At 41.3% G+C, this 111,272-nt stretch overlaps 6 protein-coding genes and 1 non-coding gene across 11 annotated transcripts; 3 read left to right on the forward strand and 4 right to left on the reverse strand.

The window, feature by feature from the left end:
• Positions 1-2,249: 2,249 nt before the first annotated feature.
• Positions 2,250-2,321, forward strand: trnaq-cug (transfer RNA glutamine (anticodon CUG)). The gene has a single exon. It is a non-coding gene; the product is annotated as a tRNA-Gln (tRNA).
• Positions 2,322-6,732: 4,411 nt separating this feature from the next.
• Positions 6,733-11,996, forward strand: metrn (meteorin, glial cell differentiation regulator). Its single transcript, XM_022190841.2, has 4 exons — positions 6,733-7,070; positions 7,834-8,267; positions 9,549-9,608; positions 10,237-11,996. The coding sequence occupies exons 1-4, from the start codon at positions 6,964-6,966 to the stop codon at positions 10,548-10,550; spliced, it is 915 nt and encodes a 304-aa protein (XP_022046533.1). The 5' UTR covers positions 6,733-6,963; the 3' UTR covers positions 10,551-11,996.
• An 11,975-nt stretch (positions 11,997-23,971) lies between these two features.
• Positions 23,972-35,540, reverse strand: ccdc78 (coiled-coil domain containing 78). 5 transcript variants are annotated; one of them, XM_051939952.1, is made up of 14 exons: positions 35,031-35,540; positions 33,721-33,751; positions 33,272-33,358; positions 32,593-32,949; positions 31,187-31,237; positions 30,967-31,055; positions 30,597-30,675; positions 30,306-30,431; positions 29,277-29,473; positions 28,228-28,387; positions 27,262-27,305; positions 27,094-27,169; positions 26,878-26,978; positions 23,972-26,798 (listed from the first exon to the last, which is right to left on the reverse strand). In XM_051939952.1, coding segments are annotated over exons 1-14 (1,488 nt in total). In that variant the 5' UTR covers positions 35,033-35,540; the 3' UTR covers positions 23,972-26,710. The 5 variants fall into 5 exon arrangements, 4 of the variants coding, with proteins under 4 accessions (XP_051795912.1, XP_051795910.1, XP_022046535.1 ...); XM_051939950.1 differs by having other exon boundaries at positions 30,306-30,413; positions 33,721-33,852; positions 35,031-35,524; XM_022190843.2 differs by having other exon boundaries at positions 33,721-33,852; positions 35,031-35,521.
• Positions 35,541-35,569: 29 nt separating this feature from the next.
• ift140 (intraflagellar transport 140 homolog (Chlamydomonas)) lies at positions 35,570-65,459 on the reverse strand. Its single transcript, XM_022190842.2, has 30 exons — positions 65,324-65,459; positions 64,621-64,784; positions 64,292-64,513; positions 63,905-64,026; positions 63,682-63,812; positions 63,079-63,254; positions 62,673-62,764; positions 62,486-62,592; positions 62,047-62,189; positions 61,736-61,939; positions 61,561-61,633; positions 61,342-61,433; positions 61,039-61,166; positions 60,805-60,922; positions 58,899-59,020; positions 58,657-58,792; positions 58,313-58,444; positions 57,429-57,652; positions 42,809-42,986; positions 41,343-41,533; positions 41,131-41,226; positions 40,918-41,050; positions 40,431-40,574; positions 40,181-40,309; positions 39,837-40,019; positions 39,544-39,747; positions 39,153-39,365; positions 38,578-38,744; positions 36,383-36,524; positions 35,570-36,254 (listed from the first exon to the last, which is right to left on the reverse strand). The coding sequence occupies exons 2-30, from the start codon at positions 64,765-64,767 to the stop codon at positions 36,069-36,071; spliced, it is 4,335 nt and encodes a 1,444-aa protein (XP_022046534.2). The 5' UTR covers positions 64,768-64,784; positions 65,324-65,459; the 3' UTR covers positions 35,570-36,068.
• Positions 43,868-53,994, forward strand: tmem204 (transmembrane protein 204). The gene is made up of 3 exons (XM_022190844.2): positions 43,868-45,068; positions 45,760-45,915; positions 52,612-53,994. The coding sequence occupies exons 1-3, from the start codon at positions 44,789-44,791 to the stop codon at positions 52,854-52,856; spliced, it is 681 nt and encodes a 226-aa protein (XP_022046536.1). The 5' UTR covers positions 43,868-44,788; the 3' UTR covers positions 52,857-53,994.
• An 835-nt stretch (positions 65,460-66,294) lies between the features above and the next one.
• telo2 (TEL2, telomere maintenance 2, homolog (S. cerevisiae)) lies at positions 66,295-74,248 on the reverse strand. The gene is made up of 21 exons (XM_022190846.2): positions 74,072-74,248; positions 73,494-73,868; positions 73,133-73,410; positions 72,976-73,044; positions 72,143-72,290; positions 71,933-72,035; positions 71,774-71,842; positions 71,540-71,681; positions 70,899-71,035; positions 70,695-70,780; positions 69,780-69,893; positions 69,569-69,657; positions 69,368-69,459; positions 69,148-69,264; positions 68,979-69,050; positions 68,719-68,889; positions 68,540-68,631; positions 68,339-68,438; positions 68,089-68,153; positions 67,650-67,765; positions 66,295-67,122 (listed from the first exon to the last, which is right to left on the reverse strand). The coding sequence occupies exons 2-21, from the start codon at positions 73,832-73,834 to the stop codon at positions 67,001-67,003; spliced, it is 2,523 nt and encodes an 840-aa protein (XP_022046538.1). The 5' UTR covers positions 73,835-73,868; positions 74,072-74,248; the 3' UTR covers positions 66,295-67,000.
• A 3,090-nt stretch (positions 74,249-77,338) lies between these two features.
• On the reverse strand, positions 77,339-109,743 carry rab11fip3 (RAB11 family interacting protein 3 (class II)). Its single transcript, XM_022190847.2, has 14 exons — positions 106,793-109,743; positions 99,819-99,912; positions 96,504-96,580; positions 92,312-92,484; positions 87,529-87,729; positions 85,185-85,322; positions 84,072-84,107; positions 83,849-83,942; positions 83,396-83,640; positions 81,913-81,994; positions 81,621-81,758; positions 81,342-81,497; positions 81,069-81,209; positions 77,339-80,980 (listed from the first exon to the last, which is right to left on the reverse strand). The coding sequence occupies exons 1-14, from the start codon at positions 108,413-108,415 to the stop codon at positions 80,867-80,869; spliced, it is 3,312 nt and encodes a 1,103-aa protein (XP_022046539.1). The 5' UTR covers positions 108,416-109,743; the 3' UTR covers positions 77,339-80,866.
• Between the last annotated feature and the right edge of the window lie 1,529 nt (positions 109,744-111,272).

Raw genomic sequence — 111,272 nt, forward strand, 5'->3', positions numbered from 1 at the left:
TAACGTAAGCAATTTCCCCTCAGATGGGCAGTCTAAGGCACACCTGTGCACTAATCATGGTGTCTAATCAGCATCTTGATATGGCACACCTGTGAGGTGGGATGGATTATCTCAGCAAAGGAGAAGTGCTCACTATCACAGATTTAGACAGATTTGTCAACAATATTTGAGAGAAATGGTGATATTGTGTATGAGGAAAAGGTTTTAGATCTTTGAGTTCATCTCATAAAAAATGGGAACATAAACAAAAGTGTTGCGTTTATATTTTTGTTGAGTGTATTATGATGCACTGAGAGAAGGATATGGAGAGACAATATTAGGGGATCTTTGGGCTGAGATTCTAAAACAAGTCCATAAATCTTCTTTGTGTCTTATTCAATGCAAACTGATCTAACCGTGTTTACTACACTAATGTACATCCGTCAGAATTTTAGAATGGACTGTCCCCAGTTTGTAATAGGTGTCAGCATTCCCCTGCTGTCCTTAAACATGTTTTCTGACTTTGCCCATCTTTGCACAAATACTGGACAGAGGTTTTTGAGACAATTTGTCCTTGGCTTTCATCACTTTTCCAACCAAATGACTTATAGTGATGAAGTGGAAGTTGCCCGTGCCTCCTTCCTACACTCATTAGCTAAGAGATGTCCTGAAAAAAGTAGACTTTCATGAAGCAGCTCTACTGAAAGATTTCTTAAATTTTGGGGCTTATTCTCTCAAACGATTGATGGGGTTCTTTCTTTTTTGCGTTTTTTTTTTTTTTGTTATTTTGCAAAAGCGTTAATGTTGTTTGGATGTAACAGTATTTCTGTTGTCACACTTCCTTTGCACTGTTTCATCTTTCTTGTATATTTGCATAGATAACTATTATTTGCATATTTCTATATACACTACCGTTGAAAAGTTTGGGGTCATCCGAAAATTTCATGTTTCCGTGAAAACTCACCCTTTTATCCATGTGGTAACATAATAGCACAAGGGTTTTCTAATCATCAGTTAGCCTTTCAACACCATTAGCTAACACCATGTAGCATTAGAGCACAGGAGTGATGGTTGCTGGAAATGTTCCTCTGTACCCCTATGTAGATATTTCATTAAAGTTCAGCCGTTTCAGCAGTAATTTACCACATTTACCACATTAACAATGTGTAGATTGTGTTTCTGATTAATTTGATGCTATCTTCATTGCAAAAAAACTGTATTTCTTTCAATAATAAGGCCATTTCTAAGTGACCCCAAACTTTTGAACAGTAGTGTATATGTATGCTTGTATCCATGTGACATCACTGTTTACTTTTTTGAAAAAAACAATAAAAAAGTAAAATTTCAAAATTTTAAAAAAGAAACGTCTTCTCTTTTTGAGAAGAGGGAGAACAAACAGGAAGAGAAAGTTGAAAACAATGTCTAGGTTCCATAAATACCACTAGCACCACACTGCCACTGCGTCCTCCCTGTGTTTGGACATGCCTCCACACAGAGCAACACTGTACGCCGAGTAAACAGACACAGGACTAACACATGCATGCAAACTCTCGTACACACTGTTTGAGGACGCTCCCATTGGCAGCTCGGTGAGAATGCAGCAGAGAGGAGCTCTACGGGAATCTGGTTCAGTGGTTAAAGTGGACAAACAGCCAGTGTTTCATTACAGTCGAAGATGGCTTTGTTCTGGATGCAGAACGGAAACAAGCAGGTCTGTTGGTTCACGTTCACATGCTGACCTTTAATAGGAGCTCTGACACGGTTCGACTGCAGCTCTGGCATGTAATTTGTGGTTCTCTTCTGTGTGTACTCGAAAACACAAAACTCCTGTGAGACAGACATGTTGACATAGTGCAGATGATAATGCCCCATGAGTGTTCAGGACATCTTGGACACGCAGAGGAAGAGCTTCCTTTATAAACATGTCATGGAGGAAGCAGATTCATTCTAGTAATAGAACATGAGTTGAAGTTTTGGTGTATCAGCACATAAGGTCAGAACCTGATCAGAGTCTCAAGTTGTTGCCTGGCAACTAGTCCTAGACGAGGTTGATGACTGAAGCCATCGAAATGTATTTCCATGCATCAAAGGTTCATATTTAGAAGCTGATTTTGAAGAAAAGAATCCCTCGTGTCTTAAAATGCCCCAAATGCAACACCGTTGTTTTATCTAGCACTCTTTCCAACTCACCTACAAGGCTGTTTAAGCATTGTAAAACTAGTCTGTACTGCACAAAGGCAAGTTGAAATACTGGACTTCCATGGTGTGGTGGTTCCATGGTGTAACGGTTAGCACTCTGGACTCTGAATCCAGCAATCCGAGTTCAAATCTCGGTGGAACCTGCATTTCTGCAAAGGGGATGAATAAAGTATGTCTTTCGAGTTGGGCTATATTTGTTCAAGCTGGGAACTGATTCTGAAGAAGATTAATGAAACAAAAAGTCCTAATCTGCTAGAAGAAGGGATTGGTTCTTTGAGTGTGTTGCATATAAAACCCTGTGAGTCTCAGTCTGTGATTTTTCAGTGATTGGTACAGTGCAGTTTTAATGTGAAAATCCTCAGCCATGGTTCTGACTGTTTATTTCGCTTATGATATGCCTTACAGCAGGGGTGTCAAACTGGTGGGCTGGACCAGTAAAATCACAGCAAAATGACCTAAAAATACCCACACTAATGTTTCCCTTTGTCTTAGTGCAAAAAAGCACATTCTGAAAATGTTCACATTTAATGAACTATCTTTTTACAAAACATTATGAACATTCTGAAATGTCTTAAGAAAAAAGTTCAATTTCAGCAATGTTATACCTCAGTTCATCATTTCCACTTTTACATTATAACTTACAGATCACAGTGTGTCTGCAAAGGCACAAAGCATTTAGTCACAGGTAGCTGAACTGAACAATGTAGTATTTTACTTTATGATTAAAACAACTTGTCAAGGTGTAGAAAATTAAAAAAAAAAACTGTTTTACAAATTTAGAATGTGCAGGTAATGTCTTCTCTGTAATTTTTACACTTTGCAAAGTCATCCAGAAAGCCGGATTGAACTATCTGGTGGGCACCCCTGCCTTACAGCACATTAAAACAACACTATATGCACATGTTTTCAAGGCTAAACTTGATTTTTCACTTCTGGAGGTTGTTAAAAGCTCTGGTAGGGCACCCCAGTAGCTAATCTAGTAGAGGTTGATTTGAGGCCTGGCACTTTGCTGCACGTCGTATGCCCTCTTTTCCGTTTATTATTTTATCTCTCTCCCTTTATTTAAAAAAATGAGGTACTGGTAAACTGGTAAAAATCTAAGCTGCATTCAAAATTGCACATTCTTTCTTTTTATTTCATGTATGTAGCACAGCTGCTCTCACAAAGTATACTCGTGTCACATCGCAATATATGTGACGCACATGTGCAGAGGATTGTGGGTTAGAATAGTATGCTGGCTTGTGGATGAAGTAGAACATCGGAGTACATGCTACATTTGACATACTGGAATATACATCTTGGGGCATACTAAATCTTTTGCTGGCATAATATAATACAGTAGTAGGGATGTTGGAACGCAGTTTTCTGTTTTTTATTGGCTTAGCAGGTTTGTTTTACCCTCAAACACAGACCGCCTGTAAGCTAGCCAAGAAAGCAGCCAAGTGTATTTCCCAAAATCTCATACTGTCCCTTTAATTCACTGTGAGCATTACATTGAAAATGTTCTGAAACTGCTCAAAACCACATAAAAACGGTATGCTTGAAGTATAAGATCCTTATGTGCACACAGCCACGCCACATAAAAGCACCAAATATGATCTAGGCTGGATAAAAGCGCAGTTTCAGGTCATATGAGGGTCACATGGCGTGTGTGAGCTTTTGTTTTAACGGACACATGCACTCTGATGTGTTTGACAAAGTGTGTAAATCTGAGTGTCCGTGTCTTAGCACACTGCGCACACGTGGACACTGTGGCATCCTTGTGAAGTCCATAACTAAGTTCAATATATTCATTTCTCTTTGACCGAGTCACCCTCCTGTCGCTTGGCGCTTTAAACTCGGCTGCTTTGAAACGCCCTGCAGAAAACAAAGCTTCGTCCTGCTGCAGACAATAAAGCAGCTGGATTTCTGCACATGTGCCTTTGTGTCGGTCTGAGGCCTTGTCATAACTCCATCGCAGGGGCCGAGACATTCATCACGCGCGCACACACACACACACACACACACACACACACACACACACACACACACACACACACACACACACACACACACAGGCGTGCAACAAACACCCGCACACATGTACACCGAAAGTCAGTGACTCAGGGAGATGGATGGCGGCGTCAGCACAAAAGAATATTTGATTTGGTTATAAATACCACCACATGAAAGAGAAGCCCGGCGGGGGAAAGGCCAGAGGGCACGACAGCCAGAGGAGGCCAAATCTTCAACGTCATCACCATCATACATGGCGTGTCTGAAAATCAGTTTAACATTAGTGAACTGTGACCACTTTCTTTATGCTTGTTTCTTTTCTTTCCGCCTGTATTTTGTTTCATGCCACATGAGGCTAAATATACTTTTCTACAATTTCAGACGTCCTTGAAATGGGCAGACCGCCATTTAATGTCGCAGAAAGAGCCAGATGTAAACTAGACTATGAATTAAAATCCATGAAAAGCTTCATTGTAAGGCAAACATAATTGATTAGAACTATGAAGGGACGTTTTCTGTGCTTATTTAAGTTTCATAACCATGACTTGAAAACAAAATGCCTAAAAAAACCGAGACACATTTGTTCTATCACAGAGAAGCAGGGATATTTATTGTGGTATATTTAGAGTCTTCTTTTCTCTCAGGAACGTATTTTGCCTGTTGTTTGACCTTCACAGGACTCAGATGTGTGCAAAGTCTGAGAGGAAAGTCCCTCTGCGACTAGTTAGCAAGCTTTTTCAGCTCACTAATTAACTAGTGAGACTTTCAGCTTGTCAATTGTGTCCAGAGGGGCCACTAGGGCATCAAAAAGCTGACAAGTTGGGATTTTGTCAAAAAATGCGGTGCTCAGGTTCACTAGTAAGGCTTCTGTTGGAACTGTTTGGGCAAAAGTGGTCAAAAAAAAGCGACTAGTAACAGTTTTTGTTTGACTTGTCCAAAAAAAAAAAAAGGCAAACTGGCGCAAACCTAATGTCCAACTGGCGCTACAAAAGATCAAACTAGTGGTAGAAATCAATGACTGATAGCAAAGATATGAATGAAATACTCAGTTTTCCACAACATTGGCTAACTTTACCTAAAAGTTCAAATACCGTTTTAAAGAAAACATTTTAATCTAATGTTCAAAGAATGTCTTTTTACCAGCTAGTGACACTTTTGCCCAACTAGTTCCAACAGAAGCCTTACTAGTGAATCTGAGCGCCGCACTAGCTGCCAAAATCCCAACTGGTCAGCTTTTTGATGCACTCGGGGCCCTCTGGACACAATTAACAAGCTGAAAGTCTCACCAGTTAATTAGTGAGCGGAAGAAGGACTTTCCTTTTCAGACTCTGCACACATCTGAGCCCCGTGAAGGTCAAACAATAGGCAAAATACATTCCTATTGAGCCCCTAAGGTGCCACGGAGAAAAAATAATAATAAAACGGACTTATTACTTATTCATACTTATACTTATTCGTGCGCACGGGATATTAAAACGTGTGCACGAGATACTAAAACGTGCGCACGTTTTATCTTAAAACATGCGCACAATATATTAAAACGTATGCACGTTTTATTTATTTTTTCCTCCGTGGCACCTTAGGGGCTCCGTACATCCCTGAGAGAAGAGAGGACTCTAAATGTACCACAATAAATGTCCCTGCTTCTTTGTGATAGAACAAATATGTCTCAGTTTTTCAGGCATTTTGTTTTCAAGTCTTAACATAATGTTCCAGTGAGGTTGAAGGTTAACAAAGATAAAACTTTTTAACATTCACAGGATGTTTGGAGGAGACTGTCAGATTGTGATCACGAAAGATTCGCAGTAAAACATTCTAATAATGTCTTCAAGATGGGATCAGCAAAATTTTTCAGATGAAGTGTTGTTCTAATGTGGCAAAAATCAACAAAAGTTTTCAGTGCAATATTCGCATGATGTTTTGGGGATGTAGTTGAGGTAACACGTAGTAGAACATTCTTCCATAAAATGATCTCGCAATGTTTCATAACAAAAGAAGAATGCTCTCAATGCAACATTTGGCAACTATTTCAAGCAAAATATCGACTTTGGAGAACTTCATTCTGCCTTTAAGAAAAAAACATTCTGAGATCTAAATTTAAAAAAAAAAAAAACGTTGTTAGAACTTTCAGGAAACTTTCTCAGAATGTTTTTAGAAGCCACACCTAATCTGAAAACCAATGCAGATTGCACAAAAGTGATTTAAAAGCATGCATATACACTTTAAATCGACTTTGGAGAGCATATTCATTGATTCTGAAATTTAACTGGGGTAGAATAAAATGGGGAAAAAACATGTTAAACTTCGTTTTTTAGTCACAGGAGTCCCTTCATGTCTGAATGGGGGTCTTTAAACTGCAACACTTTCTGTAAACCCCTTCAGCATGCAGGTTAATTTGTATTTTCTCTGCAGACACGTCCAACACAATGGTCCATCCCTGCATACAGTTAGAGGTCCTGCGCTCAGACGTCCCTCCCCCTCCGCTGTGTGAGTGGTTTAAAGTTTCACTCGTCGGGCCCTGATTGGTCCGCGAAGTTTTTCTGAGGAGGAATAACTTCAGAGCTCTGAGCCTGTTTGACGCACAGCAGCTCTGAGAGCGACTTCAGCTGGATTGTCTGATCGATCACATCAGGGTGAGAGGAGGCAAAGTGATGGAGGCTGTCAGAAGCAGAATGTTAGTGGTTTTATAGCGGAACTTTACGCACCAAGGTTTAGGACATCGCAGCTTTGGAATTATAATTTTTCTCATATACGTATATATATATTTAAACTTCTCACCCACTGTCGAAAATGCCTGGCTTCGGAGTTTGGATTAACGCAATTTGGATTTTACTTTTTGCCATTTTTGACGTGTCTCTGTCCAACTATTCCGAAGATCAGTGCAGCTGGAGAGGAAGGCAAGTATTTTATATTCCATCTGTCATGTTTTGGTTTGGTGGGAAGATGATGCAAAGTTGCCTCTCAGAGATGCTACGGGTGGAGAAAGAGAGAGTGGCTGCGTCCTTGAAAGCAACATGTTGAGACTTGCCATTAGGGCGCAATTAAAATGTTTGCGCCGCTGGGCTGTCTGCAGGAGGTATGGAGGGTCCAGACAGACAGGAGACTGGAGGATTAATTCAGCTGCATGGAGAAAACACTGTGGATGCAGTCGCTAGAGGCTATTTTGTTTCATTTTGGATGCACTGTAAAAAAAAATAAAAAAAATAACTATATTACATTTTTAACTTTATTTGCTGAAAATGTGGCCCTAAAGATGGAATGAGGGGCCCTTTGCACTGGCAGATCGCCAGTAGGTGGCGCCTTCTCTGAGTTTGCTCATCTGCAAAAACTGTTTTCTTAAAGCTGTCAAGATTTAAGAGTTATTTGTCACATGATCATATATTATGTGCAATGACATCCAAAGTCTTCTCAAGGTTGTGCAATAACATTAAGATATAAAAAGGACAAATCTTTAAAAAAAAAAAGGACAATATGGGGGAAAAAAGTCGCAATGTCAAGAGTGTCACTTTGTGTTTCCACTCATTTCTGCTGAAAATGTTGGCTTTGTTTGCAGAGATCACACGCAACCCAGCTGGAGTGAAGTGCAGTTGTTTTAGGAAAGTTTGGGATTTGGCCCAAACTCTCTCTGACTTTGCTTCCTCTCTTCCTTCCCTCCCTCAGTGGTTTGTCCCAGCAGCAGGGCAGCGTGGAGCAGATCTCCCTCCACTGCTCCGAGGGCACCCTGGACTGGCTGTATCCCAAAGGAGCCCTGCGCCTCACCCTGTCGCCCCGGCTGCCCTCGGTGGCCGTGGGTCCCAGCGGTAGCAGCTCGGGCCTAATCACGGCCTGCGTCAAGCCCTCGGAGCAGTTCCACGGAGCCCAGCTCTACCTGGAGAGGGACGGCGTCCTGGAGCTGCTGGTGGGGGACCGGCTGGAGTCGTCCCCCCCGCCGAGGGTGCGCTGCTTCAGCCGGCTGCCTGGCGAGAGGGTGGCCCTGTTCCTGCAAGCGACGCCTCACCAGGACATCAGCAGGAGGATCGCAAGCTTCCGCTATGAGCTGAGAGGGGATTGGACGGCTCGGTTGTCTCTGGACTCCAGCCCAATCAGCAGTGAAGGTGAGTCAGTCAGGCATGTTGGTTTATCGCTAAGTTCACAACTTTTATGTCATAGCCGCCACTTTACACCATAATTCAACCCCCTTCCTGTAAAGTTTGCAAGGTTTTGACCCACCCATAATGATATTATAGCCCATAAAGTCCTCTCTGCCGATGATTCATAATTCAGAACAGGCCTCTGTGGGCTGCCTGGACTTTCCATGGCTCATGCAGAGTGCACAGAGAAGGAAGTGGCCAAACTTTCCCCCAGAGGCGTGCTGGTTGTGGAGTAGCTGTGGAGAGGGGAGGAGGGGCACAAAAGCACAGTATGTGGGGCTTTCTCCAGAGTCCAGAGCCCTTTGAATGGGTGCCGCATGAGTATTCTGGGATTACTGCCGTCTCCTAGGCGACAGGGAGGCCTCTGCCCAGCTGAGATGCTCCCCTCTTTTGTTGAGCTGCCTCTCTGTGGGGAGACTTGTCTGTAGGAGTTTACTCCCCCCTCCTCCCCTACATCTTTCTCTCTCTCTCCCACACACACACACACACACACACACTGATTAGGTTTTGGAAGGGGGTTCGCTGTGGACTAAGAGAGGAAGGAATCTCATTTATCAAGAGGTTTTCACTAAGGAGGAGAATGTGTGGGGTGGGCAAGAGAGGGGCCTCCGAAGAACCACAAGGAGAACTTTAAAAAATGCCAAGGCTTTTTTTTTGTCCAGCCACAGCTCAGTCAGTGCAGACAGCCAGAACTATGCTACTGTGGGTTTAATCTTTTTTCTTTATATATGCATGAAAAAAGTAAGGTGCACTGGATTTTTTTTCTCCAGAAAATGTGCAGAAACTCAAAAAGGATAGCAGTTTTTTCTGAGAAATGGATTTCCTTTAACCATCTTTGAAGTCCTCCCCCACTCCTTCTCTTTAGCCCAAGTCTCGGCTTTGATGAGGTGTGACTGTCGACACCCTGGAAGGCTTTAGGAGGGGTGGGGGGGCTAATTTGGCCTTTAAATTGTCTGGCATTGGAGAGCCTCACACCTTAAAGCTCCTCCGGTCCTCCTCCGCCAACTGTAAAAGTAGCAGCTGTCTGTTAGAACGCAGTGGTTGGTCTCTCCTTTGTTGCTCGCTTTTGCACAGAACACAAGGTCTAAACTCACATTCCTGTGCATGTGATCTGGAAATGCGGTCTTTGATTTCCAGTGTATTAGCATATAGGTGTTTTTTCTTTCCTCCCGGCAGATTAGAGTCTTGTGAGGTCACCAACTGACTCTCCTTCCTTCCTTTTTTTCTTCCTTCTCGTCTCTCCAGATGCCTGCAGACCCTGCAACAACACCGAGATCCTGATGGCTGTTTGCACCAGCGACTTTGGTGAGTTTCAAGTTGCCGATCTGACGTGGAAAAACTACAAATCCGAGAATAAAAATCAGCAAGCCCACCCCCCTCGAATTCACCCAAGATTAAGCCCGTCCAACAAATGCCAAGAAGTCCTTGAAGCAAAGCCATAGAGTTCAGTGATTTCTTGTCGGGATCTTGAAAATCGGTTGTGTCGAATTGGTTTAAAGGCAGGACATCCCTGTGCTTCCACATCCACCCCTCTAAAAAGTGCAAAGGTTAAAGGTGAAACAGCAGATCTCCACACCCCCCCAACACACAACCCACAGAAACCCCCTACTGGAGGCACTGTAGTGGACTAATCCTAACATCAACCCCCCCAGAGAAGAAGCAGTGGACTAATCTGCAGGCCTCTGATTGAGCTGTAACAGCACTGAGGAAAAGTTCAGCTGGCAACAAAAGTTAGACGGATTAGTGAGCAGGCCAGGGTCTCCTTGGGGTAGAGCACAAAGAAGCACATCTGAACCGTGGGTGAAAGAGAGCAATTTGCATTTGCATGATGCGAAAAGTACAGCAAAATGTTTCTCCTTTGCTTTGACTTAAAGTAAAGGAATGTGTTGCAGAATACAGTGGAAGTGAACCTGAATGTTTGTTTTGTCCACAGTGGTGCGAGGGAACATCCGCTCAGTGGATGAAGACGAGAACCTGCGGGCAGCAGTGATAAAGGTCAGCGCCACCCGAGTGTTTCGTCAGAAGTACGCCCTGTTCACCAGTAACAGTCGCCTGAGCAGCCGAGGCGAGATCAGGACTCTGCTCCAGTGTGGCGTCAAACCGGGACCCGGCAGCTTCCTCTTCACCGGCCGAGTCCACTTTGGCGAGGCCTGGCTGGGCTGCGCTCCCCGATATAAGGACTTCCAGAGGGCCTACACGATAGCCAAAGCAGCCCAGCAGATACCCTGTGAACTGCCCGTAGACTGAGACAAAAACTCTGCAGCAAGCTTGTCTACCCACCAGAATGGAAGCCGCGCTGAAAGTTGGGCCAAACTCAGCCCTATTTCAGGAAGAAGCCTCGATGTGCACATGTTGGCACTGAACCACCAACGGCTGAGGAGTGAAATGGAATCCTTCCAACGCCATTTCAGTGCAATACGCAGTCGCCTGGTCCGGAAAAGACCCGGTGATGTCCTGACACAAGGGGACGATTTTACAAACAGAGATGCCACAAAGCTGGTAAAATTATCGAAAAGCTTTCCATTGGGGACACATTGAGTTAAAGCCATTAATTCAGGCCTACTGAGAGTCATTGAAGCTCAGGAAAATTAATGAAAAGTTCTTTAGAAAGCTTGTTATGCTGTTGAGGACACACTTAAGGCGGGTGTTGCTGTGGGTCTAAGATTTCAAAATGTCTACCTTTCTTCCACAGACAATGCCGGGACAGTGATGTTTAGCCTTCAGTGTTACTATTATCAAGGAGATTATATAAAATCCTCACTTAAGGAAATGTTAAAAAATATTTGCACTGATAAAGGTAAAGGGATTGATCTGGAAAAAGTGTGATGCTGCAAGCACTGAAAACCAAATAAAAAGCAACTATATGTAGCATAGTGGAGCGACTGAGAATTTAATATATGTACAGATGATGTGAGCACGTACAGTAGGAACGCAAAGGTGAGGCTACGTGAGCAGCTTTCACACCTCGATCCAGTGCTGAGAGCACTTTCATATTCTAGCCACTCGGAGATTTCACTTCCGTTGGGACATGCAGGCCTTTAAAGGCGCTGTATTGAGAGAGTTTTTGAAAGATAAATATGTTTAATTTCTGTAGCATGAAATATTTCTGCAAAATTCTAACTAATTGGAGTAAATTTAAATAAAAAGAATATTTAAAAGTGAGTTCAGATGCAGGGGTCTTGCCAAAGCAGTTACTAAGCTGGTTGTTGCTAAATCCGCTCTTTGTTGTCATATGTTGATGAGAAATATAAAAGATATTCAACTGTATATAATCAGCAATGTTCAAAAAGACAACAGCCTTTCATAATTTAAGTCCATTGGGCTTTTATGATATTAAGGTGGACTTAAAAAACAGATTTTGGTGGAAAAACATCCACTTGGACAAGGCTAGCTCAACAGAAAACAAAATATGCATTTAATGTATAAATCCCTGCTCTGTAAAGTGATCCATATCTAATGTGCACTATATCAGCAAGGAGAAGGGGTTCATACCAAATTACATAATGTGCTGAATATGTCTTAAATGCGTACACTGCCATTTTGCTGTTTGCTTTGTGAATTGATGTTAATATCAATGTGAATGTAAATATGTTAATAAGAAATTCTAGAAGGAAAAGAATTGGAAAAATACATTGTCAGTATTGTGAATTATTTTTATGTTTGTCTGTTATTAAAATATTCCCTACAAGAAAACGCACTGTTTCTGGATGTATTTATTTCTTCTTTTTATCTTCAAACTGATTCTTTAAGGCTTTCTAACCCAACAAAGCAGTTTCATGCTCCATAATCCTGCTATCTCATGCATCAACTCTGTTTAGCCTACATTTACAGGGTTTCTTCCATGGTTAGCATTTTCTCAGACATAAGTCACTTCAAGTGCTAATGAATCAGATTCCTGAAAGTGCAGAACAAATGCTTTGCCTGAGAGCGAGAGGGCCTAAAAGGAGGAGAGATTTAAGGACTGTTTTAGGAGCCTGAGGGCGTTTGACAGGGAAGGAGGTAGAAAACAGAGGTTGGAATTCTGTTGTCCTCGGCCTCCCGTTTTCAGGATTCAGGAAGCAATAAATTGCCATTAAGGGAGCGGCGTGGCAGACTGGACTGAGCCGAGGTGCCACACAGTCGCTCGCTTTATCCTGACCACGTGTGCAGGAGGACACAATCAAACCCAAGTCTTTTCCGCTCTGCAGCCTTCGATCTTGATTTGGTCTATGGCATCATAGCTGGCGAGTTTCCAGGTATTTTCTTTATGTCAGGTAAATTTAATCGCAGTGGAAAAGACGATAAAAGTAAAGACAGACATTTGACAAGAAAGTGCTCCATGACAACATTTCCAACTAGCAAGACAGCACAAATGAGCCTCATCACAGCTGTCAGGATACTTTAATGTTGCTCTAAAACACTAATCTGATCACCGAAGTCAAACTTTTCTGTACAATCAAGTATTTTATTATAGAGATTTTTTATTTTCAGCCTTACAGAAGCAATGAGGTGTGTGGGGATGCTTCCCACAACACATAATCTTTGTAATATTTAAATTAAAACACAAATTAGGTCACAAGTAGCCTATGAAAACATGTCCTATCATTTTAGTGTAAACTGGGGCAGTTACATAATTATCAGATGGCTATAAACAGACTTCTTAGTGTTATTTCACAGCTACTTAGACAGCAGATTTGTTCTGATTATTATTTGTTGTTAATAGAAGATGTGGTAATCTGACTGCAACACTCTGAATTACATGAACAACAAATAATCATAACACATTTCCGGAAAGTAGAGTTATTGCCCACCACAAAGACCAGCCTACAACACACTAAGCAGGTCTCGAGGTCGACTGAAGTTGTCACAAAAAGCAGCAACTTAAAAGAAGATGCTTTAATCCGCCCAACATGCCTCATAGGTCTCCACAAAGTGCGATCATCACCTGATTCTCACCTCCTGTCCTGAGTTGCATCGCCATACTGTGTCATCTTCACAGGCTTTTGTTTCCATGCTTCTTTTTCTTTTTGGTACATCTTGTGATCTGAATGTTGAGGCCGACAGAATGGCTCCTGGAGGACTCACAAAATGTTTTTTTTTAATCAAAGCTTCTTTTCAGACTTCACATGCTATCATCAGTGCAGTTAATTAAATAGTGAGTGTCATATTTTCGCTTCTATGGCTGTATATTTCAGCATACCAATAAATAAAGATGAAAATAATTGAAAAATGGTCAGCAACTTTTTAAACAATCCAGAAGAAGAGATGCAGATGCATAAATACATTGTCAGTGTTGGAAATTATAATCAAATGTATGTTCATACAGGCTATTTTCACATGAATTTCCAACAACAATAATATACTTATGCATCCGCATCTCTTCTCCTGGATTATTTAAAGAGTTGCTGACCCAAATTATTATTCTACGAGATGTAAGAACAAGTATTAATAACCTGTAAGATATACAAATCTCACTACATATGATTATATCTCTGTAAATCATTAGAAATAAGACTAATTCCAAGGCACACAGTTTGAAAACCACTGGTCTGGGTTTACTGCACTCATATTTATACGGAACGTCGGTGAAGCACAGAAAGAAAGTGGGACGACCTGACTTCACATTTAGATTAATTTTCCCCTGAAGTAACTTGAAGAGGGTGCCTCACCGTATCCGACGCTGAGAAGCTCGTCCACGCCTTCATCTCCTCCAGGCTGGACTACTGCAAAGCCCTCCTCATTGGGATCCCCAGGAAAAGTCTACACAAGCCCCAACTGATTCAGAACAGCGCTGCTCAGATCCTATTTAGAGTCAGAAAACATAAACATATCACCCCAATATGGGGCTGCACAGTGACGTAGTGGTTAGCACTTTAGCCTTGCAGCAAGAAGATCCCCGGTTCAAATCCCGGGGTGGGCCTGGGATCTTTCTTCATGGAGTTTGCATGTTCTCCCTGTGCATGCGTGGGTTTTCTCCAGGCACTCCGGCTTCCTCAGTCCTCCTTCCACAGTCCAAAAATATGCTGAGGTTAATTGAGTACTCTAAATTCCCTGTAGGTGTGAGTGTGAGTGTTCGTCTGTATATGTAGCCCTGCGACAGACTGGCAACCTATCCAGGGTGTCCCCTGCCTTCGCCCGAGTCAGCTGTGATAGGCTCCAGCACCCCCCGCGACCCTAGTGAGGATAAAGCAGTGTATAGAGAATGAATGGATGGATGGATGGATCACCCCAATACTCTTTACTGGCTTCCCATCATTGCCAGAATAAATTATAAAGTTGCTCTCATCACTCATCAGTGCATTTGTGGAAATGTGCACCATACCTCAAAGAAGTCCTCACTCAGCAAACCCCAACGCAGGACGCAGGCTCTGCGAAGCAACACCTCCTAAACCCTCCCAGAACCAAACTCCATACTTGCTGCACCACACCTTTTTGAAGAAGCTTTTAGCTTAATTTAAGAACTCCTTTTTAAAATTGTCATTTTCTGTGTTTGTACTGTTCCTTTTTACTGTGTCGTTGTTCAGATTTCTTGAAATGAAAAATGTTGTATAAATAAAACGTGTTATTATTATTATGACGAGAAAATATTTCTGGGCTGGGATGTGTTTTAAAGATCCTTCTGTGATATATCGCAGAAGACTGGCCACCCTTTTCTCTTCACTCTTCACCCACAAATCAGTAACACACTTTGTTGTTTCTGACCCACAATCTTACTAGAAATATGTACAGTCTTCGTAAGTTCCTTCTTATTAATGGCGAGCATCACGGAAGCCAAAAGTTGAAAATACTCCTCTTGAATGAACAATATGGCAAATCCGTTACCTGCCACGGCTGACATGTTCTGCTCCAACAGACCAGGAGCTTCATGGTACATATAATTCAGACGTGCCAACATTACTGAACCACTACGATAAATTCACCACCTGTTTCTCCTCCTTTCAAAATTCTGCACGTACAGCGCACACCTCGGTAAAAACCTCAGATTTACCGCGTGCAGTAACTCCGTTTGAAAAAGAGCAGCTGGGGGAAGCAACATGGTGTTTGGGCTAAATGGAAAAGAATTACAAAAGCTCGACATGCTTCCCGTGTCTGTCCACCGCTCAGGAGCTTCAAGTGAGGGAACCTTCAACCTCCCCGGCCATTTACTGCCTCAGTGCCCCTTTAAAGCATCCTGTGGTTGGGGGGCCCCGAGCCGCACACACACACACAAACACATATATATGTACATACACACTCCTCTGCCGCCTCCCTTCCAGTCCATCTGAGGTTACTGCTGCTGGGCTGATAAGCCAAAACAAAGCACACTCAAATGATCCGCCCTCACCTAATACTTCATGTGACATTTCGACAAAGCTCGACTTCCTGCATTGTTGTCGCTTCTTTGTGACCCCAGCTTGAACCCCTAAATAGGGAGCATTAATGTCAGTGCAGGCGCAATAACACAGCAGCACAGTTTGCTTCTGAATGCACCACGCAATAAAACCGCAACAAAAAATAAGCTTCTGCAAACAATTTCATCAGGAGAAAATTTTCTGAAAACCCTGAAGACCTGAATGAGGGATTTTCATTTGTTCTGTGGTGACTCTGCAGAGTGTTGCAAAGACACAACAAACCCACCTCCCCCATCCTCTCTTTATTTTGTCCTTGTTTAGGCGAGGTTCAGCCACGGCAAAGCAGGAAGCACTCAGGAAAGGAGAATCCAAAGCGGCTGGAGAGAGAGTTATTGGGTGTGGACTCGCATCGGCCCATGGGGAAGTTGGAGGGAAGTGGTCGGAGACAAAAGCTCCAGAGATGAGAGTGCAGACAGGGAAAAGGTACGCCTGGTTCCAGTACAGCACGACACCCCACCCAGGGTTTAGGTCCTGTGTTTCCATCAGAAACCCTTCCTGTTATCCAGCCAAATAACAGCACATAAATCAGAGGTAAAGAACCCTGATAGAGAGCATATTCAGACAGATATCAGACAGGCCCAATCCCTCTGTTGCAGGTTTCTTCATGTGTAAAGGTTTTTGTGATCACACCTCAAGACAAATCAGTCAGTATCACCTTTTAGAACAGTGTTGTACGAAACAGACAGCTGTCACGCATGAGCAAAACAGTGAAATGATTCTATTAAAGTGGTGCAAGTACTGTGCTTGAGTTGAATTTTGAGGTACTTTTACTTGAAAAGGATGTCAGTTTTCTGGTACTTTATGTTGCCTATTTGGATTGAAAACACAATCAAAAACTATGATGCATTATTGTTGGGGAGTCCTGCAATGACACCTTATTATTGGCTTAAAGTGATCTAAAAAAATCATCTCTGTGTGCCAAAGTTAGATATTGAGATGTTTTTACATGAAAATATTCCCTTTGAACTTCAAAATGCCCTACATGTAACGCTACACCACTGCCTCCATTAGAATGTACAGATCTAGGAAGTCCCAGACTCTCTCTCTAACCTCTCGCTGCAGCTCAGCACACCAGCTCACCTACAACTCTCTTTAAACACTGCAAAACTACTCTCTGCTTCACAATAGCAAATGATAATACTTTAAACTAATGTCTTTATCACTTGTCTTTCTTTCTCTATCACTTTTTTAGCACTCTGAGATTCTCATGCTTATCCTTCATCTGGATCTTTCACCACTGGCTCTGTCTTTCCATGGGTTCGTCATCTAATCTTTCCCACAACTTGGTTCGCAGCTGCCGGCCGTTGTGTTCTTATAGATCCAAAACAGTGGTTGCGATGCTCTGACACACACTCGGCACAAATGTCAAATCTCCCTCTTCGTGTCAAATAGCACTTGAGGTTTTCTAAAAATGTTCTTTGGCTGCTTTCTTTTTTCCAATGATTCACTCTCACACTACTGAGTGGCAGGTGAGAAAGAGATTGGTGTCCAGGGCGTCCTTTGAAAGAAAATCACTTCCAGACGAGACATAATTTATCCCACACAAGCTTGTGGCTGTATGTTGTACGATATCAACGCACACTGAGACAGGCTTTTGCTCTCACACTAATTTCTCAATGTTTGTCCAGAAAGTTTGTGCAAAAGCTCCAATTCATTTTGGAATTCATGAGAAAATCAAAGGCTAAGTTGATTGACAATTTTGCTTCTGTACGATTATTGCATGAAGAAACAGCTGCACATTTCATTGTGCTTTATTTTCCACATAAACAAATGATTTACCGTACGGGTCGACCAACCTACTGCAACCAGGCATGTGGTCTGTCTAATTCTTCCAGTGACTCAGTGGTTGTGCATCGTACTGTCTCGCCAGCAGCTCAGCACCAGCTGAGAGTGAAGCCCATGACCACACTTTGGCATCCCAGACTCCCAGCTGACAATTTTGTGTTCCCATAACACCATGCAACAGCTGGAGGAGATGATTTCCAAAGCGAACATACGAACTTGCTCTGCGCTAATTCTCGTCCTCGGGCCAGAAAAATTGCCATCCGTTATCACACAAAGCACTTCATGGCTTGCTCCTACTTTGATGGAAAAACTTTGTCAGTGCAACAGTTTGCAATGACTCATGTTGGTCTTTCTGTAGTGGGCAATTTGCAAAAAAAAACAAAAAACTGATGAGATGCTATTCACCGAGCGGAGTGACACTGGGGGAGAATAACACGGTCAGCTTTAAAGTAGAGTGGGCAGTTTGGGTGGGTTAAGAGGTCAAGGCAGAATAGAGAACAAGTGCAGAGCGGTGCAAGAGCATGTTTATCTGGCCATGTTATCCCTCTGAAGTACTGAAGGGAGGAGAGCGAGGAGCCCCCTTTGTTCCTCAAGAGCCTGCAGATGGCTGTAATCCCTTCCAAAATGCACACTGAAAATCAATCAAGACAGGGTGGACATGGTGCAAGAGTGTGGAGGCGGGCGACACTTTTCTCAGGGAGGGGGTCCTGCAAAGAAACACAAGTTGGGTCAGGCAAGCGTCTTTGGTGCTTTCCCGCCAAAAAAAAAGTATTGTAAGGAAAGATAGAGGGAATGAATTGCAACCCCCTCCAATAAAGGCCTGCTTGCTAACCCACTGTTTGAGCCGAACACAGCTGCCACCTCCTCACCGTATCCCGGGGCTGACATCGCCTGCAGGGGGTACAATCACAAAAACCTCCAAACACTGACATCATACTCTAATAATGCTACTTAAGAGACATTCAGTGCTGCAGGATGAGGGGAAAATAGAGTCATTCGAAATTTTACCCAATGACTGACCGATATGAGAATCTAAAAGGCAAGTAAACCAAATACTGTGTATAAAATCTAAAAGATGGGCACGCTGATCTGAGGCATTTGGATACCAAAATTAATATCCGGATACCAAAGTAGAGAACGAATATTCGGGATATTCGGGGCCAGCCCTAGAACTGTCAATCACAAGATATCTACATCATAAAACATAATCAGTCTGTTCTCCTCTAAATGGGACCATAATTTGCTAAACTGACATTATGCTGTATTAAAAACATAAATATTAAATAGTCAGTAAAGTAGCAGTTGCATCTTATACAGAAAACTAGCCAAGGTTATCATTCATGTCTAGATGTTGTCAGATTAAAAGGGTTTAAAAGGGATATTCAGTTATTGTTTAGCCTGAGACAATGTTACTACCTTTGAAATGGGCTAAAAAAAATAGGTAGAGGATTACCAATAACATGAGGATTCCTACCATGAAAGTTAATATCAACATATTTGCTAATTTAAACCAGAGAGTGTCGCTAGATTTAAAAAAAAAGTCAGTAGAATTCATTTTCTCAGAGCAGTTTAGATACCAATACAAAAGCTGATATCAATCCACCCAATAATTTTGAAGATGTTTCACTGATGGAGAAACTGTAGTTTATCAGTAGATTCATTCTCTGGAGACCACGAATGTCAAAAATTCGCACGAAGCCTCCGTCCTCCCTCGCCAGGCTTCGTGCCCTGATGATTTTAGAAAAGCACACTGTATTACAAGAAAAGGCTAGAATTACATGACTTTAATAGTAATAGGTCGTGATCTAAAGTGGGCTGATCTGAGGCATGAAAGTCCAGGCCTGAAAATGAGTGCCACTCCGGCCCTGCTGCTATTTTATTAATGCTGCTAGTATGGGCAATGATTAAAATATCCACTAATACCTATTTTTAAATACCAGCTGATATCATATGACAGTTTTTAAGGTTAACTTGCTTTTTCCCACAGCTTTTCCTCACCTCTAAGCAGAATTCTGCTGACGTCAGCCCTCTGGACACTAAAACCCAGACTGAGAGTCTGCCCACTGCAGAAAACACACCTGTTTTTTTTTTTTCTACTGGGCCTCAAACCCTCCGAATTAAACACATGGATTACAGTTTTCTGACAAAACCTTTCTGATTGTCAACACAAAAGGGAGAAACCTCCCTGGCAGATTAGCTCCCTCGCTGCCTACCACCCACTCTCTGTTTATCCCATTTAATCTTGCAAACTGCAGCACTGCCTGCCTCAACTTTTGCACCCATTTTCTCGTCAGAGAAGTTGTCTTGGGTTACCTCCTCAGAGACCGGTGGACTGTGCCTATTGTTCCAGTTGTTTATCGAGGAAAGAGGTAGGCAGGAGCGAAACTGCCTTTCACTGCGGTTTTGTTATGTTACTAGTATCTTCTTGCAGTTTTCTCCAGCAAAACACAACTTCAGGGCAAGATTTGACAACAGATACGCCTGGCGTACAGAGCTGAAAAATATGTGAAAACAGGATATTTAATATCACTCACATTATGAAACACATGCTGCCTTCATTTGTTACTATTGCGGAAAAAACATATCAGATGATTTTGGGAGATGTCATCAACTAGAAGCATATTAAGGGTTGTATTTGTGACTGGCTTCTCGCAAGCCTCTCTAATGTCTACATTATGATTTATTATATTCCCCAAGATATATCTGAATCATCACCAGTGTAATGGCTGTGACTTTATAGGTTATTTCCCTGCAAGAACCAAACAATACTGTACTTTCAATCTCAGACCCTTAATCAATGCTGATAATGTGTTGTGGCTGCATTTCAGTTTGGTCTACTGACTTTTAATGGAGAATAGGATCCCTCCACCTCCAGGTTTTCCCTCTTTCCACTCTTTACACAGTGTCACATGCTCTATGTTTCACCAGTGAAGAAGCAGAAATTCTGTATCAAATTATTTGTAGAGATTGCAGATTGTCCAGAGTAAGAGTCTATTTTAGCTTGAAAAGACCCGATCTGGAAAAGGCTGTTGAAATACAACTGTAAACAGACATTCAGAAAAACATCCCTTGAAGGCAGGGTGAAGCCAGACATCACATGAGAGGAGGGAAGACGCAAAAATGATTTAAAAACAGGCGTGATGGTGCATGGTCTTAGACAGTACCTCCTGGAATGCATTCATGTTTCAGTGCGGCTTTTGTTTGTACACTCAAGTACTAAAAATGAAAGCTTTAGAGAGAAACCCTGCTTATTTTCTCACCTCTGCACTCTTAGTCAATCATGGTGTGAAGTGGGTGTGAATGTCAGCTTGCCAGTTTAGAAAAGTTACAGAAATGAACAGATCCAGCACCCAAAGATCCTTTAGTCAGAAAGGTGTGGGCGGAAAAACCGAAAAACTGTTGGATTGGTGGAAATAAAATATATACAGACTGGAGTCCCAAAGTGGGGCAATATGCACAGATCCTCAAAACACAGTATACATCTTAACCATCCCCCCATAAAACTTGCAAAAACAATCTAAGTCCATGGGTGGACTTTGTATTCCTTCCATTGTGGATGACTTTGAAATGCATATGGATGAAAATGAGGCGCCTCAGAAATTGTTGCTGTCATTATTAATATGAACGGACACAAACCACACATCCTGTTGGACTGCCAGTTGATATCTATAAGATATTCAAAGATAAACCACTTGAACCTTTCTAAGCCAAGTACAAATAGGTCTTTCAGTGCGGTTGTCTGCCACATTCCCTGAGGGGTGTGCTGATAACACTTAATCTGAAACCCAATAAGTCTCCTACTGATTGTACATCATACAGACCAACTTCACGATGACACAAAGACAGTTACTATGGTCCTGGTTAGAAGATTGGAACTGGAGCTTTCAACTGTGACCAACCCTGATCAGAGTGGTTTTGTGAGAAAGGTATGGGCGGACGAGTTTCAGATACCGTTTGACCATCCAACAACCACTCTGGTTGGGGCATACTGGTTACTTTACTCATAGCCTGAAATGACTTGCAGCTGTGTTGGATTCTGGTCCTTTGAGTCAGTAATTGTTTAAAAGTGGTTTCTCAGCTTCTGGCCTTCTCATATTATCATTGCCAAAAGGGTGAGTCTAGAAAGAACCCTTTTATATTTAATCTTCTATTAAAAATTGTGTTCACCTTTGGCTTTAAAGGTCCCATTTAATGGCAATGTATTTTGATTGTGTTTTGTAGTCGTTATAAACTTGGAAGTGGAACGCAAAAGCTGTTCAAAAGTTTACTTGTCCCATTCTTTAGCCCTCCACAACTAGATAGACTCCTAGTTTGCAAGCAAGCAAAAAATACTTAGCAGCTACATTCCAAACGAGGAACCAGTGGTTGTCCAGTTTCAACTATTTATAATCCTGCCTCCAGACTGTCAACTACTTCAAGATTGAACCTTTCAAAGATGCCCTACAGTCCAACAGGTTAACCCTTGTGTTGTCCTGCGGGTCAAATTGACACGTTTTAAAGTTTGAAAATGTGGGAAAAAAGTATATTTCATAGGCATAACATTTACCGTATAGGCACATGTGAGACTTCACTACTAAAGGGCAAAATTGTGACCTTTAAATCATTAAAACCGTCTCACACTCTCTTTAAACTGCTTGTAAAATACTAATGCGATATTTTCAGACAATCTACAGACATATGAAAAGTTTTTACAGCACAGTTTTTGGGCAAAAAGCCATTGTTAAGGCTTTATTCACCGATACTGTATTGGATATCATCAAATATCATTAAACCTTGGCACATAAGCCTGAAACTATTCATGACTGGGAAACACTAGAGGTAAGAGAGTCGCAATTCTTTCCAAAATTGGGTGAATCAAACCTGTGTTACTAACAGTGTGAAATTCTTGAGGGAACAATTTATCCTTTTCATAAAATGAAACTTTTAACTTGCATATTCTCACATGGCGGAATGTGACTAAACAATGCTAAGTGGCCGCTAAGAGCAGTTCTCACGTTGGATCGAGTGAAAGGGAAACGAAACAGAGTAACTTGTGAAGCCATTTATGCATCAGATGTGCTGACAGTCGGGCAGCGTGTTTATATTCCGACAAAGTGCACTCACACATTGTGCATCAGTCCAGCCGCTCAGGCCCGTCTGATGTGTCAGGAGCTGCAGAGCTTTTCCTCTCCCTTCGCTCTACGCTCATTCCAGTGGAACATGTGCGCTGGAATTCTCCCCCAATTAAGACAGGGATTAGCCGGGTCCACTGTGGGAACCCGTCGAGTGTGGGAAAGCAGAGGGTCTGTCCCTCTCTGCTTCCCTCACCGACACTCAGCCTCATTCTCACTCGCTCCTGTTCATCAAGCTGCCTCCCTCCCGTCCTTCTCACTGTAAATGTTCCTCCTTTCTTTTGTCTCATTCTTCCACACGCTGCATTTTCAACCACATTCTACCACTTGGCTCTTACCCTGCTAAGGCTTAAAAAAAAGAAACTTTTTTTAATTGTTTTCCCTCTCTTCCGCCATAATTATGCACATTTTTTTTCCTCCTCTCTTGCAGCCACCCGCAATCTCCATAGCCTTCAGTCCTAATTCTTCAAGGTTCTCTGAAGTGCACGGTTTCTTCTGTGCTCCCCTTCCCCTCCTCCCTCTTGATGCCTCTCCAGCCTTCAGACTGAAAGCTTGTCTGGAGGGAAGCTGAGGACTCTTGCATGAATAGCCTCACACTGTCGGATTGAAAGAGGGGGTGAAAAGACAGCTCATCAGAAAAGGCAGGTGTCCCTGAAAAGTTTACTTTGGCATTAATCGTACTGTATATTGCACATGCAATTCACAAATGTATAATAAAGCCCCGAAAACAGCAACGTGCACTGGCTAAACTTCCATGGGAACATCCTGCACAAACAGCAATGCCATCTTTCCATTGTCACCGCCTCTTTTTTCTCATGATCTTGCAATACTCTCACTATCACCAGATTCCTCTCCCACTGCCTCCACATTCCTCCTGCTCATTGTCACCTTCTCTTCCCACTCGGCCTCTCCTTTTCCTTGCGTTCCCATAAACCCCTTCCCCGTACACTCCTCCACACAAGGCTTGTCCGTTCCAATTATGGCCGGCCCGTCCAGCCCCCGGCTCACACACTCTGCACACACAGCTCGCTCTCATTAAGCCTGTATCAATTAGGCATTAACCTCCTAAAACAAAGGGCCTCTTGACGAGCGGCCCATCGCGAGCCATGCGAGGTACTTCCTCTGCATCGCTACACCCTGCTTCCCATCCTCGGAAAGACACATTTCATCCAACCATTTTTGCCACTTTCCCACCACCAAAACAAATCTTTGCGAAAAAAGTAACAACAAAGCAGAAGAGAGTCGAGAGCAAGCATCAAATGTTTATGTGCGGTTGCAGTGCCGATTAGGTCAGGGCTCAGCAGTACGATGGCTTCACATATAGCAGAATGTCCCAGTGTTCTTGTTCAACTAGGGCTGAACAGTTACCAAAATATTAGAAAAAAAACACAATATGGACAAGTGCAAGATCCAAATGGCAAAAGCTGTATTTTTTGGATCAATTTTTTGTTAAAATGTGTGAATCATTTTAGCAGTGAGGTATTGTGGTGCAACACAAATGCCCCACACAATAAATCATTTTCTCCCGATGTAAGAGACCATGTCTGGGTAGTATGTAGAGCAGGAAACACCACATCATCATTTTAATATTTTTTCAGGGTGGAAAACAATGCAAACACTCATATTCCCACTAAATTGCCACTTTTAACAATATTATATCTGTTGAAATAACAGCGATTGGATTTTTTTCTCTTTTTTCCCCCCACATAGTTCAACTATAAGTTACACCACTGAAAAAATGTATGCGAGTTTGATTTAACCTTATGCTGGTGACAAAAATACTAACGTGTTGGTGGTATTTTGAACAGTTTTGATATATCATGCAGTATTGTTTCATCATAGCTAAGCAGTCTAAGTGAGTAAACATGCTCAGAAATGTGTTGTTGGACTGAGACAAGTACAACACTGTAATGTATTATAAGTAGCTTTAATGTCCAAATAAACTGGGGAAAACAAACCTATAGTTATTCTATTTCAAATGACAAAAATGCATCAGAGATTTTTTTGACAATGTAAAAGAAGAACCCAAAAAAGAAACTGAAGCATTTTTTTTTTTTTTGCTGAGATATCAGCCTGGAATGAGAGCATGAATATGTAAACTACTCAATGACAATTATGAAATGTATGAAGAAGAAACGAGATTACAGGATGCTTTGCAATACATCTGAAATAAATCACATCTTTGTATAGCTTAAAATGTTTAGCTTTGATGTGACATTTATTTGATTCTTATTTCTGAGGTTAAAATCTAAAATGTTGCGACTGCATTACAGAACTTGTCTGACACTTTTTATGTGATTAGATCAGGTGAAGCTATTTCAGAAAAGTATTAGCTCATTCTTAATTTAAACTCAAAATGCACTGGGATACGGAGGCCTCATTTACTATATCGCTGACTAAGAAACTGAAGCAAAGATTTTGGCAGACAAATGACACTTGGATAAGAATAACGATGAAAATATAAAAAATGCAAATTAGTAAAATGATAAACTCATTATGAATAAACAGAGCATTTAAATGCGAATAGGTTGGATTGAGAAGACAGATTACAAATGGCGTTAAATTACACCAATTACACGAAGAGCTGTAACATTTAACACTTACTTTGAGCTGACATCCACCACATGGACATTTAACATCTTATCGCTCAGTTATCGCTTCACACAAACTGATCCGCAATAAGTGACACAGGAGCATATCTTAGCCCCATTTTGGTTAAGAAAAGTCAATAGGGACTCATTGCCATGATGAGGATTTCTAAATAACCAAACCAACATTTTGTAATAAACCACAATCTTTTCGTAACTTCGCTGAAGTCAGCCTGATGGTTGTTTCATAATAAAGTAACTGCAGATGTTATCAGCAGCTGCTCGTTTTTGTGGCCCTTTTTCTTACTATTTAAACTATCATAGTAGAAAATCACCATTTAACCTCCAGCTGAGTCTAATCTAACACTTGTCATGTTCAGTATTTACAATATAACAGCACAGCAGCCACATAAGCGGCAGATAAATAGCTCTCCACATACCGACAAGTCAACTTTTCCCAAAACTTGGGGCGGAAAAACTTGGCACTTTGCCTCGGGGCACCAGCTGTGATGCACCACACTGCTGGGCTTTTATACTGTTCCAATTTCCACCGCATTTTATTTACTCGTCTTATTTGCGCAGAGGCGTCGCCGCCGAGTGTTTGGCGATCGAGCAGCAAATAACAACCTGGTTTTGGATTTTTCCCACAGATCCGCCGGTGACAGGAGCGGTCCCCCTGCAGCAGCACCAAGCTTTTTTGGCACAGTGACTATGTTGGCACCGACCCAAGCCGAACACCCCCACCCCACCCCTTTTCCCAGGGCCCTGGGAGTGTAATACATTACTAACAAAATCCCACTTCCCATTCCTCTCAAACTTTCACACCCCTTTCTCCCCCCCTTTCTCCCTCCCATGGCTGGCATGCCCCATGAAAAGGGAATTGGGGTGACATGCGTATGACTCTTCCCATCATTCCCCAGAGCACCCTAACTTTAATATTTTCTCTTTCTTTTTTGCCCTTTTCCAACCGAATTCCAACTAAAGACTTTCTAATCAAAGATCTGTCAGCTACAAACTATGGCACCAACCCCGGTCACCGCATGCAAGGAAACAAAAATGCATTCCCTTTCACCGTTAAAGGGATTTAAAGGGAATAGTTGTCCATTCATGCCATCACTAAGGTTATAAATATGAACCCTCCATCCTGGAAAAAGCCCAGTTTGTTTGCCCTCGCAGTTCTCAGCACCGCACTGAGGGGAAAGTATTCACGGGCGTGTACGTGTCTGGGTAACATGTAATGACATTATTCTCACCAGGGTGACCCCTCATTGTCACATCGCTTTCTTCTCCCGGGCTCGTGAAATTGACATAAGCTTTACAAACATTCCAGGCATTTTTTTCTCAAGGCCAGATTTCTTTGGGGGCCTTTCATGGAGGAAACCACGAGCATGAGCAGCACCACCTACTGACGGCGGAAAAGAATTACCGTAGTCGCAGGAAGGTTTAAAGGCCTTCAAATGGGTTATTTAGTTACATAAATGCAGCGAATCCATTGAGAAAATTCTTTGACTGCTTTTGCATGAGCGGTTTTGTTGATTTCACTGCTAGTCTTTTCAATGATGAGATGAATGAGCACTTTGGGAGTGCCCAGCCTCCTCCATCCCATGCAGTCTGTGGAGGTGTGTGATCTCCTGTTTATACCTGCAGGCAGTAGTAAAACTCAGTGGAACAATTCTGAGAGTGAAAATGACATGATTTACATCTCAAGCCCCTTCCTCACCTGCTCAGGTGGTCGTCAACATAATCCTGCAACTCCATCACTTGTGCCTCTGCAACTGTTGCCCTGGTGACCAGAAGAGCACGCTCCCTCTCAAAGTCCACCTGTTTGAAGAAAATAAGCCTTCAAATCGCCTTAATCACAGACAATTGCATTTATCGTCATTTTAAGAAAGCAATCAGACAATGTTAAAGTTAAGTATAAAGGAGATTTGTTTACCAGCGTAGAGTCGGTGATTTCCCTCAGCTGTTTCTTCATGTCCAGCCAGGATTCTTCACATATCTGTCCCGGTTGCCTGATAAAGTTACGTTTTTCAAAAAATTTCTTGGGTAACAATGCACAGCTGACCACATTAATCATTTGGTCAAATAAAAAAACGACACTCACTCCTGACGGCTGGAATTTTGCACAGGCATTTTCGAAGCAGCCATCTGAAAACAAAATAAGTCAGGATGAAGGTCTAAAATTACAGCCAATCCAAAAATGGACGTGAAATAATACGGCGATATAAATGATGATTTGAAGCTGGCGATGCAAACAGAACTGAATCTGCTCCTTAAAAGTGAAAAAGAAGTTCTTTGTATTATGAATATTTAAACGTTGGTTCAATTCTGAGGAGTTTAGTCACACAATTAACTCAGAAAAGTGACAAAGGAATAGTCTGACCCTTTAAGAAATCCATTTATTTTCATTCTTTCTGAGAGTTTGATGAGAAGATGGAACCACCTTTCTTGTTTTTTTGAGAAATATTAATTTACAGCTTCATATTCAAATTTTTTTTTTTTTATCTTCCAAAGTCCCAATAGACTGAAAACAAAGGGAATCCGTTACCCTGGTAATCCATTACCAGCACATCTAAAGCTTAGTAATTAACAAAAGATATCTAGTATGTTTAATCTGTTCTTGAAAATAAAATTAAAACTTGGTTTTATTATAAATCAGTGAGCATTTCTTGGCAGATTTCAATAATTTTTTGGAGGGTCACCGCTCTGTTTTGCACATCACCCAAGAAGATAATTTCTCTGAAAGCATATCTAAATCAATAAAAGCGAATACTTACACTGCTCCAGTTGTCACCATAAGGGCAACCAAATAGCTCACAGCAGTAAATCTTAGATCAGCATTGTTCTATGATCGGCAGTGACCTCTGTAATGCTGTTTTTTTTGTTGCCGTAGGACACAAACTTTGAAGTCATTTTTCCGTATCGCCACTCACAGAACAAATATTCTTTGGCTTTATACGGGAAGTTTGGACACAAAGAAGAATTCCCCGCAGACTAAAAGCACGCATTCAGCAGAGAAAACAAAAGCAGATCAATCCACTTCAAAGCAGACATCTTTCTTTTGTGCTACCTGCAGCTGACCTTCCAGCCTCGCCTTGTCCTGGCGAAGCTGCTGGAGCTCCTTCTCAGTTTCATCTCTCAGCTCAGTGGGCTCCAGGCTGAAGTTGGCTTCTGGAGGTCCAGGGTCCAGACTAGTCTCTGAGCTTGTCAAAATCTGAGCCCTCTGAACCCTAAAGATCAAGACGTAGTCAGATGATCATTATACACGGGATGAACTGGGATTTTGTTGATGATGGCAGTGCTGGTTCTCTACAACTGCTAAACATGTGGAACACATACAGTATGATGGACCCCATCTAGGAGCTGGGGAACCTTACAGAAATGATTTATTATAATGAAGACTTATTTTATAAGCTTGTTTGTTTTCTAACAGAATTTGTAATATTTGCTTTTTGTCTAAAACTTGTTTTTTAAAGGTCACAATTTGATGCATTGAACCATATTATAGCCTCCACCTAATTTACATCTTTAGTCCCTTGGCAGGTCAGAAAAAAAGCAGTAGCAGACAAAATACAACATTATACAGAAAACGCATACACAATAGTACATCACAAATGTATGTTGTCCAATAAGTATGACATATGGGGACCACTGGATAGAATCTCAGAGTCATTGGGGAACTTTTAACATATTTGTTTAGGCAAAATTGAAGTCCCTCACTTCATCAGACGGGCTGATATGTGGATTTGTGACTGACAAAGAACGCTGATTGTCCACATCTTTGATATGTGATTTGATTGTCCACATGCACCACAGTGAAATGATTTGATACAGATTCATGTAAAGGACATTCTTGAGGATCTAGGAGAAGAGATTAAGTGAGTGTGCATGAAATCATGTAATGAGAAACAGAGATTCCTCCCCAAATTCTTGGAAAGGTGCACAAATTTGAAGATAGTAAAATGTGCCATGCTTATTCACTTTTCTCCCTCCAGTACGCTATCCTAAAGTCATGGAAGTACATTTCCTGCTAAGTTTAGAACAACGGGTCACTAGTTCCAGCATTACGTTTACGGAAAATGCACTAATCAGCACATTGAAGAAACAGGAAAGTGTCACCTGTATGCAATAAGAAGCGCGTGATGAGTTTTGGTGATCTTCTGCAGCCTCTTCTTATAGGAGCGAGCAGCGGAGGCGAGCTGCTCCTCTCTGGCCCGGTAGGACGAACGGACATCCTGCAACATGCTGTCCACAAATGTCCTCATCTTACTGTGTTCAGAGGTGCTTTTACTGTCTTTAAGTCCATCAATGTAGTCCTGAAGTGCACAGAGATGCTATGATGTCATGCAGGAGGGCTTATCTTGATGATCATGTCTTATGTCAAAAAGTCAAGCCAAGTAACTGTTTTTTATACCAAAGTCAACTCAAATCAAGTCAAGTGTATTATATTTAAAACAGCAGATACTGAGTCAAAGGGCTCTCTTGTTGAAAAATCAACTGTTTAGGGTCAAGAAAATAATTATGCAACAGTTTGCATCAGCCTTTTTGAGCTCTGCAAACTTCTAATGGAATTATGTTCATCCAACAACCTACGCTGAGTTAATGGAATGAGCTTTTCCCTCTTCAATCAATGGTATTTAAAATTGCATTATAAATGGCGGTGCAAGTTTTTAAGTTTAGACTTCAAATCCTACATTTAAGGTAGATGAAAATTAGCTTACAAAGCAAATTTAATACATTTTTTGCAAAGTGAATTTAGTTTAAATCAATTAACGTAAAAATTTCACTGTAAACAACATTATTATGTCAACACAACTCATAAAAACAATGCTTGCAACTTAATAGGTTTATCTAAATCAATAAATTTTCTCTTTTTTAATCTTACAACCAAAATTACAACAAAATTAGGTGATGATAACAAGTCTGTTGAATTATTTTTAGAGTGCAATGACAATATTATATATCATATAAATGCATTTGAATAAAATAATAAAGTTAACTACATACAGTGTTATATACTGTACCAACTGACATGATTTTTTTTCATCTAAATTTAGGTTAATTCTCTTAAAAAAACATAAAACCCAACAAATTAAAGGATTTCCTGTGAAATTTCTTTGTAAATGCTTTGCATGTGCAGCTACTCACAGCTAAATCCTGTAAATAACACACCAGCCTTGCACGATATTCCTCATGCAGCTCTTTGACCTGCAGCTGCAGCTTTGAGTTCTCTTCTTCGACCTCCTTCATTTGGCTCTGAGAGCACACCAGGGCCTCAGAAGGAAACGGCACAAACATTATTTCAATTTAAACACACTTCCACCATTTTTCACTTACTGGCATCACTACAGCACAATTCAGAGGCTGCAAACAAGTGTTAGCGCTTCAGTAATTTCAGGAATGTTGTGTAAATCAGTAACTGGGTCTGTTCAGGCTCACCGCACTCTGCTCCGACAGTTTCTGCTGACTAACATGCATCGCTCTGTTGTTCTGCTGCTGCTCTTTACTCATTGCCACCCTGATGGCCAAACACAGGCCCGACCACAAGAGAGCGACGATCAAAATCCACAGCCGGCCACATCACAGGGAGGAAGCAGAGAGACCACATCACACATGCAGCAAATAAAAACCACAGCTTAGAACAGAAATCAAAAGACACAACCGCGGAGCAGATGCGTGTGGGATGAACACTGGGACATGCATCCTGAGATGGGTTTGGTTGTCTGATGACTGGAAATGGAAAGATAATCATGTTTTATCTTGATTAAGCTCGCACACGAGTAAATGACAAACATTCGCCGGCGCTCACACTTTCTCCTCCAGTTTCTTCTGCTGCTCCTCGTAGCTGTTCTTCATTTTCTCCAGCGTCTCTTTGATCTCATCTTGGTTTCCAAGCAGCTATATGAAAGCAAATGAATAAAGAGCCATATGAAGTGGGCAGCAACTTAAAATTATATTTTGCTGATGCCTGTAAAACATTTGTGTTGGCGACCGTGTGTAAAAATAGTATTTTTTACAGAAATACTCACAGTTTTTTCCATAGTTTTTTGCTCCTTGTCCAGTGCTGCTAGATCTTCAGGCTGGTAACACAAATACAGTAAAATAAGAACTAACATTTCAAACGAACAGTAAAACGGTCTTAAACATAAATAGCAACGCTTTTATTTCATTTAAAATTAAAACCTGTCCCTGAAGCCCAATGGAAATGTTTTATACACCGTTTTGTGGGGTTCAAAAGGCATTCAATTTTGTCCCTACAAGATTTCATCCTTGAACAACCACAGGAAACCTTTGCATCTAAAGTTACATCATTTTATACAGGTTGCATAAACAGAAATATGAGCAACGTGCTCTGCTTATGTTGAAGCATTTGGGTCTCTACATTTAGTTTTTTTTTTAAACAATACTGGGTTGAACAATTCCTGGAGAAATCACATGTGTGATTGGAAAAAGCTGATGCAGCCTGTAGTTGCTAGAGCTGTTATCGAAAATACAACCTTACATTTAGTGGACTAACCCTCCACCAACTGAACCAACTTTATTCTGATCTCCAATAACCACTACTCCACACTGTAGCTTATCACACAAGACACTGATCTTCAAAAAGCTGCAAAATTCTCCATTTAAAGAGCAAATACCTCTAATACCACATTTTCTTAGCATATGAAAGTCATAAATTAACAGATCAAACCCTTGAGACTATTTAAAGCCATTAATGGAGTCTGTAGGCGAATGTATGTCAAAGCAGTGAGCTTTGAAAGTTGAGTATATTCAGCGAAAATTAAGTCTGTTTCCCATAGAATCCAATTTATTTTACATTTTTGAAAAATATCATATAAAATCAATCAATCAATACTCATTGTCAGCACTAAAAGTCATAGCAAACACCTCTTTAACACACTTCATATTTCAGTTTCATAACCATGTTTCTATTATTAAGTGGGTTGGATCTATTGCACACTAAAAAGCATTCAGAAGAAGAGTCACAATAACAACAACGGCCAATTCCTGGAGAAATTGCCAGTGGGATTGCAGGGAGTGTGAAGTTGCTAATCCTTGTATGGTATAACAAATGACAGAAGGAAGCTGGCATTGAACCTGCAACCTTACAACAGCTTCTAACAGCTGAGCCACAGCCACAAAATGCATCGTGTTTTGTCATACTTTGTGTCCATGTTTTGTATATTTCTGCTGCTGTGAAATTGAAATACCAATAAAAGGCCCTGAAACACCACAAGAGTGGCACAGCACTTTAATGTTAGGAATTTGATCTGTCCTGGTCACATGAAATTGACAAACTGGAGTTATAACTTACCAAAAATGTCACAAACCAGAATTACAGAGAGAGGATAACAACTGTGTGGTTTCTCTGCAGTCACTGTAATAATAAAAGGAACACTTTAACCACTATTAAGACAACCATCGATTGTCTCACCTTGACTCTGTTATGTGACATACGGCTGATTAAAGCTCGCACCCTGTCCAGCTCCCCATGAAGGCCCTGGGTGGTGGTCTTTACACTCTGCTGCTGCTCCTCCAGCTGCCTGCGGAGGGCGTCCTGGTTCCGAGCCAGGGCCAGCAGCTCTGCACTCAACTCTTCACTCTGGGCCAGCTCTTTATCATGGGCCTCAGTCAGAACCAGGTAGCTGTTCTTCAGTGTGGCGTAATCCTCTGTCAGGTCTTGACCACTCTTCTCTGTCACTTTCAGACGAGCCTCAGCCGACTGGAGTTCCTGGAGCAACTTGTCTCGCTGCATTTGAAGCTCAGTTATCACGCCGTCCTGGTTCAGTATCTAACAAGAGGGAAGAAAGTGTAGCACAGACTAAAAGCTGACTGATATGGTTTTTTCAGAGCCGATACTGATCATTAGCAATCAAGAGAAGATTGACAACCAATGTAAAGAACTGATATAGGCCTACCTTTGCAGTGAAAATGAAAATTTTGGTGTCAAAATGTAAAATAATCAACAACAAAAGATTTTTCTTATAGTGATGCATGCATATCTTACCCTATCTATTCCATTATATTATTTCTACCTCATTTAGTTGAATGCAGACAAATATTACACCCTTTTTTATTTACCATGACATCCCTTAAATCTGGAGAACCCTCACCTTGTTTTTCAGCTCAAATGTCTCTTCTTCATACTGCTCTCTCATCTTGTTAGTCTGAATTTTCTCTTCCACAAGCTCCTTAGATATCTGAAAGATTGGAAAGCAAAAATGTTGTATCTATAGCACTATTACCTGGCTACAGTTATTTCAAAATTCTGCAGCAAAAGGATTTATACTGCTCACATGTTCTGATTTGTGTCCCTAAAAATTTGAAAAATCTTGGAAGGAAGGAAGGAAGGAAAGAAGGAAAGAAAGAAAGATGATAGATGGATAGATGGATGGATAGATGGATGGATAGATGGATAGATATTTTATTAGTGAACCACTAGTGCCTCATAACCTTGTGAGGTCCCTCTGGCTCTCTAAATAAGGCCAGTTGGTGGAACTTAATCACTACCGATGGAAACAAACTTCACATATGTTTATCACAGTTCTGGAGGTTTAGTTACCTTCAGTCTTTCCTCTTCGCTCTGGACCAGCCTGCAGGACAGGTCTGTGTTAGAGCTGGCCAGGTGGCCCAGTCTGCTCTCTAGGTAGCCCACTTTGGTAAAAAGACGCTCATTGTTATCACGCAAATGCAACTAAATTGAGTTGAAAAGGAAAACAGAGACAATTAGGTGACAAGGTTAAGTGCATTGTTAAAGCCTAAATTCTGCATCTGCAGCATTGTTAGGTCTGGGCATCTGATGCTATGGCTACAAACGTTTATAAATGCCCTACATCTACATTCTCGTTTGTTTTATTGCTTTTCAAAAGTAAGAATTACAAAAAAGAATCCGACATCTATTTGTCTATCGTTTCAAATTATACATTAAAGATGTTAAAAATAATACATAGTAGATCAGAAATATTGGGATATAATTTTCCTGCACATAAAGTCTGAACTGTTGATGAATTTTTCTGTCACGTCAAATGTTTTATTAAAGATGTTTTTGTTTTACAATCGCACAGCAGAAAAGCTGCAGAAGTGAGATTACATATAGTGCATGACAGCAATCTAACTAACAGAATATGGTAGTAGGTAGCGGTTCAAAACAGAAATTAATTAATTAATTAAGCATAGAATCCATTCATTTTCTGCACTAAAGAACACAATTGAGCAAAACCATGTTTAGCTAATTCAGAGGACATACCGACTGCAGGCTACTGATTTGAGCTAATGGTGCTGAGTGTAAACCCTGTTCGGCCTCTTTACCTCCAATAAACATTTATCTAATCTCTTTAAAGTTAAAAGTTGCCATTTCAACTGTAAAAGCAGGAAGATGTCAATATGTCTAATTGTCGAGTGTAGCGGTTTAAATAATTGGAATGAATTGTTCAAGAACTGGACCAGCATTGGTTAGACATTCAGTCATTTTTAAACATAAATATTGCATCAGACAAGATCTGCATTAAATCTTCCAAAGTTGGTTTTATGTAAAACTCATAAAAGTATTATCACTGAACAGCATCACAGGGTGGCTTATTTATCTTTGGCATCAGAATATACAGCATCAACAGATAGTGAGCATGCACAGTCTCAAATATATTAATGATTGTATGCACATTTGCAGAGTTTGTACCCGTCTCCAGCTGGACAAGATACAGCCCTCCATGATTTAAGAGATTCACATTACTGAATCAACTTCAGCCAGCCTGACCAGATACTCTCAGTCCAGAATGCTTGGCCTCTACCTAAATATCTCCTGTGTCAGCAGTGAAAAGTGAGAATGACACTTATGAGGACTAGATAGCTATCAAAACTGTACGTTTGACTCACATTTTCTTGTGTCAGAGCTTGAACTCGATCCTGAAGTTGATTTAAAGTTGGCTGCTGGTGCTGGGCGTCCATCTTCATTCACTGTCAACAGCTGCTTGTATCCACCAACACCGTGTTACCATGACTCCACAACACAAAGAAAACTGCTGCCTGTACACTTTCTTTTGTTCATGTTTCACTTGCTACCAAATATTACTCCATATTTCATTATTCATTCAAAGAAAAGTGCCCAAAATGCCATTGTTAAATTCAGGAAAATACAAACCAACTGCTGGATTTTAAGATTTCCACCACTGTTAGTTTGCCAACTTCATCCTGTTGAGCATTAGTGTCCAAAGTTTACAGAGTTTCCCCTGGTTGTGTTCCAAAATCTAAACTGTATGGAAGACTTATCAATTGCATGTGTTACTTTGGTATGAATTTACATGTTTATTTCATCTTTTGTCCAGTAAATTAAATTGAAGCCACTGTCAGAGAGAAAAGATTGTTCAATTTCTCTGACAACAGCGCCCTGTAGTGACCACCGCTGGTAAAATTGATGTTTTCAAAGAGTTTTAATATAGCACTATTAATAATGTACAGTCATTCATACAAAAACAAAAGTGCAAGCATATGTCTTGCATTTACACACACGCGCACACACAATATATATATATATATATATATATATATATATACACAGTGTATAGAGTATTAGGGCATATGGCTGGTTAAGGCTAGGCTGTCATCAAGTAACGTCATCACATACTTGATTGTCACTTCAACAGGCTCCGCCCATAGCCAGACTCCACCCACTTTGATCCTCAGTGGATCAAAGGTCCACAGGATGGACACCTTTCATCCAGCCTACTTTCAACTTGAAATTCCCAAGAGACGTCCGTATAAAATTCATGAGTTTGGGTCATTTGAAGTACCATCATGTGATTTTGGTGGAGCTTTTTCCTTTCATTTTTTGTCATTTTTCTACAATACTCCACTGACTGATAGGAAATTGTCTATTATTGCAAAAAACATTGGTGTGCTCTGTATCACCAAATGTCATGCTTCAGACAAATTTAAGTCCTCCTCCACTTCATCATCCTCCTTCATATTGAGTCTGCCGTCACCACGACCCACTGATATACCCATCTCCTCCTGCAGGGCCTCTAGGCTGGCCTGGCTGATGTAGTACCTAACATTCTGTGATGGCAGCATCCTCTGCAGCTCCTCCAGCTTACGGGAGGCCTGGAGAAGAATTACAAGTGTTCATTTTCATAAATCCACCAAAATTGACCTAATTTAAGAATGTGCTATGGTTAAAATTATTTTCAAAAGTGTTCTAAAGGCTAGAAAAAAAAACAGATGACAGTCACCACTTGAAAGTTGCCTTGCTGACAATGGTGCTCGATGAGGAAACCAAACGCATCTCCGATCCTGACAGCAGGGTCCAACTCTGGCTCCTCCAGCAGGGCTTCACACAACTGGGCCGCCTCACGAGGATCCTCAGCATACAATCTGCAGACAGACGTAAAGAGCTTCAAATGTCATATACAATACAAGTCGGACAATAAGAGTCCCCCCAAAAGTTGAGGGAAAAAAGAGGAACTTGTTATGATACAAAGAAGAACAAATATGAGTCCCATGTTTTTTAGTATATTTAGGCAAGAAAAAACTTTAAACTCTGTGAAGCAGTGGCTGCAGATAGAAAGAGAGGAATCAACAACAAAACTGACATTTTGCTGTCATTTTCATAATTTAAATAAATTAAAAAAAACTGATTAGTCAGAGGAAAAAAGTCAGTATGCCCCTACATTTATCGCACCTCCACAGGAAGATTCTGTCTCATTTCAGCCTCTGACATCTACAGTCTGGTGTTCTCTTTGCTGTTGAAGTGTGTGGTGTCATCATGTGAAGATATAAAGTGCTTTTCTAATGACTTCACAGAAAAGGTAAAGCGAAAAGTTTAAAAAGATTTCCTAATTATTTTATATAAATCATTCCACTGTGAGGAAAATCATTGACAAGTGGCATAGACTGCTACAATCGGTACTTTCTTCAGGACTGCAAGCAACGCACTTAATTCAAGCCTAGAGCAGAATGTTTGACACAAAAAAATGTTTCCAAGAACCCCAAACTTTCATCACAGAAACTACAGGTAACTATTTTAACACTTGGTCGAAAAGCACATATACCTAGCCTAGCCGCGCTAGACCCAGCTCTTAAGACACAAGCGTCTAGGCACGCTCCACAGGGAGGGAGGCGGGCTAAAAGGTTGTCTTTCAAATCACTCTGCAGCAATTGGGTAGGTATACAACCAATCAGCGCAACGAATAGGCTGACATAGTTCCTAGAGCAACGGATTGTGGCTAAGTCCCATTAGCTTCCCAACCAGCGGCGCCAACTGGTATATTAAGGATTTGCCATATCCCGTCGGCATAAGTCCAAATACGTCTTTCTTCTCAATGAAACACTTCAGTGCCGTCCTTTGTTTATCTTTCAAGTTGAATTTTAGCTTCAAATCTTTAAGGGCTGTGGCCAAAGCCGAGTCGAAAGATAACTGTTTATTGTGCGCCGGTTGTTTCTGTCAGAATCGTCACGCCTCTGTCGTCACTTAGTTACGCCCGCCTTCTGACTCTACACTTCATGGTGATTGGTCCGGCCAGTTTTAGGAGAATCCAACCTCGAGCCTTATGGAGGGTAACTAGACCCATCCTGGCAGAGAATTAAATTTGTTGCCGTGGGTTGTCTAGCGCGGCTAGGCTAACATATCTACAATCTGCAATAATTTTGACCCGCATGGGAGACGCACCAGGAAAAAGTCTTTGCTGTGCAAAAAGAACATTAAAACGAAACTGCAATTTGCCAGTGAACCTAAAGGCAAAGTTCAGGACCTCTAGAAACGTGCTCAAGACAGAGGCATCCCAAAGCGAGCTGCCTGGTCACAGCAGACATGTTTAGTGCAGATTAAATGCAGCTTTTTAGGAGAAACATCATGGTTTACAGTCATTTGACTGCTTCAGGAACTTGGCAACTTGTAATCATTGATTCATCTATGAATCCTGCATCATGTCAAAGAGTGCTAGAAGATAACGTGAGACATCTGCCCGAAAGTTGTAATTGAACTGGAAGTAACTCCAAAGCACAGTGGCAAATCCATCAAGGAATGTCTCAGGAAAGTAGGGTTATGAAAAGTTTTTGTCAAAAACAAAATCTGAATCCCATTGAAATGTTTCAGAGGAATTCGAAGTGGGTAAACCCTCAAACATCTAAGAATGTTGCTGAAAATAGAAAAAAATATAATTAAATTTTTTTTAAACAAAGCCAAGGCTGGTGCACAATAATTAAAAAACACCTACACAAAGTTGTTTCCTTCAGATAGAGAAATAGGACTCTCTGGAGCCAGTAGTATACATAGTTTTTCCACAGAACAATACTACATCTGTTGATATTATTGTAAAATAAATAATTTAAAAAGCAATTTTCTTTGTGGCTGTACTCAAGTATATCACTATTATCTTTAGGCTCTGTATGAAAGACAGTCTAATACTTGCTTATGTATAGTTTTTACCTGCGTATGTGGACAAACTTCCTTATCAGTGTGACTTTATGCTGCAGGTCAGCCAGCCTCGCTTCGTGTTGTCCAGCTGAAGCCTCCTTTGATTTTGAGAGACACTTGGACGCCTCCGTCAGTGCATCCAGAGCCTTTTCATAGTTCTGGTAATCATCGATCTCCACCTTAACCATAGAACAAAAAAAATTGTATTATTTTTAAAATCAGATTTTAACTTTTGTTTTTTGTGAATCATCTAGATTTCTAAAATACTTCTGAAGAGCCCATATACAAAACAGTAGATTTTACCCATGTACAAAAACCCAAACACTTTAAGTCCTGACAAGCATTTTTCTCCTTGTTTAATAATTATTCCAATAAAAATAAAACCACAGCTAAAGCGCATATTTAGCAACCATATTTTGTCTACAATCTGAATTTGTAGTATTTGGTTTCATTTTAACATAAAAACTACTAATTTAAGACTCGTAAAGTCAAAAAAACTTCTTCCAGAATGTTTACTGTCAGTTCTTATCCATATAATGAGAACTATAATGAAGCTACCTGATATATTGTAAGGAGTGTTGGCCCACCTGAGCACAAGCTTCATAGAAGCCAGCCAGCAGCTCTGGTGCCCTGCCTTTAGTGTAGAAACCAATGATCGTCTTTAAGATTTCTGGATTTTTCCGCCAGTCCAGAGACTGGAGGTAGTTGGCAGCCATGATGAAAAGCTCCTTCTGACGGCAAACATTAGCAAAGAATATTATTTTCTCTGTGTCGCCTGACTTGAGAAGGGCCCTCATTGCCTGTTTAAAAGAAAAAAACATTTTTTAAGCACTGAGGATCATATTAGTGGTACTAAAACATGTGACATCAGACTGACAGGCCAGAGGGTTTGTCCTTTGTCTTAACACCCAAATATATACAAGATGTTCTAAACTTTCAGAGAATCCAATAAGTATTTACCACACAGCGCTTTCTTACCTTGAGTTTGCTGCCTGCCTGTGTGTATTTCTTGGTGGCCAGGTGATAATTGCCCTGACGCATGCAGCAGTCAGCGATCTTCTCCAGCAGCTCCTTGCGGGCCTCTTCAGACAAGTCCTTTGAATCAGTTATAGTCATTCTCTCAGCCAGATCCTCTGTGATAGTGAGGTTCTGGGCCAGACACAGCTCCAGCGCTTGATGGTACTGGATATACATATGCACACAAATGGAAAGACACAGAAGTAAGCACATGTGAATAGATTGAAAGGTAGGCAGGTGATAAAGTTTCATACCTTCTTTGCTGCCACCAGTAAATCCACAGACTTCTCATACTGGGAATGTGTGATGAAGAAGTCAGAGCAGCGAGCGAGGAGGGCCGGATCCGAGTTCTCATTCAGATCCTCTGCAATCAGCTGAAGGGCAGAGAACTGTTGGGTGGCAAAGGCCAGCTCTAGAGCTTTCGACACATAACCGGCCTACAAGAGAGAAATTCATTTAAAAAAAACAAAAACTGCTGATTTGATTGGGATCACTTTTTTCCTTTACTGCTGCAAAGTTTTAATATATGTTACAATGCTGCCCCCTTGTGGAATGATCTAGAATGCATTCATTAAAAAAAAAAAAAACAGTGACCGACCTTGTGGTAGAGCGCCACAGCTCTGTCCATGTGAGTTCCTTTCTCCTCATAGTAACAGGCGGCCTCCATCATGTCTTCTGGATTACTGAGCAGAGCCAAGTTCATCAGCTGGTCATCCAGACTGTTCTCCTGCTCAGACAAAGATAAATCAATCAACTAGTAGGACATACTGATCCATAGCTATCTATATGCAGGGTCTTCACAGAGATTTCTAACTGAGCTGCTGATGGGCAGAAAGGTGTTATTTTACCTTACAAAGTCGTATGGCGTTGTTGTAGGCCTGGGCTCGTGTGTAGAAGTGGACTGCTTGCTTGATATCATCATGGCCCTCATAATGTCTGGCCAGGTGGTACGATGCTGCTCGGTCACCTGTGTCATTGGCTATCTCAGATGCCTGGTAAATAAGCAATAAAAAGCATTATCTTATGTATAAACTGATCTTACCTGATCAAGGCATTTATGTCACCCTCAAATTCAAGTTAAAACAAACAAAAAAAAGGACCTTAGTGACAATCACTGTATTGATACTGTCTATTTCTGCAGTAAATCCATGAGGATCAAGTGCAAATAATGACATGTAAAGTGCTGGCAATCAAACCAACAATATACATCTATGTGTCACATTTAAAAGAATTTCTTAAGCACAATATCCACTGTAAAAATCTGTAAAATTGTGTCCTCAAAATGCAACTATTTTCAATAAAATACTGCTACACTTCTAACACAAACTGAGTCACCTTCTGAATGTTCCCCATGTAGCAGTGGACTCGAACCAGGGAGAGGTAATCCTGAGCGAGCTCATAGAAACGTAGCGCTGAACCCATGTCAGACTGGCTCTCCAGGTACTGCGCCCACCACTTATAGATGTTCCTGAGTTGAGAAGATGATAGGATATATGCACGGGGTGTCATGGTATTCTTTGCAGTTACCTAGCTTAAATATTGACTTACTTGTCTTTCATTTTGTGAACATAAAACTCTAGAGATGAGGTGTCATCCTGGAGCATTCTGGGCACTTCAACCCTGTGCGTGTCTGATTTCTCGTAACTGTAACAAAAAATATCTTAATCATAATTTGCTTTCAATGTTAAATGTGCGCAGACGCAGAAAGTCACAATAGCTGATTGGAAACTACACACAGAAAACCCCTGGTTCTGCCTTACTAAGTGAGTGCCTGTTGCTTGTCTCCCATGGACTCCAGGTATTTGGCATAACTGTAGTAGGTGGTGCGCAGGTGGATGCGATCATGGATTTCCGCTGTGTCCAGAGCTTGATGCCACTGGCCAGAAGCCTGGTAGAAATTGTTCAGCAGGTCATAGCGCTGACAGCTCTTGTACAATTTCTCTGCATCTTCCTGTTGGAAGACAGGAAAAGATGATGGAAAGATAAATGCGTTTGGACTGGAAAGTCCCCTGGTCTATGTGTGGTGAAATGCTCAGACCTAAAAAAGAGAATGGGTTATTTGTAGCCAAAGGATGTGAACTTAGTGAATGTAGTAGTGGAAAGTAAGCAAATCTATTCAAGAGTACAATTTGATATATTTAAAGTACAATTTGATATATTTGGGTTTTGCTGGACTATTTCTATTTTATGCCATTTTATTCTTCCAGTGAAATAAATTTCAGGGCAAAATATGGCACTTTCTACTCCACGACAATTACATGCCAGCTTTGGTTACATTTTCAATGAAGATTCAACACAAAGGATCCATTAAAAAAAAATCAGATTGTAGTCTGGGTCACATTTCAGCTGTCTATTAATTGTAAACAGCTCCACCAAATAGTTATTTTTCTCTCTAAACAATCTGATAACCCTTTATTAATCCCACAGTGGGGGAGTGGAAATTTCTTCCTACATAGTTTGATTTTAATGACGGTTTAAACATAGATCAGAGAAAAAGTCAAAAAACAGAAAACAGATTTATGATTTCAAACTTTTTCTTGTTTACTCTTCCATTTTCTCTCTCCCAGATTTATCTGCTGTCCCTGTATATAAAACTACAAGTAAAGTAGTTCAAACCAGCTCCACTTGCAGCAACTACAACAGTAACATGTTGTTGACACACTGATGCTAATAATCTCATGCTGTCATAGTATGAGTGAGAAGGAACAAATCAGCACTTTCACTTTAACAGTTTAATTACATTTTGCTGTTAATACTTGTACAATTTTAAAAAAGTACTTTTACTTACAATGGAATATTTTCATAGCTGTATTAGTACACTTACTCAAGTAAATGATCTGAATACTCCTCCTACTCCTAACTGTGCGTTGGACAACAAGTTATTTATAAAAATCATGAAAAATATCATTCACATCAGTTTCACAAACTGGAGCAAGCCGTTTTTTTGTTATCTTGACTTTTTTGAACCAAAGTCTATCTAACCTCTCCTCTTGGCTTTTGAATGTGTGGTGTTCTTACACATCCCATCTCAGTCATTTTTTTCAAATCAAAAGAGACGCCATGTGATCGCGAGGTTAACTTAAACCCAACAAGGGAGAATCTAAACTTTTATGCACATTCTCTGAAGTAGTCCATTAATAATGGCAGATAAGCATCAGGCACAAGCTTGACTGAGAGTTGGGTATGTCTTATCAGTCATGTTCACTCAAATGCTCCAATATCTTACCAGCAAGCCGAGCTGAATGGCCAACATGGCCACTTGGGCCTCTGGTTCAGGTTCAGCCTCCACCTCCTTCAGTGCTTTTGCTGCTCTGGCATTTCCCATATTCCCAAGGCACACGCGTGCCACATCCAGCCGCCGAGTTTTCACACACATCCGGGCCATGTTTTCCCATACCGCTTTACTACAGAGAAAAGAGAAATGGCCTGTTTGCAAGGGTGATGTGTGGCTCACTGCACTGGTATTTTATTATTCAAATACAAAAACAGTTGCACACATGCAAGTACATCTGATAAGAGATTTCCCGTTTGAAAAAATACAATGTCGGTGCACGTTGGCGTTACTTTCCAGTTATTTTAGGTTCAGTTCAGGTTTATACTTCAGACCCAGGGCTAAATTGTTAGTATACATGTGAAACTGACAACAAACCTGCACACTTATACAGGCACATAACTGAACAAATGAGTAAACTATAAGACTGAGTGAAGAACTTCAAACTCAAAGCAAGAGGCGTGCTTTTCATTATATCTTCCTTTTTCTTTTTGTCTTGCTGACGCAAATCGGCCCGTCACCCCCTTTGCTTCTGCTTCCATTCCAAATTTAAGATTCCACAGCCATCTGGTCTGTATTTGCATCCCCTCCCTCCTCCTCCTCGCTTTAGCTGATACAGATGTGGGCTGTTTATTAAAGTTAGGCAACAGGAAATACCCCAAATCTTTAGGGGCCCTGCTATAAGCGGGACGCCAAGTGAAATAAAAAGAAAGCAAAAGAAGCAAGTGTTGCCAAAATCTTACTCTATATGGACACAGAAAACCAAGCCTCAAGACAAAGCCTGAGATATTTAAAACTGCTGCGAACAGTGGAGTTTGCTGCACACAGAGCGGCAAGATCTAGAGAGCCAGAAAAGGAAAGACAAGAGAAGAAACGGGTCTACATTTGGCCCCTCTTCCCATCCCTTTTTCCTCTCAGGAAACACATCCTGTTGCTGGCTGACTGTGGCGGCCAATGTGTTTGTTGCACACGAGAGAGAGGACTTTAGCGAACGCCCCCTGCTCTCCAGACAAAAGAATACACCAAACAGTGACGTCTAAGAGGGGGCCTTTTGGACATTCTCTCAAACAAACACACACATATTTAAAGTGAACATGAAGGAGGGAGCTGTCTGTTTAAAGCTTGCTGCAGATGCGAACTGATGTCTCGGAATATGATGAAGAGCAACTCCCCCACGTTTAAACTCTGACCTCCAGCTTTTGCAGAAAAGAGAGAGAGAGGGAGAAAGACAGAAAGAAGCAGAGGGAGGTGGGCTACAGAACTTCTTGTTCCAGTCAAACAGCGGGGACTCTTCAAGTCGAGAGACAGTCCTGGTCAGTCTAAGCAGAGTCACTAACGAGTCTGCTCTTAGCAACACTGCATGAAGAATCTATGCTGTTCTTTTTCATCTGTACTCCTCTGAGAGGGATGTGGCATTGCTGAAAAGGAAAAAAAGAAGAAAAACAATCTACTGCCAACACAGAGAAACCAGCTGCATACACAGAAGTCAAAAGAGTGCAATAAGCAAAGCACAGGAGAAAGGAAAAGAGACTAAATCAAGCAAGGATCCAAGAGTCAAGCTGCAGCCAGCCGAAGCCAGTGGAATGGACCTAGGTGCCAGTTGGATTAATCCCCACGTGCCCACAGTGCTGTCTGAGGAGGAGGGCTGAGGATCTGCTGCAACGTCAACCAACTCCTGAATGAGGATGAATGGCGATGTTCTTTAGCTAAGCCTTAAAACAACACTCTTGACAATTCCACATCTGTGCGAGCTGGAACAACACTAGCGAGCAGCTGGAAGAAGTGGAGGAGGTGGAGAGGAGTCAGGGGGCCCAGAGCACTGCTGGTGCTACTGGCCCGGAGGAGAGGCCAGGGAGCGGGCAGCACGCCGAGGAGGACCAGGAGCCGGAGGAAGGACGCGACGGAGGGGGAGAGGTGGCGGGCGTCGGGCGTCACATGGCCGTGCAGAGGCTGGTGGCGGCAGCGGTGGCGGTGGCCCTGCTGTCCCTGGTCCTAAACAACGTTGCAGCCTTCACACCCAGCTGGGTCCTGCAGGCGCTGGAAGATGGACGTAAGCGGAGTGTGGGACTATGGAGGATGTGTCCCACTGGCGGGGAAAAGGGCCGTGATGACCTCCAGGCAGGGAGAAGGGCGCAAGGGACACAGAGACCGTGCGAAAGCCTCGGATGGGGCTCTGAGTATGCAGGCTACCAAGAATCCCGCAGCACTGTCAAATGTAAGTTTTTACTTTAGATTTAGTTGATGTCTAGTTTCCAAAAAAAACGTATATTAAAAATAACACATTTTTTCATTAAACATGTTCACTGATTGATTGGTACTTCCTAGATGTAGTGGGTCCTAACAGAAACAAACCAGCGGTATGTCGGTGTTTGGTGTCGTGTGGTTGTAATTTTTGTTCTTTTCCATTTGAAAAGACACTGCAAATCAATTTTACTGTCGGGGCACCAACTTGATATGTGCATTCATAAATTAAATCTATCACTAGCCCAGGGCAGTCAGCCAAGAATTTAGGGTATGTACTACTAATTCTTTATGTTGCTGCCAAGTGGGTAGGGGTAGCGAGATAAACATTCAGGCAAAGTCAGTGTTGTGATGGATTTATGTGCTTCTGCTAAATTAAGCTCCATTGAGAAATTGCCAGGTTTGGGAAATGCTGACCTTCCATTGGCCAGCTTTACTGGGCACAATGGGCAGCGCTGCCTACTAATGTTAGACAAAGACATGCCTCGCCATTCATGAAATAATCCTGTCAGTGAAACATTGCTACAAATGTGTATTATATTCTCTGTTAGGCTTTATATTGCTGCAACACCTCTACTTTAGGCTTATCTAGCTTGACATCTGTATACAGTTATGGCATTCATTGTGCAAGAAATCTGACACAATTTTTCTTCTGGTCCCTCAAGTGCAGTTTAACATGATGCGAGCATGCAACCTGATGGCAACGGTGGCCCTGACAGCTGGTCAGCTTATCTTCCTTCTAGGCCTGATGGAGCTGCCCTTCATCACACAAGAGTCCCAGTGGTGGGAAGAGGCCATCGCTGCACTCTTCCAACTAGCCAGTGAGTACCAGCATTCTGACAGCTTGCTTATTTAAAGTGCCTCGCATCTGAAAAGCTCTATCCAGCACACTACATGCATCACATTCTGGAACAGAAACATAGAAATCCAGATGATGCAGAGCAAAGTTCACATGCTCTTTGGCTGAGTGCCATGAAATGGGGCTAAAATCACAGAGGGGAGGTAGACTGGCTGACTTCTCAATAGTAAAGATTGGCCTCAAATCCTGCAGGAAATCACTCTAAAAACTTCCAGACACGAGCAAAAGGCAGGACACCTCTCACCTTGGGTTTAGCCTGTAAAAATTAAACATTTCCTTGCTTTTGAAAATGCGCGGTAGACGATATTTTGACAAAATGCAAATCTACAACTGTGGTAAACGTAGGAAAAATGTGCTCTCTGCACTGTAGCGGAAACAAAAATGGATTATACTGTATTTCTACATTTCTGAAACATAGTTTGCTGAATTCACACTGTTTCTGATGTTAGTAAGAGAGACAAAAGCTCTAAAATATGACAGAACAGAGCAGGCAAACTAAAAAAGAAAAATGAGAAACTAGGGAAACAGAAAGAGGACAATCGTTGGAGTGAATTAGAACCAGACAATGCAGTCGCTGAAACAAAGCCTCTCCTCCACAACTAGCACCCATCCATCCATCTATCTCACAGTGCGACACTCAGAGTTGGCTGGCATGGCCTGTCCCAGTGCCCCTGCTGAGGAAGTGTGTTGTGTTGTGTGCAATGGTGGCTCAGCTGCTTGGTATCAGAGCAGCATGAAGGGGGTCTGCTCTGGGTCTAAATTTAGTTCTAGTCCAAAATCCATGGGCCAGAGCTGCAGCGAGCCAGGGAGCGACTGTCGGGCGCCAGGATATCCCTGCTCAGGACGAGGAAATGTCTGTGACTACCTGTTATGCAAACCCCTGAGCTGAAGAAGGAAAAAGAGGGGAGGGGGAACGAACGGGAAAGACAGTGTTCGACAGAGACTGTATGTTTGTGTGTGCACGGGCAGGAGGGATTATGTCCATACATGTTTGTGTATGCTGGTGTGTTTATAATGCGCCGCGGTGGAGAAATGTCCTGTGGTACACACGACAGCAGGGTGGGAAGCGCCTCTGTCTAGATAAGCTGGCCTGGCTTTTATGTCTGTGTTTACAAAATGTCCAAGAGTAGCGGCAAAAATAAGAATCTCCTCTTTATCTTTACTGTAGGGATGACAGCTTTTATCTCCAGACCTTGGCAAAAGGATTGAGACCCACCCAATGTTACTGTACTTTCCAGTATGAGACAATACCACCGGCCAAACCTCAATAACCAACAACTCCTCTCACCATAGCATGCTTAATAAAGACAGTTGCAAAACGGACATATTTCCTGGTCGCAAAAGAAACAAATCGCACACCTACTTCCCTGACATCTAAAAATAATAATGCTCTCGGGAAAAACGTCATCTTCCAGTTTTACTCTCTAACCATATATAGTCAAAGCTGCTGAGTAACAAGATGACATGTATCTTTGCAAATAGGATGTTCCCCAACCAAGCAATAACACAAATATGATTTACATTGACAATCTGAGTTATACAGGGGGGAAATGTGCCTCAGTTACTCTGAAAATATAGATTTCTAGATCTTAAAATAGCTCATCTGTTTGTATTTAAATAAAAAATAGAAGTAAATAAGAAAAGTTAGCTGAAACAACCCCAATTCAAAGCTACTAGCTCTTTACAGAACTTAAAGTCTGTTGGGAATCACATTTTTACACATCAGTTGCTGGAGTTTGCTCAACCAACTTGGAGACAGTTAAATATCAGAGTTCACTCCTGGCCACACACTGTATATAGAAGATGGGTGTAGTGACCATGATGTCACGCACTGGTTTGTGGGCTGCTCTTTTGATGGCTCAGGTTGGCATTTGGCCATCAACATCTTGGTCTTCTGAAACCAGCACTCACAAGCATGCAGTAGATCTGAGAACTTAAGGGCGCTTCACTCACCCATTAGGTGGTGGCCTGTCAAACACAAAGTGCCCAGCCCTAAAGCATAATCAGCTCTATTGACTATTTTCTTCTAAATGGGAACAAAATGTACAAAATCAACAAATTATTGTATTCAGAAAGTCTCGTAACTAGCAATTCAGATCTAATACTGAAGAGAAAAATGTGACAAGTGAGAAGTGGGGTTACTTTCTCAAAGACTTCTATACAATTAGAACTTTTTGCAACCAGAAGAGTCACCTCCTGCGGACCATTACAAAGAATGAAGAGTCAAAGCAATACTACGTTGGCTGCACTTCTCACATCTGATAGCTATGTTCGTCATTTATTTACAGTTTATGTTCTTGACATTAGATGGATCAGTTTATTAATCTATGACAGTGTAAGAATACTGATGCTCGAACTTTTGGCCAGCACGGACCAAAAGTCAACAATACTGCAGGACTGTTGAAGAAGAAAAGGCAAATTGCAACATTTTATAATACTAAGAGCCTTGCAATCACAGTAAGCCTTTGAGTTGGACTGACATGTCAGGACAAATATGCATACAATAGTGTTCAAATGCAAATGTTTAAGATCATTCACTGAGTTTACCATCTTGGTAATTATCAGCAAGCAGCTGGGGATGAGCAGTCAAAGGATTGGACACATTTTGTGCCACTAAAAGATCTGTTAATTGAGATAGTTCAGTGGCTAAATTAAAACATTGATTTTCTTGCCATGATAGATACAAAGGCATCTAATTATCGGGATTGATTCTTAGGATGGATATCTGTGCCACATTCCATGGAAATCTATCCAATACTTGTTGATATATTCAGTCCAGGCCAAAGTGATGGCCTGATGAACCAAGTAACTCACCATATTCATACTTCTCATTTCTCTTCTCATTTCCTTGCTTCACAGTCACTCTGTATCTTTGGCTGAATATTTTATACTGTTAGTTGAGCAAAACATGGCACAAAAATAAAGTCATCCTAGCCTCTATACAACTGAATGTCCATTAACTATGATTTAGAAAAGTAATTTACGATGTGAATAATCACCAGATTCATCAAATGTAAATAACAATTAACTTCAGCCCTAATTCCTGAACTAAAGGCTGCAAAATACACAAGTAGTGGCCTCTCTTTAGCAAATTAAAAGAGGTGAATCTTTTCAATTCAGACAGTTGCGCAGGCCTCTATCATTCAGCAGTCCAGTCCCTATTCCTGCTATAGCCCTCCCCCACTGAGTCAGTGAATGGGCTTCAGTTCTGAATGAATGGAGATATTTTTACCCATCGCTCTCTTTCTCTGGAATGTTTTCATTTTCAGACGTGCCAAAACGCTCCACAATTGCAAGGAGAGTGTGAGAGTGTGGAACAACAATATTAAGCTCCATAGAGTGATATCTCAGCAGTGTTGGCTGGCCGACGCTGAGAGCACAATACTGGAGACGTCTCTGGAATGTGTTTTCTGAATTGGGCAGGGCTCTAACATGTCAACTGGCGACACGGCGGATCATATCCCTATAAGATGAAGTTCATTGCTGGAATTTCAGAGGAATTCTGATTAAACCCGTCTCAAAAAGAAGTCCATGTGCTCCCTAGATTCCTGGTGATATCTGTGGAATAAGGTTTGAGCAGACTGGCAATTGTTTGCCCTTTGAGGATCAACCAAAACACTCCTAACTGAAAGGAAATTTTCAAGAACTAGCCTTTGATTTTCTCTGTGACAGATAATGTCAAACGTCCAGCAACTATAACATATTACTCTCGAAGCTTAGGGTGTGGTGAGGAGGGAAGGAAGGAAGGATGAAAAGAGGAAGAAGGGGAAGGAAGCTTGAAAGATAAGTCTGTGCCAAAAAAGAACGTTCACACAGCCCACCCTGCATGGAACCTGAACAGGAGATTATTCATTTTCTTGGATAAGGAGCCAGACAGGTTAAACACGAACAAAATGAGCAAACCGTTTCTTATGCGTACACACGGTCGGAGACATGCAATGATACAGACACAATTACCCACATCCTCACTTTAAACAATGACGGCCATCTTACTGCAGAGGTACAGAAATATATGGACTCCCTCCATTGGTGCCACTGCCTGCTTCAGGAAACCGACTGATTCATATCCTAAAGCACTAACATCCCTATTTCCACTGATTATTTTTTGGTTCCCATATTTATACCACTGTGGATGGGGCAGGTTTTCAGGCATGTATTATTGTTGAACTACTGAATGGCTCCGGACCGCTCTTGAATGCACTGAACGTGGTACCGCCTGAGGGATACTTAAAAAGCATTGCTTTCATACATATCTGTACAGGTAAAGAATGAGGAAAGGTGTGGGCTATGGAGACATTGGAAAATGCTGATAATGTCGATAAGACAAAGCAAGGATCAAAGAAACAGCATGGAACTGAAGGCTGTGGCTTTCTACCTTCCCAAACAGGAGTTCCTCGTTGTGTGAGTTTACCACAGTGAATCAAAGAAATCAGGAGATAAAACATCTCAAAGGCTTTTCCAAGCTTATACTCAGGCGCTGATATTTTTACGCTATTGAGAACTTTAATCTGGAGATCCCAGCAGTTCTTCCTAAGAGGAAACAGATTTCCTCAAATCAAAGGCCTCACACAGAGATCCAGGTGAATAGTGTGGATGGATGTCTTATTGTCAGCATGAGAGATTTCAAAGGTTCACATTCAGTAATGCAGTCTTTTACAAAACTACCTTTTGGCTGCGGTTTCATGAGCTAGACCAGGGGTCGGCAACCCGCGGCTCCGGAGCCGCATGCGGCTCTTTCAGCCCTCTGTTGTGGCTCCCTGTAACTTTGGAAAATAAATTGTTCTGCCTTTCAGGCCCGTTTCAATGCATTTTAATATAGAGAGTTTTATTGTGAAATTACCGCTCTTATTTTGACGTGTCACTTCACCGGATGTGCTGCTGGGGTTTTCCCCTGGCTGGGACATGAGAGCGCAAGGTTGATGCGGAGGAGATGGAGAAGCAACGCCTGTAGTTTCACATCGTTTTGTACTCAAGAATGGCAAGCCTGTATATTAAAGCTCCACTCCAAGAAAGACACGTCTTGTCTTTGAGTCAAAAGTACTCATGGTAGGGTAATACACGTTACACGCAAGAACACGGCAGCAGGTCAGAGAGTCAGAGGAGTGACGTCTTGGAAAACAGGGCAGCGACTTACCGGAGAAAAGTTATTAGCTTAAGATAAATAGATAAATAGATTTTACAAGTCAAATAGACATTCGCAAAATATTGATTTCCAGCTAACATTATGTAACATTTGAGGTCCAGGAGCAAAAATGACATTAACCAGGTAAGATAAATATTAGTGGAAGGACACAATTTAAAAAATGAATCTAATTAGAGGCTTTGTAATTAATTAATCACGACTGATTAACAAGAGCATAGAAGTTTTAAAAAAAAGCGATATATGCAGTGTTGTCTTCATTTTAAATGCCTAAGGATTTTGCGGCTCCCGGTGTTTTCTTTTCTGTGGGAAATGGGTCGAAATGGCTCTTTGAGTGTTAAAGGTTGCCGACCCCTGAGCTAGACAGACACGTTCGTACATTGTCACGGATAAAGAAACATGTATTAGATTACTTTGCTCACAGAAAACTAAAGAATGTTTTTATCTCTGACTTGTTTTTAGTAAGGATGCATGATATTGTGTTTTTGCCGATGTCCAATATGCAAGTTTTTTCCATCTCAATACCAGTATATGAATATACTTTAGGTTTCTCTTGTGGAATTAAAATTTTATTATACCCAATGTTATCCCAATTCCTAACCGGCAAGTAAAGATATAAAATGATGGTTTTGCACATGTGCACAATTACTAGGGCAAAGTAAGAAAACTCATTTATCTTACATGTAAAGATTCAAGACGTTTATTTGTCACGAACCCAATTATACATAGTATAATGCGCAGTGAAATGCATTAAAAAACATCATGTCTACATTTTAAAGTAATGTTTTCAAACAAAGCTGTGAACTTTCAGCCTGAGAGAAATTATCTGTCTGTAGGTGTTCGTTTTGGGCAGATGCAGATATCCTAGTGCAGGCAGGTTTTAGTTGTTTTAGTGGTGTGCCTCTATAGATGATGATGTGCATCTGTCACTTTGGTCTAATATCTAACCAGACATATTTCGATAATTTTGATGGATTACTATAAAAAAAAAGCACAGATATTCCTTATCTGCAGAGAATGGATCCTACTAATTCTGGTAATCCCTTGATTTCTCAGCCATACCACAAGTTTTTTTTTCTTCAGATTTGAGTGAAAAATCCTGAAACAATTGAACAGATTTTCAAGAAACTGTCATCAAGCACATGAAAGTAGCCGTTCATGTCACCCTCAGGTTGAACATGAATGTAATGACTCTGACTTCAACTCTTTGCCTATTGTACTGACACTAATAAGTAAAATAATGTATTAGTCCAATATTACAAAATATTAGGTAAATCTTATGTTTGGTTTTAAGTAGCATATAACACACTAAGCTAAATGCTGCAATTTAATGTAGCCACAGAGTTGCTAGCATGTCTGTGAGCTCTAAGTTTTGTTTTATCTTCAAGAGCAGTTCATCATGAATATTTGTGCAGAGTACCGAATGAATATATTTCCATGGATCCTCATTTTACAATCGAGATGTTGGTAAATGTATTCTCACTGATTGGGATCTTTTCTCCCTGTGTTCCTGTACAGGTTTCGTGCTGGTGATTGGACTGGTGACCTTCTACAGGATCGGGCCCTACACACACCTATCCTACTCCTGCTACTTGGACATAGCTGCTTGCTTGCTGGCCACATTGGCTGCAGCCGTGCTCATCTGGAACATTTTACACCGCCGCGATGACTGCCTCGCACCTCCAGTTATATTCATCAGCCCCTCACTGGCGTCACCTTTCCACCCACGTCTGGACAACGACTACGTGGAGTCGCCTTGTTGAGACGCTAGACCTCACCAAGCAAGCCGATAAAGACTACTGGACGACAGTGAAAAGACTGTGCTCTCAATTATTCCTGTTAAATTCCAGCAGGGCACCTGCAATGTGACTCTCAAGAGAAGAAGACATTCCTGTGGTGCTACAACAGCTGGACTAACATGTACCTGCAATTGTATTCAGTTTTTTCCCCACTCCTTCCACTATAAACAAGGATATCAGATTTTTTTTTGCTGCTTAGTGCACAAAAGTCACATATTTAACTACAATCATTGTATAAAGCAGCCCTAGAGTTCCAGATATATTCAAATACTCTATGATGTTCCATGTATTCATGCTTGGCTGAGCTAATAATGGAATTTGGACAAGGACTGCCTTATAGAAAACATCCTAATGAAAAGATCAAGCTGGAACTTGACCTGTTTTGTTAAATGCACACTAATTAAATTGTCTCTTCCATAATTACAAATTGGAAATAATGAAAGATGTTGAAATTATAATACCAGAATACCTCATATTTGTCTCCATCCGTATAAAGCATATTACAATTTTATTACATATTGATATTAATGGTATATTTTGCAAGGACGTAGATAACTAACAAGGCAAAAGCAGAAGAGTCAGTCAAACTTTAAGTGTACTACTCCAAATGAGTATTGATGTTAATTTCTGAAACGGAGACTGCCTGGTGACTTTTTGATCAAAAAAGATATGAGGGTATATTCTCACTTATGAGTTTTTACATGAATATTTTTCCTCTTGAAACAAGTAAAATAAAATAAAAAGACAAATGACCTGTACATGAATTTATTTGGATTTTTTAAAAACAATTTTTGATAAATTGATGGTAACAGCTACTTTGCCTGCAATGTGAAATGACAAACATTTCATTACTAAAGGTCAGTGTTCATGATGCTTTCCATATGAATCTCTGCTCGCTTGTGGTACATATTGTATACTTAAATTAATATAATATTAAAGAATAGAATAGTGCTATCATTAGTAGTCGTGTTGTTGTGACCATATCATATTTCAGCAAAGAACTCCAGGCTGTGTGTGGGTCTTTCACACTGCCAAGCATAAGGGCACATTCAAAGAATAATATATCCTGTTAATTCAATAAATTCTTTGGTAAATATTCAAACATGCTGGTGTTTGTTGTTACTAATGCTTGGTGTCTAATACCACACCTGACAAACAGCACTAAAGGACAAGAAGCTACTTGAAGCATTGGCAAGTTGTTAAGACTAATTTTGATATACTATATAAAAAGTACATTTATTACCCTTTTCCTGAGCTTTTAATCATATATTACATCGCACCATTAACTCTAATTTGTTCAGGTGTCATCATGTACGTCAAGAAATTGTTAATTTCCCCAGTGAGGGATCAATAAAGTTGATCTTAAGTACCAACATCTGAAGGCAGAAAGTCACAGTAAGTTCATTTGTCACAGATTCCAGTGGTCAAGAGTGAACCTCCAGGCCTATCTTTAACATTTGGTAAGAGTTTGTTATGATTAATTAAAATTTTTAACACGTTCTGTTCAAATGCTTGTGGATGCATTATGCTGTTGTAGCAGAAGAATGTAAAACAGAGTAAATCTAAAGGACACACATATAAAGTGTTTAGCCTCGGTATCCATGACATGACAGTGTGTCTTCACCTCGGTTTATTTTCCTCTTAGCGGAGATGTTAAACATAAAAGGCTAGAGCCAATTAACAGCTCAGAAAAAAGCAAAACAGCACGTTCATTCACTTTAGAAATCAAAACCCAACTTAAAATACAGGTTGTATAGAAAAAGGGAGACAGCATCCAGTGTTGAGAGTTAAACTGGGACATATATGTTCATACACAGGTGCATTTAAACTTTTTCCCCGGCTGCCTGGCAGTCTCTTTCCTTTATAATCAGATGTTACTTGTGTGTAACACTTAGCGCACCGTCATCAAATGAAGGTAAAGTGATGCACATAGCTGCCCATCTGAATGGCAGGCAGAATGGACTATATGAAACATGATTCATCATTAATATAAGCGAGACGGCACACTATCACCAGTGGCTGTAACAATTATACATTAATAACATATTGAATAAAACACCACAAAGTAAGTGAAATCAGCTCATACGTGTTAAGCCCCATATAACTGACTGTGCAATAGCTGAGCTTGCTACAGATTTAACTATCCACAACTATACAGATAATGTTGTTTAGCCTGCTGTGACATTATTTGAACGCAAGTTTGAGAGCGAGGTTTTGTGTATATGCTGTCATTTGATCAAGTAGATTAAAATTATTACATAAAGATATAAAGACGAGTGAATAAGAAAAAGCATTACATGTCCCATATATAAATTAAGAATGCATCCTGTAGCAATTGAAGCCAAAGAAACAAAAGAATCTGTTCTTCTGCAATGCAACCAAACACTATCATTTAGATTAAGTAGCAGTGAGAAGATAAATTTTAAATTCTGGCACTGCTATTATACATTAAGCTGATTCACATCAACAAGTGACACACACACACAGTCTCAAGATATCTATGTCTATTAAGTGCAATTTAAATTCTGAAGGCTGTCTCAGTAAATGATGGTATTCATTTCTTAAAAGAATAATGGACTAACAGTGGAGAAGAACTGCAAATGTTTAATGAACATGAGCATAACCTGAGAGCACGAGGGTCGAATGTATCACAGCCAACTATGACTACAACACCATATCAGTCCCAGCCTGAACACTTCCTCGGGTGTCTTAGTTCCTGATGGAAAGGGGAGTTTTGCTTTTAAATAGCAAATGCAATGGAAAAGATAGTACGACAAGGCTCGCATTGATATGGGAAGATAACCCTGTAACATGTCACCTTAAAGTCAAGGACAACGTGAATGTGAGGAAGTAGCACAGTCTGGACTGAATGAAACATTCCAACCTGTATCTGACACACTGCTTTGGGGAGCAGAGGGACTTCCATACTGAGAGTGTCTGCTTTACGTCTTTCGGTATTGTCTCAACTTGAGTCAGAACATCCAGGCGTGAGGCTGAGCCAAGCCCCATTAACAAAAAACGGACACTAAAACCTCCGCTGACGACATGAGGGTTTTGTACTTCACACAGACAGGTAGCTGCCCTGCAGATCTGTAACACATGTGAATTGACTCTTTCATGCACATGTGAAAGACAGGTGTATCATCTCTGTAGTGTTTCCAACACATATTTCATTATAAGACCTCAAACACATGCACTAGATGAAATACGCCTGACCTCCGGTTCATGAGCTAAACTCAGACTTAAATATGGGAACCTTTGTTGATTCAAAGATCTCCTTCACAGACACAAATCCCAGAAGATACAGGTTACTGCTGCAGGAAAAGCATATTCCTGTGGGTGGAGATATGCGGGAATCGAACACAATACCAATCTATAAAAAAAGCGAAGCAACAGTATAAATAGCCATCAATGTGGAACTTAGTAAAGCTGTCATCAGGCCTATTAAACTCCTTGGAATATCCGGCCAGTGGAATATGCTGTTTTCCCATTTGTTTGTTTTTAAGCTATTTTCCCATTTGCGCAATGTTTGTACGTGCGAAAGCTACAGTAGCAGCAGAATTCAGGACGAGTGCCCCGAATCACGTATTCATTTACAGATAACATCACATCATTGCTGAAATCCCACATACAGCTCACACACACACACCTACAGGGACGGACCCACACATCCTTTTAGTGACCTGATTTAATGTTTGCAAGAATGGAAAGGGCACTGCTTTTGGACCAAACTGGCAGGGGGACCTCATGTGCGACTCCGAATGTGTTTAGAAAAGAACATCCCTTCAGAACACACCCGCACACTAACAGAAACAGTCACATATATACACATTGAAGAGTTCCTTCCCTCGGCACAGGACACAAGAAAACTTCTTAATCATGTCCTGTGTTGTAAAATCTGTTTAATGTAGTTACATAATCAGATTTTAAAAAAAATGGCTTTGGTGGATCTTACTTGGTCTCAGCATCATAACGTGATGCATTTAGAAGCAATGTGCTGAGTTTAAAACTACATGTTATTTACCATTGCATATACAGGATCTTAAATTCACTTTTCCTTCACTAGCCTTTCCAAAAGTTATTGTTGTGAATGCTCTGATTGCTTGTAGGCATTTTTTTTTTCAAAAGATACCAAAATAGGCAGGGCTGAGTGCTTTGATGGGACTTCAAGTGAGCACGTCGGAGTTAAGGTTACAGAACTATTGTGGTGGTGTGACCTTAACAATCAAAGGCGCTGAGTGAAAAGAGGAGCGAAGACAAGCAAACAGCAACAAAGACACATTTTCTACATGAGCAATTTGTTGCGGCTTTCCCGCTGCAAACTATTGTGGAACATTCTGAGAAGAGTCAGGGTTGTGGTAACAATGCTATCCCCGTGTGATTTGCTATTCCTTTGAACTGAGGCCTCTGTGGAGAAGACTAGTAGGAGTGTGATGACAGTGATCAAACATGTGGACGTGTTCCTAGTGAGTATACCCGGCTGTATGTCTCCTCTCTATACGAACACGTGCTGATGTACACGCACTGCCGTCCTACCTCTTGATGAGCTTGATGGACTTGAAGGCTTCATCCATGTCACCGATAGTCAGGTAGAAGCTGAAGTTGAGCATTGCATCGCGCGTTGCCTTCTCACAGTTCTCCAGTCCCACAAAGTCTCTGAGAGGTCGCCTGGACACCATATGAGGGAACTGAGCAGTCGCTCCTTTTGATGTCTGTGAAGGTGGTGGAACCTCTGGTAACCCCGGATCCTTCTCACCTGGCTGAGGAGTGTAGGTAAGAAGATCTCTTGTTAAATCAGTAGCCATGTCAGACAGTAATAAGTGAGGGATTTTGTCAGATAGGATCATAATAATAAAACAAATGTAAAAGTCAAAATCCACAGAAGAACATAGATTTTGGGGGAATGGGCAGGAGGTAGAGCAGACCTAACAACAAAGCAACACCAAACAGATCTATTCATCAAGGCGAGTGTGTTAGGAACTGGACACACATTAGTAAGCTTGACTTATTTTACGGATGCGTTGTGCTGCTGATGTTGGACAGTCAATATTTTCAATCTTGCTTAAATGCAGCACAAGGCCAACACAGGCTGTCACCATCACAACCACTGGAAGGTAGGAGTCAGGAACAATGAAGGTTTCTGAACAAACTGCAGGGAACAGACACTTACTTCTGGCTGAAAGACACCACCCCTCCGAAATAATAGCTGGGGTGTGTTAGACCAAGCAGAGTTTTACGTAAGAACAACGACGTATGGAAACAAAAATACAACATAAATGGAAATATAAAAACATCTCAAGGTCTTAAAACACCCAACCTACAACGTTCAAGAGAGAAATGCCATATTTGTATAAGAAGCACCTCCCTCCCACACCTGAAAAGACAACACACAAGCAGAATGGAGTGTTCTGTGGCCTCACCTTGCAGCTAAAACAACAGTAGGGCACATCCAGAGCGAGGAGAGCTTGTAGGCCTGGAGGTTTGGGGTAACAGTCTTGGAGGAGGAGCCCATGCTCCTGTGTACAGAAGAGTGTCACCACTGACACATCAGCCTAAACAGACATAAGACATCACACAAAGTACTTTAATTCATTTAATTACATCTATTAACATAATTAAACAGGTAATGCAGATATGCCTTTTAGTGTGTTACTTTAACATATGGAGTCCTGGTAGAAGTCAAAGCCACCAGCAGTTTTAGCAGAAGGATTTGTTTTTAAAAAAACTGTACAAAAATTTCTCAGCATTAAGAAGTTGTCTTTACCCGATCCATGTAGCTACTTGAAGAGGATTCAGAGCTGATTGGCACCGTTTCACAAACAAAAAGACGAGGTTCGCTCTCATCCCAGAAGTGAGATACAGGACAGCGACCTATGAGCTCTGCTCCCTGAAACTGATGCCTGGAGAACAGAACATATGTATGTAGTACGTGAGAAAAAACATAATAACGAAGACTGCTTTAATGCTGCTACTGTAGTTCAAACTGAGAAAACCAGCTTAACTTACTTTTCACTTTCTTCTGGCTGAGAGATACCACTGGATGGTCTGCCAGTGAAGAAGTCAAAATGTGTCACAGTGTCCATCTCAACATCATAAAAGTACACTTTGTGATCAGGTCGCCCATTAACCTGGGAAGAAAGCATTAAAGCAATAACATATACATACACACATTTTATATATACATACACACACACGCACGCACACATTGGGGCAAAAAAGTATTTAGTCAGCCACCAATTGTGCAAGTTTTCCCAGTGAAAATGATGACAGAGGTTTGTAATTTTCATCATAGGTACATTTCAACTGTGAGAGACAGAATACAGGAAAAAAATTCCAGGTAATCACATTGTAGGATTTTTAAAGAATTTATCTGTAAATTATGGTGGAAAATAAGTATTTGGTCAATAACAAAAGTCCAACTCAATACTTTGTAATATAACCTCTGTTGTCAATGACAGAGGTCAAATGTTTACAGTAGTTCTTCACCAGGTTTGCACACACTGTAGCTGGTGTTTTGGCTCATTCCTCCATGCAGATCTCCTCTAGAGAAGTGATGTTTTGGGGCTGTCACCGGGCAACACGGACTTTCAACTCCCTCCACAGATTTTCTATGGGGTTGAGGTCTGGAGACTGGCTAGGCCACTCCAAGACTTTGAAATGCTTCTTAAGGAGCCACTCCTTTGTTGCCCGAGTGGTGTGTTTTGGATGATTGTCACACTGGAAGACCCAGCCATGCTTCATCTTCAATGCTCTCACTGATGGAATGAATGGGGCTCAAAATCTCACGATACAAGGGCCCATTCATTCTTTCCTTAACATGGATCAGTCGTCCTGTCCCCTTTGCAGAAAAACAGCCCCAAACCATGATGTTTCCACCCCCATGCTTCACAGTAGGCATGGTGTTCTTGGGATGCAACTCAGCATTCTTCTTCCTCCAAACTTGACAAGTTGAGTTTATACCAAAAAAAATCTATTTTGGTTTCATCTGACCACATGGCATTCTCCCAGTCCTCTTCTGGATCATCCATATGCTCTTTGGCAAACTTCAGACGGGCCTGGACATGTACTGGCTTAAGCAGGGGGACACATCTGGCACTGCAGGATTTGATTCCATGTCGGTGTAGTGTGTTACTGATGGTAGCCTTTGTTACTTTGGTCCCAGCTCTCTGCAGGTCATTCACCAGGTCCCCCCGTATAGTTCTGGGATTTTTGTTCACCGTTCTCATGATCATTTTGAACCCACGGGAGGAGATGTTGTGTGGAGCCCCAGACCGAGGGAGATTATCAGCGGTCTTATTCTATTTTCTAATAATTGCTCCCACAGTTGATTTATTCACACCAAGCTGCTTGCCTATTGTAGATTCACTCTTCCCAGCCTGGTGCAGGTCTACAGTTTTGTTCCTGGTGTCCTTCGACAGCTCTTTGGTCTTGGTCATGGTAGAGTTTGGAGTCTGACTGTTTGAGGCTGTGGACTGGTGTCTGTTATACAGATAACGAGTTCAAACAGGTGCCATCAATACAGGTAACGAGTGGAGGACAGAAGAGCTTAGAGAAGTTACAGGTCTGTCAGAGCCAGAGATCTTTGCTTGTTTGTAGGTGACCAAATACTTATTTTCCACCATATTTTACAAATAAATTCTTTAAAAATCCTACAATGTGATTTCCTGGATTTTTTCCATATTCTGTCTCACAGGTGAAGTGGAGCTATGATGAAAATTGCAGACCTCTGTCATTTTAAGTGGGAGAACTTGCACAATTGGTGGCTGACGAAATATTTTTTGCCCCACTGTATATATAATTTTACAACCACTTATACATAAAGAGACTACATTTACAGTAAATGACAGCAATACATGATTTGACTATCAAGATTTCAGACAGGAAAATGAGACTGAAAGCTGTTGGCATTCACCTGAGAGATTAACATGCTGACTTGGCTGCCGTTGGCGTTACATTTGACAGACCTCAGGGCTCCCAGATTGGCAATCTGGTCAGCCAGGTTCTTAGCACTGCAGTGAGCTTTGGCATCTCTACAAGGATACAGAAAATGCCAACAAAGAGACATTTATGATACATGAAGTATCGTTAGAATGCTTCTTATAGTTTGGTTAAATTAGGGGAAGTGATAACATCATAAATTCCATGCCTTCTGGAGAGGTCGAACACTCTGATGTGTGCCGTGTCTGTGCCTACCACCAGGTAGGACTGACACACACTGAGCAGCACAGGGTTTCCCTCTGCCTTGGAAAAGGTCAGAAGTTGCTTCACTGTGCCCTGTGTGAGGAAAGAAGAGAAAGAATGATTTAACAAAGCCAAATACTACTTCCATGTGTTTTTATAGTCTTAAAATCAATATCAAATCACCTTTAAAATTTTGGAAAAGCACCCTCAAACACTTGCTACATTTCTGTGTTTATGTGAATGTTGAATAGTGGGGGGAAAAAAAGACCTGTGGTGTACGGATTTGAACTCTGTTTGGTTCCACAGTGTAGAGGTTCTCTCCATGTACAGCTACCACATGGGAATCACACGGAAAGGATCCTGGGAAATCCAAAGACAGAGAAAATGAGTGTGGAGAAATAAAGAATATAGAGCAAACGCAAGTACACAATGCAGAGTTGCCAGACACAGTCCGGACAGTTCAGGGAGTTTTTAGTGAGTGTTGTACCCGTATTGCGTAGAATTGTCCCTGAAAGTTCGTACACAATGACTTGCTTGCCGTTCCACACTGTCACTGAGTCCTGTTGGCATGACAAAACATATCATGTTACTGTGACACTGACTGAAATTTCTATTTGTCTACACGGGCATTATTTTGTAGAAGCCTTCGTTTTTACTTTTACCTTAGTGACACACACTCCCTTGATATGTATTTCTGACTGCAGAGCTAGGTGCAGTCCTGTGCTGAACTGAGTGATGCTGAGCTGCACTGGGGTAAGCTGCACTGCTGCCACCTGCTGGCTGAAGTGGGCTGACATCACATGCTCACACAGAATCAGCACTGTGTTGGAATTGTTTGCTGCCAGTAGATTCAGAGTGGAGCCCCACTGAAATGAAAAGATCTGGCTGAACTTTTCACTCAAGAACATCATTATATATATATGTGTGCTATGTGACTGACATTCATTTATACCAGCTGCAGTCAACACAGTACCTGCAGCTGAGTGACATTTCCCTCTATTTCAGTGGGCGTTTGTAGCTTCCACTCGGCCTTGTTGTCACCTCTGCTGCTGCCTGGCTTCACCACCATCCTCCACATTGCTATGCGCCCATGGGTGGTACCAGCTGCTAGTATTTCTGTGAAGGATACATAAATGCCATTAGTTTTTTTTTTTTAAGAAGTCTGCACACCCCAATAACATGATGGTAATCAAGGACAAAGTTTCTAATCAGGTTTAAGGTATAGTAAGTTGAAAGATGAAATGAAGCCTCGGAGAATTAAACAACCAAAGGAATGCAAAGAAAACACAGTACTTTACACAAATAAGGATAAGTGTGGAGAGTCAAGTTAAGTCAGATAGCGGACTGTATTTTGTATTGTATGTATGTATTTGTACATTTTGTACAACACGTGACAAAAACACTTCAGTTACCTTTTCCTGCACAGTATGAAACACAGTTGATCATCTCTCCCCTCTCAAACCCCAGAGTCTCGTCAAGAGGCAAAACATAGTTGTCATCTCTCTCCAGGTCCCACAGCCTAAAAAATTCACGAGGCAGATTATTACTCAAGTTTCAAACGGGCATGTATGTGTATGCAAACAGCGCCTGTATAGACACCTGGCAATGTGCTCTCCTGTCGCTGTGATGAGGAGGCTGTTCTCTGTCCAGACAATGTCCACGTTCTGCCCAGACTTGCTGCTCAATTTAACCTGTCAGTAAAAATATGTTCACAACTTAAGCTGTGTATTAGTTCAGGCTGGTCTGTAGACCTGACAATAAATAAAAATGACAAAAATATTAACATATACACTATAAACTGAAGTATGTATGTCATTGAGAACTGCATTAATGTTCATTTGAGTAGTAAATATCTGTGAAATTAACACAATCACATTAATGTTTTGTAGCATACAACACTTGTGCAAATCCCTTTTTCAAATCACACTGTTAAACAAGTCCATCTGCATTACCAAATACAATTACCTCATTAGAAAGACACTGTTTTGTGAGAATTTTAGTGTACCTTCATAAACTCTGTGGCTCCACCGTCAGATCCTAGAGTGTACTGTGACAGCATGAGGGTCTCTGTGATGACTGCAAGGGCCTCTCTCTTCTCAATATAGAAGAGTTTCTTGATGGAGCCCTCCACACTAAGAAGGGTACTGGTCTTACAGTGTTCATCCACGCAATGTACTTTGCCTATATACACAATTAAAAACAGGGTTGAAGATCACATGTGGAATATCTTTTGTCTCAGAGCACAAAATGTTATTGTTTTGTCGAGATTTGATTGGATTTCGGATCAATAGCAATGCTTCACCCCCTGAAATAGGTAATGTTTTCTTTCTCCTTTCTAGAGCCTCGTACAGACTTACTGACATTTTACATGATTTTTCATCACATCTGTCAGACTCTGTAGATTATTATTGGAAATACTCCCCCCACATATTTTTGCAATTGTTCAACAATTGAGCAGAGCACAATGAACAAACAACCATCACTGTAAGACATGTACACAAGCCAAAGAACAATGTTTATATGCTGAGTTCTGACATTGTGGGGAACTGTCGGCCACAGACTGTGATAAAAAACAACAAAGTAATGAGATACTTGGACAAACGCTTACCATCTGCGGTGCTAACATAGAAAGCAAGTCCCTCCTGTGGGCCCATCTTCAGAGGGGCTCCCTTCCAGCTGAACATGTCCAGAGCACTTTCATCTCCACTCACTGATGCTCGAGCTAGCATTGCTACATCACTGTAGAAAGAGTCAGGTCCTATTATCAGCAGCATGGCACTCAGTGTAATTCTGCTACTTAAGACTACTAGGAAGAATATCCAACTACTTACTCCCCAGGTGAGGCAGGCTTGAAGATACAGCAAGTTAGAGGTTTGTTATAGTCATGCTTTACTAGATGGTTTCCTTGAAGTCTCCCTCTGGCATCTACCTTCCATACTGCCAAAGTTCCAGTCTGTCAGCAAATAATAACACAATTTTTATGCAGTACATTTGGGTACATTAGTGCTGTGATTCATGCCTAGATGAACCCACAAAATTTATGCCAAAGTTGCAATGCTGGTAATCCAGTCTTTGACAACTACTCTAAGAAAAAAACAGGTTTATCATGTATGAAAACCTGGTTCATCAGCATATACATTAATCATGAACATGTTAGTAATCAGATGATGTGTACACACAGTGAGCGCCAATGTGGACAGTCATTAGAAAACACTCACCAGATCACCAGTGACCAAGCGGCTACCCGAGCTACTCCACTCCAGCAGCGTGATGCAAGATGTATGTATGCTGGGCAGGACCGTCTGATCTCCAGAGGGGTGTGTGAGCAGCACCACCTCACCATTCTCCCAGCCGACTGCTAATACAGGCTTTGTGGGATGCCAGCACAGCACTATGGGCAGATGAGGACGTTCCACATGGCAGCTTTCCACATGCTCTCCCTGTACATGAACACAAATGATTTTAAATATGCAAGAGTTGACAAGCACTGTGTGATTGGTGATATTCACATAGACTGGCTATTACATCCTCAAAGCCCAGTGTGTACCTGCTGCAGATAGAGGTCAACATTGCCTCCAGTGGCAGGGCTGCTTGATGCCACAGCCAGCACAGGAAGAGCCGAGTGCCAGGTCAAGTGACAGGGCACAACACTGTTTTCAGGGGCTTCAATACGGTGGTCAAAATACACCGCCATGTCCCCAGTATATCTCCCTAAATGAGAAGAAACAAGCATGAGATAGCAGCTAAGTAGAATCTCCTGGATTATACGTCCTTATTGACTAATGCAGTCTTCCAGTTTACGTTTTCTGTTTGTTGTACAGCTTCATGTCCCTGTGCCAGCCGCTTAGCTGTTGGACTAACTTATGTTGTAACAGATCGCTAATCACAGTTAACTCTGAAATGCACCCTCGAACAGCATCCAGTGATTTACGTTTTAAATTTCACTTTGAATGTAGTTCACTTAGCTCGCCTGTCTACTATTGCATACAAATAGGTCACGTGGACATAAACGAAGCTATGAATTCTCTATAATAGTTCACATTTAGCTAGCATTCACGATAGTAGCGCTATGTGACAAACGACAAACCTAAGTTAGCTTTAACTAGCGGCTAGCATTAGCTAAGCTAGATGAGCTAGCCAAAGTTAGCATTTGTGTTTGGCCCGTGCTCAAGTAGAACGAAGCAAACCAATATGTTAAGTTATCGGAGACCCATCTCAGGGTCTCTTTTTTGAACTTAACGTCAACTTACTTGTTAAAACCGGAAAGAGCTAAAGACATCGACCGTTACTTCTTGTATTGTCTTGTAGCTGCCGTGTGTGCACAGAGCGTCTACCACAGTTGCCCCTGACAACCTCGCAGTCTAAGCAGGAGGCGGAGTTACGGAAAAGAACGAAGAAACCCGAATAGCTGTCGAAGATGCTTGTATTATTTTTGATTAAATGTAGACTTTTTGCTTTTGAAAGACCTTACTGTTACCTATCTTCTAGCCTTGTTTTTTTTTTTACTGTTTCGCCTGTCAAACAGACAGTAGCGTATCCCTGCTTTCTCTGACTGTCATTGTTTACCATATACATACATATTTGGTAAATATTAAAAATATTTTAATATCTTTTAGATTACATAGTTAGTCCTACAAGCACATTTACTATAGATACTAATTTTTATTCAAAGGGATTTATGATGCAGAAAAGAAAGTGTTCCGACTAAATATGAATATGCAACGCATATGAATTTTTAATGTAAAATATGCAGTACACACTGTTGTGTTTGATGTGATTGTTGAGTAAACAAAAATATTTGAATTGTCTTGGCTTAATTTTTCCTTTGAGCTGGACGATAGTGGATTTAATCTTTCCTAGACTGAGCTTTAAGAAATTTTGTAGCATTTCTGTCTGATCACTGTTGTACCTCTTTGTAATAAAGACATTAAAAAATGAATCTGGGCTTATTTATTATCCTGTGAGTTTTGACCATTAGTTTAAAAATTATATTTTCTGGCTATTTTAATCACAATTTTGTTCCTATTATCTTATGTTATTATGTATTATAGCCTTCTTTTTTTGTTTTGAAATAATTATTGTTTTTTTCTATATGTAGCAATAGCAAGGTCCTGCCATATTCTTTCAGACTAATATTCAGCTGGGAGTGTTAGTAAAACCCAGCCAAAGAAGTCATAGTAAATAATGTATGAATCATCAAATAACTGTCCATTCAACAATGTAAAACTTAGTATTTATTCAACCAAAGTCATCAAGGCTGCTACAAACAAACCATCCTGTATTTCAGTTTCCTTGTTTCATAACAGGCAGATGAACATGTTCCACTGACCGTGACAGCAGGAAGCAGTAGTAGTAGTACTTCTGTTAAATGTGAGAATGCACGTGAATGTTCACAGGATGTCCTTTGCAAACAAACAAGTAGAGCACAGAGAGAATGTCCTGGACAGGAAAGATGGTGAAAAGGATATCCTTATAACATACCTTTTTCTTCTTCTTTTTTTTTTTTTTTTACAAAAATAGCAGCCTGTTCTTCATTCTATTAGTATTTTCTTTGGTCCATAAATCCTGCACCTGACATTCATGTCAACACTACAGTGTATTATAAGGTGTATATGCTCAAAGCCTTTCTGAAATATGTGAGAAGACGTGTGCTCATCTTGTCCTCTAGTTTGCTGTATGTTCCAGGAAATGAATTAAAATGTGCAGCACCTGCAATACGTAGCCCTGGAGCTCGAAGGACATCCGTCACTGGATCATTGGGATCATCCATTTCCGTCAGGCTGAGCCCTTTGTGCCAGCAAATATCCCGAACATCATTTCCACCAAGTCTCTATGAGGACCAGTGGGTAGGTGGAAGTGCAATAATCTCTGTTCACACGTGTCTATTCTCACGTACAGACTTTCATTATTCCCTGCTGATGCTGTGATCATGACTCCAGACTGAGCGTTTGTGGATCTTGTAGCTGCTTCTTCACACTCTTCTCCAGCAGCACCAAACTCTGCACAGCCAGATTTCGGCAATCTGCATCAGGGTCACCTTCAGCCACGTCTGTGGATCATAACGGCACAAAAAGATTATTGGCAGCATTTACATTGAAATCTTAATGCTGGAATTCTCTCTGCTCAATTTAGTCTGGATAAAAGCAAGTACATTTGTTGCACTGTGTCGTTCATCTCTTTGTCACTCCAATATAAAACTAATTTTATCCTCATAGGCATAAAAAAATATGCAGCTGTTCATCAGCCAATTACGTCACAGACAGCCATGTAGTACAGGACATCCTGGCTCCTCATCTACTTCCCAGAAATGATCCCTCTAGCTGTGCACGTGTGTGCTGTGTGTGTTTGTGCATGCAAAAATGTGTGCGAGTGAAAGGATGTTGCTGACAGAATTACATGATGCAGATGCAGTTTTGGGCCAAAGCGCATCTGTTTTAGGGTTGACCTATTTATATCTGTTAATAGATGGAAAGATTTTACTGGCACTTATCGATGATATCTGACACTTTCTATGTTTACATTCACTGAGGAGGAACCGCAGCAACTTCATGACCAGCAATGTTTCTTTATATTCACCTGCCAGCCAAGCTCTGGTCTCAAACAGTTGATCACTGAGGTCCACCAGAAGGTTTTGACTGGGCATGCTCAGAAACACAGAGCAGACGGCAAAGAGGACGCCTCGTCTCACCATCCTGGAAGAAACGGAATTCAAAATAGAGCTCAGGCTGAAATAAATCAAAGAAACATTGTATCCACACATTATAGTTTGTAAGGTTTCTTGCCATTTTTATTTTTTTTTGGATTGTGCAAACTGTAGAGTAGCCAAGTGACGGAACATGTTCGAAGGAAAGGGCCCTTGTCAAACAGTTATTTAGCTAATATTGATAACAAAATGCCTGGTTAGCAGCATGAATACTGCACTGCAATATTGTTAACGGCTCCAAACATTGTCCTCAGATTTACACTCAATTCTTCAGTTTAAAGTGAGACAAACACAAATATGCAGCATACATACTGGTCAACATGGTATCGCACCGCCCACACAAAGTCCAGCAAAGCACAACCCATCTGAGCAGCTATCTGAAAACAAACACACAGAGTCAGCTTAGCATCATGTGTGTGTGTGAATATACATAAAACCTACAGCAGCTAAACTAAATGGTTCTAGTTGAGTAAAATCAGCAGCAAATCTGTTACTACTTGGCCCTCAATGTCTATTTATGTATGTATAAATAGCTTTAATACAGACTGATGGATGAAACTACCGGTGCATTGACTGCCAGATGCATAAAGAGGCCCAGAGTGTGGATCAACCTGCCCAGTACGAGGTGGTCACTGCCCAGGAGGTCAAAGGTCACCTGAGGCCTAGCAGAAAGATATTATAGTTTGAAAATGTTCTGCTGTAAACATTATCATACAAATTCTAACTGCTGTGTTTTCAAATTTGCATCAAATAACATACTCACTTGTCATAATTCCTGAGCAAAGGAAAAAAGAAGTGTCCAGCAACGGGGGCGTAACGGTTCGGGGTCGCCTTAGCTGGAGGTTTCGTTGCACCCTGTAACATGATGGCAAATTACTAAAGAGATCCAGACCTCAGGTTTCATTCAATTTCTAGATCAAATGTCCGTCTGCTGTTAAGTACCTTACTGAGGCGTTTTGTCTTGCTTTGGATTCGCTTTTCGACCACTTGTCGCCAGTGAACAGGATCGTCACCCGGGTATGTATTCAACTCAGAGGTAGCAGCAGGGCCGATGGGTGGATCTCTCTTGTCAGTGATTGGCTTTGAGAGCTCCTGAGCTGCTACAGTAAGGACCTAGAGCGCCAAAGCAAACTAGCCTTTAAATGACGTGGTGTGTGGCAATGATCAAAGACAATACTGTAAATGAAGCTTGTGTTTCTCACCTCCAGGATATCAAGCCGCTGGCGAAGACTGTAGTTTAAGGAGTAAAACTCAGTGGTCAAATACTGAGTTACCTGTCAAAGACCATCAAGACACAGTCTGATTGAGAAACAAGCTAAAATATGAGGATGGAGGCATGTTGTAAAGTGTTGAAAGTGAAGGGAGTCATACAGGAATACAGTCTGTGACAGTGAGAGCCACCATAGTTGCCTGTCTGAGGCCCAGGAAGCCAATAATGCTGTATTTATCCTCCATGTGAAGAAGCACTTTGGACATCTGGACGCTGATCTGAAAATGTAAATAAGTTAAAATAATTAATAGTTAGCTAGCAGAAATAAAAAAAAGTCATTGTCCTTTAGGTCTTGTTGTGGCTTTGCTTTTCCCATCGTACCTCTCTGGCTGCGAAGGCGTTCCTCCGCACCAAACCTTCAGCTACTCTCAAACTGAGCTCCACACGAGCTCCGTCCTCAGAGGATCTCAAAACTGTGATGGTTGACACGTGAGAAAACACTGAAGTTCAGACAAGAGGCGCAAGCTTCAAAACATCTATCTGATCAGTTAAGACAAAGAGAATAGATCTGTGGAGTCATACTTTCCAGACAGTCTCGCAGGTAGCGAGGTGGAGAAGCCTGACTGATCTCCTGATCTCCAGACATGTCGTACGGAGTGAGCTCATCATCGCTGGATTGACAACAACCACGTGATTAACTATACATTTTTACAGATAATTCAAAACATACAAAACTAATAAATACCTGAAAGGATGTTAGCCTCACTGACTGCATGACAGAGTGAATACTCACCTATCAAGGTCTGAGTCTGCTTCGGCTTTTGATGACCGAGGTGCTGATTTATTTTCTGATGATGCGTTCTGAGTGGATGGTATTGTTTCATTGGTCTCTTGAAGAGAGTTAGCCCTGCAGATGACAGACTGCATTTAATAAAATCATGTTTTCAGAAGCTAAGCATGTCCACACTAGGAAGGGTTACAACACTATAAAGGAGCATTTCACTTCACCTCTTCAGACCTGCCGTCCACATGTGAGGACATGCTTTGTTTTTTCAAAAAGAGCGTATTGTTAACACTAATAATACTAATATTACTACTTCTATTACCAATACTACAACTACAAATAATAATAGTAATAACAATAACAATGTAAATCTACTAAAATATAATGTAAATGTAATAAACATAATAATCAGCTATTAAATATTACCCCATTATTATATTTATTGGTTACTCCTTGTCCCAAATAACTAGAAAAAAAAACTAAAATGCAAGCCCAACCAACACTCGGGTCTTAGGAGGTTAAAAAATGATCAGCAGCTTTTCTCAATGAGACTCAATTTTTACATTATAATATGACCTATTATCAACGTGATGTAGAAACACATATTTTGAAAGAACTTCGGGTGAGCAATCTGAAACTTTGGGGGAATTTTAGCTGCAACAGTACATTTGTCCACAGCTTATGGAAACAGGGATAGTAATGGCTGAAAATTCAGAATTGTGTTTGAAAATTTTCACATTTGTTGCACATCAGAATTAACTGGTGATACAGATTCTCATTTACTAAATTTGGAGATAAGGCTTCAAGAATGAAAAATGTGGGCGTACAGCATTAGAGTAAATCATGTGACTGGGAGCGTTAATCACATTGGACCTTACGTTTGAGTCACTGAATAAGCTATTTTGATCAGCGAGCTGCACGTACCCGTTTACAGGCTCAGGCTCTGGTTCATCACAAGCGATGGGAGTCATGAGAGAGAGCAGCTCACGGGTTTCTTCATCCTGATCATACTACAAAACAGCAAAACACAAAATGTCTCGCAGTTACATTTCAGTCAAGCCATGAATCAAATGTCTTGAAGCCAAATTGTTCAATCATTCTACTTGCTCAATGACACACTGACTGTACCTCAAATTTGAGTTGGGTTCCGCTGACATCCATGCGGGAGCTCAGACACTCTCCCACCACCATCCCCATGTGTCTGATGCGCACCACGCTGCTGTCCAGGTGACTCTGCATGCCACCCAGCATGCACTGAAGTAACTCTAACAACGACACACAACATATAGAGGAGAGTTGAAAGTAATCATCTACAGTAAGATAAATTACCATTGTGTTACTTCAGGTTTACAAACTGACCTCTTGTTATAAGTTAAACATCAGCAGCACCTTTTTTAGTTGAAAAATAGTTGACATGTTTTCTACTGTTTGATTTGCTCAGAAGCAATAGAAATTGGAACATCTACAAGCCTATGGCAAGTGCTCAAACTCCATAATCCAACGAAGATCACATAAAAGCTTCAGCTACGACATATCGGACAATGTGGATATGGATAATATAATGGACCTCAAGGTGACTAGATTTTGTTCTTGTAAGTCTTTTGCTATTTCCACGTCCTTACAAACCAACACACTACCAGAATGTAATTTCATCTTCCTTGCAGACAAAGCTTTTAAAGCCAAAATAATGGTTCTCAAGAATTATAGTCAATAGTCTACACCGTGGCTGTTGATTTATTGAGTGAGTTGTTGTATAAACTTTATTGTACCTGAACGTAGCTCCTGTAGCTCAGAGTCTTTCAGCAGACTCACACTCAGCAGTAAAGCCTTGCTGACATACATCTGCTGCTCTAGAGGTGTGTGTTTCACTGCACTGGGGTTAGCCCAGGCCTGGCATACAGACCGTAACACCTGAAAGCACACACAAGCATCCCTGTCAAAGTGTAACATAATAATATACTGTATATATTATATAGGGCTGCTAAACTTCTCAGAGCACCCACCTGGACAAGAAGTGGTCTTCGATCTTTGTCTGCTGCAAGGTAACCCAGAACAATTCTCAAGACCTGAGTCTGGAAAAAACAGTGCGAGGTAAAACACATTTTTCATATTATATTGGCAACACATAGAATTTACTGCCGGGTGCTAAGCTAATGTATTACCTCATACTTGTATTGCAGCAACAGCAGTTTGTGAGTGATGACAAATTGAGCCTTTTTATTTGTTAACACGAGATTCCCGATGATCCTCCCCAAAGCATCAGGCCTGGAAAAACAGGCGAGAGACTGGAGTCAGCAAACGCAGACAGAAAACAGAGAGCTGTTTAAATGCATATGATTATTCAAGCTTGACTGAGCCTGCAGCCGCCTCACCCGCTGACGGCCTGCACCAGCCCAGTGAGAACGCTCTCCATCCATCGCTGTGGAACGTTCTCCATCAGCTTCCAGCAAACCCTCTGCCAAACCATGTCTGAGCGTGTGCAGACGGACAACCGAGGAGCCACCACGGCCAGGACCAAACCTGTAAGCAGACAAGAGTATCAGGGGGATGAAAAGGGATTCTACGGCTCAGCATGAGCCCTTCAGTGAAGAACCAAGAGTTTATGATTAGTAACTGAACAAAAAATAGCTGTCAATCAACCATAACTGATTTGATGAGCCATTCGTAGTTCAACTTTACCAGCTGTATTTACATGACTAAATCTTTGACACAAGCATACGCTACAGGCAGGAAAAGTTTGGTATGGCCCAACATTTCTAGATTTACAACTAGAGGTCAGCTAATATGTGTATTTCAGGGACAATATGGACACTGATTATTAGGGATCAGGAGGCCAATAACTGGTATGTGGAACCAAAAACTGACAACCATCAAAATAGCACATTTTTAAATTAATATATTATATCGGGAATCAGTAGGGACAAAGGAAAACAGATCATTTTATAAATGGTGGATATCGGCTCCAATAATCAGTCTACAGCTGTCAACAGCCATTCAAAATGCATTGCTTCATTATTGTGAGCTGTATTAATGCTAATTAACGCAAAATCAAAGCTTGACCACAGCAACTTAAAACTAAAATTCTACTTGTTAAGTAAATATTCAATTACCCAGCCATCAAGACACCTGCATGAATGTGGAGACACTCGATGAATAGCCACCATAGAGACACCAAATAACTACATTTCTCCCAAAATAATCTCACCACTGTGTCCCTGGATGCACACTTTCCCAAGCGTTTGAGCCACGAAAGCCAACGAACAGTCTGTGCCATCTACAAACACAAGATACACACAATCAGACAGACTAAAAAAACTGGATAAATTTGTGCATTCATTGCTGCTTCATAGATGTCTAATAACCTCTGAGAGCCTGGCAGGTTCGCTCAAGGGCAGTGAGCATTTCTGTGGCCAGCAGTGGGTAGTACTGCTGAGGGAGAAAAACAGGCCTGTTGTTGAGATGTAACTTGTTGGCGGTGAGGTCCGGCAGCGCACTGATCCGTCCCAGCAGAGTCTCTCTGAGCTGTGGAGAGTCAGAAGGAGCTGCCTGCAGACAGTAGGACCACAGCAGCTCTGCCAGACGATGATTCTGAAGGAACTTCTCAGTGATGCTGACCAGGTGGTCCAGACTTGTGCTGGGTCTGAGGTGAAAATAACAGCATGACGAGTAAATGGACAAAAAGAGAAACATGTCTCTCATTTTCTGTATAAATGTACAACCCACTTCAGCTCTCCTATTCCCTCCATCAGCACCAGCAGCGCCTGATCTGGAGGGCCTCTGAGGAACAGACTGTCCCACAGCTCTGAGCGCTGAGCTGCTGTGAAGCTGTGCAGCCAGTCTGCCTGGATGTTGCTCACAAGGAGCTGAAGAGTTCGAGTGTAATGAGATCTCCTGAACTCTGCCTGCTGGACTGCGGTGGTGGTGCCTTCAGGTCCTCCATCCAGGTGGGAGAGGAGTGTTGTTAAAGCGCTGATAACGTCTGCAGTGTCCGTGGATGTGGTGAGAGTCCGGAAACACTGGCTCACAGTTAGGCGAACCTCAGCGTTTGTTGAAACTTGCTCCATTTGTGAACAGGTGAACAGCAGCTAGCATCACCTTCTGCACGAAAAATGTAAAAAAAAAAAAAAAAAAAAAAAAAAAGACAGCTTCACCCAAACGAATAAACACACTGTTAACAACACGACATGTGGGTTATGTCAACAATATTAATTTAAAAAAGCATATATTAGCACTTATGCTACAACGAATGAACTTTCTCAGTGAATTAGCTTAACCGTTAGCTTGTAAAATGTGATACGCACCTGAACAGTTTTATTAATTAAATAACAAAAATATATCCAGCCGCTCCGGATATGGTTTATAGCTGCGGTGATATTAAAATCTTTATTTTCGAGGCTAAATTTGTAGCTTCTAGAAATATTTCGTGTTTTGACATGGACATCAAGCCGAGAAACCGCTCACTGCTCAAGGTGTTCCATCAAAATACGGTCGTAGTGAGCAACATGGACAATATTGGTTCCGCATATAAGTGTTCCGGTGTGGCATTCAAGAAACCCACGGTTTTTGTAACGCTTCGAAATAATCAATATATCCCTTTATAAATAATGACAACAAGTAACTTAATAAATTAAAACTTTGTATGTCCAATGAAAACCGTGACTTAATATCGGATTGTTGGCATGAATAAAAAAATAATAATATTTAAAAATGAGCGAGCGAGAGAGAGAGAGTACCTGGGCTCTTTCAGGGTGAGAGTTCAAGGTGAGTTGAAGCTATTTATAATGCAGAGGAAAAATAACCAGCTTGTGCCTGATTATGCAGGTCAAGTGTGAGACAGCAAGTATAAAAAGAGCTCTTTGCTCTTTGCTGTGGACATCTCTGATATTCACATGTTCATGAGCCCATTTCCAGATACTTTAATAAAATTCCAGAAAGACATTTCTTAGTTACTTGTTGACAGATTTCAACAACATGCTTTAAGACAAAATTTCTCTAATCAGTTGCTCATACTGCCAAGACTGATATGTAGAGCACATGAGGATACATACACAGTGTCAGCATAAGGTCTTTAATGTAACCATCAACTGATTTAGGTCCTGGAACTGTTGCTTAAGTTGTGCTTTTTTTTATCCTTGGTAAAGCTAATAAAAGAATGCCAGTTTAACTTACACAAGTACATGTAAGTCTCTTATGTCCAGAATGTGTTTGCTCTGATCAGAACACACACCTATTGTAGTGGAGACATCACAAATTTCAGTTGTCTTTCCTATTTATTCATTTATTTGCACTTTTTTTCCATTATTGAAACCTTAGTTGAGCAATGACCAATGAAAAAGTACATACACATTAAGTTTCATGACATAAATTAAGGACTTACAGTGCATCCTTATTGCACACATAGTGACAAGTAGATGTCATACGGACTTCTTTTCTTCCTTTAGGATCTGGAAGTAGCAACAGGATTAAAACACTGAGGACAACAGGGATGCCGTGTGGTTGAAGGCCTCAGTGGTGGAAGGTAACCGAGGACATTTACATAAGTACTGTATTTGAGTACAAGTTGTAAATAGTTATACTTTGCCTATTTTCATCTTAAGCAACTTTATACTTTTACTCCACAGCATGCCAGAAACAAATACTCTGCTGAAATTAACAGCTTTAATTACCTGTTTCTTCTCAGATTATCCTTCATGTCCTATGAACACTATACATCTTCAGATTTAGTGATTATGAATTAGAATTTTTCTGACAAACTGCAAGTCCTCCTATATGGGTTTAGAAATGTCTTACATTTCTTAAGATGTATTAACAAATGCACAAAAACTAAACAAAAAAATCTTTTGGTTTAACTGGTAAATGCATTGTGACAAAGTTGGAAACAGGACTATTTTATATAGAAAGTTCACATGGACACATGGTTGGTTTTCAAAGGAAAGCAAGGCAACAGAAGGACTACTGTATGTGCACATCATCAGCTTTTACAACATAAATATTCTACACACTCTGTTTTTTATTTGATATTTCTCTACGCGTCTCTGTGTTATCAGTCATTCTGTATGAAGGTTGATCACAACACAAGGCAGAGACACAATGAGCAAAAGGTACGGTGGCTGAAGTGGTGATCTTACGGAGTATGAACCATTGGTGTAGAGTAAACTATGAAGTTAAAATAAACCCAGCAGTAAAATGCAAAAAATGCAGGGGAAATTTTCATTCAAAAACAGCCTATGTAACAGTAGGCGTCAGTTTTCTTCACAATTATTACTTTTACTTTTGATGCTTTAAGTAAATTTGGTAGATGCTACTTATATACATTTATGTAAGTAAACTTCTGAATGCAGGACTTTTACTTAGAATACTTTCACAGAGTAGTATTAGATTGAAGAATAAGATCCAAATACTTCTTCCACCACTGGAGGAAACATGTAAAACATGTTTACAACCAGCAGGTGGGGCTGATAGGTCAGAGACACTGTATTCCAGGGGTGTCAAACATATGGCCTGCAGGCCAAAACCAGACCACCAGAAAGTCCAATCCGGCCCACAGGATGACTATGTAAAGCGTAAAAATTACAGAGAAGACATTAACTGCAATTTTTAAAACTTAAAATTTAGAATAATTTTGAGACCTTAACAAGTTGTTTTGATCTTAAAGTAAAATACTATATTGCTGTGTTGTCATTTTGTGTCTCATTTTTGTAATATTTTGTCCTTGTTTGTCTGATTTTTATCATTTGTTTCATGTTTTTGTTTTTCCAGATTGTTTTGTGTCATTTTTGTCATTTTGTTTCTCTTGTTTGTGATTGTTTTTATTGCTTTACAACTTCTAATTTTTTCCTCTTTATCGTTTTTTGTCATTTTGTTTCTCGCGTCTGTAGCTGTGTCTCATTTTGTAATATTTTGTCTTGTTTTCGTCTTTCTTTACAGTAAAATACTGTATCATACAGTTCCATATACCTGTGACGACATGTTTTGTTTCTTTGTAGATACTTTGATCTTTAAGTTGTAATGTGTAAATGAGAAACTCAGGCATAATATTGTTGAAATTGATTTTTCTTTACAAATTTTAGTTTGTTCATAATGTTTTGTGAAGAAGATAACTCATTAAGTGTGGAGATTTTCTGAAGGAACTTTTTTGCACTAAAGCAAAGGGAAAAATTTGGAGTTGTGCTTATTTATAGGTTATTATGCTGTGATTTCACTGAATGTGGCTCCAGAACTAAAATGACACTCCTGCTGTATTCTGTGACTCCTGATGGACAAAAGAGCCATAAAATAAAACTACAAACCAGAAGAACACTTCAGGCTCTGTGGAATATTTCAGTGATCAATACAATGACAGACCTGGTGTCTGCACATGGAGCTTCAGTATCTAAAAGAAAAAGTCATGCACGACTCATTAGAACATTACATATAATCTGCCATGATTTACTGATGCTTGTTGCAGTGAAGGATGCAAGTTTTCTTCCTTCAAATTAATTCTGTTCATACAAGTTTCTATTAAAAAAAAATCTGGTTCCAGAGACAGCACATACAAACACACAGATAAAGAAACAACCAAACACAGGTTCTTTTATTCCATTTATTTTTCTAATCTTACTTTCACTGCTTACCTTTAAATTGTCTCTTTTTACAATGACTGAAATTATATTTCCCCAGTAACAATTAGGATTAGATCATTTTGGGGATCTTCAAAAATAATATACAGCTGTAACCAATACTGTTATAATTTATACATTTATCTTTGAAAATAGGCATAAATTTAAGTTGTACAGTTTCTCTTTTCTACAATATTCTCTTTTTAATCTTCCCATGTCACGTTAATGGCAAGCCATGCACTACTCCAGTAGTGATGTTTGTGCCTTGAGCAAACTTTCTTTGGACACTGGAAGTGAGCGTGAGAGGAAAAGAAAAGAATAAAGTCCACAAAAAAATGACAATTCATATTTACAGTTTCCGTTTCATCAATATAATTTAACAAACTGACAGTCACGTGGTCAGTGCTTTTCCCAGGGCTCAATATCAGGTTAGTTTAGAGGCAAAGTTTGAGACACAGAGGCACAGTGTTTAGACTAGCAGGCCAGTTCTTATTCTTTCTTCCAGGACAAGCTGTTGATTTGTGATTTGTAAAGAAGAGGCAAGTGTTACCAAAAAAAGTGGGATCACGAACCCTGATAAAGTGATCGGTCCAGACGTCTTATCTTTGGTCGTTTTAAAAACAGGTGTTAAAATGGAGAAATCAGATCCGGTTAAAGTGCAAACGTTTTATCAGCTCTGTGGTCTCGCTGTCTAATCATACTGTTGCCAATCCTCAAACTATCTGTCAGAAACAGACGATAAAAATATGAATCGAGGAGAGAATTAAGTGTAGTAAAAGCCCGCCGGTGTCATCCCGTTACCGCTATTTAGCATAAACGATTCATTGTTGAAGAGAAATAAATCCGCTGGGAAAACCTCCAGTCGCACGGAAAAGGCAGAAAGCTGAACTCGGCAAGCCTGGATATGAGGTTTAAGGTGTCATTACGAGGTCTCACAACCTACAACTCCACTGACGGATGTTATAGCGTATGATTTGTCAGTCGAATAAGTGAATCAGAAATATACAATAAAGAAATCTGTGTTTCCATGCAGTACCTGACTCCATCTGGGAAGACAACAGCAGAAACTGCACGCTGTGCCTTATCTAAATCACTCCCCCGAAGAGGTCGAAGCAACATCAGCGTTATCGGAAGAGTGCACGGACCTCAACAAACGACCCAGGTCACATTCAAGCTTTTTGCACACGGCGGCGACTCACCCCAAAGAGACGACATAGCTTTCCTCGTTGAAAAGTTTCCCTTAAATCAATAAATTCTCCCAGAAACTCACCCGCTGCGAATTAAATCTCCCCTCGTGAATTCAAAAATGTACAAACATATTTTCAGCAGAACAGATCGCAGTTGTGAGTTGAATAAATATCTGCATGTGATTTCAAAACGAGAGAAAAATAATGAGAATCCAACAGATACTGTACACGCTACATGCTAGAGAAGAATACAGGCAGCTGTCTCTCAGCATAAGACGAGAAAAAGAAACGCTCCTTTCTTTTCCCCCACTATAAAAATACCTAGAATCTAGAGTGAGTGTAGAAAAAACTTTACATGTACAAGTCATTTACATCCAAGGCCATTTTTTTTTTCCGCGGAGTGGCAGGTGAAGAAGAGCAGTGAGATTTGGAGGTGAACTGGGTGAAAAATAGGAATTCTTCTGAGCGTATTGGTGCAGAACGCCGTGCTGTTTGGACAAAAATAACCTCCCCGTCTCCAGCGATAGAAATCCATCGAGATGCCTGGCGTGTAAATCCAACGCAAATGTCCACTATCCAGGCCGAAAAGAGACGTCCAGAAGCATTGAAAGACGGCTGCACAGTACCGATTAAGCACGCAATCAGTCCACACATCATTGTGCTGTACTTTTGATTTACAGCAAAAAGCAGGAATTGCTTCAGCAGAGGAAATACGGAGCAGTTCTTTATAAATCTGCCCTCCACCGATGTCCACTTTCTTGCCAAGCATTATTGCTACCAAGGTCTGTCACCACTCCTCAATGATATATGCAGATTAGGTCAAGATAAAGCTGACAGTCAGCCAGCGAGAAGCTCATTTGAACTCTTGACGACTGAAAAAATACAGTATACAAATGAGGATTCAACTAATCTTTAGATATGGCTGCAGGATATTCAGTTGGGCTCTTCAGTAAATCCAATTAAATATGTATTGTTATAAGGTGATGCTTTTTATCATCACATAGGCTTCGATATGATCTTCATTTACGATTTGATCCCTTCACAATAAACACTTTTTTCTATCGACAAAAACAAAACGTAGTGCAAAAATACAACCATTTGATTCTTCACATACAAGCTGTCAAATGTCAGCGTTTCAATAACATTTTTACTGACACTTGTGCAGGAGAAAAAAAAACAAAACATGTTGGAGAAGCTTCCCTACAACTTTCACTCAGCAAGAGAACACAGGAGTCAGGTGGGCTGCACTGTAAAAAAAATAAAACTACAACTTCCAGGATCACTCACCTGTTTCCCTTCAAGCTTAATTCAAGTGTTTGGAGAGTTTAAGCCGTTTTTTTTCTTCCATTATCCAGTCAATAATTTAAGTTTGAGTTATGTAATGCTTGTGCCAGGGAGTGATGGGAGATGTAGTGTCTTTTCCCCTTGAGGCTTCCAGCCCACCTGAGCTCCAGGACCCTGTTTCATTGTAAAAATAAACGATGAAGCAAATTAGAAAACGAGCTCACACTGTGCCGCTCCTCCTAGTTTCACCCACCTTCTTCAAAAGCTTAAGAGCAAAAGATGAATGTGGAACACCTCACACAAACGGCACACACAAACGAAACCCTCCAGGCTTTTCCAGCAGAAACGTCCCTCACTTGGGTTCACTGGAAAGACAGCTGAACGTGGTTAAAGGACAGAACGCAGGCGGCACGGCAAGCTCTAAAAATGTTAAAGACTACTTTCCTCCTGACCAGAGCTTCATGCGGCTTTGTGATCAAAACACGATTCAGCGCGGTGCAGGAGATCTCAGCCCACATACCGCCAGTGAGACTAGACCGCCTGCACTGAGGCATGTGTGGTGTACGCATCGTCAATGAATACTTTGATCACCTTTCAGTTAAGGCCTTTAGGTATAAATAGTCTGATCGTTTTTCTAGCTCAATCAAACGTTGACACTTTTGCTTTTTGGAAAGGGACGGGAAAATATTCTACTCTTTATGATGCTGCCCAAAACATTTACACATTCACTCGCTCAACAGGGCAGACTCAGGTCCCTCCAGCCAAATACATGGAAGTCACCGGAACCCGAGTGTTTTCAGGAAGGCCAACACGTACGCTCACAAACAAGCACAGACTCGAGGGATATCCAACTAAAAAAAAAAAAAACAGCTTATTTTTCACTGACAGCCATGGACTTCTTAGAAATCTTCAATTTTTCCATTTCTGGGGAGGAGTTGAGTGCGTTGTCGTCATTTTTTTCCTACCAAAATGAATATTTTTACATCCTCTCTTGGTTGCCTGTGGTGTCACTGTAAGCCTATGGCGTCTATTTGACTTCGAGGATGGAGGGGTTGGACTCCATGATGGCCACAATGATTTTGTCGATGTAGTCCTGGAGCCTGTAGTTGATCTCCTCCTGTTTGTGAATAGCCTCCATCAGCTGGAAGCAGAGGAACAGAAGTCAGTGGGTTCAAGCGACAGCAAAGACACAGAATGAGAGTTTAATTAATCCTGTGTCCTAAACCTACCTCTGCACGAGACACAGAGTTGATCTCGGCTGCCAGGGAGTCAGAGAAGGAGGCCGACATTAAATTCTTGGCTCCCTGGATGCTCAGGTTGATGATCTGGCCGTTTAGTTCGTCATTCTGCTCCTTCAGAGTGCGGTTGTCCTGAAGAAGTAAAGCCAAATGTCACGTGAGGATACAGTCGAGATTCTATTTCATTCATTCATCACGCAACAGCCTAAAAATACAGTTACAAATAGGCAGAAAAGTGAGGAGAATTCAGAATGGGCCTTGTACCTGTTTGAGCCGTTTGATCTCCTGCTCCAACTCGGCTTCGCGTGTGCGGGTCTGATACTCCTGTAACCCTGCACCAGGCGTGCGTCCTCTCTTTGCTTCAGCCTCCAACTTGTACAGCTGCAGGTGCTCCAGTTGTTTACGCAGGTCTTCAATCAGCTGAAACAGATCAAGGGACATCAAGATGACATGAGAGATTCGATTCTTTTGATGTTGTCTAACAGTGCTGTATTTTGTACACAGACTGTTTGTGTTTTTTGTACATAAACAAATCAGTCCCACCTCCTGAGTGCACTCCTTCTCCTTCTGGCTCTGGTGGCGCTCGTGGCTCAGCTTGTCGCCCATCTTCCTGCGGGACTCCGTCTCGTCCTGAAGCCTGTCGGTCATTGACTCCGTCTCATCCTGCAGCTTCCTCTTCTCCTAAAGACACAAACCAAAAAAGATAACATTGATATTACATGTTAGAAACAAGTGAAACGCATTAATAGGTGAAATATATGGGTCGAGATAAGATTGTGGCAGAAGCACAAACAGGGAAAAGATAAACCAGCTGATGTGATAACATAGTTCGCACCTCTTCTAGCCTCTCGATGTTTGCTCGAAGACAAGGAACACATGACCTCAGCTCGCTGTTCTCCTCATCCAGCTGCTGCAGCCTGAGAAACAAAGATAAGCAAATATATAGAACAACTGACACATCTGCACTGTGATACTTAGCAATGCTGTAACACAGAAGAGCAGCTCAGCTTTCAATTACTGCCAGATGGTGGCAGTGTGGAGCCACGATTCTTCCAACAAACAACATAGCAATTACTGGCATCACAGGAGCCGATTTGTTTCTACGGCACCATTAAATCAACAGATACAACAAACACGATAACAGGTACAACCAAAATATAATTAGAGAACCACATGCTGAGGAAGTTTGTGGTTAATGTGCAGTTAAAGCATCACGATGAAGTAGTGCAGGAAGCATTTATATTGTTTACTTGAGCGAAAGCAGTAATGAAAGGGCATAAAAATATTCCATTACAAGTAAAAATTCTAAATGAAAAACCCTACTTAAGGAAAAATACATCAGTATTAGCAGAAAATGTAGCTAAAGTATTCATGTAAAAGTACTGGTTTGGTCTGATATATTTTCTGCATATGGCATCATTAGATTATCATCAGTGAAGCATAAATGTGTCAGTAGCATGTTGTGACTGCTGCAGGGTTGAACTACTTTATATCTAGTTATGTAGGAACAGCAGATAAATCTGGGGGGACGTGAGACGGGAGAGGAAAGAAGGAAAAACACATCTGTTTATTTTTTTCCCTCTAATCTCCAATTTTTGGTGACACAGGTCTCAAAATTAAAGCATGTGAGACGCTTAGAGGGAAAAATTACTGTTTGGTGGAGGCGTTAACAACTCAGACATCTGAAATGTAACCAGGACTACACACTGCTTTTTGTAAGACATTAGAAAAAAAATGCTGTAAAAATGCTCTATAACAATGTGTTGTAATTTAAAAACCTGTTGTGTGATCCATTATGCAACACCTTTATCTGAAAAGGAACTAGGGCTGGACCCGAATATCCAATCGTTACGGTGGTATCCGAATATTCATTTTCTGAATACTCCTTCCTCAGCAGATGTTACGATGTGAGCCAAATATTCGTCATTAATCAGAGCCGACTATCCAGAGCTCAGAAATTGCTATTTGGGCCAGCCCTAAAACTAACTGAAGTTGTTCAAATAAATATAGCAGAAAACCAACTATATTTCATTGTGAAATGCAGCAGAATCAAAGTTTAGAGTATTGTGTGACAATTGTAGGAAGTTACTACTTGTACAATGTACTTCCCACCAAAGCATCACAAACATCTATATAGCAGATTACACTATATAGCAGGCACTCTATATTGATCAAAATAAAAACCCCAGGGATGAAAATGTATTTAATAAATCAGGTACCATTTATAAATCCATGTTTTGTCGAGCAAATAATTACATTTTGACTGTTCATGCAGTCATGATGCTCTTAACATACCCAGTTTTCCCTGATCTGCTCACCTGGCCTGCATGTTTTCCAGCTCCAGCCCCCGCTCTCTCTCCAGCTTGGACATGGCCTCCTTGTGACGACGAGTCTCCTGCTGCAGTTGTTCGTCAGCGTAGAGCTCCTGCTCCTTCAGCTGCTCCTCCAAAGCGTTGGCCCGGTGCACCAGCTGAAGGTTCTCCTGGCGCAGTCGAGCATGCTGCTCTCCTGACGCTTCAGACTCCTTCTCCAGCTCCGCCACTCGACGCTCAAGGAGGAGCACCTGGAGAAAGCAAGTTTTGTTAGAATAAATCACCTGTGACGTATTACCAGTATACTGATACATCTAACTGCAAGCAAGAAATGGTCCTCCTTCTTTTAACTGCTGTAGCAGATTAAAACTGTGGCAGCTCACAGGTGCGAACAGATGTGTAAGCAGCAGGATGCGAAGGAAAGTGTTTCAGAAAAAGATCATGGGCCGACTTTGTCACCTTGTCTGTGATGTCGTTGTCAGCGAGCTCCAGGATGTCCCGCGTTAAGTCACTCATGGTGTCCAGAGTCATGGAGCTGTTCTGAAGGAGGTGTCTGCACGTGAAGAGGACAAACGTAACTCCCTGGAATACGTTTCCATACACGTCTACTATAACACTCATACGTCTAATGCTGGAAACATGAGCCCTCGCTTCATAAAGCCAGAGCCGCCGTTTAGCTTACCTCGCGACTTTCTTGCTGGACAGCCTCTTGCCAGCACTGAATGGGGAGACACAAGAACAGGAAAAATGTTCAGGAAGAGAAAAAGATAGGGGAAAGAGAAACTGTCCTGGTTTTCCTCCTATCCCCCCTCCCTCATCCCTCTCTCTACTAGTAGAGGAGCCCCACAAAAAAAAAAAAAAAAAAAAAAAAAAAAAGCATGTTAAGGTGGACCTTTGCCAATGAAGTTCTGGATGTTATTGACATTAAAGCTACTAAATGTTCTCACACCACAGCAATCTAACACATACTGCTGATGTTGGATCGGTTTTGCTTCACAGATAACCAATGACCTGTGACAGTATTACACAAACTTTAAAAGAAAATCTAAAATAAGAGATTATTAATTTAGTGAAAAGAAAGACTAAGTCCGACATTGTGTAGAAAAATCAGGTTGGCATGATTGGTAAACTGATCAAATGAGCTTTTGGAGTTATTAAGTTTCTGTAATACGGCTACTGCTTTCTAATCCAGGATCAGCAAGTCTGTTCCGATAAAAAGCAGGCTCTTTGAAAGCCTTACTCGACTACAGGAAAGCATACTGCAACGACCGAAACAAAGCATGAAGGCAATGTCATGAACAAAAAAAAAACAAAACAAAAAAAAACAAAAACAGTGGAATACACACCACTCACCTGTGACACCAGAGATTATTTCTACAGCATCTTTCACATGAACAATCACATTATGAAGCTTGTTTTCAGATGAGCAAACTCTTCATTTATGAGTGACAAATCATAATATATGCAGATGGCAACAACGGGATGGGATTGGTTGCCACTGTCTACAAAGTGAAATGTAGCCACTGAAACCAATAATGTATTCTAATGCTGCAACTAAAACCACAAAGACAGGGTGCAGATGAGGAGAGATTGGGAACGAGGTGAAGTTTAAAACAGACCCACACAATATACCATAATGTGTGTGCATGTACCTTCCAACAAAACACCATGGGGTTGCTAGTCCCAACTCAGCATGCACACATTATGAGAACATGCGTGATCCTGCGTCTAATCAGCACTGCAAGCACACTCACACGGCCGACAAGTCAGAGGAGGTTGTGAATCGCTGTGTTACCTAGTCATCTCTAGGAAATTGAGACGAGTGGAGAGGTCCTCGAGTCGACTTATTTGTTTGTGACACTGGCTACAGAAAAAGTCCAGCGCCTCCTCCCTGAGGAAGCTCTGAAAGCAGTCAGGGAGAGAAGCGGGTGCACTGGAAAGAGGAAAACAGGGAGGAAGAGGAGGAGGAGGAGGAGGTGGTGAGTGACGGACAAGAACGGGGGGTTGCATTCAGGTGGGACAGGACACCCCATGGGGTGAAGGAGGTATCAGTGAAATCCATAGGAGAGATTGAAAGTGTGAGTGCTGCGGTGGGAAGGAGACGTGAAACAGACTGCAGTGATTGGAAGTGATTTGTGTTCTGAGTGGTGCAAAGAAACAAAACATTTGTCGGATAAAGAATGTGTTAATCGCTCTTTAGCCCTGATAAGAGTTTCTTCCTGCTGCCAAACACTCCTGACTATTCAACCATGGCACCTTTGCAGTGAGCTTAGAAGATGTACATTGCAACCTATTAAAGGCAGAGTTGTTTCTGTCATTGTTGGGAGTCTGTACGCTCTCTTCACCTCACCTCTACCGGCTGACTCTTCGTTCAGGGAGGTCGGAGTTATGCAACAAACTGGCACATGTTCCTGCTTATGTAGGCAGTTACACGACAGACAGTCATTTGACGGCCTTATACACCGTCATACCGAGCCGTTTTCTCAGTGCGAGCCTGAGGGAACACTTTGTTAAATGATGCCTACAGGGATGTGTGTTTGTGTAGAACAGAAGTAACTCGGCAGTGTGCGCACATGTACTCAAAGTGTTGTTATATGTAGATGGCGAAATGTGGGGGTGTGCGTAGGCAGCACTGCTACATGCGCCAACAATGTGCATGACTGGCTCAAAACACAGTGACGCATTCACACTGAGTGGGTGAAGTTTGTGGGATGCGGTTATTTTTTGTGTGTGTATAATTTTTTCGGCCGAACCACCGAGCAGATTTCTGCCCAACTTCTGTGGGAAATGATTCACATACGGTTTCTCTCATTTTGAAAATATTAGATAATGGCTTTGAAATAATTAGTGACTTAAGTAATTTTTTAAAAATGTTTATCAACTCTTTTTGGAGAATATCTAACCTCCATGTTTTTCTCTAATATATCCTGACACTACTAGTTTTATGGCACAGCTTACATATGTGAAGCATTCAGGTTAATATCAAATAATTGTGATATATAGAGAGAAACGGTTCTAGTGATGTTAGCCTGATGACTTCTAATGATATCATTGACTTCAACAAAGCAGCAGGAATTAAGCGTGAGGTTGTGCTTTAAGTCTATTGTGGTGACTGAAACAGTACTATTAGTGCCAATCCAGTTACACCAGCTTACTTCCACATTGTCAGTGGGCTACAAAAACTGGGCAGTTAGCTGTTAAGAGCTTCCTGGCAAAGGCAAATCACGGAAATATCACCCAAGTGGGAATTACGCATGATCCAGCTTAGAGTCTCTGATGAAAAAAAAAAAAAAAAGAGGAAGGGGGAGAAAGAAAATGAGTAGGAAAAGGCTACAATAGGAACTCAACACTCAACATGAATGGCGCCATAAATTGGAGAGTGCAAAGGTGTTCATGTTCGGCTCTATTTTTGTTTTCAATGGACACTTTCTGCAGCTGGACTCAACCTTTATCTGTGCTTCAGCAGCCCAGAGGCAAAGCCTCGTTAAGATGTCTGAACTCAGCGCAACAAAACATCCACTTCTGTCCGTCTCAGCACACTTGGCACAGATGCCACTGCTGAGACATTCTGACTGAAAAACATTTACTCAGACTAATAAGCATCATCCAACACAAGCTACTGAAAACGAGCACCACATTTAGCCAGACATCCACATTATCGATGTCTTTGCAGAAGTGAAAGGAAGCCTGAAGGGTTGAAATTTGTATTCACTCCATCTTATCTTGCCCTTGGCTACAAAAAGAGGCAGAGAATGGTGGGAAGGACGTCTCCAGATAGATCTTATCAAAGCTTAACCTCAGAGTGTTTGTTGAAAGAGAAACATTTTCTCTGAAGAATGTAAAGAGATGCATCTAGGCTTGGGCAGTGTTACTGAGAATGCAACAGCATCACCCATCTTATCAGAAAAGCTGATAAAAACAAAGTTGCGACCTCCCAGCCTGGTGGAATATCAAAATTCACATCAGCTAAGTAACTTTTGTTCCCTCTCTATTTAAAAAAAAAAACCATTTTAATCCCTCAGAACTTGGGCATAAAATATCAAAAGTTTTAATATGTTTTTTTTGTCCAAATTAAATCAAATTTGTCCCCAATGTTTAGACAGTCTGGGTTTAGATGTGTAAAGAAGATAAGCTCATACCTGGGAGAGAGCAGTGATGACCCATTGACCTGCTCAGGGGGCTGTGTGAGGGGTGAGTCACCCTCCCCCTCCGGCCCGTCTACGCTGGTCTCTAGAAGCAGCTCTGAGGTATTACTTTCCCCAAAGTCCTCAAAGTGTTCCTCCTCTCCACCGATGACAGTGACCAGGGAGTGGTTATGGAGCTCAGAGTTCAGAGAAAACCTGAGAGACACACAAGAATGTACATCTGTTACGGAGCGCTCACGTCAATATACAACAACAGCATAGTTTTAGTAAGTTAAGAACAGAAGAAAAGTGTCAGCTTCTAAAGAAATATTCAGCTGTTTATATTACCATCAGTTTAAGACACCATAATCTCAGCAAAACTAACAAGAACTTAAAAACTCCTGAACTGACTATATCTTACTGTAAATCCCAAAAAGTACAATTAATCTTTTCCCTGAAAGAGCGCCAATCTGGACAAGTTCGATCGCTGCCTTCAAAGGTAATCTGTTAATTCACATTAATCCTAAAGGCTACTTTGGGTGAAGCAACATGTCTTGTGCCTTGTGGCTAATGTAAAACCACGATGGCAACACCAGAGACACGTGAGAGGAGCCTTTGTGGGGTTTGATGTGGGCCAAGCTCAAAGAAAGGTCTGTGACTTTGGCTCTCAGTCTGGCTGGTTATCTGAGGCAAAAAACAGGAGGGTGTGAAGCCTTTCCTGTAAATTTGACAACGTTAGAAGGCTTTCAGTAAGGAAACTCCTTGATCTTCTTTTAACAGGAAAGCTAGAAAGGTAGCCTTTCCCATTGTCCAACAGGATGTGTTAGATATCTTGAGCACACACAGGACGAGGATGTCTAACTCAGCAGAAAAGCTTGCTTTCTCAGCGTATGATGGCATAGCTCATGTTGCTCATTTACAGAAATAATGCCATCGAGTTGTCTGACTCAAAGCAAAAACATCACCTTAGTTTAAAGTATGAAATTCAAAATAATCCAAATAATCTACTGTTAAAAACACTTCACTATTCAGTTTCAGCAAAACCCAGGAAAAACACATCACACTGACACAACTGATTTTACAGCCACTTACCCTTTGCTCAGACTCTTACTACTTGGCCCCATATTGAGGTCCCTCGCACAGAGGGACGGTGAAGAGAGAGAACGCATCTTTGAACGCCCTCCGCTGCCCTGGCGCGAAAGCCTCGGAGCAACTGGAGTTAAAACCCCTGACAACCAGAGTGGAATCCTGAATTTCACAGTTTGCACCAATTTAAAATAAAACCACAACTCTCCGGTTTGGAGAAAACAAAAGGGTCTGGCCTTCGGAAATGGCCGAGTCAGTATTCCTAGCGAGCTGCCGATCTCCACCGCCACATAACGGACGCTGCATCGTCTGTGCCACCACAAAGACTTGAAGCTGCACTAGTAAGGGTCGACTGAGTGGCCTAATCAGATTTGAGGCTAAGTAACGGCCAACAGACAGTCCTGCTGACTGTCCGAGGGCCAAATGTGTGTTGGGACACAGGGACAGGACAGAGAGGGGAGGGGGGAGGCTAATCCTGTTAAGATTCTTAATCCCCAGTTCAGTACATATACCCCTATCCTTAATACCTCTTTGGCTGCAGCCTGTAGCTAGGGTTAACTCGGCTAACCAGACTGTGTGGTCTCAGTTTACATACTGTTCATTTAGTTTCATTTTATCAACTGTAAGTAGATAATACTTTTGGACATGGAAGCTCCATTAAAAGATTTGGAAAAACTTTGTGTACACATCTGTTTTCGGAATGAAAATGTTGCCCATATTTTTTTCCCCCATACGATCTAATCTCAATTTGGGGTGGTTAGGGCACATACCACATGAGCATCAAGCCCCTGGTTTGTATTCCAGCTGGCTGAATTATTTGCAACATGTTGTTCTCTACTATCCCCACATTTCCTGTTTCTCTGCACTGTAGAGTTGTAGTGGTCTCATCTTGGAATTGGCCGCATTTTTACTCATTCTTTACTCGTTCTCAGACAAAAAGGGGCTAGATTATATTTCGGAAAGTCCAATCAAGACCACAACTGTGCGGATATCACTAAATTGCCTGTGGACAGTCTGATCCATTAGTTTACATAATTATTGTGACTGGATGTAATCTTTGCGTTCCAAATGCAACTCGATTTATTTCTGATTTGATGTTATTGTCACTCGTCTTCACACTCACTCCAAGGATAAATTCATGCTTCCGTATACGCGCACCATCGTAGACTTTGAAAGTAGACTGTAAGTGGTTGCGTTGATGCTACAATAGGTCCACGTTGGTCTCATTTCCCCTTGTATCAGACGAGGAAAACACAGGGCGCAATTTTTACAGGAGCTTTTTAGAGATTTTGCTGTATCACCATATCGAGTACAGTGAATGGATAAATCACAAGATTTCTGGAGAAATTAGAACTTCCCACTGTGTTTGAGCTCCTTTGCTGGAAAGTATGTACAAATTAAAGCACCTCTAACGTTGTGCATCGACTACGGTGTAGACACAAAAAAGCATGAATGGACTATACAAAGTGAATGCAGGAGACGGGAGGAGAAGCTGTGTCCGTCTGGGAGGAAACGTCAGAAGATTTTAAACTGCAAAAAGCTCAGCTGCAAAACTAGATACAAAAGAAAACAAACAACAGTCTAAATTTTGCAGTGCAATGCTTGGTGAGGTGGCTGGAGCAATGCAAAACTTTTATCTGCATTTACGAAGGAAGCATAAAGAATTTAAGCCTAAACTAGGTAGAGAGCCAACATTATGAATCCATCTCTGCAGAAAAACTCTCCAAAAATCTACTTGCACTTCACCCAAGCAGATTAAGTAATACTACCGATATGTATTGGGTATATTTCACAGAACTAGTTTGAGCAATGCCCTTCAATAGTTTGTATGAGGCATGTTATTCACTGTGTCAAACAGTATGGGACTCACACTGGTCTGGTCTTGACTTGGTGTCAACCCTGCAAAGTCTTTGTTAGTTACAGTACACTCTGGTTTTGGTTAATGTGATCTTGACAATAATACTATTACACTATCTTTATCGGATAAAATACTAAGTAAATAATGAATCCATTCATAGACTTTCATGGAAAAAAAAAAAAATCAAGAAAGAGCAACTTTGATTTCTGGTAAGCTGGTGAGTTTTCAGCAAACACACTGATGAAAGAGGAGATTATAACGGTAATACAGTTTAAGAGTTAGGTTCCAGTCATCAGTAGATTCAGCATTGCAATGTGAGTAGTGGGGGACAAAACCGATTAGCTCTCGCCAATGAAAGGGGAAAAAAAAGGAAAACAACACACAAAAAAAGGGGAAAAAAAAAACAGCTAACTCAACACTTCCTGGAATTCAAGGCTCATTCATGGAATGGGAAGTCCAAACACATCCATGTCAGGCAGACCACTCCAATCCGTCATCAAGCCGGACAGACAGGTCACACAGTCAGCAGATACAGCCACAGCGCTCTGCACTTCCTCTCTTGTGTTTGCCCTAAAAACTGTGTCAACATTGACGCGCGGACATATAAATCTACTCTGCAGCAGCTACCTGTTCAGACCGGTCTTTTATATGGAGGGAAATTCAAACTTCTCTATTTTAATGACAACTAAAATAAGTCACTCTTTGAATTAAACCCACTATTCAGTAAATTATTTGTTGTTGACTTAAAGATTGTGTAACGTGCATTGACAGCTGTGTGTCAGAATCACTCAGCTCACTTGCAACAGATCTGGGACACAGTCAGAGTCGGTAAAGAGGACAGCCTTTGCCGTTTTGTCCAGTTCGAGTGGGTTGTGGTGGTGTTGAAAGGGACTGTGGTAAATGAACACTTTCCACTGCACAAGGCAGATTTGCTAACCTCCATTAAACTTTAACAAAACAAAAACACAACTAAGAAATAACCTCATCTAATTCTGGTCAAAAGAGCGTAGCATAGTGACTGACAATAAATTAACTACAAATAGTTTCTTCAAAACACATCAGGTTGAGCAATTCTTGCAAATCCAGAAAACGGCTCATTTGCTCCCATTCTTAACAGGTTGTGCCATAACCTGAGAGTTCAGGGAAGACGAGAAGCTCTCAGTGTCTTTTCATTGAACACAAAAATGAATCCACATCTACCATGAGTATAGAATGGTGGAAGGGTGTTCTTTGTTCAAGGTTTCTTGTGCTTGCATTGTTCAGATTCAAGTTATCTCTGAATGAGCTTTCTGGTTCAGCTGCACAGAAAACACTAACATTCAACGGTGTCCCTGTGATGGTACACGGTGTAAGAGTACATCGGGAGTGGAGCTTAACAGGCAATTGAGGAAAAAGTCGAGGAAACCAAAGACAAAAGAAAAGTAAGTACTTTTGACTGCCTTTCTAAACACTAGTGTATCCGGTAGAAGACGATATGGTGGTGGCAGTGTATGGCCGGAGTTTAATCTGCCTGTCTGGTGACCCAAATAGAACCCTAGTGATAAAGAGTTGGCACGCAAGACTCGTAAGTCCCGTGATCAGTGTGAAAGGTAAGTTCAGGGCAGCTCGAGGGCTAACCCTGAGCCGGCGATTTAACACACATTTTTGGTCAATTCAGAAACCAGCAGTGCTTACAAACAGTATTTTGATGCTGATCTGGTTTTCATAACAAGTGGATTACGACTGATGATGTATGACAGAAATCATCCAGGGTGAGACCCGGCCTTTTCAGCATCACAGACAGGATATATTGACTGTCTACATCCAGGAAATGAGAGCGAAATTGAACACGGTAAGGCTGAAGTTTAGACCGACCTATTTCCGCCATCTTCAGGGTCGTGCAGCGTCGCCTCGATGCCGCTGTCAGTCTCCACATCTTCGTGCATCTCTGGTGGTACGAGGGCCCCCGTGTCCTCATCAGTGAAGGTCTCACACTCACTGTAAGTGCTCTCGGAGCCCAGGTATGCACTGTCTGTCACCTCATTTTGCTGCAGAAACAGAATAAAAACATTAGAACAGGCCCCTAAATCAGTTAACATACAAATCCACAACTACCTAAGGAATTAACAAAAAAATATGGCATTTTTATAGGTGGGACATTTCATATGCGACACTCACTGCATCAGGCCTATCACAGGTTGAAATCGACCGGCGACCAGTTTGGTCAATTACCAAATCTAATATTCTGCATATTTTTGTTATTGGCATTGTTACTTTTGCGTTAAACCAATTTCCAATTTACAAATGCAGCATCTTGGCTCCGATGCTGCGGCCTCTGTCTACTTGTAGTCACCACTCTGGACTGGAGCAGTGTCTTACCAGCAGCTATCTGAGCAGTTATGAATAATTATCTGTTAACACTGAAGGATAAAGTTATCTTTTAATCCAGTATGTAAAGCATAAACAAACAAGAGCATTTCCACACATTTTTGTGTTGAAGGATTTTGCATCACGGTTTCAGTTTTTACTGCTTATGTATATCAGTTCTAAATATTGGTTATCGGTTTCCCTGATTACTAATAATCAGTGTTGTCGGTAATGAAAAACCTGATCAGCTGACTCCTCGTCACACCGATTACCAAATCACTCGACTGCATTTACATCTTTTGGCATGACTGTTTGAATTGTTTCCATTCACCGCTATAAAAACAGCAGGAAACTAATGGTAAAGTCATGTTTCAATCACTGTTTTCATGTCTTTTTTCCACTGTTTGTTCCCCCTTATTCTGTTAGGGCTTAATGGCAAGAATTATTTATGACAAGATGCTTCACTTCCAATATTTGACCCACTGTAATTCTATGAGCAGTACGGTTTTAGCTGCAGGGCCAAACGCCACAGCACCACTGTGGGAACATTTTGGTTTCAGGCCAAATGAAAAAAGGAGAGCCCGATACATTGGAAGAGGCAATTTTGCTGGATTTGCAGCAGAAAGGTGGCAGTTCAAGGCCGTAATACCGCTAATCTAAAACTAAAAGAGTAATAAAATGAACAGGAAAAGACAATCACATTGTTAATTTGCAAGTATGTGCACAACAATTAATCATCAGCTTCATTTCCTTACCGTGACAGCCCAATACTATATATAGAACATTTATTTTATTGGTGTAGAATTAAAAAATGCCATGGCTCCTAAAGGTACACTTCCTCACTTCAGCAATACAAAGTACTCACACGGTTACCATCATTATAGACATTATTGAGACTAATGTTGCTGACTACCTGTATCATTTTGAACACTGTATATAGAATTTAAATGATTTCATCGGGTGCTTTTAAAACCAATATCTTTTTTTTTTTTTTTCCCCATTCATGTGAAGCGCACGGAAAAAGCCCACCGGTTGATCAAAGAGCGTAAAAAAGCAGGCGTTTCAACGACAGCCCATACTAAATCTTCATGTGTATCCAGCAGGTACTGACGCCAATTACAGCAACGACCAAACAAATCTTGGAGCACAAACAGACTTCAGAGGCGCTCTGCTGCTTTTCAGATGGTAGTTCCAAGCAAACCCTGCCGCATCAACGCGTCTAAGCAACAAGTTCAAACAGAATGAGCATGCTTACGGCTTTCCAAACAACAAAAAATAAATGCTAAACACTGATCTGTGCCAAAACTGGAGCTCTAAAGCGATCAGCAACTAGAGGCACATTAACAGGTATCAAAGCTGTAAAGACAGCTGAGTCACTTTGGAAAGCAAACGTACCAGTCTACATGAAGTGTCGGGAGAAGCAGGACCCAGAGGGATATCCACCATGCCCAAAACCATTTTATCAGCCCAGTTTCACTGACAGGAAAGCTGGCCTGCCATGTATCCCTTTAATAACTCCTACGTACGCTTCCTCACATTCACTCCCATAGAGGGTGAAAGAGTATGTTGGAAAAAATGGAAAACGCCGTTACACCTCGTTCCCCTCCACCGGGTGGTCAGAGGGGAGGAGACAGAGACAAAGTCCAAAGAGCAACAGAAGCCAGCTGTAATGCTCAATCACCTACAAGCAGTCTTGAGCGCCGAGCAAAAGCGCCCCACACACACACACAGCTGAATAACTGTTTAATCTTTCCTGGCTCCTGGGAGCTTCACTTCCTGGCCGTGTGTGACAGTATAAATCATTAAACCGTGCTCTACATCTCGAAGGCTGCGCGGTGAATGAGGACTATACATCACAACAACCTGCCTTAACCGTCTGACTGTGTGCCAACAGAAAACTAACATGCTGCTAAGCTGTACAGGCAGTGCGGCCGTACAACAAATTCATAAGAAAAACACTGGCTGTGGGAGATGGAAATGCCACTAGTGATCTGAAAAACTAAAAGTTGAGACGGCACAGTGAAAGACAGCAACAGCATAAAATATTTAATAAAGGAAAAAATGTGGCGCATTGGGCGTTGCAGTTCTCTTTTGCCAGGCCTCAGCTGAACAGCCTCACCTTGCCTGTTTTGAAAGCAAACAGGGACAGAACAGCACGGCCATTCAGAGAGGGGAGCCCTTTTCTGCCAAAAAAACTCAAGGAAAAAACAAGGCCATGGGCACAGGTGTGGCGCCGTCTACTTCAAACATGCGCAAACTTCCCCAAAAACTCCACTCATGGGTTCCAGTAAACAGCAGCCACAGGGGCAGGAATATTTAATGCAGAAAATACTTCATAAACAACTGCCTATGCTAGCTCAGATTCACTAATTTTCCATCTATATTTTCTCTCCATTTTCTCAGCGTTTGTTTTGTTTTCATTTTGTTGTATAAATATAGGTAGTGTCTACAGATACGGACCCGTACCCGTAGCCTGTGGCCTACGGATACGGTACTTTCCATTTGCCAGACAGATACGGACCCGTACGCGAGTCTCGGGAGTCAAGAAGCTGCTAACCACTGCAAACTGTTGAAAGGTAAGCAAAGGTTATGGTTAGGATTAGTGTTAGGTTTAGGGTCCGTACCTCCAGCGTCTACTGGGAGTCACGTGACCAGATCTCGCGTATCTGATTGGCAAATGGAAAGTGCCGTATCCGTAGGCCACAGGCTACGGGTCCGTACCTCTAGCAACTACCATAAATATATATTTAGAAAACTGCAACCATCTTAAAGTCACACCTTATCTGGCACATCAAGCTTTTACGCAGTTTCAAACATCATTAGGAGACCACAAACCACATTAGGAATAATTTGTTCCTCCATAAACTAATTTGGACACACATAATATATCTTCAGTAACTCCTCACAAGTGGTCAACATTCAACTAAATCTAATTTGTATGTCAAACAATGCATTGCAAGGTGTTCACTGGGCTTTTGAGCCTTCAAGAAGTCGATAAACACAATAGATCAGTCACTGTGCTAGAGTCCTAACAAAGGTGTACAGGGATGTAAAGTTTGTTTTTTACCGACTATCTTAGAAGGTTCTGTCATTTCATCATTCAATTATCAGCTCTTGCAGACTGTAAAAGGGATGAAATGGTGAGAATTTGTTTGTGCTCTTTACTATTTAGTGCAGAGGCTGCACTCCTGAACCCAATCAACAGGGGGCAATGCAGAGCCACTACAACAACAGCCGTAGTCCAGCAGCACTCAAAATGCACACAATAGCAGAAACATTTCAACTCTGCAGAGGCCAGCAAAAATGATGGTTAAATATACAAGTTCCGTGCACAAGAGGAGACAGGAATTCCAGATATGCCAACCACAACTGTAAAAACACAAGTCTACACACAGATGTAAAAACTCCTGCACATTCCGGCCAGTTCAATATTTGTCGAAGAATACTCAAAGGTCCGCCTGCCAGATGCTATTTAGTGTCAGCCAAACTCGGGTGTTCGGTCCGTGGAACGCTCACAGAGTAGTAATGATAGCTCTGCAAGCCACTCGGTGAATTACAGCGGGATGAGTGAGAGTGCACGAGGAGTTCAGCCTGTGGCCTTCACACTGCGCTGCTGTACGCGCCAATGGGAACTGAAAGCACAACAACTGGGCCGCATACACAACTACAGAGAGGCTAATCCTCTTGCTCGGCGCCTCACCTCATCGTACTCCTCAGGACAGCCCACAGCTCCATCCCCTGGACTGTAGTTTACATTGTAGAGCTGCGGCTCTGGTCCTGTAGACAGAAGAGGAAGAAGATAAGTTTAGTGTGTGCAGGATAAACAAAGCCGGACAGTGAAGGACGCACAACAAACACAACGACTGGTGTACATAGTGCCGATGCCCATGTGCAAACAGACGGCAATTATGCAGAAGGAAGAGAAGGAAGGTGTCACAGCAGGTAAATGAAACAACAGAAGTGGGTGGGGAAATTTATTTATATATATTTTTTAAAAATACAGCACTATCATTATTGTTTTCTGAGATGTTTTTTCCACTGAATGCAATTGAACTAATAATCATGCAAAAATCTGTGTGCATTTACACTGCAAACAAGTCCATACAATTACATTTCTGGAGCCTGTGAGCATTTTTTCTGACAATCACGAGATGCTAGTGAGACAGCAATTTTAAATATTATTTCTTCCATATCCCACTTGCATAATATTAAAGTGTCTGTTTGAATGCATCACAAAGATCTGTGATTTCCACATTGGTGTTTGTATCAGTCTCTTCATCCTACTAAAAACAAAACAAAAAAAATCTCACAATCATGAGACACACGTTATACTGGTATAATTTAAATAAAATCACTCAATGTTTTTATATGACCTTTACAATAGATGATAATGCTTTGTGTATATTTTTTCCATTTAATAATTTAGATCAACATATCCTCAAACTTTGAAAAAAGGCATTTTTTTCCTCCACAACTAAATAATAAATAAGTGAACCCAAATATTAATTTGATTATTCAACAGAAGAAAACTACAAAAGAAACGAAAACATTTTTACAGCAAAGTTTTATTTCACTTGATCTTACAGATGAACAAACATTAGCAAAGCTTAATGTGAATGTCTATGACGAAAAAATAAACAATATTTTCCTTTCCAAAGTGTTTATTAAAGCCTGCAATCAGCACATTTAAGAGTTGGAGTCCTCGCTGTCCTACTCTGGCATATTTACAGTCAGCAATCTAAGCGTGATGTGACAGCAAACATTATGTAACTTTTACACTCACATTTCAAGGACTATAGAATGTCAAGTGATGAGGGTATGTGCAAAATAAAACAATAAAAACTGGCAAGAAGCCACCGATATCCAATTCATATTTGTCAAAGACCTCCGCTGAAAGCACCTGCAGACCAACGGTGTAATCTGAGACGGACCAACAAGAGTCCCATGAGCCACTGCGGCTCCAGTATCTAGTAAACAGAGCAGTGAATAGCGCCCTGCTGAGAGAACAGAGCACAAACAGTCTTCTGCCAGGATACCCAAAGGGGTTTTGTGCCCCGGGGGTCTTATGTAACCCTTTGCTCTTCGAAGCCCAAGCATATTGCAGCCTAGTAAAGTGAAATGAGTCTAAAATGAATGGAACTGTGCTGCAGAAGCTGGTCTCTGCTGAACAACACACCTGCAGTCTCCTGGCATAATGTCAAAATGAGAACGGAGTTTCTTGACCAAGTTTTGTCATTCCAGACATGCCATAGCCACTACAGGGTGCAAGGCATTTCCATAGCCTGCAGGAATGTCTTTATTAAAGGTACCCTTTTCATTGACAAGTAATGCAGAAATTAAATTTGTAAAAGAAGGTGGAGTGCACTGGAGTTGATATTGAAGCTACACTGTAGGCCAGGAGCTGGAAGAGCAGGTTTCGGCCCGTGTTCACAACCGAGGTGGGGGCAGCAGGAGAAAAGAACACGACATGGATCTAAAAATCAATTCTTTAGCTGCAAAGTGACAAGCACTCTGGAAATCTGTCAGCAGCTTGGGAAGGTACAGTCCAGGCCTGATCTTCACACACCAATGTGAAAAGTTTTTCAGGAGGAAATATCTGATTCACTCATCGTATGGCTTATTGCACAAAAAAAAAAAAAAAAAAACACTAAAGAGAGGCATAAAGACAGGATGATCAGTGGCGAGGGCAACACGAATGATATCTAAAATAATGATCCCCTACAAATACAGTCATTTGTGGCATAGTTGCTCATTTACCATCCATTAAGCAAACTATTTTACATTGCCTCAGCTGTAGAGTAACCATCCCGCTAAGGTTATTTTACTGAAATACATAAAAAAGTAGGTAATTTTTGCAAACTTGTCAACATATTCGAATAAAAGAATGTCTGTGCTTTCATTTTAATTTTACAACACAACTTAGCTACAACAGTAGTGACTGGACGGGCAAAAATAAGGGAGAAACAGAGAGGACAGTAAATAATTAAGGCGAATAGGACTCTCTGCCTAGACCTCATCTCTCTGTTCTGAAAGCTGGCCAATCGGCCCATGTGTCCGTGCATCTCATGCTTTCCAATGCATGACTTATTAATGGTCTGAGTAACCAGAGCGGTGCAACCCAGAAAGCCCTGGGAAAGAGTTCTACAAATCAATACGCTGCGCGGACCGAGGCATCAATTGCTGCAGTGACATCACCATCGTGTGCATATTATGTCAAACATCCAGCTTCTGCTATAAAGTAAACCACCGCTGACATGATTTCACTTCAGGCTACCTGCATCCATCACAATTCACTTCACTATGCAGCAAACAGAGAACGGCTCAAAATCGGAGTCAAGTCAATATTTAAACAAGATCAGATCAGATTTTTAGAGGTGAAGTCTGAGAATCCTGGTGACAAAGCGGTCCTGTAAAGTTGTTATGACGTACGATGCCGCGTGGAAGTGTGTGAAACAGTTTGTAAAAGTGGAGCGAGGGGGAATCAAAACGGTTAAAGAAAGACTCGCACTGATTTTGAGTTCAGTAAGAAAGAATTTGGGTCAGTGTTCTGCCTTTCCTTTCAAAATCCCTCACCTCTGCTGAGCGATACATGTCAGCATACAGCGTTGATAACAGTATTTGGCACCATGTGTAATGTGGAGAAATGGAGGCACATGTCGAAGACTGAGGCTGATCACGTAGATGCCTATTTAGACGTAGTGTATTATATAATAAATAGGGAGTGGTTTAGATGCTGGAATTTGCAGCTGGGGTGTTTTTAACAGCAGATATGTTCTTACTCATGGAAAACTACAGGCCAAGAAAATGGCAACAGCAACATCATCACATGAAACATGGATTTCTTTGGGAATTATAGTAAATATTAATTTTAAAAAAAGCTTCCTGCATTTACGAGGCATCACAAAAGCAAGGCGTTTTCATGTCAGCCTTAGATTAAAAGGCCAACTGAGTCCACAGAAAGGGGACACTGGGTAAAGAGTTTACAACAATAAAACAAAGAGGCATGTTGACTCACCTCCGTTGCTAATTGCAGAGATTCCACGATGAAAGTCTTCAAAGCTGATCACTCCGAGGCCACTGGGATCCAAAAATTTGGTCAGATCCTTTACCTGAAAGAAACAAACACCGAAATCGTCAAAACAATTTCACCATGGCAACAGAAGAAAACCCCACTCGCGTAGAGCTATCATTTTGTTCGGCCTAGATGCTTCAAGATGATGTAATACATGGCGTAAGGGGAAGTTTACCACAAAAAAGGGGCAAATGAGTTTGCTGCAATGTTTGCATACTGACTTCAGTGGAAAAGCACGCCGCATTCAGGAGAACGGGCCAGGATTTTATCTGAACATCAGCTACAGAAAACTGCCAAGACATCATTCTGAGGATCATTTCACTCACATGACACTTGTGCTGCGGAGTTACGAGCGCTCCGTGGATGTTCTGATTACAGGAGCAGAAAATCACCAATAAAACACATCTGATCTCCAGAAGAAAACAGACTTTTTGCAGATGTCAAGTGTTTTACTTTACTGGACTCAGAGCAATAGCGAGTTTATAAGGACAAAGGGTACTGTCTTAAACTTGTTGCATCGGTTCAAAAAAAAATTAGAAAAAGAAGAAAGAAAAACGTAGAATCTAAAAGCAGCTGATAAAGTGTTGATCATATACACACTTCATGAAAAATAGAAGCATTCTGAAGCAAAAGATGAAACTGGTTCCCAAAACTACACAAGAAATCCTAAAAAAAAAAAAAATACAGCTTAATTGGGTTTTAGTTGAGTAGCACATTCATAATATGAAGCAAACATAGCCTTCTGTGCGCAGAAACTCTGCAGCACTCAAGTGTTAAATGTGTTACGTAAGTGCACCTACATCATCTATATTTCTACAGTCTGTAGCCTGGCAACCTCAGAGCATAAAAAGCTACAGTGCAATTCGGATCCCCCTTTCTTTAGATCTAGTTTTTGAATAAATGTGAAATCAAACTCAACCTGATCCACAGAGAGAGAAACTTCTGGCACACTGACAATTCATGTTTCATCTCTCTCCCAAAGGTTTAACCTGTGAACTACACATTAGCCTGTAAAATGATCCGTGCCACCGAGCAATCAACGTCGATTCACACAAATAATAAACCAAGTCAGATGTCAACCATCACAAAATTACAGTAACCCATCATTACGGCATACTTTCGAGCGTGTATCACTGACAAAATTACTGTAGCTGGGAGGGAGCCTGGGAGCATGTTGAGTGAGGTTTCTGTGGCTTCGGCTCGCTTATTCCTTGAGAAAGTGAGCAGACAATGTGAACACGGCCTTTAAACCGAGGCACTCATTCTCTGTGTGTGTGTGTGTGGCGTCTTCTCCTCTGCACTTTTTCCTATCGGTTTCACATGAAAACAAGTTGATCTGCTTAGCAACGCTGAGCCCTGACTTGAGAGGCTGAGAAGGCTGAAACTCCTAATAAACTGACTCGGACAAGCCTGTGGCGTACAATCTGGGTTTGGTGAATTAAACCCAGCTGTACTTAGAGAGAGTAAGGGAGTGCCCGATTTCACTGAATGGCGGTTTACAGAAAACGTTAACTTTAGCATGTGGCATCAAGGCTCCCCCGGCTTTCATCTCTCGCAATACAGTAGATCTGCTGCACATTCTAGACTAAAAAAAAAGAAGCTGAAGAAACGGGGTTTTTCCAAGGACTGAACTTGAAGTGGCTGAGGTCACTGGTAGGTGTGTGAATGCAGCTTTCCGTTTTCCAGTTCACAATGGAGCGTGAAGTTCACAGGAAATCATTTTGTTCCATGTAGCCGTTCAGAAACACCTCTGCAGGGTGAGGCGAGAAAACAAGAGGTGTGAAGGGGGCATGACTAAGAGTGTGCGTGGCTCCGATGACATTTATTTTTGCATATCTGTTGTAATAAGAAGCACATAACTTATTGCTGCTGCAGTAAGAGACACCGGGGCAGTAAACTCTAATAATTCACCGCTGAACAGGCTGGATTCACCCTCAGTGGCAGCCAGAGCTACCAGGGCAGTTTTAAGCTACTACACGGTGGAAGCTATCCATGGCCTACATCTGAGTTGTTAAGTCTGTACAGCAGTGCCAGGCCCCTCAGGTCTTGTGAGCAGAGCCTGTTGGCTATTCTAGGTCTAACCTAAAAACGAAAGGTGAATGTGATTTCAGTTCAGCAACACCCCGGAAAAGTCTCCCCATAAACCAATTACTCAAAAACAGCACACACAATTTCATATTGCTGGTATTGCTGTGTCCTTTCAGGGACTAATGATTCATCTACTTATTCTTGTTCTGACAGCTAATCTGCGCTGTAGATGCGACCTATTCATGACCTCTATTGTTTTTCCTGCATGGGTTTTGCAAAACGCTGCACAATTACAGTTTGTTAGCATTGAACAAACTAAACCTGTCTGTAAAATAACTTCTTTTTGGAAAAGTTTGACTCCATTTTTTTATCTCTTTGATTTCTTGTCTGTTTTTCAGCTTAATTTTAAGCATTTATTTTGGAAATTGTGATTTACAGCATTGTCTTTAACACTTGTATCAGTGTGCTTGGTTACACCTTGCAAGTACAACCGTGACAGACAGTGGTAAGGCACGGATAAAAGCTAAACTCGAATGCAACTCGACTTGGAGGAGCAGCAAGAGCACTGTGGTTTTTCTGTTTCCTCTATTTGTGTCTAATCAGTGCCGGGGCACGCCTGACCGCCTCCACAAAGACCACTGTTGTGCATAACCCCACGAAGAAGAATACCCTGGGGTGAGAGTTTTCCCTGAAGGGGATTTCACAATAGTTCCTAAACAACACTGCGATAGCCATAATCATGAGTCTAGTGGGTTGGCAAAAGATGATGTATAGAAAAAACTAAACCAGGAGAAGCTTTGAAAATAAAACATGAACACACACACGCACACAAAAAGGGAACTCAAGAGAGGGGATGTTTCATGGAACGGGACATTCCATTGTGGATTAGAGGGTCAGTACATAAAAGCAGCGGGTGAGGGGAGGGAGGGTGGCCAAAGTAGGGTTGGTAGTGTCGACTCGCAAGAGAGACGCCACCACAATGCCGTTCAGTGTGGCTTTTGTGCAGAATCAGGGTCAAAACCAGACTGAGTGGGGGTCAGACGATTCTTTTCAATAACCAAATTCCCTGATCTGATGCATACCTGCAGGACATCTCACCAATATTCATCAGAAGGGCTCAGAGATTAATCCCTGCAGGGATAACAGCAGGTCAGCATTTCATGTTCACAGTGTTCCCAATACGGCCTAGAAAAATCACCAAACTACAGTAAATGAGACGGTGTACAGTAGAGGCTACAAATCAAACTTATCTCAACTGCTCTCCTGATAAACACGTCTCACCCACTGAAGTGGCAGAGACAGAACTTGGCATTTCATAGGTTAACATTGTACTTAACAACAGAGCAATATGTTTTGCCGTGAAAAGTTTGATATGACACAAACTGCATTTTTGCTTTAAGATTTCACATTGTACGATACTCAATGCACAAAACACACAACGCAGTGTGTGTGTGTGTGCATAGGCCGCTATCACATCCTGGAATATTTCTGGAGAAAACATTTGCATGCTTAGCATACAGGCACCAGCCGAACATTGATGCAAATGCCTCACAAATACCTTCCTGCTGTCTCTGACAGGTTGCTGAAATATTTGCAAATAAGTACAGGATAATACACATGCAAGTGCTGCTCCTAGCCTCCAGTAAAACAAGTATTACACGAACACACACACAAACGTATAAAAAAAATGACCTGTTGTACAATGGCTCTGTGGAGGCAGAAGTGCACAAGGCAAGCGGATTTTGCAGAAATTAATTAAATTCTGTTTATCACATTTTATCTAAATATTCCCATAGACACAATGAGCTTACTCTTAGCTCCAGTCCCAATTTGCTTATATCCCTAGAAGCAATTTAAACTTAACACTATTTTAATCAATGTGTTTTACGCCTATCCTTAAGTATCAATAGAACTCCATGCCCTATGGTTTCTTAACCACATGTTAAATGCTGGTGTCACCACCGTGGCCCACAGCATAATTTCACACATCAAAGTCACTGAGGCATGGAAGTTATTCAAACCCCTTTTATCTCCAGATGACTGAAACACAAGGACATATCAGGGCAAAGCTTATTCAAATATGAAAAGTACATTCACATGTGTGCCAAACTGATATGACAGAAGTCTATGCTAGTCCTGTTAGATTAGACCCGACTTTCCCACTGATCTTTGTGTAGCACAGATAATTAATGCCAAAACCACTAAAATCTTACATGCATTATGTAGTTAAACATTCCACAAATTCTAAAGATAAATCTGTTTGCTGTGTTCTTATTTACTGCAAATGAAAAACGGGTTGGAAAATGCAAGCATGCCTAAACCTCTGTCTCTTGTTTGGATCAAAAAAGTACAGAAATCTGAGAGGAGTTTCCTGTAAAGACGCACATTAGCTGCTTCAGTTCTTGGAAACCAGATATCCGATGGCTAACACAAAGAAAAAAAAAGCACAAGTAATCAATCTGCACAATCTGGTCAGCCGTACACAGCAGACCTTTCAGCAGCAGAGATCCAAAGAAGCTGCTGGATTCAATGTGTCGGTGAAAAATTCCACCAGAAACTAAACAGTATAAAAGAACAGTAAAGACAAATCACATCTTTGAAATAAAATGTGAAGTTCTCTGTGTCATGTACATGCAACACCTTTCCGTAGCAAATCAACAGGTGGAAGTGATTTACATTAAACCAACATGACTGAAGCTGTGCTCCTCTTTCCCTCAAACAAGGTCACAGGCAGTTAGTGAACAGCGCCCAAACCATGAAGTCCCTCTGACTCAGGAAAACACATTTTACTCTTAATCCTTCACAATTCCCTGCCTGGGGAGCTGCAGATACCTATGGATAGACACGGGACAGATCAGGGGCAATAGAGGCGCTTTGAACTGGGAGAGAAGGGATTAAAAAGCATTAGTGAGCGAGCATCACACTGTGTGTGTGGAGTACCAACAAGTACCCATACTCACCCAAGGGCCCTGTTCAAAATCTGAAAAGTCTGAAAGAGTTTAATTTAAGCTGTTAATATATTGTAAATTAACAATTTGCCTAAGGCTACGTGCACACTATTCAGAGTTTCATTTTAGAACAGTGTTTTGAAGCACAAACTATTTTTATCCAGACAAGCCCTTTAGGACTGTCAGCATTAAGCTCCGAGGATGTTAACATGAATAAAACTGCATATCACATGACCAGTCACATACACTACACATGTGGGTGCTGATGTAAACACAAAGCAGGGGTTCGTTGTTCAGTTGTACAAAATACTACAGTTTAAGAGCAGTAATGGCAAACAGTAAAGCCAAAGATTTCCGAAACTGCACAACAGCTGCTAGCACAGATAACGAGGTTAGCAACGCCTGAAATTCATTTTCCATGTTGAATTAAACAGTTGTAGTCACAGCAGAGGCCTCAGCTTTCTTCCGGAAAAGCGTCACTTGATAAGAGTGTGACAAATCAGGGTAAAACATATAGTGACAATTACGAAAGCAAACATGAGTGTCCATGTCATTGCTGTCCACCTCCACAATAAAATGCAACCTGAGTTTTCAAACTAAAATTGGTCCAGCAGTTTCCAAAAGTCTCCATTTTAGGGGTTTTAAACATCACAGTAGTGTGGACCCTGGGTGAAAACATATCAAAAGTTTGATTTTTTTAAGTTATGGCTAAAACTGGTCACCAACACAGGCGTGTTGTAAGAGACTATTCTGACAGGCTAGAATCTCATGACATGTCTAAGGTTTGGCACCAGTTGTCAATTATGATTAATTACACAGGAGAAAACTATTGAATGTTGTATCCAATGCCCATTTTTAGCCCTGATGCCCTACATGTTTTAACTAAGTTATGTTTGTGCTGATACCCAAAAGACAACATTAAAAAAAAATGTATCCTCATGACTTGAAAATGATAATTAATATTGCATTACAGAGCATGCTCATTGAGGCATGCTTGATTTGTGAGGCTTATTCCTGTTGCCAGATAGGTGACATCATCCGTTACGTCCATCCTTTTACTGGTATTTACAAATGTGTTTCCACATGCTGGAGCTCAGCGTGATTCTTGTTAACATCAGGACAGGCACACAGACAAGCATGTCAGAGAGGAAAAGAAAGCCAAGTCACAAAAACACTAACGCAACAGTGGCCTGTGTCAAATGTTCACACTCTAAATTTCACTTTCAACTGAAAACAACACCTATACTTATACACACTGTACCATGATTTAAGTTTCTGGTCCCTTGACTTTCAAGTAAAATGTTACAAAATAAAGTTGAAGGACTGGTGCAAAGTTGCAAGATACAACTATAGGGTGAGGGTCATGGGTGGAGTGACACGCTTCAGCCACAGTGCAAGAGATTATCCTTAAACCATACAGTGTGTAAATGGAGGGATGAGGGTTTGTCATTTTACATACTCACGAGTTTCAGGCCTGACAGAATTCATCACAGACAATATGGTGGGATGCTAACCCAAATCCTTGCTTTTGAACACTCACCAAAGATAGATGACAAACTAATCCAGGCATGGTTTTAGCAATATGCAGCACTACTAGCAACATCTTTAGCACTGAATGTTAAGAGCTGATAAGAAAAACAGCACCCAAGACAGAGGTTGTGTTACCTCTGCTTCATTATGTTTCAGGACAACGTAAACCTGACGCAGTTCATTAAAATATTTACACTCCTAATTTTAGAAACAGCATAAACTATCAACTAGCAAAATGACATCAGTAAATGGATTTCAACTGATTGAACTAAACAGGCTTTTTGCAGGAAGCCCTCTGAAGCCCTGCAGAAAATCAATGATAAATCATTTATGTAAATGGAGCTGTATATCGTTTTCCATTAAATTTCACTCAACACGGAGGCAAATGCAAAGAAAAACAAGGTGTCTCACCTGATCAGCACCGTAGGCAGCAGCAAACTCCATAAACTCCTCGATACGAACGAAGCCATCTCCATCTTGGTCTAAAGCGTCGAAGACAGCTTTTAGCGGGGAGACATCTTCCTCCCTCGTATTCACAGCTGAGACCATTGGCAGTGAGTCATCTACCACCATCTTGGAGAGGGAAAGTGTCTCCACAGCTTGCTCACTAGTCCATCCAGCCTCAGGAGAAGAGGTGTTCAAGTCCTGAACTGAAAAATCAAAAGGTGCCACTTCATTACAATCTGAAAGCTCCAGCTGGTTGTTGTTTGCCGGCCTCTCCTCTTCCCTCTGCTCAGCTGTCAGATCAGGAACACCTCCTCTCTGTGCATCCTCGGGCGGCTTCAAGTCCCACGATTCTTCCTCACGGACTTCTTCAACAATCAAGCATGGATCCAAAGCCATTTCCCCCTGATTTTTGGCTTCAGAAAAAATTTCGTCTTCCATCAAATCCTTAGACGCGTTCTCCACAGGACAACTCTCACTGGTGAAATCACCCTGAATGAGAGCATCTTCAGCTGGAGGCAGTGTCAGCGGTGAAGTTTTGTCTGACAAATGCGGAGCAAGTGAGTCATTCTCACCTTGTGGCTCTGAAGTAAGACTTTCAGTTACAGTAGCTTCTGCACGTACCACCTCTGACGCCTCTGTTGATACATCTGATGGAGCGTCCGTGCAGATAACAGAGGCAGGACTAGCAGGGCACAAACTCAGACTGCTGTCGATATCTGGAACCTCAAAATCCAACAAAGGCACAGATCCTTCAAAACACTCCAGTTGTGTGCTGATGTGGTTCTGCAGGAGGCAGCTGTCAGGTAAACCTTCCAGGGTAGTGCTACTGGTTACAAGCAGATCAGTCACTTGATCAGGGAATGAACCTTTGTCTCCAATTTCAGGTGACAAAGTCTCCATACTCTGTGAGGGAGGGGGGCCTGCCTGTTCATCTCGTGACAGGTCTGCTGCCTCTTCAGTGACACCCTGTGGGTTCAACTCACCTATAGACTCTGGGGTGAGGCAGGGGTGTTGATCAGAGAGGAAATCTACTAATAAAAATGGATCCCCTGTCTTCGTTTCAGAATTCCTTTGAGAAATCTTCACCGGAGAAGCGGGCACACTGAGGTTTATTAGCTCAGCCTGACCACTGTACACATCTGAGTCCTCGAGAGGGGAATCCTGCGTAAGATTCAGCTCCTTAGAGGCATAATTTTTCCCAATCACATCAGGAAAGTTGGGAGAAAATAGCCACGATAAAGTGCTGTCACTGATTTCATCAAGTCCCTCAATTTTTTCTGTGTAAGACAAGTCCTCTATATGGAGGGAAGCTTGAGAAACAGGGGAGTGATCTCCCTCAAATTGCAATTCTCCACAAGACAACTGATTTATGAGCTTGTCCAATTCTACTGGTTTATCAACCTTTCCTGCTTCACTTAGGTGGGATGTCTGATCCTGGTTCCTGAAATCCAAACCTGTCTGACCACTCTGGCTTTGACAGGGCACACCTCCATTGTCTGTATCCAGTGTTTGAAATCCAAGAGGAAATGGCTGTTCTGACTCCCACTGTGTGTGCCCCAGAGGGCCAGACAGAATTGTCGGTTCCATTTAGACTGGCTTAGTCCTCCTCTCGCGAACTTTGGAGAGCTTCAGACGTTTTATCTCACTGCTGTAATCAAGATCCAGCTCTTCAGTTTTAATGCCATGCTTTTATATGGCACTACACGTCTTCAATGAAACCATAAACCAAGTGTGGACTTCGTACAATCATGTTCTCACGTAAACAGTTAAAATACGCTGACAGATATTGTGATTTAATAAATAACAACGTAAAGAAGACGAATAGTTAGTCTGACAACGGTTTAACAAACTGTACCTGTAGGTTTAACTTCTGACAGCCACATCTCGACAACGACGTTACCTAAATTTAGCAGTCATGTTAATTTTTCAACCTTACAGATTATGATGTGAATGCGTCCTGACTCACTACGTCCCCTTCCGTCATGGCAGGTCCAGTCCTGGTTGATGTTGCCGAACGTTTTAGCTTGAGCACATCCATCAGCAACATGCTTCACGTCGACCAGGAAACTACTAAATCACCGAAATAACGTCTCGGAGCTGAACCGATAAACACAACCGGCAGCATCTCTGCCAAAGAGCCGCACTATAAAGTTAAGAATTAACGCGTCGAGTCACGAGTGTTTGTCAACATTAGCTTTCTTAGCCGATTATCGAACCGTATCCATCGGAGGCTAATTTGCTGAGGAGCCGACGGTGCTGCGAGGAAACGGTGGAAACACAGCGACTCAGACCGTAATTAACCTCAAGCTGTGTATTAAATCTCCGATTATAAAGCGGACTACCACATGCAACACCGACTGCCTTTCCCCCAAATGAATTTATGCTAGCAACTACCGTTAACTCCTCCTTCGAGCATCCCACTTCTTTCGTGCCATTGGACACCGGAGCTGCTAACTGACTAGCTAGCGAAAATTAGCCTATTAGCTAGCCCACACGCCAAACAGTCCACCTTCGTCCCTTCTCATATAAATGAAACGATAATTTGAGCTTCAGTATGTCACGGTTTAAGAGATAATTACGGAAATTGTCGCCTCGGTCCGGGATTAATTCTTCATGTCGACGCCGTTTTTCCAGCGGCAAATCCACCTGTGTCAGTGAGAAGACAGGCCAGACGAATGACGAGACGAAAACCGCTCTTTCCTCCTCAAATTCCTCTATTGTTCCCGTCCCAAAAACGCGTCCGTCTCAGCGGCCCTCGTCGAAAACCACAGCGAAACGAGCGAGGGGTGAAATGAGGCCAAGGAGCTCCATCGTTTGGCAGTCAGTACCACCGATGTTGATCACAGACGGCGAATGCTCTCGCATCAGCATCAGCAGTGTCCCATCCTCCTCCTCCTCCTCCAGCCGCATACACACCACTGACGTTTCACGCAAGCGTACAAAACACCCCGCAGTATCAGTGCCTTTATAGCGCCTATCAGCTGGGATTTTATGATTTGTGATTTTCCCCAAATTCTCCACAGACTCGCCTGTCCTCATATGTCAAAGATCGTCTGTATTTGAGGGAAGCAGCACTTTACACAGAGGTCACAGTGCAGGGTCAGGATGTGTGGGTGTCCTGCTCAGTGACACTTCAGCAGTGTGGGTGTTTGTCTGTGTGAACCCACCACCACTGAAATGGATGTTTTTCTAAGCTCTAATTACGCAACAGTTGATCTAACATTCAAGCCAATTCACTACTGTGGAGGAAAGACCATTTATCATTTAGAGAAAATTGCTCAATGGATGCAATGGTAGTCTTTTGGTGCCCCCATGCGACTTTAAACAGTAGTGATTTAATTCAAGTTCACATTACCACACTATGTCATCATATTGGTCATTTAAATCTAGTGCTTCAGAGCAAGTTATCCTTTTAGATCCAAAAGTGGCGGAGATGAGCTGCAAGCAGAAATCAATGATTGATGTTTCCCTTTATCTCTGCTCCACTTGAAGGATTTTACAAGATCCGATAAGTTGGAAAATATTCAGTCTTTAGAGAGAAAAAATGGAAAATTCAGGAGAGTTCTGACCCGTGATTGAATACTACTGATTAAATCTATGGCATGCAACAGAAGCAAGTACATCCCTATGTAGTATCACGGAATTGCCAAATGAATTGTACCACTTCCCAAGTGTTACAATCAAAAATAAATACACCTTGTGAACAATGACATACATGTTAGAGAACTTGCAATCATTGAAGCATCATTGAGTGCATATTCAGAGTCAGAAAACTATATTTGTCCCCAGGAGGCAATTAAAAAAGCAGTAGAGCAGGCAGTGCAACAATGACATAAAAAATCTGTGATTGTCAATCAGCCTCACTGCATGAACGTGAAAGAACTTTCTCAGTTTTAGACCTAAGAGCTGTGTCTATCTGTATGCGGAACTTCAGAGGAACCGAAAACGTGTAATTGTGAGACTTCACAAGGATGGAAAGGGAAACTAAAAGATCAGTAACCAACTAAAAATGAGTGGAAACACGGTTGCCGCAGTAATTAGGAGGTATAGAATGAGCTGCAGAGACCGTCTTTGTAAAATGATGCAGCACTACTGGCACAATCTAGCTCTGAAACAGATGGCCGAGTGTGTCAAACTTCGTGCTGTGGTTTTCAATGGAAATCAGAGTTTCTATGACAGCTCAGACAGTGTGAAGGACCCTGTATAATATCAACCTCTATGGAAAAAAAAACAGAAAAGAAAAAAAGAAACCTTGTTTGCTGTTTGGTAGAAAACTGCAAGAGTAAACTTTGCCAAAGAACATGAAAATCAACTTGATGAATACTGGAAGTACATTTTTCTGTCGGTTAAGATGAGAATAATTTTTCCAGCTAAGATGGCGTTTAGTATATTTAGTAAAAACCTGGCTGAGACACCCACAGTGAAAGCATAGTCGTGACAGTGA

This window comes from Acanthochromis polyacanthus, chromosome 19 (assembly GCF_021347895.1).
Source record: "Acanthochromis polyacanthus isolate Apoly-LR-REF ecotype Palm Island chromosome 19, KAUST_Apoly_ChrSc, whole genome shotgun sequence".
Lineage (NCBI taxonomy): Eukaryota > Metazoa > Chordata > Actinopteri > Pomacentridae > Acanthochromis > Acanthochromis polyacanthus.

Bases quoted from the DNA above. Each gene is read 5' to 3' on its own strand.
- ccdc78 (XM_022190843.2), bottom strand. From the start codon at position 35,108: ATGAAGATGGACGCCCAGCACCAGCAGCCAACTTTAAATCAACTTCAG. The intron at 27,170-27,261 runs GTGAGTGTCGTT...TAACTTTATCAG, and splicing joins CAAAATTCCAGCCGTCAGGA to GCAACCGGGACAGATATGTG. The intron at 26,979-27,093 runs GTAAACAAATCT...TTCTTCAAACAG, and splicing joins AAATCACCGACTCTACGCTG to GTGGACTTTGAGAGGGAGCG.
- tmem204 (XM_022190844.2), top strand. From the start codon at position 44,789: ATGGCCGTGCAGAGGCTGGTGGCGGCAGCGGTGGCGGTGGCCCTGCTG. The intron at 45,069-45,759 runs GTAAGTTTTTAC...TGGTCCCTCAAG, and splicing joins ATCCCGCAGCACTGTCAAAT to TGCAGTTTAACATGATGCGA. The intron at 45,916-52,611 runs GTGAGTACCAGC...GTTCCTGTACAG, and splicing joins TGCACTCTTCCAACTAGCCA to GTTTCGTGCTGGTGATTGGA.
- ift140 (XM_022190842.2), bottom strand. From the start codon at position 64,767: ATGGCGGTGTATTTTGACCACCGTATTGAAGCCCCTGAAAACAGTGTT. The intron at 58,793-58,898 runs GTAAGTTAAGCT...TCTGTTCTCCAG, and splicing joins CAGCCAGAAGAAAGTGAAAA to GCATCAGTTTCAGGGAGCAG. The intron at 38,745-39,152 runs GTGGGCCAACAC...TCTATGGTTAAG, and splicing joins TCTATGAAGCTTGTGCTCAG to GTGGAGATCGATGATTACCA.
- telo2 (XM_022190846.2), bottom strand. From the start codon at position 73,834: ATGGAGCAAGTTTCAACAAACGCTGAGGTTCGCCTAACTGTGAGCCAG. The intron at 73,045-73,132 runs GTTATTAGACAT...TTGTGTTTGTAG, and splicing joins AACCTGCCAGGCTCTCAGAG to ATGGCACAGACTGTTCGTTG. The intron at 68,154-68,338 runs GTAGTTTCATCC...GTTTGTTTTCAG, and splicing joins ATCTGGCAGTCAATGCACCG to ATAGCTGCTCAGATGGGTTG.
- metrn (XM_022190841.2), top strand. From the start codon at position 6,964: ATGCCTGGCTTCGGAGTTTGGATTAACGCAATTTGGATTTTACTTTTT. The intron at 7,071-7,833 runs GCAAGTATTTTA...TCCCTCCCTCAG, and splicing joins CAGTGCAGCTGGAGAGGAAG to TGGTTTGTCCCAGCAGCAGG. The intron at 8,268-9,548 runs GTGAGTCAGTCA...TCGTCTCTCCAG, and splicing joins CAGCCCAATCAGCAGTGAAG to ATGCCTGCAGACCCTGCAAC.
- rab11fip3 (XM_022190847.2), bottom strand. From the start codon at position 108,415: ATGGAACCGACAATTCTGTCTGGCCCTCTGGGGCACACACAGTGGGAG. The intron at 84,108-85,184 runs GTAACACAGCGA...CTCCCCATTCAG, and splicing joins AATTTCCTAGAGATGACTAG to TGCTGGCAAGAGGCTGTCCA. The intron at 83,943-84,071 runs GTAAGCTAAACG...CTTCACGTGCAG, and splicing joins TCCAGCAAGAAAGTCGCGAG to ACACCTCCTTCAGAACAGCT.